General features: G+C 33.9%; 2 protein-coding genes across 4 annotated transcripts in view; both read right to left on the bottom strand.

The window, feature by feature from the left end:
* The window catches only part of LOC126883773 (uncharacterized), a 47,321-nt gene extending 44,821 nt beyond the window's left edge, over positions 1–2,500 (bottom strand). The window contains exon 1 of the mRNA XM_050649437.1: positions 1,784–2,500. Within this exon, the coding sequence (XP_050505394.1) occupies positions 1,784–2,031 (248 nt within the window). The 5' untranslated portion in view covers positions 2,032–2,500. The remainder of the gene's footprint in view (positions 1–1,783) is intronic.
* Positions 2,501–29,507: 27,007 nt separating this feature from the next.
* LOC126884048 (anillin-like) lies at positions 29,508–125,388 on the bottom strand. 3 transcript variants are annotated; one of them, XM_050649837.1, is made up of 5 exons: positions 125,171–125,388; positions 66,936–67,706; positions 59,565–59,868; positions 51,848–52,182; positions 29,508–30,313 (listed from the first exon to the last, which is right to left on the bottom strand). In XM_050649837.1, exons 2-5 carry the CDS (start codon positions 67,689–67,691, stop codon positions 29,720–29,722), a joined length of 1,989 nt encoding a protein of 662 aa, XP_050505794.1. In that variant the 5' UTR covers positions 67,692–67,706; positions 125,171–125,388; the 3' UTR covers positions 29,508–29,719. The 3 variants fall into 3 exon arrangements, with proteins under 3 accessions (XP_050505794.1, XP_050505793.1, XP_050505795.1); XM_050649836.1 differs by lacking the exon at positions 125,171–125,388 and adding an exon at positions 90,447–90,614; XM_050649838.1 differs by lacking the exon at positions 125,171–125,388 and adding an exon at positions 90,452–90,612.
* Between the last annotated feature and the right edge of the window lie 18,791 nt (positions 125,389–144,179).

Below are 144,179 nucleotides of genomic sequence, written 5' to 3'. Positions count from 1 at the left end.
ATTTTAGCAACAAATTAACCGATTAATGACCGATAGGTATTTATGGTTAACATTTGAACTTTATTAAACTGTTAATTGAAAATTTTATGTATAATCAAAAAACAAAGATAAGAGAAAAGAAAAATTGCTGAAAATTATCCAGGGTTTTTTGAATCATAGCAATAAACAACTAAATTATAACACAAAACGTGTAGCATTTAATTGGTTATTTAATTTTAACAAATAAAATGAACTGAAAAAAAAATTAATTAATTCATTTGAAATAATCAAATATTATCGGAATTTCGAAATTCAAAATTAGTTAGATTTGTTTTTAACAGCAGAAGAAGAATATTTAAACAAAAAATTGCAATTTCCAATAAATCCGAATTATAATTGTTTATTATAAAGTGACATTAATTCAAACATTGTTTTAAAAACAATACCTTTACTTCCGCTTGATTCGTGCTACACGTGCTGAACCTTTATTTTATCTGACGAAAGGTCACAGATGGTGTCTTCAGGATTTTATAGAAGACAAGAAGCGAGTGTATTTTTTTTGTTCAAACTAGACATAGGATTCCTCATTATATTCTATCTATAATAAAAAGTCCATGTGTAGTTTCCACGTCGCCACACTGTAAATTATATAATACATTATACGCATAGGGGTTGTGTGATAGCTCAGTCGAAAGGTTTTTCAATTCTCTATTCACTAATATAAACTTATTTATACAGGATGCCCAAAAAATGTTGTGAATTAAATTAATTGAGACAAAAAGAAGAATGTACGTAATTTATTTAATGCAAAATACGTTTTACTGCTGTCACAAAACCGAAAAAAATGTTAATTTGAAAAAAAACATTGATTTTCTCTTATAGTCAATGTTAAAGCTACCACCCACCTGCCACTTGGGAGTTTGAACATCTAGTTTAAGCGAGAAACAATGTTTTTTTGTGATATAAATGTTTTTGCGTTTTTTCTAACAATAGTAAAATGTATTTTGAATGAAATAAATTACATATTATTATTTTTATTGTGTGATTTAATTTAATTAAAAAAACATTGTGCACTCTGTATAAATAATTATGTTAATGTTTATCTTAGTGAATAGAGCAATGAATAACCTTTCGAATGAGCTATCACACCACCCCTATTCTCATTAAAAAAATCATCGATTACGTCATCACGCCCAGATAGATGACGTCACTAATATGAGATATATGCCAAAAAATTATAATTTACAAATAAAAATCGACCTATTTCAGGATTTTTCTCCAGTCTCCAGTTCTCGAGAAAATGAATTTATTCCAACTCAAACGTCCTCACTGTGTAATACTTTTTCGTCAGACGTTTTCTACGTTCAGTCCGTGCCGCCCCAACCAAGCGTGTCTTCAAAATTAATATCATTTGCTTATTATTATCACTTTTAATATTTTATATAAATCCCAAACAAAATTAATCACTTTGAATATTTTGCATAAACCCCATCTAAACAAATACGCGTTCTTGAATTTTCTTTAAAACATTTAAAATATTATTTAATAAACATACAAATTTGCTATATTTTTTAACAAATTTTATAAATTAATATACTTTCATAGTTGAACCAGAGGTACACATCTCTGATTGAACACACATGTATATTAACATTCTATAAAGTTATACCTTAATATAAAATAAATTATACCAGAATAAGCATTTAGGTATACACGAAATGTGAAAAAGAAAAATAGAAAAAAATTTAATTACAAAATAATATTGCAATTAACAATTTAAAGAAAATATGATAAAAATTCTTACCTTTCAGGAAGAAGAAATTGTTTTTTAACAATAAATTTTTTATAACATTGTGAATGATATCCTATTTCATTATTATCCCAATTTTCTGGCAATTCAACATCATTCCATTGATGCTGATGTTGTTGACGGGCTTTCAAAGATGTAGTACATGACAACCACGTTTTATTAGAGAATTCTTTTACTTTATCCTGGATACCTTTAAAATCTTTTGTTTGGGCACTTAAATGTTTACACAAAAAACACTGCATTTTTATTTATTTAAAAAATATATTAAAGCCACTATACTATACAACTACTTTTTCTATTGTCATACAATATATTATGTCAATTATGATTTCACTACCTGGATCATAATGAACTTCATTATGATACAGATTTTCATTACGATACAGATTTTTAACCAATAGAATCGCGATATGGCATTCGCGATAAAGGTGGCACACTCGCAGTGACCAATGTCGAGTCAAATGCATACGCTTTGACAGTTCTCTATATGTAAACAAACTGACAAACTAGGTACTTAATTTGTTTGCTTTACAAAATTAATAAATTTGAATACAGGGTGTTTGGTAAAGATTGGGTCATAGCTTAAACTTAGATTTCTGAGCTTAAAATAGGTCGATTTAAGCTAACTTACCTTAGTACGAAAGTTGATAATAACAACCGAAATACAGGGTGTCAAATTTAATCTTTTATTATATTTATTGTTGAATATTTCCTGACAGGCATAGGATAATGACACAAAATTTGGCAAGCGGGAGTTTTTTCGGATGAGAAAACTAAATTTGCTACCAAAAATGATGTATTACCCAGAGGGCGCTACGTACGTCTTTCAGCGCCAATTTAATACGTTCAATTTTTTTTTCCCCAACTGTACATACTTTTTGAATCAAAACTTTTATTTTCTGAATATTTTTGCTTAAAAAAGGTATACTACATTCATCTCGCTAAACTCAACTGTTTTTGAGATAGACGCATTTGAACTCTGCGATACAACATAATTTTTTCCATAATATCGTTGTAGTTACACCCGAAAAACCAACTTGAAACCATAATAATTGTGCCAGTTTTCATTTTTATGTCAGTGCATCGCAAATTCCATTTGAAGAAATTGCAATACGTTTTTAAAAAAATTTTATGGTTTTAAGTTATTTTTCGTCTTTAACTACAATATTATGCAAAAAATTATATTGCCTCGCAGACTTAAAATGCTTATCGAAAATGTTTATCTCGAAAACGGTTGAGTTTAACGAGATGAATATAGTAACCTTTTTTAAGTATAAATGTTAAGAGAATAAAAGTGTTGATTCAAAAGGTATGTAGAGTGAGAAATAAAACAATTGAATCTATTAAATGAGCGCTGAAAGGCGTATGTGGCGCCCTCTGGATAATATATCATTTTTGGTGGCAAATTTAGATTTATTGTCCCGAAAAACCCCTGCTTACCGAATTTCGTGTTATTATCCCATGCCTGTTAGGAAATATTCAAGAATAAATAAAATAAAAGTTTAACTTTATCACCTTGTATGTAGATTATTATCAACTTATGTACTAAGGTAAGTTAGCTTATATCGACCTATTTTAACCTCAGGAATCTAAGGTTAAGCTATGGCCCATTCTTTACCAAACACCCTGTATATGTACACTCTGGACCAAAATTAATCAACCACCTTAAAAATGGGTTATTTTTGATGGTTTGTATTTTATAAACCTCTTGTCCGATTTAAGTGATTTTTTCGTAACATTAGCGCCTTATTCTTTAGCAATATCCCTGTAGTAATATTGTCGGTACACACATAATTTTTATTGCAAACCTAGTGTATGAATCAAACTGTGTTTTTTCTCAAAGTTCGCATCACCCCGTGGAATATTCTAGCATCTCAACATAGCTCATAGCCTCATTCCTTCTCAACATTCAGTTTTTTCATTAATTCGTTTATGTTGGATAATAAAAAAGTTAAGGACTTTAAAAACTAGCCATGTTTTTCATAGACAAAGTGTGTTTTTAAATGGCAAACTTTAAGGAGTAATTGTGCATGACAAAATAAAGTCAGTTTGCTTTACGAGAAAAACGTATGTCCACAAATGCATCGTTTCCGAGATAGGGGGTGTTGAAGTTTTTCTGACAAACTGACGATTTATTTATTGCTTTAAAACCAGTTGAGATATGCAAATGAAATTTGGTGGGTTTTAAGAGGTAGTTATTGCACATTTTTTAACTACAGTTAAGAATTTAATATTCACCATTGGCGCGCATACGGGTAATATGAGCCGAAGAATACGTAATTTAATATGAAGTCAAAAATGTATAAAATTTAATTTTTTTTAAATTGTACCAAAACGCCCCATTATTTTTGTCCTACAAGTGATCCAATATGCATTACACATGTAAAAAAACAGTACAAAATAAAAATAACATCTGTGGTAATAAATAAAAAAATTTCAGGAGATTGACATTTTCGGCGCGTCCGACTGCGCATATGCCCCGTGAAAATTGTCCGACAGGGTTACCACATTATTGTAAAAAGGTTTTATGGTAGATACCGTTAAAATTATCCATGTGGTAATAAATTTATTATTTTCATAAATTTTAAGTTATTTTTCGGGTGTAACTTTAATGATATTATGCTAAAAATGATGGTGTATCGCATATTTAAAATGCGTTTATCTCGAAAACGGTTGAGTTTAGGAAGATGAAAGAAGTATACCTTTTTTAAGTAAAACTAATAGGAAAATAAAAATTTTAATGTCAAAATTATACAGAGTGAGGGATAAAAAAAATTGAACGTAATAAATGAGTGCTGAAAGGCATATGTGGCGCCCTCTGGGCAATGCATAATTTTTGGTAAGGAATTTAGATTTCTCGACCCAAGAAACCCCCAAATGTAAAATTACATGTTGTTATCTCATACCTATCAGGAAATATTAAATAATAAATAAAAAAAAAGTTTAACTTTGACACCCTGTATCTCGGCTATTATAAACTTTGTACTAAGGTAAGTTAGCTTAAATCGGCCTATTTTAACCTCAGGAACCTGAGGTTAAGCTATGGCCCATTCTTTACCAAACACCCTGTATGCATAAAAATTACTTTTTCTTTTAATTGTACCAAAACGCCCCATTATTTTTGTCCGACAAGTGATCCAATATGCATTACACATGTAAAAGAACAGTACAAAATAAAAATGACATCTGTGGTAATAAATAAAAAATTTTCAGGAAATTGACATCTTCGGCGCGTCCGACTGCGCATATGCCCCGTGAAAATTGTCCGACAAGGTTACCACATTATTGTAAAAAGGTTTTATGATAGATACCGTTAAAATTATCCATGTGGTAATAAATTTATTATTTTCATAAATTTTAAGTTATTTTTCGGGTGTAACTTTAATGATATTATGCTAAAAATGATGGTGTATCGCATATTTAAAATGCGTTTATCTCGAAAACGGTTGAGTTTAGGAAGATGAAAGAAGTATACCTTTTTTAAGTAAAACTAATAGGAAAATAAAAATTTTAATGTCAAAATTATACAGAGTGAGGGATAAAAAAAATTGAACGTAATAAATGAGTGCTGAAAGGCATATGTGGCGCCCTCTGGGCAATGCATAATTTTTGGTAAGGAATTTAGATTTCTCGACCCAAGAAACCCCCAAATGTAAAATTACATGTTGTTATCTCATACCTATCAGGAAATATTAAATAATAAATAAAAAAAAGTTTAACTTTGACACCCTGTATCTCGGCTATTATAAACTTTGTACTAAGGTAAGTTAGCTTAAATCGGCCTATTTTAACCTCAGGAACCTGAGGTTAAGCTATGGCCCATTCTTTACCAAACACCCTGTATGCATAAAAATTACTTTTTCTTTTAATTGTACCAAAACGCCCCATTATTTTTGTCCGACAAGTGATCCAATATGCATTACACATGTAAAAGAACAGTACAAAATAAAAATGACATCTGTGGTAATAAATAAAAAATTTTCAGGAAATTGACATCTTCGGCGCGTCCGACTGCGCATATGCCCCGTGAAAATTGTCCGACAAGGTTACCACATTATTGTAAAAAGGTTTTATGATAGATACCGTTAAAATTATCCATGTGGTAATAAATTTATTATTTTCATAAATTTTAAGTTATTTTTCGGGTGTAACTTTAATGATATTATGCTAAAAATGATGGTGTATCGCATATTTAAAATGCGTTTATCTCGAAAACGGTTGAGTTTAGGAAGATGAAAGAAGTATACCTTTTTTAAGTAAAACTAATAGGAAAATAAAAATTTTAATGTCAAAATTATACAGAGTGAGGGATAAAAAAAATTGAACGTAATAAATGAGTGCTGAAAGGCATATGTGGCGCCCTCTGGGCAATGCATAATTTTTGGTAAGGAATTTAGATTTCTCGACCCAAGAAACCCCCAAATGTAAAATTACATGTTGTTATCTCATACCTATCAGGAAATATTAAATAATAAATAAAAAAAAAGTTTAACTTTGACACCCTGTATCTCGGCTATTATAAACTTTGTACTAAGGTAAGTTAGCTTAAATCGGCCTATTTTAACCTCAGGAACCTGAGGTTAAGCTATGGCCCATTCTTTACCAAACACCCTGTATGCATAAAAATTACTTTTTCTTTTAATTGTACCAAAACGCCCCATTATTTTTGTCCGACAAGTGATCCAATATGCATTACACATGTAAAAGAACAGTACAAAATAAAAATGACATCTGTGGTAATAAATAAAAAATTTTCAGGAAATTGACATCTTCGGCGCGTCCGACTGCGCATATGCCCCGTGAAAATTGTCCGACAAGGTTACCACATTATTGTAAAAAGGTTTTATGATAGATACCGTTAAAATTACCGATGTGGTAATAAATTTATTATTTTCATAAATTTGACATATTTAGCGTGTCCGACGCGTCATATGCCCCAATATTTTTGTCCGACAAAATTGTTTTCGTTGTTTATATGATAAAATCCATTGATTAAAATAGAATGACCAATGTGGTAATAAATTTTTTTCTTGCATAAAATTGACAACTTCGTCACCGCTTGACAGACAAACGCCCCACTACCATAATGCGCCAAGCTCAAAATTTGTCCGACTCCACCCAAATAACAAGTACAAAAAGTTTCAACGGTGTGGTCATAAATAATAATTGTATATGCGGGCCCAAGGCCTATTTGGTAGAACCAGTAGAACCTAAGATGAGATTAGATGATGCTGAAAACATACTTCTAAGCAATATAGCACTTGATAGCACTTTCTTAGAATATTCTTAAAAATATAATATTCTTCCCATACAAAGATGTGCGGTAGTACGTTCTTAGTATATAAATAGAAGGTTTATAGCACTTCCTTGGAATATTCTAAAAAGTACCTTCTTGGTATAAACTAAAAAGATGTGCGGTAGTATGTTCTAAGTATACACATAGAAGGTTTATAGCACGTCCTTGGAATGTTCTAAAAAGAACATTCTTGGTATATACTGAAAAGAAGTGCGGTAGTACATTCTAAGTATATACATAGAACGTTTAAGTACTGTAATGTAGTATATACTCAGTATCTGCTCTGCACATTCGCAATGGTAATTACGCACATTCTCAGTATATACTTTTTCTGAAAAGTATGTTCTATGAATCTACTAAGAACATGAAATTGTTATGTGGGTAGTGAGAGCACAGATTTTTCGAATTTAAAAAAAACTGCAATTGTGACGTCAATTTGACGTACTTCCGGAGTTTGCTCAAACTGTTTGATCAAATTATTTGATGGTGAGACGCGGCCTTCACAGCACACTGCCCCGAAAAACCAAAAACGTTAAAAATAATTCTTCGAATCTGTTCCTATCGTCTATTAAAAGTTTTAACATCGAAAAGAAAAATGTACCGAAGGTATTCCGAAGTGGTTCGCCCTTATCGCATGTCATAAATTTAATTACCAGCCCCAGACGAAAACATATCGGATTATGCGTAGAGAATTTGGAAATCCGACGAATAACATATTAACTTCGTTGACGGCCATAAAACTGTCACGGTCCCAGGCCGGCTCTGTCCACAACAGAAGCTGTCGCGACGAACTGTCCGCGGGTGAGAGAAGCGTGTCTACCTAATTTGATTTATGATGTTCCATCCTTTTCTGGTATATTCCATTTCAACGTAACAATTGCTTTCAACTAATGTTTACCTTTTTTTTGATGTTTCTGGAACTCAGTAGAAATTGTATGTAACTATATAAACAGACATTTTTAGAATTAGGAGTCAGTTAATATATTCGACGCGATATATTGTTTTATTGTTTGATCGGGTTGCTGAAATGTATGTATTTTTAAAGTAGATAAGTCGTATTTGTAAATAAATTAAATGTTAGAAAGTGTAAAATAAATTAGATATTGTTGTTAAATAAGTGTTAATTGTAAGTGTTATAAATAAACAATTTCAAGTAAGTCTTTTATTTATTTAATAATAATTAAAAGTCAATTCGCGTAATATTTCCTAAAAACGTAACAAAATGGTGCAGAAGTGAGGATACTTGAAATACATAAATTTAACGTAAATTTTCGGTTTAAATAGAGTGTGGAACTTTTAAAAATAAATAAAATATAAATCGTAATAAATAAAGTGTGTGACAATGTCTTCACAACATAAGAAAATCACTGAATTGATCGTTAAGGAGCTCCGCAACCAGTTAGAAGAGAGAAACATGGACACTACTGGGAAAAAGGCTGATCTAGTCGAACGTCTAAAGAACGCTCTTCAAGAAGAGGGTCAAGATCCAGAAACCTATTTGTTTGAAGACAAGCATGCTGCTGTGATCTCGTCGATTTCGAAGGTTTCGACAGACATTACATTGTTAGAGAACAAAGTTTCTAGCGAAATCTCCCAAGTTTCCTCCGATGTTTCTAAAGTTTCGACAGACATTACATCGTTAGAGAGCAAAGTTTCTAGTGAAATCTCCCAAGTTTCAACAGAGATCACATCGTTAGAGAAAAAGGTTTCTAGTGAAATTTCCCAAGTTTCCTCGGATGTTTTGAAGGTTTCGACAGACATTGCATCATTAGAGAAGAAAGTTTCGGGTGATATTTCATCCCTTGACAGCAAAATGACTAACGAGATCTCTAAAGTCACTTCGGATTTTGACGACAAGATATCGTCCATAAAATCTACCTTTGAAGAAAAGATCAAGGAAATAGAAAAGAAACTGGAGGAAACGGAAAAAGTGGACAAAGTGGTGGAACCCATCTTAACAGATATTAAAGATGATGAAACCAAATACAAGTTGGAGCCACGGTCGATAGTTGAAGGGAGTGTAGGTCATGCTCGTGTTAAGGTGCCAAATTTCGACGGAAAGTCATCATGGAACAACTACATGAAACAGTTCGAATCGGCGGCCAGAGCGAACGGATGGTCCAAAAAAGAAAAAGCTGTAAACCTCACTATTGCTCTTCGAGGTGACGCTTTGGATGTCCTCCAGACCATAGCCGTAGAGGAGACAGATGACTTCGAGCAGCTTAAAAAGAGACTGAATATGCGATACGGACACGAACATTTAGAGCATGTCTATCAGTCGCAGTTTAAAAATCGAAGACAAAAGAAAGATGAAGCTCTTCAAGAATACGAGGTCGATATTGCCAGGTTGGTACGATATGCATATCCAACAGCTCCCGAAGACATGATGGAAAAGTTGGCTGTTCAAACATTCATTGATGGCCTTCGTGATCATGAAATGCAAAGAACACTGCGATTAGCTCGTCACAAGACGCTGGTTGATGTCTTGTCTGCCGCCCTCGAATACGAATCAGCTACCCAGGCCTCTGGCGGGTACAGTAAAGTTAGGACTGTGAAAGAGGAAGAGGATGAAGACAAACTGGACCAGATTGTCAATATGATAAAGGGCATTTCCTACAAGAAAACAAAGACCATAAGGTGCTGGAATTGTGGGGAAATGGGACACGTACGGAGTTCATGTAAGTACCCTAGGTACAATAACAGTCAAGAGACTCACGCAACTTTTCCAAAGACCCTCTCATACTAATAGCTTCTTTGAAATGTCGTGAAGATAGTGTATATGTGGATGGAGAAATAAATGGTAAAAAGTATACATTGTTGGTGGATACCGGAGCGACCAGAACCATTATACGACCGTCAGTTATAAACAGTCATAAGAAGCTCTTACCAACGAGGTTGCGACTGCGGACTGCCACAGGTGAAAATGCCAACATCCACGGAGAAATCCAGATACAATTGGGGATCGGAGCAGAAAAGTTCGTCCATACTGTCATAGTTGCAGACATCGAAGAAGATGTTATATTAGGAATGGACGTAATGAATTTGCATGGATTTCAATTGGATTTTAAGAATAGGGTAATTAAAGTTGGCAACGAGGAGGTATTTCTTCATCCACATGATGACAGAACTGTGCTAGCAGCCATTAAAGAAGATACAGTTGTGCCTGCGAGGAGTGAAACGATCATCGTAGCGCGGCTACAGGGAACTGTAGAAGAAGGAACACCTGTTATGATGGAGCCATGGAACCACGACGAGGAGGTTGGCCGAGGGATCATAATTGGAAAGGAATTGGTTACTTCTGCTAAAGAAATTCCCGTGAGATTGATTAATGTCAATGACTACCCGGTTACCATCAAGAAGGAGACAAAAGTAGGAACTTGTGTACCCGTGACGTCCATAATCCGTCAGACGACAACATCAGATAATTCCAACGACAAGTTCGACCAAATGGTTGCAGTTGCAGGCCAATCTCTAAATCAAATGGAAAAAAGGAAATTAAGGGAATTTCTTAGGCAATATCGTGACATATTCGTACCGAAAGGAGGCAAGACAGGAAGAACGACAGTTGTCAAACATAAAATTGACACTGGTACCGCTAGGCCAATTCGTCAATCAGCTCGACGATTACCACAGGCGAAGAGAGAGGAAGCTGAAAGGATTGTTCAAGAAATGAAGAAAGACGGGGTGATAGAAACTTCTACGAGCCCATGGGTCTCTCCGGTGGTCCTGGTCAAGAAGAAAGATGGAACTACGAGGTTCTGTGTGGACTACCGTTTGTTGAACAATGTTACCAAGAAAGTTAGTTATCCTCTGCCTCGGATCGACGACACGTTGGACACATTGGCTGGAAGTAAATTGTTTTCTACGTTGGACTTGAAGTCTGGATATTGGCAGGTAGAAATGGATCCAGTGGACAAAGAGAAGACGGCCTTTACGACAGGATCTGGATTATGGGAATTCAACGTTATGCCGTTTGGACTCTGTAACGCTCCTGCGACATTTGAGAGGCTTATGGAAAATGTGTTGAGAGGGTTATCTTGGAAGACGTGCCTGGTGTATTTAGACGACATAATCGTTTTGGGGGAGACGTTTGAAGACCACCTGAAGAATTTAGAAGACGTCTTTAATCGACTTAAAGCTGCCCAGTTAATGTTAAATCCCAAGAAATGCCAGTAATTCTAAGTAAAGTCAATTATTTAGGTCATATAGTCAGCAAAGAAGGAGTGGCCGTGGATAAAGGAAAAATCGATTCCATTAAGGAATGGCCTGAACCAACTGATAAACATCAAGTGAGAAGTTTTCTGGGACTATGTACATACTACCGGAGATTCATTAAGAAGTTTGCAGATATTGCTAAGCCATTAACGCGACTTACAGAGGAAGCAAGGGATTATTGCTGGGATGGAGACTGCCAAACGGCCTTTGAAACTTTGAAGAGGCATTTAATTACAGCGCCAATATTAGGGTATCCACTGCCAGAAGGAGAGTTCATCTTAGATACGGATGCAAGCAATGTGGGAATTGGAGGAGTGCTGTCGCAGATCCAAGGAGGACAGGAACGAGTCCTTGGATATTTTAGTAAAGTGCTTTCAAAACCTGAACGAAATTATTGCGTCACGAGAAGAGAACTTCTAGCAGTAGTAAAATCAGTGGAACACTTCTATCAATACCTCTACGGAAGGAAGTTTCTAATCCGAACCGACCATGCCGCCCTTAAATGGTTAATGCAGTTTAAGAATCCAGAGGGTCAGATAGCCAGATGGATTGAACGACTTCAAGAATATGATTTCAAGATCGAGCATCGGGCCGGAGTTAGCCACAGAAACGCTGATTCTCTATCTAGAAGACCGTGTCCAGCAGAATGTTCCCATTGCAACAAAACAGAGTCGAAGGAAGCAGCAGTACTAAGAACAACAGTGGTCAACGACGAGTGGACGCCTACCAAGATCAAGGAAGAACAAGAAAAAGATCCAGTTTTACAGAAGATTCGAAAATGGAAAGAAGAAAATCGTCGACCATCTTGGCAAGAAATATCAAGCCTAGGCTCAGTAGTTAAGACGTATTGGGCCCAGTGGGACTCATTTATCTTGGAAGACAGCTTGCTTAAACGAGTAATAGAAAATGATGATGGTTCGGTGAGGAGAACACAGTTGGTGATTCCAAAGAGCAGAGTAGCCGAAGTACTTCGTCAGTTACACGACAGTCCATCAGGAGGGCATTTTGGTGTAAAGAAGACCCTTCAGAGAATTCGGGAACGATTTTATTGGATGAATAGTTCCGACGATGTGAAGGACTGGTGTAAGAAATGTACTACCTGTGCTACAAGTAACGGGCCCTACCGGAAAAGAAAGGCTCCTATGAGACAGTACAATGTTGGAAGTCCGTTTGAAAGAATAGCTTTGGATATTGCCGGGCCATTTCCAGAAAGTGACAATGGATGCAAATACATGTTGGTGATAATGGATTACTTCACGAAGTGGGTGGAGATCTACGCAATTCCAGACCAGAAGGCCGCCACTATTGCAGATGTGTTAATCAAAGACTGCATCAGCCGATTTGGAGTACCTCTGGAGATCCATAGTGACCAAGGAAGGAACTTTGAGAGCGATCTATTTCAAGGAATCTGTGATAAACTAGGCATGAAGAAGACGAGAACCACGGCCTATCACCCGCAATCGGATGGAATGGTGGAGCGTATGAATAGGACAGTCGGCAAGTATTTGACAAAGATGGTGTCCAATCATCAACGAGACTGGGACCAGTACCTTCCGTTCTTCGCAATGGCCTATAGATCTGCTGTTAATGAATCAACTGGGCAAACACCAACAAAAGTTCTATTTGGACGTGAGATGCGTCTACCCTGTGATCTAGAGTTTGGATGTCGACCTGGAGAAGATGTTGCTGGTGAGGATTACGTGAATGAATTACGAAGAAGAATGGACGATATACATGAGTTGGTCCGTTCTAATCTTCAGATCGCTAGTGACCGAATGAAGAAACGATACGATACCCAAGCCGAGAGGGGATGTTTCAAGGAGAACGACAAAGTCTGGCTTTATAATCCAAAGAAGCGAACAGGTTGTTCTCCCAAGTTGCAGCAGTTCTGGGAAGGTCCGTACCTCATTGTCAAGAAAATCAATGACGTTATCTACCGAATAAGCAAGATTCCTAGGGGAAAGCCGATGATAGTCCACCATAATCGGTTGGCGCCGTACGAGGGAGACCACGACGTAGATGAGGAAGTGGAAGTCAACCAAGTTCGAGAAATACCTGACCTTACCTTTGAAGAGTTCATGGGTGCCTACGGAGGTACCGGTAAAGCAAGACATGGTGTTACCACTAAAGAAAAGCGAGATCTTCTCGCACTTCCCGATGACTATTCGCTGGCCCATACCATCCCGGCCAGTATCAAAGACGCACGAGGGTTGGCATCCGCCTTCCGAAGGAAGTTTGGTCGAGTTGCAGAACTTCAATGCCAACTGCCAGCTCCTGGCAAAGCATTGAAACTCCAAGATGCATCACGTTACCTATTCTATCTGGTAACAAAAGACACTGTCCGTGACCAACCTACCTACCAAGATGTATGGGATGCATTAATTCAATTGAGAGAGCACGTGTTGGAGTCCGACGTGCAAAAGTTAGCCATACCAAAGTTAGAATGCAGCCAATTAGACTGGAGAGTTATCCGAAATATGGTAGAAGAAATTTTTAAAGACACCGAGGTCCGGGTGTTAGTCTGTTGCAATCCGCATAGTTACTGGTGCGGAGCGAAGACCGTCCCCTGTCACTTTTATACAACTGGGAGTTGTAAAAGAGGGTCCAGTTGCAGATACCAGCATCCAGTTCCAGTCCCGACAAGGTTCCAGGAGGAACCATCTTTTGAGGAGGGGGCAATGTCACGGTCCCAGGCCGGCTCTGTCCACAACAGAAGCTGTCGCGACGAACTGTCTGCGGGTGAGAGAAGCGTGTCTACCTAATTTGATTTATGATGTTCCATCCTTTTCTGGTATATTCCATTTCAACGTAACAATTGCTTTCCAACTAATGTTTACCTTTTTTTTGATGTTTCTGGAACTCAGTAGAAATTGTATGTAACTATATAAACAGACATTTTTAGAATTAGGAGTCAGTTAATATATTCGACGCGATATATTGTTTTATTGTTTGATCGGGTTGCTGAAATGTATGTATTTTTAAAGTAGATAAGTCGTATTTGTAAATAAATTAAATGTTAGAAAGTGTAAAATAAATTAGATATTGTTGTTAAATAAGTGTTAATTGTAAGTGTTATAAATAAACAATTTCAAGTAAGTCTTTTATTTATTTAATAATAATTAAAAGTCAATTCGCTTAATATTTCCTAAAAACGTAACAAAACCATAGACGTTACATTACTGATAATATTAGAGAATAAGCAAACTTGTTTAATGACACGAAATTCCTTGTAAAAATTGCGTATTTAGTTAATATTCTTCAAAGACGCAGTATTTTAAATAAATCAATGCAATGGCCTCAAATGCATGCCAGAGTTGTAACCGGAAGTACTGTTTTAAAGTCGCCGACATAGTACAATCGATATATCATTTGACGCGCCTTTGCAAGACGAGAACATATACTTCCGGATAAAAAGTTGTAACCGGAAGTGATACATTATAGCTGCAGAAATAGTACATTATCATAATATGATATATCAATTAATACGTGAAAATTAGTGAAATTGTGTATCAGTCGACGCAAAGCTACACGAAGAGTTCAAAATCGAGTCCTGTTTCTACTTCTGGATTTACGAAATCCAATTGCTTATTGCTTGGAATCAGTTAAACCGTCTAATTTTATTTTTGTACTTCTATTGGTTGAATAAACATCGGAATACATGTAAAATATAATTGTCAAACAAAGCATTTAAGTACGAAAATACACCACATTTTAGGTAACAAACTTAATCTATTAGCTATAGTACCTACACACGAATGATACTCATACGAGAGTCTATGCTAAAAACTTAAAAATGTATAACATTAAACAAAGAATCTATACATCATTTTTCATAGTTTCCACAATATTTGTGACAGAACTACAAAATTAATACCATGTTACCACATTTCTAGGTCTGCTTGATCATCAGCTGACAAGAAGTACATTTTGATCCAGTTGGATGTTTTATTGGCAAGAAGAGTGTTCTAGATCGTTCACAAGTACTTATATCTGCTATTGTGACATGTTCCACTATACAATATCTAATATATCCCTTTGTCAACGCGGTTACCGTTTTCTTGCTTCTTTATATACCTGTTATATATAACAGGTAGACTCTGAAGAAGCCATACCCTGTAAGGAACTATCTAAAGAAGTAGTTAGTCTCTATATTGCCATATCCTACCCAGTCCCTCATGTCCGGTATTAGTGTTAGTTTTCCTTTTTTGTTCTAGCCACTTGTCGTTGGTCACCCTTCTCTCGTCTGCTTGGTCGTTTTCACTCTTCCTTGCACAGGTTTACGGATGAGGATAAGGTTTGTGCCATCCATACCGTGGGGAATTTGTATCTTCTAAGGAGGTAGTCCATTTTATTTTTTCACCTGTTCAGCCTTTTCGTCAATAATAGTCTTTATTATTTTCGGCGAAATTGTATCATATCTGGGCACATTCCCTATCTTTAGTGCCATTCCTGCTTCCATTATCTCTTTCATTGTAAAGACACTTGTTGGTGTCTCTGCAAGTACCTATTATTAGGAAGATTTCCTTCGCTCTTTGTGGGAACAGTGCTTCCGCTAGTTCACTCCTGCGGCTGGCATCATTCTTAAAAGGTATTTCCTTTGCGCTCTTTTGCTGCAATGTTATATTATGCACCTCCCTCCCCCCCCCCCCCGAAGTTATTTTCCGGAAAATCTATACCTACCTGTACATATTGGTTAACGGTAGTTACCATATTATATTGTTTTATTGGTACATAGAGTAGTTCTTTTCGGCGGGTGTAATTTCCTCACCAAAATAATCTTTTACCTGCGTTTGGAAGGGTATGCCATATAATCCAACAGGTATTTTCCTCACCAAAATCGAAGTGATTATTTCAGGTAGATTTTACAAAAAGGCATTCAAGGGAATTATTTATCTACCTACTCATAAGATTACAGTAGGTACCTATAATAATTAATGAATTAATAATTATGGTATTTTATTTTTAGTCACAATTGCAATTTTGGCATATTTAATATGCAATGGCATATTTAATAGAAAGTAATCGCGATAAACCTTTACTGCTATTTGAAAGTTTTATTTTTTATTAAGTGAAAGTTTTAAAAAGTGAAGAAGTGTACTGGAGGTGTAATAAAACAATTTGTAGTGCGAAATTGTTTACTATTGGTGCAAATTTTACAATTTCTAGAAGTAGCCTACAACATAATCATGTACCAGATCGTCAGTAGATAGATCGGAAAATTGTTTCTAACTCTTGTAAACGTTAAGCCGAAGAGAATATTACCAAAGAATACTCCATCCAACAAGAAGCGAAAGCAGCTGTCGGCTCCTTTGATATTCAGGGGACAGAAATATCGGTCGGAGAATGGTAGGGGTAATACTTCACACTACACTAAGAAAAGTAATGAGGAATTCGTTCAAAACTGTAGGAAATTTGAGTTACACTGAGAAACAAAGTAATAATTAAAACTATAGTGTTTTTAAGTTGATCTATTAATATGAATTGTATTTTTTTTCTGTAAAATTTAATATAACCCATATATAAATTTTGTACTGATAAGTAAAAAGGTTTTAAGTTAAAAATATCGATTTTGACTAAGTTTTGTAAACTTCTGTAAACGTGATGGATTTTTGATGCTTAGTTTAATTTAATAGTTAATTTCAAAATAGAGATTAAAATTTCTATCGTTTTCTATTACTTTTTTTCGTACTAAAAATTTGAAAAATAGATATTTTTGACCCAAGACCTTTTTACTTAGGACAGAATTATACTTTCGAATTTTCTATTAACTTTGTCTTAGATTGATCATTTTTTTTTGTTTCCTTTTGAGAAATTTCTTTGAATGTCTATTGACCTCCAACACCGCCATATTCTCGCTGCACGAGGAAACTCTGCGGCGGAGGCTAGAATGACTTTATTCACCTTCGATTTCTTTCTGTACATCTGAGGTTTCTGGAAACTCTGGTTGTACTGTACCAAATTCAACTCGCCTGGATATATAACAGTTACCTCATCACATCTAGCATCTAATACTTGGGAATTAATCTATCAGCTGGAAACAATATTGAAGAAGAGGTAAAAGAACAAATAATTAAAGCCAGTAGAACGGCCGATGCCCAAACGGCACAATTTGGAAAAACAAACACGTAAGAGTGCAAAACAAAGGCCCAAATATATAAGTCAGTTATTAGGCCAGTTATGACTTATAAGGCCGAAACAAGACCAGATACAAGCAAAACACAAAAACATCTGGAGACCAACCAAATGAAGATCTTAAGAAGGATTGCTGTAAAAGTACTACAGGACAGGGTAAGAAGTGAGGAAATCAGCCGCATGCAAGCAGGATGTTTAAATCAAGGATAGTAAGGGACAAGTCACCGTTAGGCAGAAGAAGTATAGGACGCCCAAGGAAAAGCTGTAATGACAATTTAGGGACAGAATAAAATGCACCGTTGAAGAAAAACAGGCAGTACTGCCTATATAAAAGAAAGAAGACATCAGATCTAGCATCTAGCCACCTTAACCTGTTTCTTATTTTGTTTCCAATAGGATCAATAGGATCCACACCCAATTTTTTCGTATATACTGATTCCTAACATTATCTTTTCTAGTTATTCGCTAGTTCTAGTTATTAATAACTGCGGATTCAATACGGAACTTAACCTAACCCTAATGAAGCTTTCACACAAAATTTTCCAGTTTCAGCTGCATTCGCTCTCTCTAATTGTTACCTTCTGATACATTTTTTATACCACTCTCACATATTCAGCCGGCACTCCTTTCCTACTTAGTACCATTAGGTTTCTGGTAACTTTGCTATATGCCTTCCCAAGATTAATAAACACAATGTGCAAGTCTTTCTCTTCCACTCATAAGTTTTTCCCTCAGCTGTCATAAAATAAAAATTGATGTTGTGGATCTGCCTTGTATAAATTCAAAATGACCTTTATTTCTAGAACCGTACACTAAATTTATACTATTGCAAATTAAATTAAACACTAAATAGCTATGTTTAAATTGTTTTTTTATTAAAAAGCTTAATTAAAAATCTGGGAATAAATAATTTTAATAGATATGTACGTATATGGAATCACATAAATGTTTAAAAAGAACTTTCTCTCATTGCCCTACCCCTACGATCGTTTACCTGCTACGATTTCTCGGTACTGAAAAGAGAATTATTTGTTCACGATCTAGTGGGGCGTCCCAGTACGAACCACACAAGAAAATCCACCTTTGTGTGGAGCCATCACAATGAGAGTTTATTTTAACAATAGATATGTTTAGTAGTATTATCCTTTTTTCTACAATTAGAAAAGATTAAACAACACAATAATTATACAACAAACAGCTGTTAGGGGTTAGGTTGAGAAATAAGAAATAATACATGAAACATGGCGGATCGTACATGCGCAAAGAAATTTGGATCGTGAAATAGTCGATACTTTCGCTTCTTGTTGGATGGAGTATTCTTTGATATTACTGAAAAACCAGCAAAAATTATACGCCAAGAGCTTGCAGCTAATTTGCCTGAAACAATTCTACGATTGATATAAGAAAAAATATACGTTAATAATAAATATACGTTAAATATACGTTATAAGTTACATACGAAAAAATATATAATTATCGACAAAAAATGATGCCTGGTCGACTTCCTTCCAATATTGATAAGGTTCAATAAGGGGAAAAATATTCCCTCTATAAACTGTGTCAAAGGTAAGATAATAGTGAAACAAATGTAAGACTTTTAGCCACATTGAATTTTATATATTATATAAATGGCACATTTTCTTACTGTACCAGATATTATTTGCAATCATTCACTATTCACGGGCTAATTAATGGGCATTGTATTTCTTTATTATACTGTTTACTGCCAAACAAAGAAAACATAAACTTACAAAAATCTTTTTTTGTTTGTTAAAATCAGAAATTCTTAAAGCTCTCAAAATTAAGTTTAATCCTAGTAAAATTTTTATAGATTTTGAAAAAGCTATACATAATGAAATCATTCAAATATGTCCGACCACTGAAATACATGGTTGTAGATTTCATACCTACTGCAAGCTTCTAGTATGTGGTATAGAAAAATTCTGTCTCTTGATTTAACATCAGAATCAGAATATACGAATGATTGTGAAGTAGGCAAGTGGCTCAAACATACTTTTAGCCTTACATATATAAAACCAGAAGACGTATCAGATTGTCTTGTGTTTGATTTAATGTCATTCAAACCAGAAAATAAAATTTTAGATAGATATGTTGATTATTTAGTTGAAACTTATACAGGGTGTTTGGTAAGGAAAGGACCGTAGCTTAACCTTACATTTCTGAGGTTAAAATAGGTCGATTTATAAGCTAACTTACCTTAGTATGAAAGTTGATAATAACCGAAATACAGGGTGTCAAAGTTTAAACTTTTATTTTATTTATTCTTGAATATTTTCTAAACTAACAGGCATGGGATAATAATATGAAATTTGCTAAGCGGGGGTTTTATTGTGACAAGAAATCTAAATTTGCCACGAAAAATGAGGTATTATCCAGAGGGCGCCACATATTATGCCTGTCACCGCTCATTTGATAGGTTCACTTTTTTTATTACTCACTCTATATACTTTTTGAATCAAAACTTTTATTCTCTTCAATTTTTTACTTAAAAAAGATATGCTAGATTTATCTCGCTGAACTCAACCGTTTTCGTGATAAACGCATTTTAAATCTGAGAGCCAACATAATTGTATGCATAATAATATCATTGTAGTTATAGGTACCCTAAAAATAACTTAAAACAATAAAAATTTCCAAAAATATATCGCAAATTTCTACAAATGAAATTTGCGATGCAAAATGGCAAAATCTCCGCTTCGCGTCGTTCGGCAAACTGCAATCGCGTGCGGAAAAGTATGACTTTCCTACGTTTCCTAGACTAGACCTACGTTTTCGGGTTGTAGTTTCGAAATATCGAAAGCAAAGCGCACTATTTTGGAATTTAAGAACACTGTTCTTCTGAAATTGTGAATGGCTATTGGTGAAAATTTAAAAAGATTTTTGTAAGAAGTCAGGACCTCGATTTTTGACCCTTCGCTTCGTTATCGATCATTCGCTATCTGTACACTAAACAGATACGAAGCGAATACGTTCGATAACGAAGCAAAGGGTCAAAAATCGAGGTCCTGTAAGTTTAAGTCTTATAAATTTCTGAGATTCTACTAAATATAGGTTTTCCACGTTCAGTAAAACTTTTATAGGTCTGAATCCCGCGTATGAAAAAAAATTGATTAATAGCAAGCTGAAAATTTGTTAATAGCTTAAGGTTGTCTAGTCGGGGACAAACTTTGATATATGGGAACACTGGAACAGGGGAAGTTTTAATTGTGGAACAGGTTAAAAATTTGGAACGGTCAGACCACGAAAACGGCACATGTATTTTGTCCGATAGAACAGACTTAAACTCTCCGAACAGAGATTAAACTCTCATGCAAAAATCAGACTGCGATTTATCACCAGATGGGCGTTTTAATGAGTGGAACATGTAGAATATGTCAAATGACAGGTGATAAATAGCAGTCTGATTTTTGCATGAGAGTTTAATCTCTGTTCGGAGAGTTTAAGTCTGTTCTGTCGGACAAAATAAATGTGCCGTTTTCGTGGTTTGACCGTTCCAAATTTTTAACCTGCTCCACAATTAAAACTGCCCCTGTTCCAGTGTTCCCATATATCAAGTTTATCCGACTAGACACCTTTAAGCTATTAACAAATTTTCAGCTTGCTATTAATCAACTTTTTTTCATACGCGGGATCCAGACCTATTAAAGCATTCCACATTGTTTTGATTGCAAGTAGTTAGGTATTACAAAGTGAAAGTGAAAAGAAATTTAAACTTTCTTAAACTCAAGTTGGTTTTCCCAGAAATTATAATGTAAGGAAATTAACGACTTTATATTCGGATTTCGGATTCTTTCATAATAAATATTCTTAAATTACATATATCTTTTTATTTTATTACCTGAGTGAGTTGGTGAGGAAAATACCTGCCGGATTAATATGAACCTTTAAATTTGGTGAGGAAAATACCTTACCTGTAGGATTATATGGTTTTACTGGTTGGTGAGGAATTTACCTCCGCCCGTTCTTTTAATGCACGGTAAGCCTTATCACCTAAAAAATACCGATTAATGTTCTTGGAAATGGCTATTCTTATTCCCGCGGTAAAAATAAATCGCCATTTTTTACCGTGAAGTTTTTAGTAGCTATTTTAGTCCTGTTTCGTCCATTGCTTCCGTAATGCCGTAATATGTCTCAAGTTGTTAAAATAATCGACATATTGATTTATTCGTTCCCAAGGACTCTCATTGTAGTCTAATAAAATAAAATTACACTACATGTAAATCAAAATGTAAATTCGTACAGGTTAAAACAAATTTTATATCAAAGTTTAGGTGGGTACAAAAGATATTTTCAAGAAAGTATCCAAATCATACAAGGGGATCATTGTTTAAATAATTAAAAAGGGGTCATTTTTGCAAAAAAAAATACTTTTTTAACTGCTGAGGTCATTCCATTACCAATGAAGGTCTATAGGATTGTTTTCTGCAAAGTTGAAGGGTAAATCTTTCACATAAGACTTACTAAATTAAATTTGACCCCCTATTTATTTAAATAATTATACATAAAACTTTAAAAACAAATTTGCAAAAAAATATTTTTAGCGTTTTAAATAAGCACTATAAAATATCTTATTTTACAGGAGAAGTTGCGCGATGTTATCACCATTTATCAAAAAAAATTGGTCCAAAAATATTTAATATTTTTTGAAATATTGAATTTGTTTATTAAATGTTACTCTATTTTCAATTGCAAAAACGCGGTTGTTGCCAAATAAATATGCACCTGTATTAAATCTTATTATCTTTATTTTTATGTATATTTTCGATAAATGTATTGATAAATTCAAAGGGCCTAGCCGGGTAAGATGGTGAAAAGTGACCCCAACTCGATTTAAATTCCATATAGGCCACTTTTTAGCACATATAGAGGAACTCACTTTCTGAAATTTTTAGCCCCCTAGGTGGTCACGTGACCCCCCTAGAGCCTAATTAGGCTTTTTATGTTTTTATTTTTTATCTCAGCCGCATTAAGAGGTAGCTAAAAACTTTATTTAAAAAAGTTGTAAGTTTCAAAAAGATCTATATGAAAATTTTTTTTTCATTTTTTAGCGGGAAATTCGAATTTTTAGAACAATTTTAAACTTTTAAATAACTCTGAAAAAAAAACTAAGATACTCGTTTTTACGAAAATCAATTATAGTGTGTATTTTTGCACAATCTTTCACCCCGAATTTTTTCAGATTTTTAAAGTTGGTGAAACGTACCTTTAAAAATAAAAAACCGCATTTTTTCGGTTTTTTTTTTTCGTTTTTTGATATAATTTTATACATATTTTTCAAAAAAGCTAACACCGTCACTAGAGTAGGTAAAAAACTGAAAAATAATTGGGGTTTATTTAATAAAAATTTTTTGTAACGCCATCCGTTTTCAAGATACAGGGCGTTGAAAAAACAAAATTTTACACATTTTTTACGATTTTGCTGAAACTACTGGCAACATTGTAATAAAACTTGGCGGGTTTTAAGAGGTAGTTATTGTGCATGTTTTGACATACAATTAAGGATTTGATATTCATTATTGGCGCGCATAGGGGTAAAGGGCCGGAATTTTTAAAGAATAAAGATAGTACGCCACTGACATATTTCAAATTAACAATCGGTCTTGAATTCCCCGTTCAATTTGTGACAAAAAATGTATCTTCTTATTTTTTCATGCGACGCGACATTTTTATTCAAAAAATAAAAGATCTTAACCCTTACAAAGTATTCGAACTTCTAGTAGTTTCTACATCTACATAAACTCGTACATCCATTCATTATAAAAATTAATTCTAATACTTTGGAAGCGTTAAGATATTTTATTTTTTGCAGCAAAACGGCGCATCGTATGAAAAAATGAGAAGATAGATTTTTTATTGCAAATTGAACAAGGAATTCAAAAATGATTGTTAATTTGAAATATCTCAGTGGCGTACTATCTTTTTTTCTTTGAAAAGTTCAGACCATTACCCCTATGCGCGCCAATGATGAATATCAAATCCTTAATTGTATGTCAAAACATGCACAATAACAACCTCTTAAAACCTGCCAAGTTTTATTACAATGTTGCCAGTAGTTTCGGCAAAATCGAAAAAAATGTGTAAAATTTTGTTTTCTTCAACGCCCTGTATCCGGAAAATGGATGGCGTTTCAAAAAATTTTTATTAAGCAAACCCCAATTATTTTTCAGTTTTTTACCTATCCTAGTGACGGTGTTACCGTTTTTGAAAAATATGTATAAAATTGTATCAAAAAACGAAAAAAAACCCGAAAAAATACGGTTCTTTATTTTTAAAGGTACGTTTCACCAATTTTAAAAATCTGAAAAAATTCAGGGTGAAAGATTGTGCAAAAATACACATTATAATTGATTTTCGTAAAAACGAGTGTCTTTGTTTTTTTTTTCAGAGTTATTTAAAAGTTTAAAATTGTTCTAAAAAATCGAATTTCCCGCCAAAAAATAAAAAAAAATTTCATATAGATCTTTATGAAACTTACAACTTTTTTAAATAAAGTTTTTGGCTAGCTCTTGATGCGGCTGAGATAAAAAATAAAAACCTAAAAAGCCTAATTAGGCTTTAGGGGGGTCACGTGACCACCTAGGAGGCTAAAAATTTCAGAAAGTGAGTTCCTCCATATGTGCTAAAAAGTGGCCTATATGGAATTTAAATTGAGTTGGGGGCACTTTTCACCATCTTACCCGGCTAGGCCCTTTCAATTAAACTTCCCCCTAAAATGGCATTTGAAAATTATTCAAATTTGATTATAAGTTGTTTTTTTAATAACGTCTCGGGGATTAAATATTTTAAAATGCCGTTTCGATAATTGGGTTCCTGGGAATTTTTCACTAAATTAACAAATTTTTTTGTCTTTTTTTCCTCTTCTTTTTTTTTTTCTTGGAGTTTATTACTAGAGGCCCTTTTACGGTTAAGTTTCATTATAGACGGAGAGCTAGAGGCGAGAAATCATCGTCATAAGTAATATGGAGTTTGGCATGTGAAATGTGTCTATTGTATGTTTATAATTATGACCCCTTTCAGGCTGACACCTCAGTGGATACAGGGAGTAGCAATAAGGGATGAAAGGGGAAAGTTGGTGCAGTCATTAAATGTTTTCACCTTCTATTTTGTTAAACCTCTATCGATTTGCATGAAAATTGGTGAGTAGTTAGAGCATAACTCAAGAAACAAAACTGATATTATGGTGCCAACGTGCGCTTTTACCCTGGGGGTGGATGCCACCCCTTCTCGGGGGTGAAAACTATTTTATTAAAAATAACCCCACTAATCGATAGACGGACAAATTTTAAGCAAAATTTGTTACTTCTAATTATTAAAATAAATCAATACTTTTTGAGTTATTAAATATCAAAGATTTGAATTTTTCGTGAAATAAATGCATGATGTAAAGCGGTTTTTCGTGAATAATTCAAAAACTGTAAGTTTTATCAAAATAGTTATGATTACCAAAATTGAAGATAATAAAAAATAAAAGAGATTTGTTATTAGAAAAACCTTTGAGAATTAATAAAAAGTGCGTTATAGGTGATGGAATGTATATTTTTTTCGTCTAGTACCCAAATCTAAGTATTCAAGCTCAAATAACGGGAAAACGGTGCATTTTATAAAATATATTTACTGAACACTTGTCAAAGTACTCAAGAATACCTATCAAGTGAGCTCCAGATGAAGTTTATAACATCAAAGCTAAGCAAGTGATGATGAAAATAAGAGAACCCTTTCGAGTTTTTAGGAAAAAGTGAAAATTAAAACATACGCTATTTATATATTTATTTTGAAATTTGTTAACAGAATAATTTTTAAAGGAATTTCGGGAATGAAGTTAGGATTATAATTTATTATCAAGTTCGTTTTATTACAATTTAAATATAACAAGTTAAAAATGCGAGCATTATTATAACGAAAACTTTATTTTTTATGTATTTAAATTTCTAATATGGAAAATTGCTATTATGAAAAGTTGTTTAGAATTAAAAATTATGTTTAATGTGCAATTATATCCCACTATTTAAATATTGTGAGCTATAAAGGCACTTTACTGAGCGAATTTCTTGAGCGAAATTCATATTTTTTACACATTGACTAAAATCGATACAATTTTATATAATCTTATGTTTATGATTGCATCTTGGATTTTAGACCGTGCAGATCTTTTTATGAAGAATAGTTTTTGTTCGTAAAATTAATAATAAAAGAGTTATAAATGAAAATCATCATTGGTAGGTATCTCTAATTTGAGAAAAAAATTAAATATTTTCTTTTTATTAGAAGAATGTAGATAATAGTTACATTATTATAATAATTATTAATTATTTAATTATAATAATAATAACTATTGCATATATTAGAACACAGTTTTTAATTCCAAACAATTTTTCGTAGTAACAATAATTTACAACAGGGTGAAAAAAAGGTACTTTAATCTTGAGCGAAATTCATATTTTTTGAAATACCTCCTATAATATAGATAAAATTTGCTATCTGATGATTGAATCGTAGGTTTTAGACGATGCAGAACTTTTTATGAATTATAACTTTATTTCGTAAGATTAAAAATAAAAAAGTGTCCCGTAATATATGTGTCCAACTTAAGTAGACACACTGTATATTATACAATATAATATACATAATACATAAATCATTGGGTAGACAGTACCAAACATTTGTAACCTGCCATTTAACATTACTTACATTAAAATTAATAAGTAATATTTATTTATTTGATATTTCAATTATTTTACAGTTTATATGAAGTAATATATTTTTGAAATAATATGTACGTTACTAAAATATTATTTTTATATTATTTCGATATTTAATTGAATTTTTTCTATCTATATAAACTTAGTGGCGGTTGTAGCCAGGCGCAGGGGGGCAGCTACCCCCCCTTCATTTTTTACAGTACTTTTGTACTATAATTTTCGTTAAAAAGGCACGTTATCTTGTTTATTCACCGGTTGTGTTCCCTTGCCCCCCACTTTTTTTGGTCTAGAACCGCCCCTGTATAAACTGAATATGTACAGAAATTAAGGGTGTCCAATAATGGGTACATTTGACATAATATTCAAATACATTTTTGCTATATTTTATATAAATGTCTTAAAACAATTTTAAAAACTTATATAATAATATAATAATTAAGCTCCAAATTTTTGGAGCCTAAACTTTGAAAAATGTTTGTAGCATAATGTTTAATGTTATCAACTTTTCCGGGAGCTCATTCGATACATATTTCTAAGTACTTTGACAAGTGTTTAGTAAATATATTTTATAAAATGCACCGTTTTCCCGTTATTTGAGCTTGAATACATAGATTAGCCGAAAAAAAAAACATTCCATCACCTATAAGTCACTTTTTATTAATTCTCAAAGGTTTTTAGAATACGAAATCTCTTTTATTTTTTATTATCTTCAATTTTGGTAATCATAACTATTTTGATAAAACTTACAGTTTTTATATTATTTACGAAAAACCGCTTTACATCATGCATTTATTTCACGAAAAATTCAAATTTTTGATCTTTAATAACTCAAAAAGTATTGATTTATTTTAATAATTAGAGGTAATAAATTTTGCTTAAAATTTGTCCCTCTATCGATTAGTGGGGTTATTTTTAATAAAATAGTTTTCACCTCTGAGAAGGGGTGGCATCCACCCCCAGGGTAAAAGCGCACGTTGGCACCATATCAGTTTTATTTCTTGAGGTATGCTCTAACTACTCACCAATTTTCATGTAAATCGATGGAGGTTTAACAAAATAGGAGGTGAAAACCTTTATTGACTGCGTTAACTTTCCCCTTTCATCCCTTATTGCTACTCCCTGTATCCACTGAGGTGTCAGCCTGAAAGGGGTCATAATTATCAACATACAATAGACACATTTCACATGCCAAACTCCATATTACTTATGACTATGATTTCTCGCCTCTAGCTCTTAGACTATTAAGAATGTCGAATATCTAAGTTGTAGATTCTAGACCTAAAAATATTAAGATTGGTCTAAAATCACTTAAATAAAATGTGGCTACTTACTGAGTTACAGGGTGTTTTATTTAAAAATTTAAAAATTATTTTTACCAAGTACTTTCAAACTATTTGACGTATCCTTATCATACTTGGCAGAAAGTGTGGGTACTATACAGTCTACTAAATTGTGATAAATAAAAGTTTCTAGCTACTACCAAAGGCGTACGACAGGGGATAGTTAATGGTTGACCCTTTCCAAATTCTACGCCTCTGAGGGAATTACTATTTTAGCGAAATTTTTCGATTCTATAATACTTTCTATGTAAATAATATGCTCTTTACTGGTAACGATTAAGTCATTAGTTTTCGAGATATTGGACGTTAAAAATGAAACGGAATAGCTATTTTGATTCATTCATTTTAAACTTCCAGTATCTCTCAAACTGATGACTTGAGCGATACCAATAGTTATTTACATACAAAGTATTGGAGAATCGAAAAATTTCACTGAAATAAATTCACTCAGTGGCGTAGAATTTGGGAAGGGTCAATCATTCACTATCCCCCGTCGTACGCCTCTGGCACTAGCTATAAACGTTTATTAATCATAATTTAATAGGGTGTACCTATAATAGCCACACTTTCTGCCAAGTATAATAAGGATACGTCAAATAGTTTTAAAGTACTTGGTAACAATACTTTTTAAATTTTTAAATAAAACACCCTGTAACTCAGTAAGTATTCTTTTTCTCATGATCATCTTTCAGTGCGTCACAGTTTTTCGATTTCTTTCTAACGCATTAAATTGTATGTGACAGAGAAAAAGGTACGTCCGTGATTACAGACATTTACAAGATTTATTCTAGTTATTCTAGTTGTCGATAGATGGCGCCATAATAAAAAAATATATTTTTTTAATTAGATAATATTACAAATATAATCTGTATAATTTATAAGACTATACAAATCAAAGAAAATACCATTTTATAAATGCAAGAAACACATTTGATTTGTTTTTATTCCAAATTGAAAATAAAATGTGACAACTGTCAGATTTAACTAAAATGTCATGTTAGAATAAATGTCATAAATGTGTTTTATCACGGACTTACCCTTTTTCCTATCATTTGTTACGCACTGAAAAATGCAAAGGACAATAGCCACATTTTATTTAAGAGATTTTAGTTAATTCTTAATATTTTTAGGTCTAGAATCTACAACTTAGAGATTCGACATTCTTAATAAAATTTAACCCTAAAAGGGCCCGTAGTAATATAACTCCAAGAAAAAAAAGAAGAAAAAACGACAAAAAAAATTTGTTAATTAGTAAAAAATTCCCAGGAACCCAATTATCGAAACGGGATTTCAAAACACTTAATCCCCGCGACGTTATTAAAAAAACAAATTATAAACAAATTTGAATAATTTTCAAATGCCATTTTGGGGGGGAGTTTAATTGAAATTTGAATTTATCAATACATTTATCGAAAATATACATAAAAATAAAAACAATGAGATCTTAAGCAGGTGAATATTTCTTTGGCAACAACCGCGTTTTTGCAATTGAAAATATAGTAACATTTAATAAACAAATTCAATATCTCAAAAAATGTTAAATATTTTTCGACCAATTTTTTTTGCTTAATACTGGTAACATAGCGCAACTTAGTCATCTGTAAAATAAGATATTTTATAGTGCTTATTTAAAACGCTAAAAATAATTTTTTGCTAATTTGTTTTTAAAGTTTTATATACAATTATTTAAATAAGTAGGGGGTCTAATTTAATTTAGTAAGTCTTATGTGAAAGACTTACCCTTTAACTTTGCAGAAAAAAAAATCCCGTAGAACTTCATTAATAAGTGAATTACCTCAGCAGTTAAAAAGTATTTTTTTGCAAAAATGACCCCTTTTTAATTATTTAAACAATGATCCCCTTGTATGATTTGGATACTTTCTTGAAAATATCTTTTGTACCCACCTAAACTTTGATATAACATTTGTCTTAACCAGTACGAATTTACATTATGACTTTTTTTTATTTTATTAGGCTAATTGTCTCTAGATTTCCAGAAATAAACTAAAACTGTCTAATTTTATATTTGTACTTTTTATTTGTTGAATAAACATCGTAATACATGTAAAATACAATTGTCAAACACAACATTAAGTACGAAAATCTACCATATTTTTAGGTAACAAACTTATCTATTATAGTACACACGAATGTTACTCATACGAGAGTTTATGCTAAAAACTTAAAAACCTATGTTAACATTGAACAAAAAATCTACATCAAACATTTAAAAAAGCTCATTTTTCATGGCTCCCCACAATATCAATGACCGAACTACAAAATTAATATCATGTTCCCATAATTCTAGTTCTGCTTGACTGTCAGCTGACAAGAAGTACATTTTTGATCCAGTTGTATATTTTATTGGCAAGAAAAGTGTTCTAGGTCGTGCACAAGTACTTCTATCTGCTAGTGCGACATGTTCCACTGTGCAATATCTAATATCCATAATGTCTATAGGCTCTGAGGACTCTTCGGAAGGGTAATTCCAATATTTTAAAACGAATCCTTCTAATACGCACCACCTTCTGTTCCAAGTAGGAACTCCCCGACCTATTCCAAGAGTGAGGAAACCGTTTAACTTGTTGAATAACTTGAAATTTGTATCGATTTTTACGTTAAAAGTTTGCTGTAGAGAAGAATTTGACAAAAGTCTCCATTTCATTTGTACTTTTCCATTTTTGAATTTTGCAATGTCTGTGTCTTTTATGCAGATCTTGCCTAGAGGAGTAAACGCAACGTTTTCTGTAGGAATAAACCTAGTCGGTTTGGGATTTTTGTTACATTTTAGTATACTTTTAGGTGATGGACAGTAAATATCCTAAAACAAAAAGGTCAATAGTTAAATATGCATAATACTATGCGTTGATAATTTAATTATAATAATTATTAAGTATTTTTTTAAAAAGAAAAATAAAGCTGTTTAAACACTTTAAAAAAGTTCTAATGAGTTTTCCCCTAAAATATACAGTGTGCCCCTGTAAGTTGTATCCATATGGAAAACTTTTTTATTATTAATTTTACGAAAAAAAGTTATTCTTTATAAAAAGCTCTGAATGGTCCAAAACCTAAGATTTAACCATCAAATATCAAATTTTTTGAATATTATACGAGGTATGTCAAAAAGTTTGAATTTCACTCAAGAGTAAAGAAGCTTTATTTTTCGTAATATTGGAAATTGCTATTATGAAGAGTTGTTTGGAATTAAAAACTATATTCTAATATGCAATTACATCCTAATTGACAAATTTTTTTTTTGAAAATTATGGATAACTATCATTATTTTTTCAGTCATTTCAATTCTGATAACTCTTTTATTATTAATTTTACGAAAAAAAGTGATTCTTAATAAAAAGTTCTGGATGGTCTAAAACTTAAAATACAACCATCTTATATCAAATTTTATCAATTTTATACGATGTATGTCAAAAAAGATAAATTTAGATCAAAAGTAAAGTACCTTTATAGTTCAGAATATTTCAATTAGAAGGATGTAATTACATACTGAAACATACTTTTTAATTCTAAATAACTTTTCGTAATAACAATTTTCGATATTGTGAATAATAAACGTATTTTACTCTTGAGCGAAATTCATATTTTTTGACATACCTCGTATAAAATTGATAAAATTTGACATAAGATGGTTGTATTTTAGATTTTAGACCATGCAGAACTTTTTATTAAGAATCACTTTTTTTCGTAAAATTAATAATAAAAGAGTTATCTGAATTAAAATAACTGAAAATACTGTTAGTTATCCATAATTAAAAAAAAAAATTAAATTAGAAAGATGTAATTGCATACTAGAATACAGTTTTTAATTCCAAACAACTTTTCATAATAGCAATTTTCAATATTGTGAAAAATAAAGGTACTTTACTCTTGAGTGAATTTCAAACTTTTTGACATACCTCGTATAATATTCAAAAAATTTGATATTTGATGGTTAAATCTTAGGTTTTGAACCATGCAGAGCTTTTTATAAAGAATAACTTTTTTTCGTAAAATTAATAATAAAAAAGACTTAATTTTCGATAATCTTCTAATCCTTTCTTCAAAAAATTTTTTTTCTTCTCCCAAACAAAGCAATTTCAACTATATCCGCAACATCCATTTGTCACAACTTGTACACAACTATATCTATTCAATATATATCCCATTCTCTCCACATCATCTTTTCAAACCGTTTTTCGTTTAGTGTCCAATCATAACTATTTCATTCTAAACTAAATCAACCAATAATACTGTACAATATATCTTTCAAGTTTCACACATCTAGTAGTTATTCCATTCAGCCAACCTTTCATTCATCATTTGGTTTTTTTGGTTGCCTGGTCTCTGGAGTCCCCAGTCTCTCAATAATGTTCATTAGTCTCAATAGTGATGTCAAATTTACTTTATATACCACAAACTCATCTATCTCAAATAAACACAATTTTTAATTTTCTCATATACTCAATAATCTTACTCAACACTTATCTTCATCTGACCCCACTTTAGTTGTAGCTTAGACACTTTTATCCAAGTTATTAATTTTTCTTTGCCCTAGATGTTATTTAACATAAAAGGACATAATAAAGAAATTTGGACTAAGCTTGTAATACAACCTTTTCAGTCTTGTAAATTTGTGTTGATGAACCCATCTATATTTTATTAATTTATAAATAAGATTTTGCATTTACAACTTTTTCAGCATTTGATATCACGACCCCTATTTTGTCTCTAGTTTCTCAGCCAGTCTCTCAGCCATCATTTGTGTTGGTTCACAAATATAAATTATCTAATTTCAAAACATAAACCATACATTACATTATCTGTATGTTGTTTTGCCTACCTTTCTTCATCAATTTACGTACACTTCATTGATGATTGTGGGTACTCAAATTCCCCCCTTCTATTTTACATCTAGATAATCTATTCTCACTAACTCTTTATTTTTATAATTCCAACACACTGATGTTAGCTGTTATCATTGCTTGTACTATAAACAACTATAAATTTAGTAGCTGTGTAACCAATTTTTCATGATACTTCAAGTTCCATTGACAATTGTTGTCTTGACATCAGACAGATTCGCTTTTGATATCTCACATCTTAGTTGCCTGTCAGCTCTTGTAACATAATGACCTAATTTGTTACCTTTGACCCACTTACAACGTGTGGGAGTCATATGTTATCCTAGGGCCATATCCTTAGGGATTATATCCATCCTTTGGAATTTGCTATGTTAGCATTTTGATGTGACTTTTAGTCCATTTTTGAAAGGCTTTGACCTTCGTATTTTTTGGTTGGCTCACCATGTTCTTGTAAGTATAACCAAACTTTGATTCTACCTAGGTCATCACTTTAAGTTCAACATTTTGATAATTAATATGGTTATACTTATTTTAGGCAACACTGATGATGCTCTTTTTAGAGCGAAAACGTTCTGTTCGATGTTTGTAGCCCTATAGGGCTTTTTAAAATAATATACCTTTTACCAAGACCAAAATTTTTTATTAAATTTTACTTGTAATTAATGGTATACAGCCAGCTACAGGAAATTCTTCCTAGTGAATAAAAAAGAATGTGTGTGTACTTTGTACGCACGTAAGAAGTTATACTTCTATTATAATATAATTTCAACGAAATAAATATACCTACTTAACAGTTACAATACAAAAAATTAACAATAATTACCAAAAATGAACAAAAACTTAACAATGCCAAATATTAAAAAAAAAGAAAAAAATATGAATCGTCCGGGATTTGAACCCGCAATCTCGCAATTTTTTGATCTCTGATCCAATGCTCTACCAACAAGGCCATCAAGCCATATGCAACTTACCTTTCAGATATACATAATTATATATCACGGTGACAAGTGAAATATAAAAATAGATGTTTTATTATTTTACGCCCAAGGAAGACAAATCCAAAGACACAAAATTATAATAAAAAACCTTTTAAACCACCTTTTTCAAATTGCTCAAGTTGTATTATTAATATTAATGTTAATAAATGAAATATAAATATTTTGACGTTTCACAATTTGACAATTCACTTTTAACTGCAGTGCCTTAAAAATTTTAAAGCACTAGTGCCTTAAAGTAGCATTTTTAACGCTCCTATTGAGTCCTAAAAATTGCATTTTTAACACGTTTGTAGAAAAATATATTTAAAAACACTAATATATTCTTTCCACACCTTTTCTGGACTGATACATACATAAATTAAAACATTTTGAAGTATAACTTCAAAAATATAATATGAAAACTATTTAAAAAGGCTAACTAACCTTTGTTGTTTCTCTTCCCACAAATTTTAAAACGCAACAACCATACTAGGTCTGGATCCCGCGTATGAAAAAAAAGTTGATTAATAGCAAGCTGAAAATTTGTTAATAGCTTAAGGGTGTCTAGTCGGAAAAACTTTGATATATGGGAACACTGGAACAGGGGAAGTTTTAATTGTGGAACAGGTTAAAAATTTGGAACGGTCAGAGCACGAAAAAGGCACATGTATTTTGTCCGACAGAACAGACTTAAACTCTCCGAACAGAGATTAAACTCTCAGGCAAAAATCAGACTGCTATTTATCACCAAATAGGCGTTTTAATGAGTGGAACATGTAGAATATGTCAAATGACAGGAATTATGACAGGTGAAAAATAGCAGTCTGATTTTTGCATGAGAGTTTAATCTCTGTTCGGAGAGTTTAAGTCTGTTCTGTCGGACAAAATAAATGTGCCGTTTTCGTGGTCTGACCGTTCCAAATTTTTAACCTGTTCCACAATTAAAACTGCCCCTGTTCCAGTGTTCCCATATATCAAAGTTTATCCGACTAGACACTCTTAAGCTATTAACAAATTTTCAGCTTGCTATTAATCAACTTTTTTTTCATACGCGGGATCCAGACCTATACATAACCAAACCGTCAACCGTCCAAACCACAGCTGCGCTACAGCTGCCATATTGGATAATTTTTGACATGTCATTTGAACATCCAATCAGAACAAAGTTATAATGTACATGCGCCGGTGATCGTAGGTTTTAACATATAAAAATTCACCCTCATATCGCGCGTAAAGAAGTATAACTTCAAAAAGTTTTCCATATGGATACAACTTACAGGGACATACTGTATAAAACCATCATACAACCAATAGCAACATATGTTATACAAACATAGATCAAGACTGAAAAGACAATAAATTTTATTATTACTTGGACGGGATTGTGCAGAAAGGAACCAAACCACAAATATGTATTTTTCCTATTAACAGTCTCATAGGTTGTAAATTGTAAAATACCCCGTAGATACTTGTTCAGAAAAGAACCAAGCCACATACAATATATACCGTCCTCTAAGAGCGAAAGAACCAACCAATATTATCGTTGCAGCATGACAGCGTTCTGCAGAACAGATCCGTGTCGGTTGGTACCTTTATGCAAATTCACTTAAGTTATTTTTTGCAGAAGGGAACCAAGCCACAAAAGAGGATTTTTTTTAAACAACTGTTTTCTTGAATTCCCGGGACTTCCTGAACAAATTATTAAATCCAAGTAATTTCATATTAACATTTTTTTAGATTATACGCCTGATTATGTAACTCAATAATGAAAAATAAATGTTTGTTAACTTTGAATCAGGGCCTATTTTACTACTAGGCCCGTGAGGCACCTGCCTCGGGCCCGTATTTGAATGGGGTCCGGAAAGATCACCGGACCATAAAACGTGTTTATTGCAATAACAAAACAAATTTTCAAAATTCTTTCATTTTACGAATATGCAATGATAAATGATAACCATAAGAGTTATAATTAAGTGGATAGGCGCAAACTTTCGGCGTCAATGCTCTTTAAAGACATTAATTTTTTCGAATCCTCAAAAAACTAATAAATATTTTAAAAAAATTTAGACGCAGAATGAAAGATTACATTATTACCGAGGGTCAAATGTCCCTTATAATAAATAAAAAGTTTCTTTTGAATAAGATATGTATTTAAAATTAAACATCATACTCAATTTTCTCTTTTTTTCACCCCTGTAACTTATTAAAATAAACATTATCGAATATCTAAGGAACTTTCGGTCCTCGGTAGTAACGTAATCTTTCACTCTGTGACACAATACTTATTAGTTTTCTTAGCTTCGAAAAAAACGAATGCATTTAAATAGCATTGAAGACGAAAGCTTGCGCCTATCCCTTTAAACAGTGTTTAATTGTTTAAATATAAATTTTATTTATTTTCAATAAAAATTTTATTTTCTTGTGCAACTATATTTCTATTAAATAATTAATATATTTAAAAAAGTTATTATTATTATTAAATTATTATACAGAATGTCCCGAAAAGATTGGTCATAAATTATACCACAGATTCTGGGGTCAAAAATAGATTTATTGAACCTCACTTACCTATATAAAATAGTGCACACAAAAAAAGTTACAGCCCTTTGAAGTTAGAAAATGAAAATCGATTTTTTTTCACATATCGAAAACTCTCAGGGATTTTTTATTAAAAATGGACATATGGCATTTTTATGGCAGCAACATCTTAAAAAAAATTAAAGTGAAATTTGTGCACCCCATAAAAATTTTATGGGGTTTTGTTCCCTTAAACCCTCCCAAACTTTTGTGTACGTTCTAATTGAATTATTATTGTTGCACCATTAGTTAAACACAATGTTCCTAAAAGTTTTTTGCCTCTTAGTCATTTTTCGATAAGTCAGTGTTTATCGAGATATTTTGAATATGTGTCGAATCCACCAAATATTTGTATATATGGTTAATAGTCCAAGTAATAAAGCTTAAAATAGGACAAAACCTCGCAATTTTTACAGAATGGATCGATTTGCTTGAAAATTTGAGAATAAGTAGTGGATAGTCCAAGGATCAAAATCTATATAAGGCCGAAAGGCGCTTTAACCGTGGGGGTGGTTGCCACCCCATGTCGGGGGTGGAAAGTTTTTATTTTATTTTGACCGCCCAAGTTGTTAAAAACATTAATTCTAAGCCAAAAACGTTCTATACATTTTTTTGATAAAATTAATAGTTTTCGATTTATTCGCTATCGAGTCTTAGTTTTATAGCGAAAAAATCAATGTTTTTAGTCAGTTTTCCGCTAATAGCTCAAAACGTTTTCGTTTTATCAAAAGAACTTTGCTTAACAAAAATGTACCTTTAAAAAATAAACAAAACGGTTTTTTTTTTATTTTCTTTAAGGCCAATAGTAATCGAGCTATACTTTATTATATGTTAGCTCTTCCTCATCAAATGCTAAATATTGTATTTTCAAAGTCAAAAGACGAGAAAACTATGCATTTTTCGAGGATAATTTGTTTAAACTAATTTGAAGTATTTAGAAATATCTATCTTCTGAAATAAAATGTAGTCTCTAGCTCAAAAATTAAGTGACTTATAATAAAACGAATGTCAGTCCCTATTTTTTTCAGCGAAAAAGTGATCGGAAACTGCACCCTACTCACCACCCTAATTAAAATTAGTCATTGACCTTATTTGGTCTTCTTTATTTATGTATTATTAATAGGTTCAAGAGGTTTGACCGGCTTATAATAATTAATTTTTAAAAAATGGAGTTAAAAGCGAATAACGAATTTTTGTAGTTTGGCAAAAAATGCCCTTTTCTTCATAATAGAAAGATTATCATCAGAGATACGAAAAAATATTTAAATAAAAAATTGTAGACTATTTAATTTCCAAGAAAACGGTGTGAAAAAAATTTTTTCACGGTAAAAATTGAGTGAGCTATTGACAGTTAAAACTTATAATAACATGCAAAAACCACCTTTACCAACCCTTTCAAAGTCACCTCTTTTTGCGACTGAGTATTTTAAAAGGATTTATTATTAACATGCTTATAGAGCTTATAAAAACCTACAAAATTATTTTTTAACAAACTTTCTAGGATAAAAAATAAAAAAGCTACGGTTAAAAAATCAATATATTTTTTTGAAAAAAAAAGGAGAATTCCAATTGGAAGCATAATAATGTAAGTTAGCGATGTTTTTAGTCCTTGGCCTTATCTATTATTCTTTCTTTGTGTATTATTAATAGATTTCAGAGGTTTGACTGGCTTATAATGATTAGTTTTTAAAAAACTGGAGTTAACAACGAATAACGAATTTTTGTAGTTTTGTAAAAAACGCCATTTTCTTCAGAATAGAAAGATTAGCATCAGAGATACGAAAAAATGTTTAAATATGAAATTGTAGGTTATTTAATTCTTGAGAAATTGGTTTAAAAAACTTTTTTCTACGACAAAAATTGAGTGAATCGTAAATGAGTATAATATCGAAAAACATTGATTTTTTCGATATAAAACTAACACTTTCGATAGCGAATAAATCGAAAACTATTAATTCTATCAAAAAAATGTATAGAACATTTTTTGCTTAAAATGAATGTTTTTATCAACTTTTGCGGTCAAAATGTAATAAAAATTTTTCACCCCTAGATGGGGTGGCAACCACCCCCATGGTAAAAGCGCCTTTTGCCATCACATAGATTTTGATCCTTGGACTAACCACTACTTATCTTTAAATTTTCAAACAAATCGACCCATTCTGTAAAAATTGCGAGGTGAAAAGCTTCAGTTCCTGGACTATAAGTACGGTTATAGAGACCTGTTAATAATATGAAAATTTATTTATAATTTACATTTTTAGGTATATTTTAAAAAAGAAGCTACATCTCGATAAAAGGTGACTTATAAAAATAAAGACTAGGAGGCAAAAGTCTTAAAAACACTGTGTTTAACTAATGGTACCACAATAATAGTTTAATTGGGACGTACACGAACATTTGGGGAGTTTAAAGGAACAAAACCCCCATAAAATTTTTACGTAAATATATTGAAAAAGAAGCCGCATCTCGATAAGAACTGGTTTATCAAAAAAATACTACGAGATAAAAAAGTTTTGAAAACGTTGTTTTTAACTAATGGTAACACAATAATGAATTAATTGGAACGTACACAAAAGTTTGGGGGGTTTAAGGGAACAAAATCCCCATAAATTTTTTATGGGGTGGATAAATTTCACTATAATTTTGTTTTAAGATGTTCCTGCCATAAGAATGATACATGTTTATTTTTGATAAAAAATCTCTAATAATTTTCGATATATTGAAAACAATCGATTTTCATTTTGTAACTTCAAAGGGCTGTAACTCTTTTTATGAGCACATTTGTACTAAGGTAAGTTAGGTTCAATCGAACTATTTTTGACCCCAGAATGTGTGGTATAATTTATGACCAATCTTTTCGGGACACCCTGTATTTATAGGCCCGAAAATTGTGTAGTGCCTCGGCCCTGATTTGAAGTAAAATAGCCTCTGCTTTGAATTCACTTAAGTTGTTTTGCAGAAGGGAACCACGCCACAAAAGAGGATTTTTTTAAACAACTGTTTTCTTGAATTCCCGGGACTTCCTTAACAAATTATTAAATCCCAGTAATTTCATATTAACATTTTTTTAGGTTATACGCCTGATTATGTAACTCAGTAATGGAAAATAAATGTTTGTTAACTTTGAATTCACTTAAGTTGTTTGGCAGAAGTTAACCAAGCCACAAAACAGGATTTTTTCAACAACTGTTTTCTTGAATCAAACAATATGTGTTAAATAAAATCTAATGCATATGTTGACGATTTTAATGTTAAACCAGGATTATTTTTAATAGAGAATTTTAAATTTTATCGTAAAGTTTTTGGCTAATATCTCAGTTTTAACAAAGTGTGGTTTGGATTCTTTCTGCAGAATCCCGTCCTTTTGAAATTAATATTAAGGAGAATATTGGGACTCATTTACGACAATGGTATATGGAGAATAAGGTTCAACCACGACTTATACAGGACACCTTACATTTTGAGTACATCAAAGATCAAAATACTTACATTTTGAGTTATTTGCGAAAAACTGTCTAAAAACGTGTTTTTTTTTTGTTGAAAAATGTCATGTTGAACATATTCACTCGAAAATAACTAGAAAACTATTAACTTGTGAAAAAACGCTATAGAAGAAAAGTTGCTTAGAATTAGTCAGTTTATCCACTTCCGGAGCTATTTTTAACGTATATTGTTTCACTCCCGAGAAGGAGTGAAACTCAACCCCAGGGCAACAGCACACATCGGCAAAATATCACTCTTTTTCATTGACATTTTAGCTATGTTTGTGTATGCCAAATTTCATGTCAGGCCAAGCAGCTCTTTAAAATTTAGAGGTTTTGGAATATTTTACCATGAGCACAGAATAACTAACCACACAGAAGCGAATCTGACTGTCGTTTCCATTGATTTTGTTGGGACCGAAATATTTGACCTTATGCACCAGTTACAAAATACAACTTGATGTTCTAAGGAATAGTTTCCGAGGAAGGCCCGAGTTTCGCTTCTGTATGGTTAGTTATTCTGTGCCATGAGTGAATGGTTGACAGTGCGTTTCCCTATGTCACTCCCACACAGTGGCGGCTCGTCAGAGGAGGCAAGGGAGGCTTAGCCTCCCCATAAATTTTTTACACACGCTACACTGTTTTGTTTATCATGAATCGCGAAAACAACAAGCACTCTCACTATTATACAACGTGTAAATTCCGTATTATCACGAAATATCCATAGGCACGGAGCATTAGCATTAGAACGCATGGTCGCGTCTCAGTTTTATTATTATTGTAGGCAGGACCCTGGGTTATCCCGAGATGCATGAACGGAACCGAGAAGCGGAGCAGCCTCCGAGCCTCCGTAGCTGATGCACCGCGCAGCGCATTTAAGGAGACCCGGTCACCTAAGGCGAGGCGCCCATTGAGGTGGAATGGCCGTGGCCCGTGGCGTGGTATTGGCTATTAGAGATGGTTCGGCCAGCTATTTTGATATAGCAGTTGCTTTTTTATTTTTCATTATTCAACATTTTCAAGATGATATGAGAAAAGCAAAATCATATTTGTTTGTTTTGTTTGAAAAAGCATTGTTGTTGGTATTTAATGTGAACATATAAATAATAATTGTTACTACAATAATACATCTAAGTACGAACATTTTATGAAATGACAAAAAAATCTAACAAAATACAGGGTGGTTGTAATATTTATATGGTCGTAGTATTTATTTAAATTTACTGTTGTTTTCACCCAATTTTGAAAAAATGTGAAAACTTTGAATTATCCACGTCCGTCTGTCTGTCTGTCTGTCTCTCTGTAATCACAACTCCTCCGTCAATATACCAGCTAGAATGACAAATGTGGTGTCAAATGAAAGCTTATAATCCAAGGATAGTACTAAAGGTGATAAATTTGATCTAGGCTGTTTGTCCGTCGGTCTGTCCGACCGCGAATATAACTTCTCCGTCATTATACCAGGTAGAATGACAAATGAGGTGTCAAATGAAAGCTTATGATCCAAGGATAGTACTAAAGGTGATAAATTTGATCTAGGCTGTTTGTCCGTCGGTCTGTCCGACCGCGAATATAACTTCTCTGTCATTATACCAGGTAGAATGACAAATGAGGTGTCAAATGAAAGCTTATAATCCAAGGATGGTACTAAAAGTAGGATATTTGACCTAGGCTGGCTGGTTATCGGTCCGTCCGACCGCGAATATAACTCCTCCGTCATTATACCAGGTAGAATGACAAATGAGTTGTCAAATGAAAGCTTATAATCCAAGGACAGTACTAAAGGTGATAAATTTGATCTAGGCTGCTTGTCCGTCGGTCTGTCCGACCGCGAATATAACTTCTCTGTCATTATACCAGGTAGAATGACAAATGAGGTGTCAAATGAAAGCTTATAATCCAAGGATGGTACTAAAGGTGAGATATTTGACCTAGGCTGCTGTACGTCGGTCCGTCCGACCGCGAATATAACTCTACCGTCATTATACCAGGTAGAATGACAAATAATGTGTCAAATGAAAGATTATAATCCAAGGATGGTACTTAAGGTGATAAATTTGATCTAGGCTGTCTGTCCGTCGGTCTGTCCGTCCGCGAATATAACTTATCCGTCATTATACCAGGTAGAATGACAAATAAGGTGTCAAATGAAAGCTTATAATCCAAGGATGGTACTAAAGGTGAGATATTTGACCTATTCTGCTGTACGTCGGTCCATCCGACCGAGAATATAACTCCTCCGTCATTATACCAGGTAGAATGACAAATGAGGTGTCAAATGAAAGCTTATAATCCAAGGATGGTACTAAAGGTGAAAAATCTGACCTAGAATTTCCGGTTTTAGAAATGAAACCGGAAGTGCTTTTTTAAAGTAGCCGGAGTAGTATAAGCGATATATTATTCGACGTGCTTTAGCAAGATGGGAACAAATATACACTTTTGGTTTTTAAATCATTTCCGGTTAAAAAGTTCTAACCGGAAGTGCCATATTATAGACACAGAAATAGTACATGTGATATATTTGAAATTTGACCTCAGAGTTGCGGCTTTAGAGCTGCAATAGGAAAATACCGTTGGAAAGTCACCGAAATGGTGGCAAATGGAAATAGTATAAGATATATTATTCGACGTGCATTAGCAAGATGAGAACAAATGTATAAATTTGGTTTTTATATCATTTCCGGTTAAAAAGTTCTAACCGGAAGTTAGGCCACATAATAAGACGCGAAAAGTACTCCCCGCTAAGGCTCATAATCCAAGGAAATATCTCGAGAAAGAGAAATGTGGGACGTAGGAGGATTTATACAAATACAATAGTTCACAGCTGCAGCCAACAAAGTTAAGATTGCTGTGATGGTAGCCAACCTCCGATAGGAGACGGTACTTCAAGAAGAAGAAGAACCGGATGTTTTTGGGTTCATATCATTTCCCGTTAAAAAGTTCTTAACCGAAGTACCATATCAGATTCGCAGAAATGGTACATGTGACATTAATTGAATTGTATTGAAAAGTCGAGTTTAAATCTTTGGTTCCGGTTTTGAAATTATTTCCGTTTAAACAATTATGACCGAAAGTTTAGTAAAAATGACTAAAAATTAGCGAAATATTTTATCCATCAACGCAAAGTTACACGAAGAGTTCAAATATCGACTTCCGGTTCTACTTTCGATCCCCATGGGTGAAAACCTAGGACTTAGAAAGTTCAATTATTTGTAATTAATTAATACATAATTTGTGAAATTAGAATAATAATTCTTATGATTTATGCGTTTTATTCACTTTGTAAAGATTTTTTTTGTCAGCATTGTAATATTATAATACGGTAGACTAAGTACTATATAGTAGCACCGATTAACTTTTATTTCTTTAGTTTGCCAACCTCAATGCTAAAAATCCAAAGAAGAGAAAACATCATTATTGGGTGCACCCTATCTGGCAAAAAAAAATAAAAATTTGCAATTTTTAACGTTTATAAAAAGGATTTGAACTTAAAGGGGTGGTATTTTGGAAGTGCCGCGCCGTAGCGCCAGTCCTCTTGCCACTAATCGACAGCAGGTTTAATTTTCGAGTGGTACTCGAATGGTGACCACGTTGAGTTTGTGTTGCAATATACGAGGACGTATTTAAAAATTTTAAAATCATACAAGACGATCAACAATTTAACATAAATATATTAAATATTTATTTATATAGAAACTTTTTAATTCCTGGATTTTTCAGTAAAAATCTTTTCGGCTATTTGCCTTTTTTAATAAGCACTTTAATTAATAATTATTATATATTGCTAGCTTTGTTATTTGACTATTGACACATTATGGCAGAGAGTCAAATCAAGAATTGAATCTAGCATCTCAAAAATCCAACAAGTAAAAATGTAAGTACCAGTTATAGGAATATCCCTGTTTATGGAATATAAATTAGAGGTCCCGAAACGTTTCCATTTACTTTTTAAGGGGGTAGGCGCAAAATCTTGGTCCAATGCTATTTAAATTCATTTTTTTTTTCATTTTTTCGAATCCTGAAAAAACCAATAAATATTTTTGAAAAATTTAAACGCAGAATGAAAGACTACATTATTACCGAGTTCCGAAAGTGTCTTAAAATATACAAAAAGTTTAGTTTGAATTAAATACTTGAAATTAAAAATCACAATAAATTTTCTCTTTTTTTCACGCCTGTATATTATAATTATAAACATTATAAAAGTTTTCAGGGACTTTCGGCCCTCGGTAATAATGTAATCTTTCGTTATGAGTTTAAATTTTTCAAAATACTTATTAGTTTTCTCAGAATTCGAAAAAAATGCATTTAAAAGCATTGGACCAAGATTTTGCGCCTACCCCCTTAATAAATTTATCCGTTTGTTGAAATATCTTTTAATAAAATAATACCGCTGTTTATAATACTTTTTAACTAAACGAATAAATTTTTACCTACAATATCCTAAAAGTTTAAATTATATCGGGTATTATGCTTTATTGCAAATGCCTCAAAGGCCTGTATAGCTGTTTTATATTATTAGGGTTTCTCAGGTAATAAATACTTTATAACAACTGTTATGCATACAAACTCGCCGACAAATTTACTGGTGGTAAAATTATTTTACTTTTCTACAAATTTCTACACAGTGCCCACCTACTTATACTTCGTCTAATCTACTTACCGTTGCACGTGATCCGCGTCATAGCCCGTGACGTCACATGATACCAACACGAAATATTTTGGCGGTAGGTGTGTTCTTTTTTAGAATCATTTTTCCGAGTACACGGGAATTACAGCCACTAGATATATTTTATTATATACGCGTAGAAATAATATTTGAAGATTTCTATTAATGTTAACTTAAAGAAATACACAATAATATGTTTCATTTCATTTGTATACCTAAATGGACTATAAAGCGTTTTTATGAAGCACATTTGTTCGGAACACACTATAACTGTAATCGAACGAATGTGACATTTTAGCATAAATTGGTAACATTTATTTGACAGTTGCGGTGATGATACTTCATATTTGTTTTTATTCTTTATTATAAGTATATTTGTTTTATTATATTTACTGTTTATATTATTTACTTTAACTTAAGATTATAACTTAATTCTTGTTTTCTATTTCTAAAGTTTTTATTTATTTACATTGAGTATGAATTTGTTTTGTTGTATAATCCACTTCCGCAAAAATTATGTGATATACTTGATTTAAAATGACTTTAAGAATTATTGCGCGATCCCTCTTCAGGTGACAGCCATAACTTTGATTTTTTTAAATGGGAGAGTACATTATGTGACACCTCATTTAGAAGCCTTTAAAACACTGATTACAATAATGTATAACACTTTAATCCTTTTTGAGAGCGTAGGCAGAAAATTTCGGTTGAATTCTTTTTAAATGCAATCATATTTTCGAATCCTGAGAAAACTAACAAGTACTTTTGAAAAGTTTAAACACAGAATGAAATATTACATTATTACTGAGGGACAAAAGTCCCTTAGAATAAACAAAAAGTTTCTTTAGAGTGATATATTTAAAATTAAATATCACACTAAATTTTCTCTTTTTTTTTTCGCCCCTGTAACTTTTTATTAAAATAAACATTATAGAATTCCTCAGAGACTTTTGGATCCTCGGTAATACTGTAGTCTTGTATTCTGCGTTTAAATTTTTCAAAAACACTTATTAGTTTTCTCAGGATTCTCAAATTTTGCGCCTACGCTCTCAAAAAGGATTAAAGTATTATATATTTTTGTAATCAGTATTTCAAAGGCTTTTAAATGAAATGTCACATTATGTACTTTCCTATTTAAAAAAAAATCAAAGATGTGGCTGTCACCTGAAGAGAAAACAAACTTTGGAAAACTGTATGTTCTACACTACTCACGTACTTTTCAATACTATTTTACTTGATGTTTTTAATTAGGAATGTGCAGGGCATTGCTATATATTTCATTTGGAGCAATTTCCTAAGTGGAAGTTTAATTTTACCTCCACATTCAAATCTTTCCAAATCAATTTCTAATAATATTGTGACTTATTCTCAGTTAAAACAAGTAATTGGACTTCGTAAGTCCTAGGTTTTCACCCAAACTAATCGAAAGTAGAACTGAAAGTCGACATTTGAACGCTTCGTGTAACTTTGCGTCGATCGATATACGATTTTACTAATTTTGAGTCATTTTGACTAAACTTTGCGTCATCATTATTTAAACAGAAATGACTTCAAAACATGAACTAAAGATTAAAAGACAACTTTTCAATACGCTTCGATTGTTGTGTTACATATACTATTTCTGCGACTATAGCGGCAATTCTGGTTAGAACTTTTTAAGCGGAAATGATATAAAAACCAAAACCAAAATTTTTTCCCATTTTGCTAAGGCACGTCGAATGATATATCGCTTATACTATTTCGGTGACTTTAGAACAGTTCATACGGTTGCAACTCTAAAACCGGAAGTCCGATGTCAAATGTCTCATCTTTAATACCATCCTTGGGTTATAAGCCTTCATTCGGCACTTCATTTGTCATTCTATCTGTATTAATAATGGAGGAGTTGTATTCGCGGACGGAAAGACAGATGAACAGACAGTGATGGAACCGAAAGTATATATTTATTCTCTTCATGCAAAGTAACGTCGAATAATATATCACGTGTACTATTCCGGTGACTTTAAAACAGTACTTCTGGTCGCATTTCTAAAACCGGAAGTCCTAGGTAAAATTTCGCACATTTATTACCATCCTTGGATTATAAGCTTTCATTCGACACCTCAATTGTTATTCTATCTGGTATAGTGACGGATGAGTTATATTCGCAGTCGGACGGAAAGACGGATAGACAGCCTAGGTCAAATTTCTCACCTTTAGTACCATCCTTGTATTATAAACTTTCATGTGACATCTCATTTGTCATTCTACCTGGTATAATGGCGGAGGAGTTATATTTGCGGTCGGACGGACCGACGGACAGACCGCCTCGGTCAAATATCTCACCTTTAGTACCATCCTTGGATTATAAGCTTTCATTTGAGACCTCATTTGTAATTCTACCTGGTATAATGACGGAGGAGTTATATTCGCGGTCGAACGGACCGACGGACAGACAGCCTACGTCAAATACCTCACCTTTAGTACAATCCTTGGATTATAAGCTTTCATTTGATACCTCATTTGTAATTCTACCTGGTATAATGACTGAAGAGTTATATTCGCGGTCGGACGGACCGACGGACAGACAGGATACGTCAAATATCTCACCTTTAGTACCATCCTTGGATTATAAGCTTTCATTTGACACCTCATTTGTCATTCTAGCTGGTATATTGACGGAGTAGTTGTGATTACAGACGGACAGACAGACAGACGGACGTGGGTAATTCAAAGTTTTCACATTTTTTCAAAATTGGGTGAAAACAAAAGTCAATTTAAATAAACAGTACGACCATATAAATGTTACAACCACCATGTATTTTGTTATATTGTTTTTGTCAGTTCAAAAAATATCCGTACTTAGATGTATTATTTTAACAATAATTATAATTATTTATATTATTTATATGTTCTCATTAAATGCCAACAAAACTGCTTTTTGAAACAAAACAAACAAATATTATTTTGCTTTTCTTATATCAACATGAATACGTTGAATAATGCTGAAAAAGCAACTGTTGTATCAAAATAGCGAGTCGGCCACCTCTACTCAATACCACGCCACGGGCCACGGCCATTCCACCTCAGTGGGCGCCTTGCCTAACAGTGGCATCTACGGTGCCATCCATGTGCCATCACACGCTGCCCGGAGATATACCAAGGGAGTCAAAGTAGCTTCTCGGCTCCGTTGCGTGGTTGCGTGCGTTTCGGCACAACGAATTTTAGGGTCCTGACTAAAAATAATGAAAAATCTAGAAGTGCGAATTTTGTTATGAAATTTGGTATGTGGGGTTAGAATAATATTTGGAACAACTTGTTCAAATAACTTTTTCCAACATCTGTAACCCAAAGCAAAATATCGGTAATTTATCGTGTTTTTGAATTCGCAGTAGGCCGCGTTTAGAATTAAAAAAAATCAGTTGAGTATCTTAAAAAATGTGAAGCTTCATCGTGTATGGACTGCAAAACTTCAAATCTGTATTTATTTTGATATGCATAGGTATCTATTTACAGAGATGGAATTGTTAACAAATAAACGACAGAAACATTAAACTTTTACAATTAGACTAACTATTTTTAAAATGATATGATATCATGAAATTATGATTTATGATGATATTATGAAATGTAAATAAAAAAAGGTAAAAAAATGGGGCCTTAAATTACATTTTTTGGCGCATTTTTTTGATAGTGCAAATTTGTCTAGATATTTTACAGTTAGGTATAGCCTCCCTTATTGTAAAAATCACGAGCCGCCACTGCTCCCACATTGATGTCAAATAGGGGAGTCAGTTCTCCATCTAATCTAACTTCGGCTGTTGAATCCTGCAACGTCATTTCTATGAGGCTGATATATTTTTTAAGTATAACTAGATTACGAAGGTCTTTCAGCACACTGTCTTTTTTCACACTTGTATAATATTTATACGAATACAATGTAGTTTAAACAATAGGCTAAATTTATTTTTATTAATTTTACTATTAGCCTAATAAAATAAAAAAAAGTCAAAATGTAAATTCGTACAGGTTAAAACAAATTTTATATCAAAGTTTAGGTGGATACAAAAGATATTTTCAAGAAAGTATCCAAAACATACAAGGAGATCATTGTTTAAATAATTAAAAAGGGGTCATTTTTGCAAAAAAAAATACTTTTTTAACTGCTGAGGTAATCCATGCACTTATCGATGAAGGTCTACGGGATTTTTTTCTGCAAAGTTGAAGAGAAAATCTTTCACATAAGACTTACTAAATTAAATTTGACCCCCTATTTATTTAAATAATTGTATATAAAACTTTAAAAACAAATTTCCAAAAAAATATTTTTAGCGTTTTAAATAAGCACTATAAAATATCTGTTTTTACAGACTAAGTTGCGCTATGTTACAAGTATTAAGCAAAAAAAAATTGGTCAAAAAATATTTAATATTTCATGAGATATTGAATTTGTTTATTAAATGTTACTATATTTTCAATTGCAAAAACGCGGTTGTTGCCAAATAAATATTCACCTGCTTAAGATCTCACTATTTTTATTTTTATGCATATTTTCGATAAGTGTATTGATCAATTCAAATTTCAATTTAACTCCCCCCTAAAATGGCATTTGAAAATTATTCAAATCTGTTTATAATTTGTTTTTTTAATAACGTCGCGGGGATTAAGTATTTTGAAATGCCGTTTCGATAGTTGGATTTCTGGGAATTTTTTGCTATTAACAAAATTTTTTTGTCGTTTTTCTTCTTCTTTTTATTTCTTGTAGTTATATTACTACGGGTCCTTTTATATTGGAAGTTTAAAATGAATGAATGAATGAATCAAAATAACTATGCCGTTTCATTTTTAACGTCAAATATCTCGAAAACTAATGACTTAATCGTTACCAGTAAAGAGTATATTATTTACACAGAAAGTATTAGAGAATCGAAAAATTTCGCTAAAATAGTAATTTCTTCAGTGGCGTAGAATTTGGAAAGGGTCAACCATTAACTATCCCCTGTCGTACGCCACTGGTAGTAGCTAGAAACTTTTGTTTATCACAATTTAGTAGACTGTATAGTACCCACACTTTCTACCAAGTATGATAAGGATACGTTAAATAGTTTGAAAGTACTTGGTAAAAATAATTTTTAAATTTTTAAATAAAACACCCTGTACCTCAGTAAGTAGCCACATTTTATTTAAGTGATTTTAGACCAATCTTAATATTTTTAGGTCTAGAATCTACAACTTAGAGATTCGGCATTCTTAATGAAACTTAACCCTAAAAGGGCCCGTAGTAATATAACTCCAAGAAATAAAAAGAAGAGGAAAAAAAGACAAAAAAATTTGTTAATTAGTGAAAAATTCCCAGAAATCCAATTATCGAAACGGTATTTCAAAATGTTTAATCCCCGCGACGTTATTAAAAAAACAAATTATAAACAAATTTGAATAATTTTCAAATGCCATTTTAGGGGAAAGTTTAATTGAAATTTGAATTTATCAATACATTTATCGAAAATATACAAAAAAAAAATAAAAATAATAAGATTTAATACAGGTGAATACTTCTTTGGCAACAACCGCGTTTTTGCAATTGAAAATAGAGTAACATTTAATAAACATATTCAATATCTCAAAAAATATTAAATATTTTTGGACCAATTTTTTTTGATTAATACTGATAACATAGCGCAACTTTTACTGTAAAATAGGATATTTTGTAGTGCTTATTTAAAACGCTAAAAATAATTTTTTGTAAATTTGTTTTTAAAGTTTTATGTATAATTATTTAAATAAATAGGGAGTCAAATTTAATTTTGTAAGTCTTATGTTAAAAATTTACCCTTCAACTTTGCAGAAAACAATCCTATACACCTTCATTAGTAATGGAATGACCTCAGCAGTTAAAAAAGTAAGTTTTTTGAAAAAATGACCCCTTTTAATTATTTAAACAATGATCCCCTTGTATGATTTGGATACTTTTTTGAAAATATCTTTTGTACCCACCTAAACTTTGATATAAAATTTGTTTCAACCTGTACGAATTCACATTTTGATTTACATGTAGTGTAATTTTATTTTACTAGACTTATAGATATGCAGTAAAAGCAGCAAGAGCAACTGGTTGCTTCTGAGAAACCATATAGAGAAACAAATATCTGACGACGGAAAGCAAAATAAAAGTATACAAGACAACAAAAGTAAGACCAATTTTACCATATGCAGCGAAGACAAGGACCGATACAAGAAAGACGAAACAACAAATCAACAATATCGAAATGAAAATATTAAGATAAATAGCAGGTATATCATTAAGAGACAGACAAAGCAACATAACTATTCGTAAACAATGCAAAATTCAAAACATTAACAGGTGGATAAAAATAAAAAAAAAATGGAACGAACATGTAAACCGAATGGGACCAGATAGATTAGTGAACATCTGTAAAAACAACAAACCGTATAGCAGAAGACCCGTTGGAAGGCCGCCGAAAAGGTAGAAAGAAAATGTACAGTCAATAACAACTGAAATAGGTTTTATGACTAATTCTATACAAACTATGTTTGTCAGAAAGAAAATAAAGAATTTTAATTTTGAATTTGAATTTAGAATAAGAGGCAGACAAACAGGAGTAATCCTAGTCGCACGAAGAAGAAGAAGACAATAGATAAGTAATTGTAATTTATCCAGCTCTCTGGCTATCGATCCCGTGTTGCGCGTTCAACATAGAATTATTTACACGCATGCGCGAACTACTTTCATATTAGCATAGGCATTCTCCCTATTGTTGTTTAGATGTAATTAGTTATATTCACGTAATACGCTTAAATAAACGGGTAGTAATTCCAAATTACTGTTGTATTAATTAGATATTATGTCAACAGCTGAGTAAGGAGATATCTGTGCAATACAAGTAGCATTGCACAGATATCTCTTTACTCAGCACATTACACCCCATTGTGCGACAGGGAGATGCCCATCCGAAATATTAATGGGGCGGAAGTTAGGCTCACTTTTTGATCGTCTACAGCCTGATTTTAGGAAAGAGATGCTATCCAAACAAGGGATCAAATATCCTAAGGAAGCAGGGCCCAGAGTTTTTCACGAAAACGAGACTGTATTTGCAAGTTCATTTACTCCTGGTCAAAAGTGGCTTCCTTCCAAAATAACTGAAACCACCGGACCATTAAGCTACAAAGTTCAAACACCTGATGGTAAAATTTTACGTCGGCATTCTGACAAAATAAGAACTCTTGTATGTGACCAGGAAACACAGACGAAGTTACACCGTCAACCTTAATGGAAACGGGAATACGCGAAACTCCGCAACAGCTGTTCCCGCATCCTAACGATTTGGTAGATCCAGAATCAGAACTTGGAGAGCAGGTCTCTGAAGTCAAGAAGACACCCGCTCGAATAAGAAAGCCTCCAAAGTATTTGGAGGACAATGATGAGTACATTCATCTAGGAGGGAGGAGTGTAATGTATCCAGCTCTCTGACTATCAATCCCGTGGTGCGCGCGCAACGAATAATTATTTACACGCATGCGCGAACTACTTTCATATTAGCATAGGCATTCGCGCTATTGTTGTTTAGATGTAATTAGTTATATTTACGTAATATGTACCTACGCTTAAATAAACGGGTAGCAATTCCAAATTACTGTTGCATTAATTAGATATTATGTCAACCCAGACTCGTACTTTAAAGTAATAGGTACAAAAACACGCATTGACTTTTTTATGCGTGTCTAACGTTTTATTTTCGAAAGACAGTTTATTAATCTTGTTATCTGCAAGAAATTGTTTACCAATAAACTTACCTTGTGTGTATTCCTATTTTCAACAACTAAAGAATAAACTCTAATGTCAACTTCAAAGTTAGAATGTAACTCAGAGAACTTATATTCCGTCGAAATACATATTGAGTTCTTAACTTCTCTCAATATATCACTGGCTAAGACAGTTTTTCCACATTTTATAATTAATAAAAAGTATTCTTCACAATCCTGAGATTTTTCGTCGTATCGCTTTGGTTTTATGTTAAGTGCAAACTCAGAAAATATAATTTCTCCTATGCATCTAAAGTCAGCTGCAAATGAGCTCGTGTCACTTTCCATTATACTTATTTCTTTTACGAGAGCTTCTTTTGCGATGGCTAAAATTAAAAACAAAGTTAAAATGGTGACTTTACTGTATACTTTGATGAGCGGGCTAAGAACCGACAAAATATGGAAAACATATTAAGTTGTGAGATAGTATGAGATAAAACTCGTTCCTATACGAGTCTATACTTTATTTCACGTTAAGAATAGAACGTTACGCTTATGAAGATCAGTGTTAACAAACCTCTCGGGCACGGGTGGCTACTCGACTGCCAATATACGATTCATTTTAATTAGTACGGCGTGGTGTCGGCGCGGTTCTATCGTTCATAAGAAATGTATGAGGCTATCTTCGCAATGTTCTATTCTTAACGTTAAATAAAGTATAGTTGACTTCAGTCAATTATACGTCTTCTTCAAGTGCCGTCTCCTAATCAGAGGTTGGATATCATCATCACTATCTTTACTCTATCCACCGCTGCTCTAAAGAGTTCTATAGAACTGCATCTAAACCAGTCCCTTAAATTCTTTAAACATGACACTCTCCTTCTTCCTATACTCCTTCCGCCTCTTACATATCTTTCCCTGTTTTATCAGTCTTAGCATTTCATACCGCGGTCCCCTGATTACGTGTCCCAGATATTGTAACCTTCTTATTTTTATTGTGTTTATTATTTCGCATTCTTTACTCATTTCTCGCAGTACTTCCGTGTTCGTTTTCCTCTGTGTCCATGCTATTCTAAGCATCTTTCTGTAACACCACATTTCAAATGACTGTAGCTTATTTATGTGTTCTTGCTTTAATGTCCAGCTTTCAAGTCCATATTGTAGTATCGAGAACACGTAGCATCTCAAAGCTATTACTCTCAGTTCTAAGCTAAGGTCTTTGTTGCAGGGAACTGTTTTCATTTTTACAAACCCATTTCTTGCTATTTCTATCCTGGCCCTTATTTCTGTTGTTTGATCATTTTTCTCTGAAATCCAGGTTCCTAGGTATTTGTATTTATCAACCCTTTCTATCGGTACATTTCCCAAATATATGTTTGTTTGTATGTTTGTTTTCTTAGTTATTATCATGTACTTGGTCTTTTTTATATTCATTTTTAGTCCATATTCTTCACAGAAATTTTTTGTTTTGTTTAGTAGTAGTTGGAGTTGGATCTTCCGTTAATTATGATTCCTTCACTTTGAGATAGCAATGCTTCTTCAAAAATGGCTTTACTATATGCATTAAAGAGTAATGGCGACATAATACATCCCTGCCGAACTCCTCTCCTGATTTCAATTTCTGGACTGGGTTCGTTATCTATTACAATTTGTGCTCTTTGATTCCAGTAAAGGTTTATTATTATTCGTAAGTCCCTTTTGTCTATGTTTTTTGTATTTAGAATTTGGACTAATTTTTCATGTCTTACTTTATCAACAGCTTTCTCAAAATCAACGTAACAAACATGCACATTATACGTACGAAGTCGAAAAACATTATATTTTAATGTTATAACAAATGATTAAATAAATTAAGACAGATGCTAGTAAAAAACATTAATTAGTAGCCACTTTAATGATAAATTATTAAAAATAACTCAACTAAAATAGTTTACTGAACGTCATATTAAACGTCATATGTCTGTATAATTATGATGAAGTCAACTAGTTCTTAATCTAAAGTCTGAAGGTGGGAAACTATCATGTGATGTAATGTAAATTTATAAGTTTCTACCGATAATTTCACACCTCTACCAGTTTCATCTCTTTCTATTTCACAACGTACTATGTCTTCCATTCTTTGCGTTATTTTGCCGGTTTTTAGCGCACTCATCCGTGTATAATATAGGGTGTCCCCAAAGTAGCGGAACGCTTGAATATTTCGCGAAAGGAACATCGAATCGAAAAACTGAAAAATATTTGTCCAATATTTTTTAAAAATCTATCGAATGAAACCAAATACGACCCCCACTCCACCCCTGGAAGTGGGGTGGGGTAACTTTAAAATCTTAAATAGGAACCCACATTTTTTATTGCCGATTTCAATCAAATCAAAATCGAAAAAACGATTTATCGTGACACCATAGGTAAATTATAGAAACGGTCTAATATCTTGAGAAATACACTTCCAAACAAAGAACCAAAAAACACGTGTTTAATATTTTTCAAAAACCTATCGAATTACACCAAACACGACGCCCACTCCACACCCTAGAGGTGGGGTGGCGGGTAACTTTAATATCGTATATAGGAACCCTTGTATTTTATTACAGTTTTGGATTTCTCATGAAAGAATAAATAACATTTATTCGAAACATTTCTTGTTAATAGATTGTTAATAGATGTCGACTTGTTAATAGATGGCGCTAATAAATCGCATTTTTCGATTACAGCGCCATCTACCAAAAGTTCGAAGCAAAAGTGTCGAATAAATGTTACTTATTTTTTTCATGAGGAATCCAAATCTACAATAAAAAACGGGGGTTTCTATTTAAGATTTTAAAGTTACCCCTCACCCTACAACGATGGTGTGGAGTGGGGGTCGTTTTGATGTGAGTCGATAGGTTTTTGAAAAATATTAAACACGTGTTTTTTGGTTCTTTATTTGGAAGTGTATTTCTCAAGATATTAGACCATTTCTATAATTTACCTATGGTGTCACGATAAATCGTGTTTTCGATTTTGATTTGATTGAAATCTGCAATAAAAAATGTGGGTTCCTATTTAAGATTTAAAGTTACCCCTCACCCCACAACGATGGTGTAGAGTGGGGGTCGTTTTGATGTGAGTCGATAGGTTTTTGAAAAATACTTATTAAACACATGTTTTTTGATTCTTTATTTGGAAGTGTATTTCTCAAGATATTAGACCGTTTCTATAATTTACCTATGGTATTACGATAAATCGTGTTCACCGATTATAGCGCCATATTATATCCACAATTCGAAAAAATATCTCCAATAAAAGTTGGATATTTTTACGTAAGGAATCCAAATCTGTAATAAAAAATGGGGGTTTCCATTTAAGATTTTAAAGTTACACCTCACCCTACCTCCAGGGGATGGAGTGTTTAGTGTCATTCGATAGATTTTTAAAAAATGTTGAATCCGTATTTTTCAGTTTTTCGATCCGATGGCTATTTCGCGAAATATTCGACCGTTCGTTAGTTTTGGAACACCGTGTATATTTCTAATACACTCAACGGCTTTAACCGCCTACCTTCTATTTCTTTCAATTTCCAGAAATTGTCAATCTTGGATCAAATTTTATGAAAGATGCGGTGAAAACCACCTTTCAGGAAAACAGAACAGTAAATTTTTTGAAAAAAAGTTGTTAATCAAGGGATGCTTAGCAAAAATCAAAGTTTAAAAATCTTTGGAGAAAATTCAAACATAATTTTGAAAATCATAGTTTAATTTTAGAATAGAATAGAATAGAAATATGCTTTATTGTCACTGAAAATTTTTACAATTTTTTGGACAAAGCTTACATACAGTCAAAAGAAAACATAATATCAATAACAAATAACAACTACAATTTACTAAAATTAGAGAAATCGTCAATATATGTACAGTATAATATAAGATATATATAAAAGCCAAGACAAAAACAATTTATTGCAAAATTTATATAAATTGCAAATTGAACATATTATGTACTTACAACAAATAAAATAAAATACATAAGGAACTGACAAGTTTATGCTACTGCGTATGAAACCCAATTTTCATAGTTATTCATTAAGAAATTCTTCTATTGAATAGTATGGTCTTTTAGATAGATAGGCTTTTGTCATTTTACGGAACTTTGGGAAAGATGTTGCAGATTTAAGTTGTAACGGGAGATGGTTGTACAGTTTCTTTGCAGAATATAATATAGATTTCTTTACTAACTCAGTGGATGGAATCGGTAAATAAATGTCAAATATTGAATTTCTGGTGGAGTAAAGATGATTGGGCCTTGCTGGAAAGACATGAAGGTGTTTACGAATTAAACAAACCGTTTCTAGAATATATAAAGATGGAAGTGTTAAAATTCCGTTATCTCTGAAGTAACTTCTGCAATGTGTAGATCTTCTGAGGCCAAACAGATATCTTATTGCTCTTTTTTGCAATTTAAAAATAACATCACATTGAGCAGCTGTAAGTACTAGAACCCCAAAAAGGAAGACCATATCGAAGATGAGACTCGAACAACCAAAAATATGTTATTTTAGAAGATGCTAAATTGAGTTCCCTTGAGACAGATCTTATTGCATAGCAAGCTGAGGCGAGTTTCTTACTTAACGAATCGATATGAAGGGACCATTTGAGGTTGCTGTCTAAAAAAAATACCAAGAAATTTTACAGAATCAACGGTACTGATCTGGCTGTTATTAAGAAGCAAAGGTTGAAGAGCTCCTTTATAGGATAATGCTACTGTTTTATTTACGTTAAAAGAGAGTAAATTAGAGTCAGACCAGGTCTTTATCGTCAGTAGATCCAAAGTTATAGTTTCATGAAGAGATGCAATAGTTGAGTTGCTCAAAGTAATACTGGTATCATCAGCAAAAAGAAAAATGTTCCCATCGATTTTTAAATTAGTGATGTCATTTATAAAGATTAGGAACAGAAGAGGACCCAATACTGAACCTTGTGGTACTCCACATACAATGTTTTTGAGACTAGAGTCAGTATCATTTGCTCTAACTAGTTGTTTCCTATTGTTCAAGTAGGATTGGAACCAATTTAAAGAAAAACCTCGAATTCCATAGAAATTTAGTTTTGTAATCAAGATGTCGTGATTTACACAATCAAAAGCTTTGGCATAGTCGCAGAAAACAGTGGCAGTATAAAGATTATTGTTTAGTGCTTGGTAAACCTCATGTAGTACAGAAAACATGGCATCAGTGGTACAATTATTTGTTAAAAAGCCGAACTGATTTTGTGATAAAATGTTGTTATCAACGATAAAGGACATAAGTCGAGTTTTAATGAGTCTCTCAATAATTTTGGAGAGTACCGGTAGTAAGGCAATAGGTCTTTAGTTGCAGGCATGAGATTTTTCACCACCCTTATGAAGAGAAATAATAATGGCTGTCTTTAGGCACTCTGGAAATTTACCTTTTTCGAAGGAATCATTAATTAGAGAGATGAGTATTTCCAACACATTTTCTGTGAGATTAGAGAAAAATTTTATAGATAGTCCATAAGTACTACAAGATGATTTGCTTTTGATACTGTTGATTGTTTGGATCATTTCAGGTTTTAAAGAATTATGAGGATTAATAATGTATGTTGCCGCCTCTAACCCTTAGGACTTCTTGGAGACGGTTTGGAAATCCATTCAGGATATCCTGAATATCCGTTTGGGGATATTGTGCCACTCCTCTACCGCAGCCACCTTGAGCTCTCCGAAGAATATACGGGGTGTGTTCAATTGGGTTAAGAACGGGACTGCATGCCGGCCATGGTAAAACCTAAATCCCGATCTCATTAAAATACTCACGAGTAAATCTTACGGTATGGCAACGGCATTTTTCATGCACTAATTTAAAGTTTTCACCAATAAACGGTGCGAAAGGCATGACATGTTCTTGGAGAACATCTTCCACGTATCTATGTATTACTGTGTATCATTTTGTCAATCAAAGATAGAGTAAAAATTTTATTTTTTTTAATATAACGCGGGCACATAAATTTGATACACCCTGTATATTGATTTGTAACTATTTATTAGAAGTTAGCTTTTACGTAGTGGGTTTATCCTTAATGAGTTTTTCCCTGAAGAATTAAAGACATTTGTAAATAAAGTGAAGTGAAAAGACAATTTATTTCGGATTATAATTTTAAAACGATTGTTTTGTTACGGGAAAGGCAAAATCCACAGGTAATTGTAATCATTAGTTTGTAGAAAAATAAGGTAGAGAAATTTGGAATTTTAAGTCCTTTTGTTTAAGCCCAAGAATATTTGTAGAATTCCCGAAAAGTAATTATGATGATTAGAAGTATTTGTTGAAAGAATGCATGCGTTTTTTCGAATGAAAAAAGAGGAATATGGGGAGAGAAATGTTTCTGATTGGCTTGGCAATTTGGAATGGGATGAGAGAAGTTTGAATGTTCAGACAGTTTGGAAAAGGAGATTATTATGTGACCAAGGAGTAGGAGCAGTCAAAAGTTTTCGTGAGTAGTTCAGAAGCAAGTACTAGTGGTTGTTTGATAGTGAAGAGTAGCTGAAAAGTGGAACGAGAGACAAATCAAATTGGGCAGAAATACCTCTTTGATTCTGTAAAGTCCAAGAGAGTAAGTTACAAGAACTATAGTTATTAAAATTATTTGTGACACCAAGTAAAAAAGATACTTAGGTCTCAGGAGATTATTATTGTGAGAAAGAGAGGAGAGAGTTTTGGAGTTTATTGAACGAGTACTGGTCAAAAGAGGCCTGGCTCGTGTTTTGGAGAAATAGTTGCTGGTATGCTGCTGGATTGATGCTGAGAACGGAGAGGGCTTTAATTGGTAGCCTAACATAATCAACAAGGAAGAGCTGTTTGGGTCAAGAGGAGACATCATTGTGTGTGAATCAAAAAGCTCAATCAATAATTTATGTAATAGATTTTCTTTATAATCAGAAGTTAATTTTTTTGCGTAAAAGCATATGAATTAAGATTCCATTTCAAAAATTTAATAGGAAGTATAAGTAGTTTTGCGAATACCTAAATTTGTTTGTTTAGCTTGTTTTATTAATGGTGTCAAGAACAAACCGATAAATATTTGTTTGAATTAGATTAATTTATATGGTAAAAGTTTCATTTGGACAGTTATGCCCACAGGATTTAATTGATAGATTTTCAGAGCATTTCTTTTGATAATAAAAGTATTTGTATGTGCTTATTTATGGTATTTCTATTTATTTCCTTTTCCTATTTTATCCCGATAAGGATTAACTAAGAGATACTGAAGCCACGAGAAAGGATAAGTATAACCTAAGATAATTTAGTTATTCTTTTGTGACAAAAGGCACCCTGAGATTTTTTTAAATTTTTTATGTATGATTTGCGACAATTGAATAATTAATTAAATAAATACTAATTAATATAAAAGTAAGAGAAAGCAGATCATAACAGTATATTCACACTACCTCTATCGAGCACAACAAGATACGTACGAGCTTCGTAAGAGATACTTATCCAAATCATTCGGCATCCAAGCCACTGTTTCGGTTACAGTACATGGACCAAACCTTCCATTTTGACGCCTCTAGACAAGCTCCCGTCCATCTGGACATCTATAATAGCAGAATGCATATCGTAGATTCCCCAGGTCTATTCATTTATCGCCCGTTTTCTCCGTGTAAGTTGTAGAAGAATCGAGTGTACGTGAAAATCAGAATATGTTTACGACAGAAATATTTTAGGTTTCTCGTTGCTTTTAAGATATATTCAATTTTTTATTTAATGTAAATTTATACTTACTAGCAACTAGAAGAATCTTTTCTGCTTCAATCCTCTCTTTTCCAGCAAAAAATTGTTTGGAATCTTTACAGTATTTGAGCGCTTTGGTTATTTGGAATATGATGGAGTGCTGTTGGAATAACTCTTGTTTGTACTGATCAATTATGGAATCTGTGCTTCCATTTTCGCTGCTATCTTCTGATAACACATCATGTGACTTTTTTCGTTTTAGCTTTCGTCGTCTCATAGAATCATTTGTGGAGAGTAAAGATGAAAGATGCGATGTTCCAACACTTTTGTCACAGTCTTGTGTATTTACGGTAGCCTAAAATTATAAAATAATTCTAAATAATCTTACGATAAATACTAAGGTCAATAGACGAAGACTGGCTGGTATCTCCTTAGCCGCAAAAAGATAACCCGGAAAGGTATAGCCGGTAAAACCATAATAATCTGCACATACAGCAGATAAGCGCTACTAACCCTCAACGGACCACGTGTCATATCAGGGCTAGTAATAGGGTGTCATGAGTCACTAGCCAAGCTTCGGATGGTAACAACATCATCCTGAGGTGGGTTAAAGGACACAACGGAGAAAAGGCAACCGCATTGCTGACCAGCTAGCTAGGAAGGCAGCAGGCCTAAGACTCTTGGGCCTGGTGATCTTTTTGGCTGCAAACCACTGAATGACACTCCCACACGCAAACCGTGAAAAGATGGGAAGAAGGGCCAGGATGTAGATTTGCCAAGGTAACACTAAGAACCTAGGGAAGTCAGCATCAGAAAAGTACTGAAGAATGACCAGGAAAAACCTACTCTTGACAGCTGGTTTTTTAACTGGCCATTGTCAACTAAGAAAACACCTCCGCACACTGGGGCTAGTAGACACACCTCTGTGCAGCAAGTGTAAACGAGATGACAAAACTGTCGGGCATATCCTATGTGCATGTCCGAAGTTATCGTCAATACGAGAGTATGCGTTCGGCGAGCCTTGGCCTACACCTGCCGACATAAGGGAAATGTCCCCTGATGATTTGTCCGCCTTCCTGGAAATGGCAAGATGGATAATGAACTAAGGACGACAACCCCCTGGGAGGATGCACAATGGGTAAATTGTGGCTCACCCTCCCTACTCTACAGATACAGACAGAGACGAAAACTCTTCATCCACCACCGCAACGCAACTGCAACTAGACTTCGATGCAACTAGTGCCAATGAATCGCAACCAGTGGCAACCAACCCCACAGGGGCCACATATCAAAGTTTTTCGCGGGGCCCTTTTCCACCACTGATATGGCATAGTGCTAAGAAAACGTTCCAACAAATAAAGCAAAAACGCTTTACTCTGGGCTAATTAGCAAAAATTCATGGAAAAGTTAGTTACCAGCAATTTTATTGCTGGAATCGAATTATAAGATCCTATACAGGGTGTTTCATTAATAATTGTCCATATAGTAACTGGAGAAACCTTAGCCCAAAATGCGAAGATTTAACCTAAAAGACTTTAATAAAATGTGGTTCTTTACTGAGTTACAGGGTGTTTTATCTAAAAATTTAAATAATATTTTTGCCCAGAATTTTAAAACTATTCGACGTATTCTTTTCATACTTGGCAGAAAGTGCGACTACTATACACCCTACTAAATTATGATAAACAAACGTTTCTAGCTACCACCAGAGGCGTACGGCAGGGGATAGTAAATGGTTGACCTTTCTCAAATTCTACGTCACTGGAGGAATTACTATTTTAGTGCCATTTTTAGATTTTCCAATACTTTCTACGTAAATAATATACTCCTCATTGATAACGATAAAGTCATTAGTTTTCGAGATATTTGAAGTTAAATATGAAACGGCACACTTATTTTGATTAATTCATGGTATAATTCATATGATTAATGTTTAAAAAGTATTTGTACCCAGTACTTTAAAACTATTTGGTGTATCCTTATCATACTTGGCAGAAAGTGTAGGTACTGTACACCCTAAGTTAAGATAAATAAACGTTTCTAGCTACTACCAGAGGCGTACGACAGGGGATAGTGGCAGGTTGACCCTTCCCAAATCCTACGCCACTGACGAAATGGCTATTTTAGTGTAATTTTTTATTTTTCAATACTTTTTATGTAAATAATATACTCTTCATTAGTAACGATAAAATGATTAGTTTTCGAGATATTTGAAATTAAAAATGAAGCGACACAATACATTAATCAAAATAACCGTGTCGTTTCATTTTTAACTTCAAAGATCTCGAAAACTAATGACTTTATCGTTACGAATAAAGAGTATATTATTTTCATAGAAAGTATTGGAGAATCCAAAAATTGAACTAAAATAGCAAGTTCGCCAGTGGCGTCGAATTTGGAAAGGGTCAACCTTTCACTTTTCCCCGTCGTACGCCTCTGGTAATTGGCAGAAACGTCTGTTTAACATAATTTAGTAGTTTGTACAGTACCCATAGTTCCTGTCAAGTATGAAAAGGATACGTCGAATAGCTTTAAAATGCTGAGCAAAAATATTTTTTAAATTTTTAGATAAAACACCCTGTAACTCAGTAAGGAACCACATTTTATTTAAGTGTTTTAGGTTAAATCTTCGTATTTTGTGCTAAGGTTTCTCCAGTTACTATATGGACAATTATTAATGAAACACCCTGTATATTAATAATATAGGTATGCAAAGTCCGCAGATAGTGTGCTACTTTTTTTATAAACAAAATGGCGCCGACAAATCGTATTTTTTTCAATTATTGCTCTATAACTCCGAAGATTTTAACTTTACAACAAAAACACTCAAATAAAAATTCACCGCAATTAAATTCTGTATAGAGTTATGTTTTTCACGATTTGCTCCGACGAAAATTTTCCTCGAAAAATGCGGGTTTTCCTAACAAAAACTAATTTTCAAATAAAGTTTTAGGTAAGTAATTATTAATCAATAATTAAATAACTTAGTGACATCAAAGCTTTCTTGGTATAGATTGTAATTCCAGAAGCCGGTGAAAATTAAACGAATATTTTAGCAACAATTCAATTGTTAATTAACAATTTACGATCGCAATAATAAAGAAAATAATCATGATACATTGATCAAACTTATAAAGATTATAAAGATGAGATGCTTATTTAATATTTTATCGACAAAATATAAATTTTTCTTTTTTTGCATAATCTTTAATTTTTGAAAAAAAATAGTTATAATACGCTGGTCTAATTAGTAAAGTACAAAGAAAGGTTATTTACCAGCAATTTTATTGCTGGAATCGAATTATAAGATCCTATATATTATTAATATAGGTATGCAAAGTCCGCAGATAGTGTGCTATTTTTTTTATAAACAAAATGGCGCCGATAAATCGTATTTTTTTCAATTATTGCTCTATAACTCCGAAGATTTTAACTTTACACCAAACACACTCAAATAAAAATTCACCCCAATTTAATTGCACATAGGGGCATGATTTTCACGATTTGCTCCGACGAAACTTTTCCTCGGAAAATGTGGGTTTTCCCAACAAAATCTCGAATTTTCAAATAACTTTTTTTGGCCAGTAATTATTTATCAATAATTATATAGCTTGGTGAATAAAAAGCTTTCTTGGTATAGATTATAAATTCAGAAGCCGGTGAAAATGAAACGAATAGTTTAGCAACAATTCAATTGTTAATTAACAATTTACAGTCGCAATAACAACCAAAATAATCATGAGACATTGATCAAACTTAGAAATATTATAAAGGTGTGATGCCTATTTAATATTTGGTCAATAAAATATAATTTTTTTATTTTTTTGCATAATCTTTAAATGTTTAAAAAAAATTGTTATAAACAAATTAACATTTCTCAGAAATTGTTTATTATATTCTAATTTTTAAAAATACTTAAAATGCGTATTTCATAGGTCTTGAAAATGAATGCTTTAAAAAAAATTTCCAACCATTTGCAAAAAAGTTATGAAACAGCAAAGTAAATATACGATTTCTCCGTTGTTTATAATTTGTTTTAATTGTTTCAAAGCTTAAAAGTGAGTCTATGGTACAATCTAATTACTCACAAAGAATGTCAAAAATTAGTGCAATGGTTATATTTTAATCAAAGATTAAAAATACTTTTTTTTTTAATTTTTAGCGCAAAAGTAGGCCTGATACAGAGTCGGAGCTAAAATGTTCACTAGAAGCGACTGACACACGCAGCATACATTATTTATTAAAAGTGTACGTCGCGCGGCCGATCGTCGTTCCGAGTGAAAATTTTAGCTACTGTACTGTATTAGTCTACTTTCGCGCGTGTAAATTACAAAAAAATATATTTATAATCTTTAATTAAAATATAACCAATCAACTGATAATCGATATTTTTTGTAAATAATTAGCTTGTACTTTAAACTCACTTCTACGCTTTAAAAGAATTAAAAAAATTATAAACACCGTAGTAATCGTATGTTTACTTTGCTGTTTCATAACTTTTTTGCAAATGGTTGCAAAAAAGTTTTAAAGCATTCATTTTCAAGATATTTGAAATGCGCATTTTAGCTATTTTTTAAAATTATAATATAATAAAAACTTTCTGAGAAACGTTAATTTGTTTATAACTATTTTTTTTAAACATTTAAAGATTATGCAAAAAAATCAAAAAATTATATTTTGTCGACAAAATGTTAAATAGGCATCTCATCTTTATAAGATTTCAAAGTTTGATTAGTGTATCATAATTATTTTGGTTATTATTGCGACCGTAAATTATTAATTAACAATTGAATTGTTGCTAAAATATTCGTTTAATTTTCACCAGCTTCTGGAACTATAATCTAAACCAAGAAGGGTTTAAGTCACCAAATTATTTAATTATTGGTAGATAATTACTTATCTAAAACTTTATTTGAAAATTAAAGATTTTGTTGGGAAAACCCGCATTTTCCGAGGAAAATTTTCGTCGGAGCAGATCTGGAAAAACACATCTCTATGCAGAATTTAATCACGGAGAATTTTTATTTGGGTGTTTTTGTTGTAAAGTTAAAATCTTTGGAGTTATAGAGCAATAATCGAAAAAAACACGATTTTCGGGCGCCATTTTGTTTATAAAAAAAGTAGCACACTATCTGAGGACTTTGTTTACCTATATTATTAATATATAGGATCTTATAATTCGATTCCAGCAATAAAATTGCTGGTAAATAACTTTTCCCAAAAATGACCTATTTTCCGATAATCAGCCCAGACTACTTCTATAGAATAGAATACAAATATGCTTTATTGTCACTGAAAATTTTACAATTATTTTATGGACACCTCTTACAAAGAGTAGGAGAAAAACAATAACCATTACAGTTGACTGAAATTACATAAATCGTCAATATTATTAAAAAATAAAAGATAGTGAAACAAAACTTTGACTTGGACTTTGTATATTGTAACTGTAAATTTCTGGGCTCAAAATATTAAGGTTTAACCCAAATCACCTACTCCGAAAATGCTTCATTTTCGGAGTACAAACATACATTTCGGGTACAAATACATTTTTATACACTCGACAATTCAAAGTTGCAGAGAGAAAAAGGCGGAAAGATTGTAGTAAGTACAGTTTCCAATCTTGTATCAACGCGCCTTTGTTTTTGCTATGATCAATTTGACTATTTGACACACACTTCTCACGAATTGGTTTGTTTAGTTATTGGTTACTGTTACTTTTTCGTTGGTATACAGATTGAAATTTTGTTAGTCATGAGCTTTAGAAATTATAAATGTTTGACGATTGCTGAAAAGAAGAAGTTAATCCAAAAAGTAACGTAATTGTAAGATTTGTGAAAAGTCAAAGACTGTCATGGCTGGGACATGTTCAGCGACAAGAAGACACGAAGACGATAAAGAAGATGTTACAGTGGAAGCCGGTAGGAAGGCGGAAAAAGGGAAGGCCCAGGACGAGATGGTTGGATGACGTGGAAGACGACCTGAAAACCATGAATATAAGACAATGGAGGAGAAGGGCCCAAGAGAGATCTGAATGGAAGGACATAGCCAGACAGGCAAAGACCCACCCAGGGTTATGATGCCAAAAGAAGGAGAAGAAGAAGAATCCAAAAAGTAAAGGAAGGTGAGAAGAAAAGCGATGTTGCAAAAGAATAGAAGGTTCCTCTGAGTACTCTCTCAACCATAATAAAGCACAAGGAGAAAATTAATGCTGGAGTACGGAAAAGAACTACTAAAGGTGAATTTCCTCGTCTAGAAGAAAGTCTGGTCATTTGGCTAAGACAGTGTAGAGGACATAAAGTGTCTATTATCGGAAACTTGTTGAAGGAAAAAGCAAAAGAGTTCGCGTTTACTCTAAGCATCAAAAATCCTTTTTCTTAAAATAAGATCAGGAAAATGCGCAATACTTATGGATGATGAAGAATCAGCAATAGAACCATTAGTTGACATCAGCGGTGTGAGTTTTTCTGACTTTGTTCAAGTGCATTAAGATGTTGCTGTCTCAGGTTCACTAACCGATGGCGAAATTTTATCTGCGACATATACGAATGAAAAAAGTAATGATGAAGATGAGTACGATACATTAGAACCTTTGGCAGAGGTGTCAGTTAAGAAAGCAAGATCCTCATTCAATACCTTACAAACCTTCTGTCACAAAACTAAAGTGATGAAAAAGCATTTCAGACACTTTTTCTCTTAAAAAAATTATTGAGCAGTCTGAGCAGCACCAATGTGTTTTGAAGCAAACCAGTACAATACAGTTCTTTCGAAAAATTGATTAATTCACATTATGAATACATACGTGTAGGTATGTACACGAATGTATCTCTAAACTTTTGTCATCGTCATAGAATAGGAGTTAATAAATAATAATTGATCAACACTTAATAATTCGAAGTTTTATTTATTTTCTCTCACAACTTTCGATCCATTTGATATTTCAAACACTCAATAATTCGTAATATTTTAAGAGTCCCTCGAGTTTCGAATTAACGAGAGTCGACTGTATGTCCCTCTGAGAACATTACTTGGTCCACAAGACCAATAAGCTTTCCCCGTTGTAAGTTCTATAATCCCACATGACGCATATTTTCGTTTTTGGACGCAAAAGTTAGTTTATTTATTTTCGTTCAGTTTGCAACTTAGCAAATAACCTATACCTATACCGTACCGAGCTGTACTATTTGATTGTCTTATAGATTAGTTTATTTTCAATAAAAACCTTTATTCTTCGCAACAATAACAAGTTTTTTCAAAAGAAATAAATATTACTTAGAAATATGTATATGGTAATTCCATATAAGTTTGGGTGTGTATATACCTATGTTTGAGTTTTGTTTAAAATAATTGTAATTAGTTAATCTTATGATTGTGAGCTGAGAAAGCATACTAAACTAAAATTATTAGTGTTGTTAGACTTACATTGCAGTTTTCGTTGTTCAATTCTCCCATTGCATTACCAATAAATTTCTTTGGATCAAACTCTGAACAACTTGACATTACATCTATTATTTCTGTACTACAAGTTGACATATTTAACAGTTCTCTCTCCGAGTCGTCATTGAAACTATCTGTAGAATGTCTTAACTGAAATTCTTTATTCACAAAGGAATCGTTTAGTTCACTCGTGTCAAGACCACTTAAGTCGGCTGGAGAATCCCGAAGAGCATTTACAGTATCGTCATTATTTTCATCTTCCACATTGCTCATTCTTGATTGTTTCCTGCTGTACATCCTGTTAACGTAGTAGTTTAAAGTATTTTCGTATTTGTTTAAAATAATGCTTTGAACTATAAAACCATCAGATGGTTCAACTTGTGATCTACGTAGTAGAGCAGCTTTACCCATTATGGGTTGTTTATGTCTAACTTCATACGGCTCATGATAAAACAATGAATCTGTCGACTTTTTGCTTAAGGTGGATTGGTTTGATAGATCATTCTCTATATAATTACAGTCATAATCAATACTTGATACGGTTAATGTAGAAACCTTATGATTTTTATTATTTAAGCAGTCCATACCAATCGACTTCTTTCTTAAATTTTCTCTCTTGGAATTCTTATTGTTGAGAATATTATCTTTGTTAAGTGACACGTACTGGATATTGTTAAGTAAGGTTTCCTTAAGTGGAGTTAGTTCAGAAATCATTGAGCACTTTTGAAGTTCAGTCATCATACCAATGGACTACACCTGAAATGAAAAAAGCAATTTGTAACAATATAGTGGTACAATGGTAAGGACGTTAATTTACTCGTCACAACAGAAATGATCTGCATAAAAAATTATGTATGATGCAATAAGCTACCTTAGGACTGGGTTACATACTAAAAGCATTTAGACCCATAAGTGTGGCTTTTATATCCAAACCTGGCAAAATCGAATAGAAAAAAGTTTAGTCCCTGAACACGATAAGTTTTACATCATTATATATCATAAATTATTTATAATAATATGGCGGTAAAACCAACAATTACAGACTAATAAAGGTACGCTACCGAAGCTCTTTGGGACCAAGTGGACCGGCCTCTTCTTCTTTGAGTACCGTGCCCAAATTTTTGGCGTGGGTAGCTTCCATGACAATTTGCCGATATTGTTCTCGATCTTGCGTGACATGTAATCATAATTCATCTGCTGATAAACCAGTTCATTGACGAACGTTTTGGAGCCATGAATATTTCTTCCTACCAATTCCTCTTTTTCCATCTATTTTTCCATTGAGTACTCACTGCAGTATCCTGTATCGGCTACCTCTCATTATATGCCACAGATATTCAAGTTTTCTCTTTTTTATCATCTTTATCAAATCACCTTCGCCTTGACCTACTCTGTTTAAAACTTCTGTGTTTCAAATGCGTTAAACCCATGATATTCTGTTGATGTGTGGTCATTCTCTTATATGATCACACACTTGCCACAGGACTAGCCTCCTTTACACATAATTATGAGTGGGACATGAGAATGGGATGTTATAGATAGCCAGCAACGTAACGGTTAGATCAGGATATCGTAACATCATAAATGAAATTAGGGATACCGAATAGATGGTGATTTCTGACCACATGATACCCAGATAAAGGCCTAAAGTACTTTTCCGAGTGGACATTTGTCCCCAAGAAGGATGTGGCAGGGGAAACATTGACTGCAGGGTTATACCTGTTACACAGACGGGTCTAAATAGGGAAGGGTCGAATGTAGGAATATTTAGTAGTGATGAAATATTAAACATTCCTATTCCACCAGGAGAATATACCTCTGTATTTCAGGGAGACAGTTTTGTAATCTTACAGTGGGGAATGCCGAAATGAACTCAAAATGTGGAGGAACAAAACAGTCCTACTGGTATGGGTTTCAGGTCACCGGGAATATACGGCAATACAGAATACTTCAGTCCAGGGCTGGTCGTGGGTGTGCCAAAAAGCATAGTCCGCGACCGAAAGAAGGCCCGAATCCGAAGGCAACATAATATACCTCTCACTGGAAAAACACACCTCGTCAAACACATCACAAAATGTAGGATTGGGCTGACATGTGCTAATACGATTGAAGTACTGCGGAAATCAAGCAAGAATCAGATCAAGAGTCATATAAGGCTTCCTTACTGAACATGAGCCAATCAAGAAACACCTGAATAGAAGGGGGCTGTTTCATGGAGACTTTATAACTGCAGACTCTGTAGCACCTGGACCTGAATAGTCAACCATTTTTTGTATTGGGAGTTATTAGATCGCAGACAGCAAATATTTCGCTAGACTACCGAGTGGCTACAAAAACGTAACATTACGGTACCCACCCTCTTAGATATGTATTGTATATGCTAGTACACAAGATGTACGGTAAGTCAACTGACTGAAGTACAACCTGTTTACAACAGACGGCTTCATGGAAAAAAATATACGCCTGAGACTTAACCTAAAACAAAAATGAACGAAAACATGCCAGGATAATTTGGGAGAAATACTCTTGTACGTGGAAAAAGTCTTCGCAGAAGCAGTAGCAGACTCTAATGAGGGTATTAAAGTAGACGGCATATCTATTAACAACATAAATGCTATGGAAAAGACTAAGTTTTCACTCTAATGGCACATAACATATCCCACCAGAATGAAAACAATGGGAACCTTCTCTGGTTACACCTCCGAGGCTTCTACAATTTGCAAGCCATACGGATGCTGAGACTAAGGAAGATGAGGGAATTCTACAATTTACAATTCACGTCACATCTGCTCAGCGCGGTAAAATTCCAACGAGACTGGTTCCCTTCATACTCCACACAGAGTAAATGTAAATCAAAAATGAATAACCATTTTCAATTTCGTTGTAAAACGAAAATACAGCCGAACCATATTCCAGTCCAATCAGAGAGTGCTGCAAGCACCTCTACCGGTTTCGAAACTTATTAGTCTCTCATCAGGAGGCACATATGCTGCCCTCCCTGATCCAACCAAAACAAACCCCAGCGTGCAGTCCCGAATTGCAACGAACGAAATGGCATAGATGCCCTAGCGGCAACTGCTAGCAAAAGACTAAGTTTTCACTCTAATGGCACATTACATATCCCACCAGAATGAAAACAATGGGAACCTTCTCTGGTTACACCTCCGAGGCTTCTACAATTTGCAAGCCATACGGATGCTGAGACTAAGGAAGATGAGGGAATTCTACAATTTACAATTCACGTCACATCTGCTCAGCGCGGTAAAATTCCAACGAGACTGGTTCCCTTCATACTCCACACAGAGTAAATGTAAATCAAAAATGAATAACCATTTTCAATTTCGTTGCAAAACGAAAATACAGCCGAACCATATTCCAGTCCAATCAGAGAGTGCTGCAAGCACCTCTACCGGTTTCGAAACTTATTAGTCTCTCATCAGGAGGCACATATGCTGCCCTCCCTGATCCATCCAAAACAAACCCCAGCGTGCAGTCCCGAATTGCAACGAACGAAATGGCATAGATGCCCTAGCGGCAACTGCTAGCAAAAGACTAAGTTTTCACTCTAATGGCACATAACATATCCCACCAGAATGAAAACAATGGGAACCTTCTCTGGTTACACCTCCGAGGCTTCTACAATTTGCAAGCCATACGGATGCTGAGACTAAGGAAGATGAGGGAATTCTACAATTTACAATTCACGTCACATCTGCTCAGCGCGGTAAAATTCCAACGAGACTGGTTCCCTTCATACTCCACACAGAGTAAATGTAAATCAAAAATGAATAACCATTTTCAATTTCGTTGCAAAACGAAAATACAGCCGAACCATATTCCAGTCCAATCAGAGAGTGCTGCAAGCACCTCTACCGGTTTCGAAACTTATTAGTCTCTCATCAGGAGGCACATATGCTGCCCTCCCTGATCCAAGTTTGGGTGTTTGTCTCGTTGGAATTTTACCGCGCTGATCCAAGTTTGGTTGTTTGTCAAACCAGTCTCGTTGGAATTTTACCGCGCTGAGCAGATGTGACGTGAATTGTAAATTGTAGAATTCCCTCATCTTCCTTAGTCTCAGCATCCGTATGGCTTGCAAATTGTAGAAGCCTCGGAGGTGTAACCAGAGAAGGTTCCCATTGTTTTCATTCTGGTGGGATGTTATGTGCCATTAGAGTGAAAACTTAGTCTTTTGCTAGCAGTTGCCGCTAGAACATCTATGCCATTTCGTTCGTTGCAATTCGGGACTGCACGCTGGGGTTTGTTTTGGTTGGATCAGGGAGGGCAGCATATGTGCCTCCTGATGAGAGACTAATAAGTTTCGAAACCGGTAGAGGTGCTTTCAGCACTCTCTGATTGGACTGGAATATGGTTCGGCTGTATTTTCGTTTTGCAACGAAATTGAAAATGGTTATTCATTTTTGATAAATGCTATGATTTAATTTTTGCAAATGAAGCTCTGGATTTGAAAATAAATATCAAGAAGACAAAAATAATGATTATAGGTAGCCAACCAGTCAGCCAGGTAGTTACCTAAACGCCAAGATATATCTAGCTAAAGAAGAAATCGAACAAGTCAAGCAGTTTAAATACTTGGGTTGTCTGCTAAACGAGAGTTGAGCAAATCTTCGTAAATGTCTCACTGATCGCCAGTTAAATTTGTATGGTATGGAAGCATAGACGTTAAATGCCAGAGTCATTAACAAACTAGAAGTTTTTTTAAATGTGGAGCCTGCGCAGAATGCTTAGAATATCATGAAAGGACAGAGTCAGAAATGAAGAAGTGTTATAAGAATAGCGGGTTTCCAGGATAGGGAACTTTTTGATTATGTAAAAAGTAAGAAGACTGCATACTTAGCGCACATATTACGAGAATAACTATACACTTTTTCAGCAACTGATACTCGAAGAAAAGATAGAGAGTAAGAGAGGTCTAGGACGTAAAAAGATGTCATGACTGCATAATATTCGCCAATGGTCAGGAATCCATAGTTACGAAATGCTTCGCAATGATTCTAAAAACAGAGTTATTTAATCCTGACTATCTAACATCTCACCTGACAAGACAATGTATGGTGGACGCCTACGCAGAAATGCACGGCACCTTATGCGGGCGGATGAATCAAAAGGATTCAACCAGAAATGGCATAGAAAAGCGATGGATAGGTAGATTTAAGAAAAATTCAAGGGGAATCTATTAGTAGACAATGGCATTTGGCACTAAAAACGCCGGAATAAATCGATTTTTGAAGTTATACTTCTTTAGGCGCGTTGAGAGTAAATTTATATGTGCGAGAAATCATCAAAATCTTGGTACCCGGCGCAGCTTAAACGTTATACGTCCTCTGATTGGGTAATTACAATGGCCTGTCGACAATTGTTCAATATGTCGGTTATTTTATTAATACGTCAATGGTTATGGGTAAACAAATTGTATGAAGTATATTAGTATTTATTGTTGTGAGGACAGGCACAAAAAGCAAGTTTATAATTGTAGTGACTTTTTAAACAGTTTTTAAAAGCAACAGGGACGTAATTTTAAATGTTTCAGTATTGTAATAAAAGATTAGGACCTACATACCTATTTGGAAAATGTAGGTACCTATAGTAGGTAATGCTTTGATTTACATAATTTGATTACCAATACAATTTCTACCAATCTTCATATCTAATAAATGGCTTTAGTAGTCTATAATTTGTTATATTTTAATATTTTAATTCCGCAAGAATCAAACTTATTTAATTAAACTAAGAGAATAAGCAACTGTCAAAAATTAGAACGTTTAGTTGCTATATCTTTCCACATCATTCAAATATCTCGCTAGCTAAGTTCTGCGTGCTGTGAGTTTAAAATCTAACAACCTTATTGACGCAGCTGCGCGCAGGTTCAATGTCCAATGCAAATTTTTATTTTTTTAATTTTGTTTCATATATTTTATGATTATAAGTATATTTATTTTATTTTTGTTCAGAAAATACGTATTTAGTTAAAATTTTTGTCAACAATTATTGTTCAGAAATAATTTCTTTGTTTCATTTTTCAATGTGTTTGCGTGTGTTTTATTTTTTTAATTTTTGGTATTGTTTTAATAAAAATTTTTGGAAAGTAGTGAGTATTAAGATTATTTTATTATTTAAATAAAATGTAAATAATCTGTTTAAAGTATATTGATTTCGTTGAAATCATATAATAGAAGTATAACTTCTTACGTGCGTACAAAGTACACACACATTCTTTTTTAAATACAGCACCTAGCGACTTACAACTTTTTGCATCTTGTTCAGGATAGCGTCAGGAAAAAAAGTCTACAATATAAAAATGGGTAAAAATGCATAATTGCATTTTAAAGCGTATAACAATTCATAAGTGCATAAACATATGAAAACCAGTATATTAAGGGCGATATTTTGTTACTGGGGGTTTTTTGGGGTCACTTAATACGAATACGTAACCAGAACTGACCCGTGATGCACCTGGTGTCCAGGGTTACTGCTGAGACACGTCATCTGGAGTTTCGAGAATGTTTGGCGCTAAATTAATGCAAACAGATTACTAGGGGATTTTTGGAATCACCTAACACGAATACGTCATCAGAACCGACCTCAGGAGCACCTGATACCTAGGGTCACTGCTGAGGCACGTGATCTTTTGAAGTTTCCAGGGTTTTTAGAACTACATGGAAACAAACAGATTACTCGGGGGGTTTTAGGGTGGCTCATGGGATGACGAATATGACATGAAAACCGACCCTCTGAGCATCTAGTGCCCAGGGTGACTGATACGCACACCATCTAGAACTTGGAGGGTTATCGGTTTTCGGAGGTCGGATCTGATGGCGTATTCTTATTCACTAACCCCAAAACCCCCGATTAATCTATTTGCATCAATTTAGTGCCAAAAAGCCTCGAAAAATCCAGAAGATAACTTGCATATTAGTCACCCTGGGTACTAGGTGCTCCGAGGATTCGTTGTGATGTCATATACGAGTTCAGCAACCCCAAAAACTACCGAGTAATCTGTTTGTATAAATTTAGTGCCGAAAACCTTCGAAGCTCCAGAAGATGACGTGCCTCAGCAGTGACCCCGGCCCCGGGGCATATTTACAGATGCTAGCGTGTGTTGGCACCGGGGTGTTGAAATCAGTTAGGTTTTGGAAAAGCAGTACATTTGCAAATACTAATAAATTTGGGGACACCAGTGTAGAAACCAGCGAGCTTTTGTAGTAGCTATACATGCACAAATGCTAACGGCTATTGACACTGATTATAAATACCTACTTACTTTTGTGAAAAAATATTTAAGTGATTTAGGTATTAATAAACAATTAAACGTTGTTGGGATATTATAATTATATGTATTAAGACAAAAGAACAACATAAAAAAATAATATTAGGGTAATGAGCAGATCTATGCCATTTAGCGTTATGTTGGTTCGGTGTTATGTTTACCATCAGATTTCTAGTTCTTTTTTTCCTTTTGCTGCCTCGGTTTTGGACGGACGTATAGATTGAATCCTACGATATCCGCAAGACAATTCTTCACGATGTTTTCTTCTGTTGACAGCAGTTGGTTGAACCTTAATTTTCGATTTTCTTTAGTTTATTGTTAAATAGCCTTAGCATTTTCTTCATGTGACTGCCTTGATTGGAAGTAATTATGTTTCTCATGTTTTCTATGCTTTTCTCGAAATTATTCATTTCTTCTTTACAATGTTCGTTATTAGAAGGATCTTTTAGAAAATTTTTAACAGAAAAATGCATGTTTGTGTCGAAGAAACTTTTATTGGATGTGATTAATTTCGTTTATTAACTAATTTTTTATACTCATTTATGTAAACTGTATAACCTACAGTGTGGCAAAGCTAAATGGAATACATTTATTATTTTTTATACTCATTTATGTAAACTGTATAACCTACAGTGTGGCAAAGCTAAATGGAATACATTTATTATTTCGTGAATGAGCGATTTTAGAAATAAATTCCGAAACAGGTCGATTTTAATTTTTAAATTAAGATTTTATGGCATGTATATCATACTAGTGACGTCATCTGTCGGGCCGTGATGACGTAATCGATGACCCGTGTTGAGCTGCCCCCCCCCCCCCCACTTGCAAAAATTAAAAAACAAATAGCCCTGATTTATGAGCTATTTATGAGCTCTCATATTCCGCAAACTAAAAATTTTGAGCTCGTTCCACTGAGCAGGAATTTAATACCCTAGTGGGGGGGGCTGAGTCAGTCCCCCCCACTACTTTTTTTTTTTATTAACTCCCAGTATATTTACAATCTGTCACATATATAATATTGAAGGACAATAAGTAAATGGTCGGATATTTACATTGGACATGTAGGAAATATTTCCAGTGAATTATTTCCTTTACATAATTAACCTATTTATTTAAAACCGTTATTTGTTTGTTATTCTGAGTACACTTAGTTAAACCTGCTTATCAGGTCCGTTGGTTTAAATTTTTTTAAGCGGCGCACCTCACCTACTGTGTTAAATAGATCACTCGCGAGGGGGTTCACATGCGTATTTGCTCTATCCCGATATTTTTCACTATGTCGTTTTATTTCACTTTTGATGGTGGGGATTTCCAAGTCTCTTTCTATTGCTGTATTTGGCACGTACCAAGGGGCATTGACTATTATTCTTAAAACCTTATTTTGGAACCTTTGAAGTATTTCTAAGTTTGAATTTGACGCTGTGCCCCATAGCTGGATTCCATATGTCCAGATTGGTTTTAGAATTGATTTATATACAAGTATTTTGTTTTGAATGGTCAGTTTTGATTTCCTGCCGATAATCCAGTATAGTTGCTGCAGTCTAAGTCCTAGTTGTTTTCGCTTGTTGAATATATGTGTTCGCCATGTGAGGCGTTTGTCTAGGTGCATGCCTAAGTATTTCACACTATCAGCTTGTGCTAATTGGCTGTTATTTAGTTTCACTGGTGGACACTGATCTCTTTTCATCGTGAAAGTAACGTGAATTGATTTGGATCCATTCGCTTTTATTTTCCACTTTTTTAGCCATACTCCTATTTTGTTCAAGTTTGTTTGTAGGTTTCTTGTAGCTCCTGCAGGATTGTGATGGGAGGCTAGTATTGCTGTATCATCAGCAAATGTTGATACTGTTGTTTGTTCTGTAGTGGGAATGTCTGCCGTGTACAATAAATATAATATTGGGCCCAAGGTACTACCCTGTGGTACTCCAGATTCTATGTGGTAGATGTTAGTATATTCAGACTGCTGTTTTACTAAGAAAAATCTGTTAGTTAGGTATGATTTTAATAATGGATAGAAGTTGTGAGGTAAACCTTTTTTTATTTTATACAATAGTCCAGGATGCCACACCTTATCAAAAGCTTGGCTAATATCTATGAATGCGGCTGAACAATACCTTTTCTTTTCTAAGTCATTGCTAATTTGTTTAACGACTCTGTGGACTTGTTCTATTGTGCCATGTTTTGCTCTAAAGCCGAACTGATGATCTGGTATGAGCTTTTTTTCCGTTAATATTGGCTGCATTCGCTTGAGTAGAAGTTTCTCAAATATTTTTGATAAGATTGGCAAGAGACTGATGGGTCTGTACGAGCATATTTCATTAGGGTTTTTACCTGGTTTGGGAAGCATTATTATTTCTGCTACTTTCCACTGATTTGGAAAGTAGCTCAGCCTTAGCATTGCGTTAAAAATTTGTAGTAATGCTGTGATTCCTTTTCTAGTGAGTTTTTGCACTATAATGCCGGTTATTAGGTCATAGCCCGGTGATTTTTTTGGTTTAATTTGGTGTACAATTACATCTCTTATTTCCTTGTATTTAAAGTTGCTTATGGGCTGTTCCATTTGGAGAGGTGACTCCAGGTAGTTTTGTATGTCGTCCATGTCTTCTTGTGTACTCTCTACTTCATTTGGTTTAAACACATTTGATAGGTGAAGTGCAAATGCATTGGCCTTTTCTTTGTCGTTTCTGGCCCATTTCCCCTGTTGATCTTTTATAGGGGGAATATGTTGTTGTGGCCTGTTCAATTTTCTTGTTGCTCTCCAGAGTGAGTAGTCTGTTGCTTCCGTTGGCGTTAGGTTTTCAAGATATGCCTGAACCGAGTCATTTTTCATCGTTAACAGAAGTTTTTTTAGGTCCTTACTTGCTTTATTGAGGTTTTTCTTATTTGCTGCTGTCCTTGTTTGCTGCCATTTCTTGCGTAGTCTTCTCTTTTCAGCAATTTGGTATTTTATTATGATTGGGTTTTCGTCGATTTTATCACTGTCTTTTTGTATCGGGGTTGCAACCCAACCCGCAGTTTGAATGGAAGTTGTTAGTTTTTTTAATGCTACTTCTATATCCTCGGTTGTTTTAAGAGGAATTTTAAGATCTATACATGCATCCACCCGTTCCTGAAAGGTGTCCCAATTTGTTTTATGATTGCATACTATAGGTTTTTTTGGTCGCCCTACTATTCCCTCAAACATGGTTAAGAGTATTGGTGAATGATCAGATGACAGATCAAAGCTGGACTGTATTTTGAGTTGTTTAGTATTAATGCCTTTTGTTACGAAAAAATCTATGGCATCTGGTGTTTTCTGTGAATCACTGGGCCAGTATGTAGGTTCTCCTGTGGCGAAGTGCTTTAAGTTACTGTGATTTATAGTTTGAAGTAATTCTCTACCTTTCGTAGTTATTAGTCTGGAGCCCCAGGCTTTGTGTTTGGCATTATAGTCTCCTCCTGCTATGAATCTGTTTCCAAGCGTTTCGAAGAATTTAGAGTATTCTTGTTTTTTATTGTTATGTTTTGGAGGACAATAGACTGCAGAAACTTTTAGAATACCGCTTCCAGTATTTAGAGCAACTGTTGTTGCTTGCAGGTGATCTTTCGCATAGTTTGTTTCTTCGTTGTGGTTTATATTGCTGCGAATTATAATTGCAGTTCCACCATGGGCTGCTCCATCTGGGTGATTTGTTTGGTAGATATTATATTTTGCGATTTTCATATAAGACTTTTTAGTAAAATGCGTCTCTGCTATTAACATGATGTCTATTTTGTTTTCTTTGAGAAACGTCTTTATTTCTTCTGCATGTTGTGATTAGGTCCTTCATCATTCCTTTTAACTCGATTATATCGTTTTGCTGTGGAGGTATCATTTGTAATGGTATCTGAGTTTGAGTATTACTTACTTGCTGTATTTGTTGCTGCTGTTGTCCCACTGTTGCTTGAGCATATGATATTCCAGGTCTGATGTTTGATTGGTTCTCTCCATTGGTCTTTTCTCGTAGCTTCGGGTAAAGTTGTTGTTGTAACTGTTTGTGCACTACACAACCCCTGTAGTTAGCGGGATGGTTTTCTAAGCAATTCGCGCACTTCACTGTGTTGTCTCTTGTTTTCCGGAGGCACTCTGCTGTATTATGTGGACCCGCGCACTTCACACACTTATGATTTCGCTGACAGAAGTTTTTTGTGTGACCGTATTGTTGGCATCTCGTGCACTGGGGTATTATCCGTTTCTTGCGAGGTGGTTCAATTATAACACTGCAGTTCATGAGCTCTTTTATTTCATAAATGGTTTTATTGTTGTCCTTGGGTTTCAAGTCCACAAAAAATAGTGGCAAAGGTTTTTTTGTACGACTTTGGAGAACGTTGTGTATATTTACAGTTTCGTGTCCTAATGCCATTAAAATCGTTTTGATTTTTTCCATGTCAGTGGAATGATGCAGATTTTTTAACACGACTCTGTAGGTTTTATCAGTTTTCGGCTTATACGTGTAGAACTGGGTTTGTTTTTCTTCCAGGGCTTTTATAATTTTAGTGTAGGCTTCACCTACTTTAGGTTGTACTCTGACTTTCTCTTGTCCAAGCGTTTTGATGAGATACTGCTCTTTAACGATCTCTTCTAGAAGTGATATTAATGGATTTATGTCAGCTACACCGTCTATATAAATTGGTGGAGGTTTTGGTTCTTTTTGGTCGTTTTTAGCTTCGTGTTCCTCTTCTTCTTGTTCTTTTGGTAAATTTTCAAATATATTTGTTTGTTTGTTTGTTCCTAACCAGTAGTCATCCAATTTGGTTTGTTTTGAGTGCTTTTGGATATCATCGGGACTGCGTATTCTTTTCTGATAGGTTACTGTTTTCCATTCATTTGGCGCTTGTGGTTGTTGTTGTGGTAACAACGTTGTTTGCACAATGTTTTGGTTTATGTTGGGTTCGTTTCCACCGATCTGCATGTATGGTGGTGCTGTTTGTTGTATCATTTGAAGTGGTGTTGGTTGATATCCAGGTAACGGTTGACTATTGTACATTTGACTATTTTGGTACATTTGTCCGTTTTGATCTAAGAACATTGCTGGGTTTGGTTGGGATAGTGGTATCCCTGTATAATTGTAATTGAAGTTACTAGCCATCGTTATAAATTAGAATTATCATTTTGCCCATATCTCCCCTACTAATACATATATTTGTAGTACTGGTTTCGTACTGGATAATTACTTCAACATTTATCACAACACAACACTTTTTGTTTAAATACAAAACATCGCACCGGTTGTATTTCAGTTTTCTAATGTCAAATTAATTACCATACGATAATGATTATGATAAGGTAATTATACTAGTTATTTCTTTGATACTTCTTAACTGCTTGAAGGTTCGAATGAGAAAATGCTTTAAAATTGTTTTTTGATACTGGGTATAAATAATTGTGTTAACTGACTAACGAATGAGCTAGCACACAATCCCCATTTCCATTAACAAAACATCGATTAACCCGTGTTGAGCTGCCCCCCCCCCCACTTGCAAAAATTAAAAAACAAATAGCCCTGATTTATGAGCTATTTATGAGCTCTCATATTCCGCAAACAAAAAATTTTGAGCTCGTTCCACTGAGCAGGAATTTAATACCCTAGTGGGGGGGGGCTGAGTCAGCCCCCCCACTACTTAAAAATAGGAATATTGAATCGGTTTTTGCGGCAGAATTACGAGCTATTTATGAGCTCTTGAAATTATATAGTTTCGATTTTTGAGCTCATCCCCTTCACCCCCAAACAACCCTTTAATTGATTTAACTTAAGAGAAAGATGCTGAGAAAACTTAAAATATATCGTATTGCGGATATAATTCCTATAGCTTATATACTCTAAGAATAAACTATTAAATCAAGGGCATTTCGATTATTGAGCTACAACCCCTTCGCAAGAAAACCACCCTATCTTCCCGGCTTCAGAGAAAGTTGTACTTAAAATGCGTTACACTAATTATTTGGCGACTACATATCATTTAATAATTTATAAGCTTCCAAAATACGCGCATTTAGATCAGTAAATTGCAATTTATTTTGTATAGTGCAGTCACTGAAGGTAAAATCAACGATTACCTTCAATTTCGGTGAACCTTCATCGATTTTCACGAAAATTGGTCAGTGGTTAGAGGATACGTCAAGAAACAAAGGTGACATGGTGCCACCTTGCGCCTTTACCCTGAGGGTGGATACCGCCCCTTCTCGGGGGTGAAAATTATTTTATAAAAAATAACTGCACAAATCAATAAAAGAACAAATTAAAAGCAAAATTTATTATATAAAGTTAATAAAATAAGTCAATACTTTTTAAGTTATTAAAGATCAAAGATTTTAATTATTTGTGAAAAAAATGCATGTTTTGAAGAGGTTTTTTGTAAATCACTGAAAAACTGTAAGTTTTTACAAAAAAGTTAATAGTAGTCTAATTAGTATAGCTTAAAGAATAAACTCATAAATCACGCACCTTTCGATTATATAGCTACAACCCCTTCGCAAGAAAACGACCCCATTTTCCCGGCTTAAGAGAGAGTTGTTCTTAAAATAATTTAAATTGATTATTTGGCGACTACATATCGTTTAATAATTTATTAGCTTGCAAAATATACGCATCTCAATTATTGAATTGCCATTTTCTTTCTATAGTGCAGTCACTGAAGGTAAAAATCAACTATTACCTACGATTTCGGTAAATCTCCATTTATTTTCACGAATTGACAATAACAACTTGGGGTTTTAGCATGGGGTATATGTCACCCCTTCTCGGGAGTGAAAATGACTTTATTAAAAATAACCCCACAAATCGAGAGAGGGACAAATTGTAAGCAAAATTTGTTATATAGTGTGATTAAAATAAATCAATACTTTTTGAGTTATTAAAGATCAAATATTTTAATTTTTGGAAAGAAAATGCATGCTTTAGAGCGATTTTTCATAAATGACTCAAAAACTGTAAGTTTTTACAAAAAAGTTTTCATCACTAAAATTGAAGCTAATAAAAAATATAATAAATTGTTTACTTGAAAAACCTTTAATGTTAATTTAAAGTAAGTTATTGGTAATTAAATGTATATTTTTTTCCGCGACTGTTCAAATCTAAGGGTTCAAGCTTAAATAACAGGAAAAAGATGCATTTTATAACACTTAGGTACTAAATACTTGTCAAAGTACTTAGAAATACCCATCAAAAATAAGATCCAGAAAAAGTTGATAGTATCAAAATCCGCTCACCAATTTTCGTGAAAATGAATGGAGATTTACCGAAATCGAAGGTCATAGTTGATTTTTACCTTCAGTGACTGCACTATAGAAAGAAAATGGCAATTCAATAATTGAGATGCGTATATTTTGCGAGCTCATAAATTATTAAACAATATATAGTCGACAAATAATTAATTTAAATAATTTTAAGTACAACCCTCTCTTAAGCCGGGAATATGGGATGGTTTTCTTGCGAAGGGGTTGTAGTTCAATAATCGAAAGGCGCATGATTTTAGAGTTTATTCTTAGAATATAAGCTATACGAATTAAACTACTATTAACTTTTTTGTTAAAACTTACAGTTTTTCAGTGATTTACAAAAAGCCTCTTCAAAACATGCATTTTTTTCACAAATAATTAAAATCTTTGATCTTTAATAACTTAAAAAGTATTGACTTATTTTATTAACTTTATATAATAAATTTTGCTTTTAATTTGTTCTTTTATTGATTTGTGCAGTTATTTTTTATAAAATAATTTTCGTGAAAATCGATGAAGGTTCACCGAAATTGAAGGTAATCGTTGATTTTACCTTCAGTGACTGCACTATACAAAATAAATTGCAATTTACTGATCTAAATGCGCGTATTTTGGAAGCTTATAAATTATTAAATGATATGTAGTCGCCAAATAATTAGTGTAACGCATTTTAAGTACAACTTTCTCTGAAGCCGGGAAGATAGGGTGGTTTTCTTGCGAAGGGGTTGTAGCTCAATAATCGAAATGCCCTTGATTTAATAGTTTATTCTTAGAGTATATAAGCTATAGGAATTATATCCGCAATACGATATATTTTAAGTTTTCTCAGCATCTTTCTCTTAAGTTAAATCAATTCAAGGGTTGTTTGGGGGTGAAGGGGATGAGCTCAAAAATCGAAACTATATAATTTCAAGAGCTCATAAATAGCTCGTAATTCTGCCGCAAAAACCGATTCAATATTCCTATTTTTAAGTAGTGGGGGGGCTGACTCAGCCCCCCCCCCACTAGGGTATTAAATTCCTGCTCAGTGGAACGAGCTCAAAATTTTTAGTTTGCGGAATATGAGAGCTCATAAATAGCTCATAAATCAGGGCTATTTGTTTTTTAATTTTTGCAAGTGGGGGGGGGGCAGCTCAACACGGGTTAATCGATGTTTTGTTAATGGAAATGGGGATTGTGTGCTAGCTCATTCGTTAGTCAGTTAACACAATTATTTATACCCAGTATCAAAAAACAATTTTAAAGCATTTTCAATGTTCAAGCTGCCACCCACCTTTTAAGCTGCCAATGTTCCTGACAGTTTGAACATTTAAGTTAAGTGAAAACACTGTTTATTTGTAAAATAAACATTTTATTTGTTTTCTGACAGCAGTAAATGTATTTTGAATTAAATAAATTACGCACATTATTCTTTTTCTATAAATTAATTTAATTAAAAAAAAATTTGACACCCTGTATAAATAATTATATTATTGTTTATATTACTGAATAGAGAATTGAATTACTTTCAAATGAGCTAGCACACGACCCCTATTCTCATTTAAAAAGATCATCCATTACGTCATCACGCCCAGACTGGTGATGTCACTAGTAAGATATGTATGCCAAAAAATCATAATTGAAAAATAAAAATTGACCTGTTTCTGGATTTATTTCCAAAATCGTTCATTCACGTAATAATGAATTTATTCTTTTTGGCTTTGCCACACTGTATATCCTCCCAATATATTTCCGCAAACCAGCAACGCGACAGCCGCATTTAAAGCAGTGTCAATAGCCGTTATAGTCGGTTCGCTAAACCCAGACACAACTGGCTAGTGATAAAAGTAAGTAATTTTGCCAATTTCGTAAAATTGGCAAAAAAATTATAACTAAATAGTTAATAATCACTAAATAGTTAGTAATTTTATAAATTTTGACAAAATTGGCCAAAACCAAAAAAATTACCGACTAAAATCACTTGCCAGTTGTGTCTGAGTTTAGCGAACCGACTATAGCATCTGTACAGGTATTCATAACACTTACAAAAGCTCGCTGGTTTCAACACTCTGGTGTCCAAATCGGTTAGATAGTATTTGCAAATGTACTATTTTTCCAAAACCTAACTGATTTCAACACCCTGGTGTCAACACACGCTAGCATCTGTAAATATGCCTCCGGGGGTCGGTTGTGATGACGTATTCGTGTTCAGTGATTCCAAAATACTTCGAGTGATTTTTTTGCAGCAATTGAGTGCCGAAAACCCTTGACACTCCAGATGACGTGCCCTAGCGGTAAAACTGGGCACCAGTTGCTTCGGGTTTTGATTGAGTATTCGTGTTAAAATCACTCAAAACCCCCTAAATGACAAAATCTGGCCCTTAATATACTGATTTTAATATGTTTATGCACTTTTATATGCATGTTTTGCGCTTTAAAATGTAATTATGCATTTCCACCCATTTTACTAATGAATACCTAGACTTTTTTCTGAACCTAAATACTAGATACCTACATCATTTTGAACGCAATGCAAAAAATAGGATATGGAACCATTTTGAGCCCACGTAAACAGCTGAGGAGGACTGTCACGTGGTGTGTCATAGCTGTTCACGTGCGCTCAAAAGGGTTTGACTCAGCCATGTTGTCTTTTTAAAATAAAAAAAAGAAATTAGATGTGAATTTATTTATTTTAAGGGGTTGTTATACCCGATATCTGTGGCTTTTGTCCAGAATCTATGTTTTTTATTGTATCGTTTCGCAATTGCTCTTCTAATATGAAGGTTTTATAAGAGGACGAAGCTCTGATGATGGCACGTTATGTGTTGAAATGAAAGTACTTAGCTGATAATAAAACATTTTTTACACACTATCAATTTTTTTGAGAACATACACTTGTTTGCCGTTTTGACATACTTAGAAGTGTGTACAAGTCTTACAGACTTTTTCAATTTTAAATAAAAGGCAGACATGGAGCACTGAATTTATTAAATCTTGATCAAGTATACTTTCGCTCTTACAGCTTCATCTGGGGCATTTCATCGTATAGGAAGGTATCCTGGAATGCCGTAGACATTTGTTTAAATTAATGGCAAACAATTTTAACATATAACACACACTGGACAAAGGACAAACAGATTAAAATTAAATGTTGCTACTACATTACATATTCATTACATAGTTAATAGACTGTGCATGCAGTGTGCAGCGTCCCACAACCTACTAATAAAATCGACAATGTTCGAACACAAGAAAATACACAAACAAGCATGGGTCTCCAACGACGGCGTCACAAGAAATCAGATCTATCATGTTGAGCATGTTCTAGTATTCTAGTAGACGCCAGGAGAGGTAGTAACTGCGTAGACGTAAGAAGCCTAAGAGGAGTTGATGGAGACACGGATCATTTTCAAGAATAACGTCCCAAAAAACACACAAGAATATACCAACACAGTTATGAAATACCGAAGTTCTACGTGATAATGAGACAGAACAGAAATTTCAAAAGGCTATAAAAATAGCTCTAACACAGACAGAGGATTATAACAACATAGACTCAGCTTGAAAAAATATAAAATTTGCTCTGACAAGCGTATCAGATAAAATACTAGGACACAAAAAGAGAACAACAAAAAAATGTTTCGATGATGATTGCCTGAAATCCATAACAGGAAGAAATATGGCTAGAAGGAACATGCTACAAAACCCCTCGCACAACAACAATGAAATGTATAAACAAAGAAGAGCAGAGACAAGAGAACTAATAAAAAGGAAGAAGAGGGAGTATCAGGAACAAATAATCAGAGATATAGAAGAAAAAATAAGGAACAAACAAGCGAGACAGTTCTTCAAAGGAGTTTCAGATATCAAGACCGGGTACCAAGAAAGAAAAGGAAACTTCCTTCAAAACGACAGCGGGCAGCTTATCACTGACGACAAGGAAATCCTAAAAACCTGGAAGGAATACTTCTATCAACTATTAAACGACCAATCTGGCAGAAATACTTCAAACATAGAAGTACATACAGCTGAAATAGAAGACCAATACCCGACATACGAAGAAGTAATACAGGCAATTAAAAAACTTAAAAATAATAAGACACCAGGTAGCGATGGTATACCCGCAGAGTGCTTAAAACATGGAGGAGAAGCGTTGTACAGTTCTATATACAAGCAAATTCAAGACATTTGGAGAGAAGAAACAATGCCAGATGAATGTAAAGAAGGAGTTATTGTACCAATACACAAAAAAGGAAACAAAAAGCAATGTATTAACTACCGGGGAATAACACTCCTAAAAACCACCTATAAAATCCTTGCAAACATCTTGCTAGAACGAACCAAAAAATACACAGAAGAAATCGTTGAAGGTTATATCAATGCAGATTTAGACCGGGCCGCTCTACTATTGACCAGATATTCACAATAAAACAGATAAGGGAAAAATGCTGGGAATTTGATCGTGAGCTTCATTTGATGTTCATAGATTTTAAACAAGCATTTGATAGAGTATGCAGGGCTAGACGGTGGACAGCGATGCAGGAACTTGGCTTTCCAAAAAAAAACTAGTCAGGTTGATACGGATGTGTATTGAACAGTTACGATCTAAGGTGAGAGTTGGACAACAATACTCGGAGACATTTGAAATAAACAATGGACTAAAACAGGGAGATGCACTTTCACCACAACTCTTCAATTTAGCTCTGGAGCACATAATCAGAAGTGCAAGAATCGAAAAACCCAATACAGTATTTCATCGAGAATGACCAAACTTACTACTGGCATTTGCAGACAATATCGATCTAATAGGTAACACACGATTAAGGATGAAGGAGACTTTCGCGAGGTTCGAGAAGGAAGCAGAGAAGATGGGGCTCCAAATCAACGAAAACAAGACGAAATACATGTATATGAGCCGCAATAACCAAAGCAGAGACAGAATTGGTCAGAACATCACCATCGATGACTTTAACTTTGAGCGCATTAGAGAATTGGAACAACAATAACTGAAGACAATAACGGATCACAAGAAATAAACAACAGGATACAGGCCGGCAACAGATGTCTTTTTGCCCTCCAAAACCTTATAAAATCAAAACAACTAACAAGACGTACGGAGATATAAGTCTCTAAAACAATCATACGACCCATTGTGATGTATGGAAGCGAAACGTGGACGATAACAAAGGCAAACGAAGAGAGACTACTCGTTTGGGAAAGAAGAATTATAAGGAAGATCTTTGATCCTGTGCTGGATGAAGCATCAGGACAATATAGGATAAGAACTAACAAAGAGCTCGAAGAACTTTACCCAGACGCCAACATCATAAAAGAAAAAAGTCCAGAAGACTCCAATGGGCGGGACACCTCAGAAGCCATTTTGACCAAAGAACAGTAAGACGTGTGGGAGGAAGTCCCAACTGGAAGACGACTACGCGGACGCCCTCGACTCCGGTGGCGAGATAATATAGCAGGAGACCTAAGCGCGATGTGCGTGGAGATTTGGATGGAGGTTGCTCAAGACAGAAAACAGTGGAGGCATGTTGTCGAGTCAGCTAAAACCCACGAAGGGTTGTAACGCCACGGAGTAAGTAAGTAAGTAAGTTAGTAAGTACATTACATATTAGAAGGGTACAATGTACTTCCATCTTCGAATAATGTAGTAGCAGCATTTAATTTTAATATGTTTCTCCTTTGTCCAGTGTGTGTTATATGTTAAATACTTTTTGCCATTAATTTAAACAAATATCTACGACATAATTGTATATCTTCCTATATAACGAAACGCCCCTGATGATTCTCTAAAAGAGAAAGTATAGGCACTTGAGCAAGATTTAATAAATTCGGTGCTCGATATCTGCTTTTATTTTCCTAAAATTCGATGCAAAAAGTTGCAAGTCTCTAGGTGCTGTATTTAAAATTTAATTTATTTTTTATAAATGCCCTACTCTATAGGATCCACATAGGCTTACCGCAATGCAAACCCAGATTGATGATAAATAAATACACTAATAAAACCAAAAAGAATAAATTAATAGTTAACATATTTTATGCATAACACAATCAAGGATGCAATTAATACACCCAAAAGGAATAATAAATAACAAAACGAAATGGGAAAAAATATTCAAAAAAGAAATGAATTGCTACTATATTAAAAAAATAAAAAAAAGACAAGTCCAAAACCCGGCATTAAAATAGTTATACCAGAAGAAAAAGAGTTTTTTATTTAAAGATGAATTAAAAAATATTTATAATTGTTACATGTTTGACAGCTTATAAAAACGTAATAGTTTTAAAGATATAAACATAATAACAATTTATAAAGGTTATTGAGTTTACTGTTTTCAATAGGTAGGTATGTGCAGAGAATGTCATGAATCAACAAATTGTTATTTTCATAACAATAATCTTTGTAAAAGAAAAAGTGATTTATAAAAACAAATAATATTCACACACTAGCAAATTTAAATGAGGAGTTAAAATTAGCATTTTATGTGTTTTACGTTAAAAAAAATTATGATCATCATTATTTAAACATAGGTAGATATTAAAAAATGTCAATTTCAATTTTACAGATTTTTTCATAAACTGCGCCGTTAAAGAAAATTAATATTGAATAATTCTCTGGTAACTGTGCAGTGTGCTAGTGTGCACACTAGTACCCTAGTACCTATAACTACGTATATCCCAGAGCACCAATGACCGAAATCCATCAGTATTTTCATGTTTCTAATCACTATCGATACATATTATATCAATACAACTGATTGTATAAATGTTTATACATTAATTTGATCAGGGTGTTTATTTGATATTAAGTAACTTTATCTAAATAATAAATTAAACAATAATGACTAAGAACTACACAACAATGTAAGAAATGTAAATAATGTAATAAGAATAGTTATTTGTATAACAAGGGACGAAAGTGCTACTTTTCCTCCCGAGAATGAAGTTTCATTAAGGGAGGAAGTAATCATTCAAGGGAGGAAAAAGCACTTCACTCCCGTGTTATACATATAGTTTTTCCACCTTCCTCAAATATCAAGTAATTTTTTCATTTTTAAATAATTTGTTAATATTAGCAAACTTAATAATGCAGATTTAGATTTAATAAATAAATATTGGATCCACAAGAACTCCCTTCCACTTTGTGAGGCTTTTAGGAATCTCTCATATTGCGATTACACCAACTCACATACATATAGCAGCTCAAACTTTGAAGATTTTGATGCTTTTTTGGAAACTATTACGGTAATTAAACCAAGGTACCATGTAAATACTGCAATCAGCTTCAATATTTTAAGAAATTTATTAGAAAACTGGCCAGAATCAACAGTTATTTACACAGATGAGTCAAAGTCTTCTTTTGGCACTGGATGCGCTTTTTATATCCCCTCAAAAAGTATAGAAAACATGTTTACACTGGATCATAATTTTTCAATTTTTACTGCTAAAGCCATAGCAATTTATGAAGCATTAAAGCATTTTAAGAGTTCCAATGACAGCTCCGCAACAATTGCGTCTGATTCTTTGTCGGTTCTTTTAGCCATTGAGACTATGTGTTTACCCAGTAAAAACACAAATATTTACATTCCTCTAATTAAAAAAATTATTTTTGAATTACACCATGAGCAAAGAACAGTTAGATTTTTGTGGATTAAAGCTCACATACTCGTAGGGCTCGAGTATAATGAGCATGTAGATATATTAGCTAAGAAAGCCATCGCTTCTGGTGTGAAAACAGATTATAAGCTCTGTATCCCAGATGTATTTATAAAAATCAAGAATGATCTAAACAAACAGTGGAAACAAGAATATTATGAATATAGTCAACACTCCAAGTCACAATATGCACTGATACAACCCACAATCCCGAGTGAATTTTGTTTTAAAAATTACTCTCTCCCACGTAGATACATTACATCTATTATCAGAATGAGATCTGGACACGCGTGTTATCCAGCCCATCTAGTAAAACTTAGAATTTTAAGTTCCAATTTATGTGAAGATTGTCAAAAAGAAGCAGATTTAAACCATATTTTCTTTGAATGTACAAAATATATACAACAAACTGATGACTTAATAAAAAATTTAATCAATCATAAAATCCTTCCTCCCTATAACATTTGCTACCTTTTGTCATTAAATAATAAAACCGTATATGACTATTTAACAGAATTTATTTCAAAAAGCAACCTTAACTTGTGAGCACAGTTAAACTAGTAACCTTTGTTTTACCCCATTTGTTTAAAACCTTCTTTCCGTGACCCAGTCTAGTTTGTGTATTAATTTAATGTCTTGATGGGTCCCTAGACGAGAAGCGAGTAACCATGTTATTCCTTACTGATAATCAAATAGGTATTGTGATAATTTCTTTCTTTTCTTTTCTTTAGGAAGAACTTAAAAAAGTTGTGACTGGCTGAATGGCAAAAGCCTATGCCAAAAAAAAATAAATAATTTATTTATGTAACTAACTGACAAAATTTATTAGAGCACTAAAACTAACAAGTAGGTACAGTATAACTGTTAAATATAAGTCAAATTATTAATGTAAACATTGTTAAATCAAAATAACAATTTACTGTTTTTACCTTTCTGCAAAATACAGGGTGCTCTATAAATTAAAATTAAAATGTATAGATACTTACGTAATAGATAATAGAATATTGTATAGGGCGTCAATAAGTTATTTCATCAATGACATACCTACCATGACGTCACTTTTACTTTTCCTCCCTAGGGACGAAAAGTACTTTCCCTCCCTAGGGAGGAAAAGTACGACTTTTCTCCGTACAATCAGGTCAGGAAAAGTATAGGTACTTTTGGTAGAGGTAGGTGGAAAAAATGATTATCTCGATCTAAACAAGGCAAAAGACAAATAGAAAATAAAACAGTTATTTTCAGAAAACACCCTTTCTATAAATTTGCCGGTATCTATGTAGATGAAAAATAAATGCAAATAATAATAGTTTATAGTAATGTATTATACCTTACGTGTTTGGCATCGACTTCATCGAACATAAAAATTGTTAACATCAAATGAGTATAAAATGAGTATACAAAATATTTTTTTAGATATTGCACAGTCAAAACACGTTTTTACACCCTCTTTCTTCATATGTTTTTCTGTTTAAACAAACAGTTTACTGATCAGATCGGTCCATGCCTACTCCAGAAAAAAGGAACCGGTCCGAACGATAGATAAATCGATTAATTTTAGTAGAAAAACTCATAATATACAGGGTCTTGTAGGAGTTTATCAATAAATTTTATTAAATAAACTGCTGGTCAGAAGTTAAGGATATTGGTATTATTCAAATAAAACTTTTGCTACCTATCGAAAAAATTTGGTCATTTTCATATGAAATGGAATTAAACAGCCCATTAAAAAGGGGTGGGCAAAGGGCCGGATGCGGCCCTTCTGCTTACTTTATCCGGCCCAATTTTTGTAATCTCTTTTATGCGATTTTGTTGAAATCAACAGTGTGCGTAGTGTTCACTTCACATAAATAATAGAGAGTATTACGCTCGAAACACACACTAAGAATTTTGAACTTACGATGGTTGAAATTGAAATGTACATAGTGGCTCGAGCAATCATATGGAATCTCTCTCCCTTCACCGAACGTTTCAAGCGGTGAAGGGAGAAAGATTCCATATGATTGCTCGAGCAACTATGTAGATTTTAACCATCGCACGGTCAAAATTCTTAGTTTGTGAAACAAGCGTTATAATTTCGAACAGCCGTAACGATATCTTCTGTTTTTTGTAAAAGGGTTTGTGTGTTTTTAACCCGGTCCAGTCGCGAATGTTTTTCAGCCAGGATATTTTTGTAGTCTACCAAGACCCCTTTTCCCTTCGATTTTACCCTTTATAATCAGCTGCAACAACTCGTACTTATTATTTCTAATGATGTGCCTCGTACATATGTGCCCCAATATGTGCAACACCATTTCGTTCGTAATATGATCTGTCCATGGTATGTATTTTCAAAATTCTCCTAAAAAGCCACATCTCAAAAGCTTTCTCATTAAGTCAACATTAACAGTCCAAGCTTCGGTAGCATAAAGAAGAGTAGATGGATATAACATTTTACTATCCGATATCGGATTTACAGGTTGAGTCTTTGGTTACTCAGAAATTACTCATCTTCAAAACGGCTGCTCTCGATTCTTCTTCTTCAAGTGCCATCTTCGTTCCGAAGGTTGGCGATCATCAGGGCTATACGTATTTTCGAAACTGCTGACCGAAACAATTCGTTGTTGCTACAGCTATACCATTCCCGTAGATTCTTTAGCCAGGAGTTTCGTCTTCTTCCTATGGACCTTTTTCCTGCTATCTTTCCCTGCATAATTATTCGAAGCAGTCCATATCTTTCGCCTCTTGTAATGTGTCCCAAATACTGCAGTTTTCGTTTTTTGATCGTAAATATGACTTCCTTTTCTTTATTCATTCTTCTCAAGACCTCGACGTTTGTGACTCTCTCCGTCCATGATATTCTCAAGATTCTGCGATACATCCACAGTTCAAATGCCACCAATTTTTTGATATCAATCTTTTTCAGCGTCCATGACTCAATTCCGTAGAACAGCACAGAAAGTACGTAAAATCTCATCAGGCGAAGTTTTATTTCAAGGCTCAAATCTCGTCCACAGAACACTCTCTTCATTTTAGTGAATATGGATCTGGCTTTTTCTATTCTTATTTTGATTTCTGCTGAGCTATCGTTGTCTTCATTTACAAAAGTGCCTAAATATTTGTATTTGCTAACTCGATCGATAATTTCATTGTGTAAATATAGATTTTGGACATTTCGTGTTGATTTCGATATTACCATAAATTTAGTTTTCTTTATGTTCAAAGATAGTCCATATTCTTCGCTGCAGTCTGCTATCTTGTTCACCAATGTCTGTAGCTCTTCAAGTGTTTCTGCGATCAGAACGGTGTCGTCGGCAAATCTCAGATTGTTTAATCTAACACCATTTATTTTAATACCTATGGATTGCTCGGAGAGTGTTCTATTCATTACGTCTTCGGAATAGAGATTAAACAGGGTTGGTGACAGTATACACCCTTGTCTCACACCTCGCTTTATTTCAATTTCTTCAGTGGTATTATTCTCTACTCTCACTACTGCTTTCTGATTGTAGTACATGTTTGCTATTAGTCGGATGTCTCGTTTATCTAAATTCTTTTCTGTTAGTAGTCTGATTAGATGATCATGCCGCACTTTATCAAAGGCCTTGTTATAATCTATCGAACACATGAATGCATCTTGATTTATGTCAAGACATCTTTGAGACATAACGTTCAGTGCAAACAACGCCTCTCTTGTTCCGAGTCCATTTCGGAATCCAAACTGGGTATCATTGATGTCCATTTCCAGTTTTCTGTGTACTCTAGGAATATATAATCTATAATTTTCAGGAATATTTTCAGTACATGGCTCATCAAACTGGTTGTACGGTAATCACTACATTGTTTGGCATTAATCTTTTTTGGTATAATAACAAAGGTGGATAAAAGCCATTCTTGTGGTATTTTTCCTGATGTATAAATGCTATTGAAAAGTTCAACTAAAATGTGGATCGAGTCTTCTTCTATCTGTTTAAGGATTTCCGTTGATATTTCATCTGGACCTGGGGCTTTACCGTTTTTCATTCTTTTTAGTGCGTACATTACTTCCTCTTCCGTTATTTCTAAACCTTCGTCTCCTTGTATGTTACTTAGTTTAGATTGTTGTCTATTATCTGCAAAGAGTTCTTTAACTAGTTTTTCCATGTCTTCAACTGTTCTTCTAGTTCTGATATAATGTTTCCGTTGGCATTATACAGGGTATTTGGCTGCTTACGTTTTTGTATACCTGCAAGTTCTTTCACTTTTTTATGTACATTAAAAATATCATGTTTTGCCTGCAATTGCTCTATTTCTTCACATTTTCTTTTATAAAAATCTTCCTTTGCTATCTCTCGATTGCTCTATTCTTAATCGAATTTCTGATATTGGATTTAGATCTTCCGTAATCCAGAATCCCAAGTATTTTATCCACTTATCTTAATTTTTTTACTGGATTCGTGTTATGACTTAATATAATTGACCATATTTCTTTAAAAATTACTGGGCGTGACATATTTTACTGGGCGCAAATTGTTCCCGTGTACACCCAAGTAAGACAATTTATAATTAATCAGATTTAGCCATACGGCTCACACTCCCTCTAAGGGGAAAATTGACTCATCCCAGATACCTACGGTATCAAAAGGATTGAGCTCTGGTGGGACTCTTTCCGTGTTTTCGAGCCCTAGGTGACTTGGTATGCTGGAGTTTCTTCCAGAAATTTTCGTACGCATCTGGCCGTCGCAAGTAGTACATCTTTCTGCATGGTCTTATAAAGGTGTTCATTTAGACCCAGCTTTTTTATGCTTTCGAGGAGGGTCTTCGGAATGACTCCAGTAGTAGCCATAATAATCGGTATCGTCTGGGTACTTTGCATTCTCCATTGCCTTCGTATTTGAATTTCCAGATCTCTGTACTTGGCGATCTTTTCAGTAAATTTACTACGTAGATTATTGTTGTTAGGTATCGCCACATCAATTAGTGTTGTCTGTCTTGTTAATTTATTAACTAGTACGAGCTCTGGTCTATTATGTGCCACTGTTTGGTCTGTGAGCACAGTGCGGTGCCAGTATAGCTTGTAGTTGCCATCCTCAAGCATACTCTCAGGGACGTATTGATAATACGGGAGATGGTCCGTTTGGAGAAGTCCCAGCTTGATAGCTATCTCTTGATGAAGGATTTTTCCCACTGCGTCATGCCGTTCCTTGTATTCAGTTGCAGCAAATGTCTGACAGCCCCCTGTAAGATGTTGGATGGTTTCTTGGGCTTGACATCCATATCGACATCTGTCGTTTTGAACCTGAGGGTCTTTGATGATATATTTCAGGTAGTTTCTGGTTGGTATAACCTAATCCTGAATGGCCAGTAATGAACCCTCCGTTTCAGGGAACATCTTTCCTGATGTCAACCAATAGTTCGACGCTGTATTGTCGACATAGTCTTGGCTGACCTCATTGGGATGTCGCCCGTGCAGAGGTTTACCCATCCAGGTGCGCATTTTTTCGTCTTTAGTGAGGTGGTTTATGCGCATTTCTGGTTCCCTCAGTTTGATCGGTGTTGTGTCATCTACTGCGCAAATAGCTCGATGTAGAGTAAATGTCTCAGCTTGTATCTGAAAATAAGTTCTTAAATTAGCAATTTGTTTATCTAATTGCTCACCTATATCCATAAGTCCTCTTCCTCCTAGATTCCGTGGTATTGTCGTTCTTTCTACTGCACTTTTAGGATGGTATTTTTGTGCCTTTGTGAGGTGTGTTCGTACTTTTCGCTGAAGATTTTCTATATCTGTTTTTGTCCACTTAACAATACCAAATGAATAGCTAAGTGCGGAACAAGCGTAGGTGTTTAGTGCCTTAAACAAATTTTTACTGTTAAGCTGTGAACGAAGCAGCTGTTTTATCCTTCGTATAAACTCAGTAGTTATTTCAGTTTTCATTTGCTTATGGTCAATTTTCCGCGCCTGCTTTACTCCAAGATATTTGTATATATCGTTTTCACCCATGGCCTCGATGTTCTGGCCATTTTGCATATCGAATCCACCGGGCTGTACCTTTCCTCTGACTATATTCAAAACACGGCACTTGTCTAGGCCGAACTGCATATTAATATCATTAGATAATGTTTCTACTGTTTTAGCATCTGTTCTAGATTGTCTCGAGTAGAAGCTATTAATTTCCAGTCATCCATATACAACAGATGATTAAGCTTCGCTACTACAGTATTGTTGTTTTTAATGCTAAAACCTGAGTCAGTGGAGTTTAATAAGTGTGATAGAGGGTTCATAACCAAACAGAACCACAATGGACTCAGCGAGTCTCATTGAAACAGGCCCCGGTTGATTGCGATATTTTCCGTTTCGATATTGTTTTCACCAGGTATTTGGAGGTGAATTTTAGTCTTCCAACTTGTCATTATATGCCTTAAAAAAGTCACTATATTATCATCGACTTTGTATATTCTTAATATATCTATAAGCCATTCATGCGGCACTGAATCAAAGGCCTTTTTGTAGTCAATAAAGGCAGTAAAGAGGTTCCTTTTTTTGGTGAACGCCTGGTTAGAAATGACTGAGTCGATGATAAGTTGTTCTTTACAACCCATAGAACCCTTAGCGCATCCTTTCTGTTGAGGCTCTATGATATTGTTTAGAGCACAGTGTTGGTAGATACGCCGGGTTATACAGGATGTGACCAATTTATACAAAGTTGGAAGACAAGTAATTGGGCGATACTTGGCTGGATCTTGGGTGTTATTTTGATCCTTCAGTATTATAATATTATAATATATTATAGATAAGTGGTTCCCTGAGTTAGAAATGATGGTATTTCATGCGGGTTAGAAATAACATGATTAATTAATGTTGATAAGCACTCATGAATGCTCCAAAACTTCTTAAGCCAGAAGTTCTGAACTCCGTCTGGTCCAGGAGATTTCCAGTTATGAAGCTCTTTGATGATATTTGAGACCTCTTTAGTAGTGAATGGTTCGTAGTTAGCTGTGACGTAGTGGTGACAGTTGTGCGTCGTATCTTCTATCCAGTCAGCATTGTTGTTAAGAGCAGCTGGTGTGGAAAGTTGATTTCCCCAAAACTCATGAATCTCTTCTTGGCTTGGATAAGACTTGTCGACACTTTCTACGGTTGAATTGAGTTTTCGGTAGAACGCCTTCTCACAGTTCTCAAAAAGTGCATTGTCACATTTTCGGTTGTTACTAACTCTATACCTTCTTAATCGTCCTGAATAGACGGAGAGTTTTTGTTTTAATGTATCCAGACACTGTTGGGCTGTGTTATTTTCTGGATCGTATCTCGAGTGTCTTGCAGTGCTCCGCATTATTTCTTCAGCTCTCTTAATGACTTTTCTACTTGTTACACCTCTTATATATTTTGTAACTTGACCAATATCCCTACGCAGTAATTCAATTTTTCCGAGAAGTCTTTTTTCCCAGGGTGCAATTCTGTTACCAGTCCTTCCGTTATTAGTACCCCGTCGTGTTCTGATCTTAACGCCCATTACATTGGCAATAGACAATTTATTATTACTATTATCTATTATTAACAGTCAAATTTCTTTGTCCAAATGTTTTAATTTTAAAATGATACTTATAGTATTTTTGCCAAAAAAATTTCTTGGGTAGGGAAAAAACTACACCAAAAACATTCGCGTGTGCACAGAGTAAGTACGCGGTATAGTAATCCAGCCCGGGAGACATCTTGAAATTTTCATTTTGGCCCGCGCTTAAAAGTATTTGCTCACCCCTGCTACCTGGAACCTCTATATACTGTGCCCCTGCATTAAATGCTTTTTTTATTCACAAAAAATTATCAGTACATTTTTATCACATTGGAGACCATGGAACCACAAACGAAAAAGGGGAAGGCCACAGATGCGATGGTCAGATGACCTGAAGAAACACACTGGGTCAAAATGGATGCAAATTGCCCAAGATAGGGAGGCATGGAAGAAGGAAGAGGAGGCCTATATCCAAGAATGGATGTTTAGGGCTGATTAGATAGATAGATAGAGACATTTTTATCACAATAATTTAGAAGGCATTGGTACGATCCAGGCTGGGGCTCTAGTCTAGGAACACGGTGCGGAACGGCTCAGAACTGGAAGGCCGAGACTTCGGGAGTTGCAACGCCCGCCCAGGACCGTTGCAATATTCAGTGGGTGATCGACGTACCGCGGTTTTAACAACGACAGTTTTACTCGCGGCTCGTTGGACCTGATCGACAGGCGAGTAAAACCGCGGTTTTGTGGCTCGTCGGTAAAGCTCGCCAGTGTGTCATTGCAATACGGCGGTTTTATTTACCGACAAACCTGGCTCGCGGCTCGTCAGTTTGTTAGGCCCTAATTCTCTTCCGAATTCGTCCTCCCGAAACATATTATATCGTTAATTTTAGTAGAAAAACTCACAGTATACAGGGTCTTGTGGGAGTTTGTAAATAAATTTTATAAAATAATTCAGTTTTCCAAATAATAATCAATTTGTGGATTCAAACGTTGGGGTGTTTTAAATAATTATATTTGAGTATGCAAGCATGCATAAGACAAGATTAGTCATATTTAGGAAAGAGCAGATTTTAGAACTAGATGATTTAGAACTGACAATATTTTCCCAATAAAACAACTACTAAAAGGCCTGATCGACAGGCGAGTAAAACCGCGGTTTTGCGGCTCGTCGGTAAAGCTCGCCAGTGTATCATTGAAATACCGCGGTTTTATTTACTGACAAGCCTGGCTTGCGGCTCGTCAGTTTGTTTTAAGTGGGTGATCGACCTGCGAGCTATAATACCGTAGTTTTAAAGAACGACGGTTTTACTCGCGGCTCGTTGGTGCTGATCGACTAGCGAGCAAAACAGTCGTGTTAACCGTTCACAGCCGACATGTCGTAACCTTATTACTTTTTTACCTGTAGGAAGGTGGCAATGATTGAATTTTTTCTTGACATCGGCTCTAGTTGAGTTTTGGGTTAATGTTTTTTATAATATTTAAGGGTTTAACATATCGATGGTGAAAGTTCCCAACCTCCCATGTCCATTTTTGGCTATTTTGTTTTGTTACCCTAAATTAAAGAGACATATTATACAGTGAGCACGTAAAGGTTGGAATAAATTCATTTTCTCGAGAATAGACGATTTTAGAAAAAAATTCCGAAACAGGTCAATTTTTATTTTTAAATTGCGACTTTTTGACATATGTGTCATACTAGTGACGTCACCCATCTGGGCGTGATGACGTCATCTATAATTTTTTTAAATGAGAATAGGGGTCGTGTGATAGCTTATTTGAAAGGTAATTTAATTCTCTATTCAGTAATATAAACATTAATATAATTATTTATACAGCGTGTCCAAAAAAAAATATTTAAATTAAATTTATTGACATAAAAAGAAGAATGTGTGTAATTTATTTAACTCAAAATACATTTTACTGCTATCAGAAAACAGGAAATAAAGTTTATTTAACAAATAAATATCGTTTTAGCATTTTAGCCATCCACTCACCTTCCTCTTTTTGAACATTTAATTTTTTTACATTTGAACATTTGATTTAAGGGAAAAGCAATGATTATTTTTCAAATAAACATTTTTTTCTGTGTTCTAAGAACCTTAAAATGTATTTTGGACTAAATAAAAATTACATGCATTCTTCTTTTTATGTGAATAAAATTAATTGAAAAAAAATTTTTTAGACACCCTGTGTAAATAGTTATGTAAATGTTTATATTACTGAATAGAGAATTAAATTACCTTTCAAATGAACTATCACACGACCCCTATTCCTATTTAAAAAAATCATCGATAACGGCATCACGCCCAGATGGGTGACGTCACTAGTATGACATATACGCCAAAAAGTCGTAATTTAAAAATAAAAATTGACCTGTTTCGGGATTTTTCTCCCAAATCGTCCATTCTCGAGAAAATGAATTTATTCCAACCTTTACGTGCTCACTGTATGTATTTTTACTGTTTACAAGCTCTAATGTCGTTATTTCATATGGCCATCTACAAATCAATTAATGAAATAACGACAAAGGAAACTCCGCCTGGGGTGGTGATGCTGGGTGAATCGAGTAGCTCAGAAGTCACCATCACTGCCGGTCCCCAGCCCGGGTAAAGGAGGAGGGTTGAAGAGCAAGGCTAGCAACCTACCCTTCGTAAAAAAAACAATGCTCAAAGAACTGGAACAGTAGCCTCGGATACTGGATGGAATAACGATGACGACCTAGCGAGAAAACGGAAAAAACGAATGTGGAAAAAAAACCTGAAGAGAAATATTCTACGATTCGCATGCTGGAACACTACATAGTGGAACGCTAAAAAGACCAAGAAATTATATTAGAAGTAGAAAAGCACAAAATAGACATATGTACAGTCTCAGAGACAAAGAAAAAGGGTAAAGGTAACACAGTATATAGAATATAGAAATATAGAAATCATATATTCTTCTACTGCGGAGTAGACAAGAACATCAGAGCACAAGCAGGTGTTGGCATATTAGTAAACAGAAAATTTGAAAATAACATCGAAGAGGTTAATTACACCAACCAGCATATAATGGATATTTCAATGAAATTAGCTAATGAAAAAATCCATATTGTTAGCATTTATGCACCAGATGTAAACAAACCAAAGAACGAGAGAGACGAATTTTTCGAAAAACTTCAAGAGACCCTAGATAGATTGCCACAAACAGAAAAAATATTCTTGTTGGGAGATTTCAACTCAAGAATGGGAAATACACCCATCCAAGGAATAATGCACAAGTTCAACGAAGCACCAACAAATGATAACGGAGATTCACTAATAGAGATATGTGCACACAACGAGTTGCGTATCAACAATACATACTTTGACCACAAAGAACAACATAAATATACATTCACTAACACAAGGGGCCACAGATCGATGATTGACTATGTGATAACCAACAGAAAAGTTCACCCACGGGAAGTACTTGACGTACGCACAATGACGTCTGCGAATGTCGGAACGCAACACGGAATGGTTATATGTAAGTACCGGCACGCGTACATAATAGAGAGAAAGAAACCACCTAACTACATCACCAAGTTCAACATAGAATCCCTACAAGACGAAAGTACTAAGGATCTCTACCAAAAAAGACTTGAGGAAAAGATCAATCTTAGCCCTATTGAAATCACAAACAATATAAACGAAGCATGGGAAAAAATAAAAAATCATATAACTAGTAGTGCAAAAGAAGCCATTGGAGAAAGAACAATTGACTTAAACAGCGGCAGAAACCAAAAACCATGGTTCACACAGGAAGTCAAAGATTTAGCAAAAGAGAAGAAAGATGCATACGTAAAGGCTGTATGACACTATGCATTTTCTTGTATCATTTCTAATATCGTTTCTGATATCGCTTCTTGTATACATTTTTTTGTATCATTTCTTGTACGTACATTTGTGCCCTGTATGACACTATGCAAGTTCTTGTATCGAAAACTGTATGAAATTCGGCACGTGATTGGTCGAAATTTTGTTTGTCACCCTGTCACGTTACATTGGTATGGTAGTACTGCGTCTACAGCTGATTTTAAGGATTTTATAAAATTTATAAACTTTTAAAAACAAATATTTTAATGTTATAATAACTAGAATTTTTACGTTGACTGTTGATTATTTGTGTTTTTTATTGTGTTTTGATATTTGTGCTAAAATATTTGCATTATAATTATCTTCAGTTTGATGCAAATTGGAACTATTGTATTTTCCTCTATTAAAAAATTATGCAATATGAAACCTTTTAAATTAAATAAATGGTTATTAGTAGAACAGTAGTCCATACCAAACGGTATATTAAGTATCAAATAAAATATTTATAAATAATACCTACAAAACACAAATAAATTCATCAAGACATAAATCATATGATCTCATTTTCAGCCGCCATTATGTCATTTAGAAGTTTTACCAGCAGGTTTTACGTTTTTGCTCTCTGCGCAGAAATTGGCGCAGTTATTGTACAAGAATCTGTGCCTGACACAAATTCTTGTATCGTTTCTGATATCGTTTCTTGTATCTGTGTATGACACTATACATTTTTTTGACATATCAGAAACGATATTAGAAATGATACAAGAAAATGCATAGTGTCATACAGCCTTAAGATATATTAACAATAGGACCCCAGAAGAGTATCAAAGATATAAATCAGAAAGAAATAGAACAACTAACAGAATCAAAGATCTAAACAAATATATTGGGAAAAATTCTCAAATGGCATGGAACATGATTTACGAGGAGGTCAAAGGAAGGTATGGAACATGTTGAGGAACAGGAAGAAGCCGGTTACCGAAGAATTACAAATTAACGCAATAAAACCAGAAGAATGGGTAACTCATTTCAAGAATCTATACAAAGACGATAACGACGATAATAATGAAGTACAAAGAAATGACCTACAAAATATTTACCAAGAAGAAACAGAGAATGACAACATCACCCAAGAAGAAGTAAACGAAGCAATTAAAAGATCAAAAAATAGAAAATCACCAGATCCGGATAATATACCAAATGAATTAATTAAATACGGAGGTACAAAAATAATAGAAGAGATAACAACATTATTCCAAAAAATTGTAAACAACATGACAGTACCAGAGGAATGGAGAGAGAGTATAACAATACCCATCTACAAGAAAGGCGTAAAGAAAGATCCTACGAACTACCGAGGAATTACACTACTCAATTCTACATCAAAACTATTGACAAAAATTCTATCCCAAAAAATATATAAGAAAGCCGGTGTATCGGAAGAACAACAGTGTTTTCGCCCAAACAGATCATCAATAGACGCTATTTTCAAAATGCGACAATTAGTTGAGAAATCAATAGAATTCGACAAGCCCATGTTCACATACTTTGTAGATCTGAAACAAGCATTCGACAGAGTACGATTAAAGGACGTGCTCACTATCCTTGAAAAGAAAAACATAGGTCAGAAGTAGAGAAACATAATCAAAGAGCTCAATAGATCCAACAAAACACGAATTAAAACCACACACGGGTTCACGGAAGAAATCAAAATCAATGCAGGCATTAGACAAGGGGACAGCCTCAGTCCATGCCTATTTAATTTAATAATGGATGAAGTTATAGGTAGTGTTAACATAATGAATCAGGGATACAAAATGGGTAACCGAACCATGAGAATACTTTGCTACGCAGATGATGCAATCTTAATAGCCGAAAACGAAGATGACTTACAACGCCTACTACAAAAATTCAAAATAACCGCCGAAAAGTATAACCTGACACTATCCAAAGAGAAAACCCAATCGATGGTAATATCCAGGAACCCAATTAGATGTAAATTAGTAGTGGACGACCATATAATCGAACAGGTAATGGATTGCAGATACTTAGGTGTGTAAATATCTAGCGACAGGCATCTGTGGCAAGAATCAAAACAGCAGGCAATGAAAGCAGCGAGAATATCTGGTTTTCTGAGGGATATAATCTGGCGGAATTAATATATGAGCACCGAAAGCAAAGTCCGCATTTATAAGACATGTGTTAGACCCGTACTGACATACGCAGCTGAGACAAGGGCCGAGACAACAAAGACCAAACAAATAATGAGAACAACAGAGATGAAAACCCTAAGATCCATAAGAGGTATCACACTCAGAGATAGAATACGAAATGAAGACACATTGAGAGAGCTAGGCGTTCAAGACGTAGTGAGATGGACAAGAGCGCGACGACGCATGTGGAGAGACCACGTAGATCGGATGGACCCGGAACGTATGGCGCATTGGGCGAAAACACAGAAACCCAACACCAAGCGACCCATAGGAAGACCAAAAAAACGATGGTACGAGAGTTGGAGCTCCGGATCGCAGCAAAGACTGTAACAGAATAAACAGGACATATTCCTATTACAAGAAGAAGACGAGAAGAAGACGACAAAGGAGCTTGTAAACGGTAAAAATACATATTTCCTTAATTTAGGGTAACAAAACAAAATATCCAAAAATTGACATAGGAGGTTGAGAACTTTCACCATCTACATATATGCGGTAAGTCGAATTGCTCTGTTTTTGTACTCTGAACGATTTACATTTCCATAAACAAGAACAGTCTCGTAAACAATCTATAAATTCCAATAAAAAGTCGTGGCTGAGAGTTCGCATATCCATGATTAAACTGGTCTTTTCACTTCAACGGTCGCTGAAAACTGCCAGTTTGGCTCGCCAGCCATGATACACGTGCGGTTTTGAACGACGAGCCGAGTAAAAAATAAAACAAACTGACGAGCCACAAGCCAGGCTCGTCGGTATATAAAAACGCGGTATTGTAATGATACACTGACGAGCTTTACCGACGAGCCACAAAACTGCGGTTTTACTCGCCTGTCGATCAGGGCTTTTAATTTTTTATTTGGGCCGTCGCTCAAAACTGTGCGTGTATCACGGCTGGCGAGCCAAGCCGGCAGTTTTCGGCAACCGTTGAAGTGAAAAGACCAGTTTTTAATCATGGATATGCGAACTCTCAGCCACGACTTTTTATTAGAATTTATATATTGCTTATGAGACTGTTCTTGTTTATGGAAATGTATATCGCCAGAGTACAAAAACAAAGCAGTTCGACTCACCGCATATGTTAAACTCTTAAATATCGTAAAAAAACATAAACCCAACTCAACTAGAGCCAATGTCAAGAAAAAAATTCAATCAGCTTCCTACAGAAAAGAAAGTAACAAGGTTACCACATGTTGGCTGTGGACGGTTGAAAGGTTGACACGACTGTTTTGCTCGCTAGTCGATCAGCACCAACGAGCCGCGAGTAAAACCGTCGTTCTTAAAACTGCGGTATTATGGATCGCACGTCGATCACCCACTTTACATGTAGGTTTACAACGTTCTCCATCGTTTTCCGACATCCAATCGCCACTTCGTCAGGTTGTTCCAAAGGTCCTCTTATTTCTTTCTTCTTTCTCTCAGGTCTTTGTGTATTTCTTCACTCCAACTTGTTCTCGGTCTACATCGTTTTCTCTTTCGTTACAGACATATTGTAGACAGCCTTTGTTTAATATTGAGTTGGTTTAGAATGGAAACGTTTGTCCTATGAGCTGTCCAAGGTATGCGCAGCATTCTTCTCCAGCACCACATCTCAAAGGCATCAATTTTTTGGCGCTCGCATCCGCGAAGAGTCCAAGTCTCTGCTCCGTATAGAAATATTGAGAATACAAGGGCATTCACCAGTCTCATCTTGATATTTTGAGAGATAGATCTGTCTTTCCAAACTTTTGTTAGGCGACTCATCGCATCTTTTGCCATTCCAATACGTCTCCGAACTTCTGCTTCGCAGTTACCATCGTTAGTTATACTAGACCCGAGATAGACAACTGTGTTTACTATCTGGTATTCCTGTAATATTTTAGTCAGTTGAATAGTGTCAAATCTGTCGACCACCATTATTTTTGTCTTAGCTTTATTGATTTTCAGACCAACTTTATTGCTTTCGTACTCAACTCTTCGCAGAAGATCAAACATTTCTTTCTCATTTGCTGCTATAAGTGTAGTGTCATCAGCAAATCTTAAATTGGAGATTTTCCTACCAGCTACTGTTACTCCATCATCCCATCCTTCTAAAACCATCCTCATGACATGTTCACCATAAATGTTAAATAAGTCAGGTGACAACACGCATCCTTGTCTAACACCTCTCTCGGTCTTGAATTGGTTTGAGAACTTCTGATCTAGTCGTACTGGCGCTATATTAGACTGGTACAGATTTTTAATAAGTGTCACCAGGTGCATTGGTGCGCCTATTTCTATTAAAATTGACCACAGATTTATCCAGCTTACACAATCAAATGCCTTTTGGTAGTCAACGAAGCATATAATCATAGGTACTTGAAATTCTCTAGACTTTTCAATGAGTTGTCTCAGGTTCAGGATTTGTTCCCTTGTACCTTTACCCTTTCTTAGAAATATTGAGAATACAAGGGCATTCAGCAGTCTCATCTTGATATTTTGAGAGATAGATCTGTCTTTCCAAACTTTAGTTAGGCGACTCATTGCATTTTTTGCCATACCAATACGTCTCCGAACTTCTGCTTCACAGTTACCATCGTTAGTTATACTAGACCCGAGATAGACAAATGTGTTTACTATCTGGTATTCCTGTAATATGTTAGTCAGTTGAATAGTGTCAAATCTGTCGACCACCATTATTTTTGTCTTAGCTTTATTGATTTTCAGACCAACTTTATTGCTTTCGTACTCAACTCTCCGCAGATTTCATTTCTTTCTCATTTGCTGCTATAAGTGTAGTGTCATCAGCAAATCTTAAATTGGAGATTTTCCTACCAGCTACTGTTACTCCACCGGTTCATCCTTCTAAAACAATCCTCATGACATGTTCACCATAAATGTTAAATAAGTCAGGTGACAACACGCATCCTTGTCTAACACCTCTCTCGGTCTTGAATTGGTTTGAGAACTTCTGATCTAGTCGTACTGTCGCTATATTAGGCTGGTACAGATTTTTAATATAAGTGTCACCAGGTGCATTGGTGCGCCCATTTCTATTAAAATTGACCACAGATTTATCCAGATTACACAATCAAATGCCTTTTGGTAGTCAACGAAGCATATAATCATAGGTACTTGAAATTCTCTAGACTTTTCAATGAGTTGTCTCAGGTTCAGGATTTGTTCCCTTGTACCTTTACCCTTTAAAAACCCAGCTTGTTTTCGAGGTATTTGGTAATTTAGATAGGTTTTTAATCTGTTTTTGATGATATGCAACAAGATTACTAGCATGTGTTATTAGTGACAGTGTGTGGTAGTTTTCACATCTGGTAGTAGTTCCTTTTTTGTAAAGTGGGATATAAATTGAGGTACACCAATCAGATGGCCATTTTCCTAGGTCCATGTCACCAGCCCCCCCTTTTTCAATTTGAGGGTCAAAAAAAAGCTCATTCGTTTGTATTGCGTTAGTACTGGATTGTATCACCCTTCATTCGTTTGTACTGCCCCCACCCTTTTAAATCTGCCTGGAGGGGCTGGTGACATGCCATCCCCCCCTTTTTCGATTTGAGGGTCAAAAAAAAGCTCATTCGTTTGTATTGCGTTAGTACTGGATTGTATCACCCTTCATTCGTTTGTACTGCCCCCACCCTTTTAAATCTGCCTGGAGGGGCTGGTGACATGCCATCCTCCCCTTTTTCTATCTGAGGGTCCGGGATGGGTATGTTCGTTTGTACTGCGTTAGTATCGGATTGTATCGTCCTTATTTTGTTTGTACTGCCCCCACCCGTCTAGATTGGCCTGGGGGGGGCAGTGACATGCTACCCTCTACTCTGCACTTTTTGCCTTCTGAATGTCGAAAATAGGCTATTTCGTTTGTACTGCGTTAGTACTGGATTGTATCACCCTTCATTCGTTTGTACTGCCTCCACCCTTTTAAATCTGCCTGGAGGGGCTGGTGACATGCCATCCCCCCTTTTTCGATATGGTGGTCCGGGATGGGTATGTTCGTTTGTACTGCGTTAGTATCGGATTGTATCGCCCTTATTTTGTTTGTACTGCCCCCACCCGTCTAGATTGGCCTGGGGGGCCAGTGACATGCTACCCCTCTAATCTGCACTTTTTGCCATCTGACGTCGAAAGTAGGCTATTTCGTTTGTACTGCGTTAGTACTGGATTGCAGTGGCGGCCCTACCTTGCTAACCTCTATGGCACTACCTTGCTAACTATCCATAAACATATTTTTTATCTTCAAAACTTTTTAATTCCTATTAATTTTTTTGTGTGTATTTCTTTTGATCTTCATAAATTATATAAAATATGGCAACTATGGGCGCAATACAATCCCTGCCGACAGCGGAGAGTATTCGACAGGAGAATCTCCTTCGCGCCGAAGTCAGTACTGGCACGAGTAAAGAGAGAAAGATTTTACGAGCATTATATGTAAGTGACAGAGAAAGAGCTATATTGGACTATTAGTATAAGTACCTTAACATTAGAATCTCTGTGCCAGGCACGAGGGTATGAAGCCAGGTCTATTTATTTTGAGTTTCTTTACGTGCTGGTTTGTCGCTTTTATTATGTATACTTTCTGTTAAAAAGTTTTTGTATTTATAATTAAACTTTTGGTGCATCATGATCGTGGGTATTTTAAATTTTGATTATTTCTTAAGTTTAATTTATTAATTGACAATAAAGATTAGTATTTTAAAATTTTTTTTGGTGGTTTTTCGCTAGAAAAAAACTACAAATGTTATAAGGTGTTGTGGAGCTTTCGAGTTAGCTTTACGAGGTCACGACGAAAAAGAAAATTCAGAAAATAGAGGCATATTTAAGGAGCTGGTCAATTTTAGCGCCGAATTAGACAACGACTTAAAGGTTCATATTATTCAAAGTACCAGATCTTTCAAAGGTCTACCTTCTCCGGACATTTAGTTGCTTCTAATTTATTTATGTCGGAGAAGTTTTCTGCTTATAAGCATCAGTTCTCCGAATCATTTCTTAATGAACCATGGAGACTGGAGACAATTTTAATTTTTAAGCAAAACTCGGTTTAAAACTGAATTAAAAGTAGGTACTGTATTAGCGAGACGAATTAAGTACTACCTCTGGGGCTGTTTCGCTATCGGTTTTATTGTAGAGGGAAGGTTCAAAAAGCACATTTGAAGAAACTATTAAACTTTTAAGTATTTTAGTTACCATTCCTATATCAACATCTGAAGCAGAACGCTGTTTTTCGATGTTTACATCGAAACCTAGTGCTTTAGGTATGCTATCTGCAGAAAAGCATTTTGTAAATTGTATTGATAATTTTAATTATAAAGTCATTGAAAACTTTGCAACCAAAAAATAGAAGAATGAACTTCATATATCGTAAACTTTAAAAGTGACATTACAAAAATTTGTGCATGTGTGTGAATAATGAAATAGTATTATTTTTATAAATTGGTAAATAGAGACTAAATCGTAATAACAATTTTCAAGCACTATCAGCAGTAAATGCTGGTGGTAGGTTAAGAGGTTTTTATTATTAATTAATTTACGAAACTGTTTTGATCAATGTTGGACAATTGCTTGGCACCTCAGATCAATAAACTTAAGATATGTACATAAGATAAAAGTATCCGCGCATATTTTTTTTAGTTTTTGTTGTCAGTATACCTTTTTTTGACAATATCGTGAATCCGTCACTAAAAATTTTGGCGGCTGCCCGAGTTGTGGCACTACCTTCTTAAAGTGGTACGAGCCGCCACTGCTGGATTGTATCACCCTTCATCCGTTTGTACTGCCCCACCCTTTTAAATCTGACTGGAGGGGGATCGCTTTTTTCGATCACGGGGTCCGGGATGGGTATGTTCGTTTGTACTGCGTTAGTATCGGATTGTATCGCCCTTATTTTCTTTGTACCGCCCTCACCCTTCTAGATTGGCCTGGGGGGGCCAGCGACATGCTACCCTCTACTCTGCACTCTTTGCCTTCTGAACGTCGAAAATAGGCTATTTCGTTTGTACTGCGTTAGTACTGGATTGTATCACTCCTCATTCGTTTGTACTGCCTCCACCCTTTTAAATCTGTCTGGAGGGGCTGGTGACATGCCATCCCCCCTTTTTCGATATGGTGGTCCGGGATGGGTATGTTCGTTTGTACTGCGTTAGTATCGGATTGTATCGCCCTTATTTTGTTTGTACTGCCCCCACCCGTCTAGATTGGCCTGGGGGGCCAGTGACATGCTACCCTTCTACATTTAAAACAGGGGAGGATGAATGCTAGGAGTAAGGACACAAAATTAGCCAAAACTATTATAGTAACACTGCGGGTGTAAAATTTGGTAAATTCGTCAAAAATGTAACGAATTATATTTTGAAACTGAAAAACAGGCGTGCAAGCCACTCTCCATGGAGAATGGAAAGTTACACCCTCAGATGGATCTCGGAGTAGTTCTACGCTACCGATTTGAAAAATGGCACATGTATTTGTTGGAGATATTTTGAACAGCATTTTCGATCAGAAATCAGAGGAGCGACCTTGCCTTTTCCTACTAGGAAGAAATTTATCCATCCCCTCAATAAATTTTACAGCTTTACACGCTATCGATATGAAAATCAAAGATCTCATGCGGCGCATTCCGAAATGCACTCTTCGTTGTACAATTTCAACCTCTCTGGATAACTGATTAACTGAAACATACATACGGCAGAATTCATTGGAATCGAAAATTATTAAAAGTATTTGGAACATTAAATGAAAAATTCCTACAATCAATGTCTTTCCTACCATCTAATGCGAGAGACCAGATAACAATAATTGCCGTTGCTATGTTATGATAATTTGTTTTCTAGAAAGGTTTGTATTGTTCATTTATGACTGCAATGAGATTCAGAATTTCCGTATTCCATTTGCAAAATAAATATAGTGTCAAAAGCTTGCTTATACCTTTGACGCACTGTCCGTCAACGTGTTAATTGACTCTACAGATTCAGTGCCAAAACGAGACATTTTTATAGAAAAATATTTGCAAATATATGAAATGCCAAACTGACCTATTAAAGAAACAATGACGGTGCAATTTTCGATTTTTTTACTATGGAATTATCGCTTTATAGACCAGGGCGGATCTGTTTTGAAGTGGATGTGAGAGGTGGCATTTCGATTTTTGCAGATAAAATTAGGTGACAACTTCAGTAATTATAAGTGGCTTATGCTCCTTCTCAAATATGTCCGGAACATTAATAAAAACATTCAAATATTTAAGAATTTCGAAAAACATCGTTTTTTTTTTAACTTTTCAATCGTTTTTAAAACGATTCATTTTGGAACAAAATCGTAGGGAAATAAAATAAAGATAATTGAATTTTTTATGATATAAGACTATAAAATACACTTAATACATTTTGCATAATAATTTTGTAATCTAAATTTTTTTAAAAAAGTTAAAATTTTTTATAAACTTTCTGAACAAAAAGTAGACCATTATTTAGAAGTTTGCTAATATTTTTACATATAAAGGCACGCCCTATAGTCCTGTCGCCATGGGGGGTACAACGGCCTCCTTTATTCAGATGGACTTACCCAAGTTTTTTTCATGTATTTTGACCCGTAGAATACGAATTTTTTGGGTAACAGTTGATCCGGATGTCGATAAGATTGTTATTGACCAAGAACTTGAGGAATTACTTAACAGAGATTTCTCGCAAAACAAAACATTATTTTGTATTTTTTGGGTCATTCTAAGTAAAAAATGTTCTAACAAGTTTTCCCGTACGATGCTCAGTTTTCGAGATAAACGCGGTTGAACTTTCAAAAAATCGAAAAACTGCAATTTTTAAACCCGAATAACTTTTTATTAAAAAATAAAATAGCAATTCTGCTTAGCGCCTTTGAAAATTCAAGTCAAATTATATCGGTTTTGATTATTTTCATTGCTAAAAATTTATTGGGTTATTGTTAAACAAAGCTACAAACACCTAGTGCGTGAGTGATGTTTTCTATGATTTCTCATTTAAAATCGAACGAGTAGGTAGAATAGGTACTAGTGCAATCGAGGCTACTTCTACGTAGCATGCGTTAAAACGAATGTAAAGTCACGGGAAACACTATGTGTTTATAGCTTTGTTAAACAATAAAAAAATAAATTTTTAGCAATGCAAATAATTAAAACCGATATAATTTGACATAAACTTTCAAATGCGGTAAGCAGACTGGCTATTTTATTTTTTAATCAAAAGTTATTCGGGTTCAAAAATTGCAATTTTTCGATTTTTTGAAAGTTCAACCACGGTTATCTCGAAAACTAGCCATCCTACGAAAACAATTGTAGAAACATGTTTTGCTTAGAATGACCCAAAAAATACCAAAAAATGTTTTGTTTTGCGAGAGATCGTGGTTATGTAATTCCTCAAATTCTTGGTCAATAACAATCTTATCGACATCCGGATCAACTGTTACCCACAAAATTCGTATTCTACGGGTCAAAATACATGAAAAAACTTGGGTAAGTCCATCTGAATAAAGGAGGCCGTTGTACCCCCCCCCCCCTGGCGACAGGACTACTACCTATCTAATACAGTTTACAGAACTTAAGTTGGTTTATTTAATCGGCCTCAGCAATGTTTTAAAGTTATACACAATTTTTTGGCTTATAAACAAATACAATGAGGACGTTTGAGGTAATAAATACGAATAAATTCATTTTTCTGTTATTTATCAAATAAACATTTTTTTCTGTTTTAGGACAACAGTTAAATGTATCTCGAATTAACTAAAGTAAATTCTTTCTTCTGTTTGTCTCAATTAATTAAAAAAAAATTTGGGCACCCTGTATAATTAATTATGTAATAAATAGAGAATTGAATAATCTTTCAAATAAGCTAGCACACGACCCACATTTTCATTTAAAAAAATCATCGATTACGTCATCACACCCAGATGGATGACGTTAGTAGTATGATAGATATCCCAAAAATTATAATTTAAATATAAAAATCGACCTGTTTAGGAATTTATCTCCAGAGTTGCCCATTCTCGAGAAAATGAATTTATTCCAACTCAAACGTCCTCACTATATTTGTTCATAAGCAAAAAAATTGTTTATATCCTTAAAACAGTGCTGAAACCGCTTAAATAATCCGATTTTAATTTTGTAAAGTGTATTGGATTGGTAAAGTACCTCTCAATACGTAAAAAAATTAGCAAACTTCTAACAGGTCTACTTTTTGTTCAGAAATTTTTAAAAAATTTGAACTTTTTCTAAAAAAATTTAGATTGCAAAATTATTATGAAAAATCTATTAAGTCGATTTTAATGAAATTTGGTAAACGGATTGAGTATGTTGTAAGAATTTTCTAAGTAAAATACGAAGGTTCTAAGTGCAACCAAAGTGGTTGAAAAACATTGAATAAAAAGAGGCTTATTTTGCTCTCTTATTTTGTATTTATTGCTATTTGTCAGAAAGGATATTCATTTAAGATATTTTATACCAGTCGTGTCGTATATCATACAAAATTCAATTATCTTTGTTTTATTTCTCTATGACTTTGTTCCAAAATGAATCGTTTTTAAGTTACAAGCAATGAAATTTGAAAAAAATCGATGTTTTTCGAAATTTTTAAAAATTTAAATTTTTTTAATAATGTTCCAAACATATTTGAGAAGGAGCATAAGTCCATTATAATTACTGAAGTTGTCACCTAATTTTATCTGCAAAAATCGGAATGCCACCTCTCACATCCACCTCAAAACAGACCCGCCCTGGTCTATACAGCGATAATTCCATAGTAGAAATCGAAAATTGCAATGTCATTGTTTATTTAATAGGTCAGTTTGGCATTTAATATACTTGCAAATATTTTTCTATAAAAATGTCTCGTTTTGGCACTGAATCTGTAGAGTCAATTAACACGTTGACGGACAGTGCGTCAAATGTATAAGCAAGTCTTTGACACTATATTTATTTTACAAATGAAATACGGAAATTCTGAATCTTATTGCAGTCATAAACGAACAATAAAAACCTTTGTAGAAACCAAATTGCCATAACATAGCAGCGGCAATTATTGTTATCTGGTCTCTGACATTAGATGGTAAGAAAGATATTGATTGTGGGAATTTTTCATTTAATGTTCCAAATACTTTTAATAATTTTCGATTCCAATGAATTCTGCCGTATGTATGTTTCAGTTAATCAGTTATCCAGAGAGGTTGAAATTGTACAACGAAGAGTGCATTTCGGAATGCGCCGCATAAGATCTTTGATTTTCATATCGATAGCGTCTGAAACTGTAAAATTTATTGAGGGGATGGACAAATTTTTTCCTAGTAGGAAAAGACAAGGTCGCTGCTCTGATTTCTGATTGAAAATGGTGTTCAAAATATCTCCAACAAATACATGTACCATTTTTCAAATCGCTACTACTCCGAGATCCATCTGAGGGGGTAAATTTCCATTCCCCATGGAGAGTGGAGAGTGGCTTGCAAGCCTGTTTTTCAGTTTCAAAATTTAATTCGTTTCATTTTTGACGAATTTACCAAATTTTACACCCGCGGTGTTACTATGCGCAAGGTTTGGCTGATTTTATGTCCTTACTCCTAGCACTAATCCTTCTCTGTTTTAAATGTAGAACGGTAGGGGTAGGACAAACAAAATAAGGGCGGTACAATCCAGTGCTAACGCAGTACAAACGAAATAGCCTATTTTTGACATTCAGATGGCAAAGAATGCATAGTAGAGGGGTAGCATGTCACTGGCCCCCCAGGCCAATCTAGACGGGTGGGGGCGGTACAAACAAAATAAGGGCGATACAATCCGATACTAACGTAGTACAAACGAACATACCCATTTTGGACCCCTATATCGAAAAAGGGGGGTGGCATGTCACCAGCCCCTCCAAGCAGATTTAAAAGTGTGGAGGCAGTACAAACGAATAAAGGGTGATACAATCCAGTACTAACGCAGTACAAACGAAATAGCCTATTTTCGACATTCAGAAGGCAAACAGTGCAGAGTAGAGGGTAGCATGTCACTGGCCCCCCCAGGCCAATCTAGACGGGTGGGGGCAGTACAAACAAAATAAGGGCGATACAATCCGATACTAACGCAGTACAAACGAACATACCCATCCCGCACCCCCAGATCGAAAAAGGGGGGGATGGCATGTCACCAGCCCCTCCAGGCAGATTTAAAAGGGTGGGGGCAGTACAAACGAATGAAGGGTGATACAATCCAGTAATAACGCAATACAAACGAATGAGCTTTTTTTTGATCCTCAAATCGAAAAAGGGGGGGATGGCATGTCACCAGCCCCTCCAGGCAGATTTAAAAGGGTGGGGGCAGTACAAACGAATGAAGGGTGATACAATCCAGTACTAACGCAATACAAACGAATGAGCTTTTTTTTGGCCCTCAAATCGAAAAAGGGGGGGCTGGTGACATGGACCTCATTTTCCTGAATTCCAAACAGCGATACAGATAGAATGGATGATATGTAATCGTTTGTCACCTAGTAACTGTAGTATTTCACATGGTATTGAATCAATGCCTGGGGATTTATTTCTCTTTAGTGATTTAATTGCATCTTTGACTTCAGCGAGTAAGACAGTAGGCTCTCTAGGGTAGTCAGAAGGCCACTGATTTTCTGCTGATACCTCGTTATTTTTATATAGCTCGCTACAGTAGTTTCACCATGTTTCCAATATTTCATCAGTATCAGTCTTTAAATTACCTTCCTTATCTATTACAGACCACGTTTGAGGTTTAAATTCTCTGGTAAGGAGTTTGATCTTCTGGAATAAGTCGCTCGGTTCATTTCAACAGCCATGTTCCTATATCTCTCTGCATATTTGAGAGATGTAACAATTTCTCTCGATAACGCTCTGTATTCATAGTTTGTTCCGTATCTAGTTTTATGTTCTTTTCTGCGTTGAATCACAGTCCACGTATTATCGGATATCCATGGCTTACGGCCAGTGGAAACCGCTGCCTCACAGTCTTTTGCAGCCTCGATTACCTTATATTTGAGATAGATCCAAGTGCTCTCAGGGTCACTATCTACTTGGTCTAAAGAAAGAGCATCTTCTAGGTTTTGTTGGAAGTCATTGATTTTTGATGGACTTAGAGACATGACTTTTCTCTGGGGTCTTCTTTTGGGGACTTTAAAGCGAAGTCGAACGTTCAATACCAGGAGTTGATGATCGCTTACACAGTCTGCGCCAGGATATGTTTTACAGTTGATGGACGACCATCTTGATCTTATTAGGATGTAGTCTATTTGATTCCTTGTTCGTCCATCTGGGCTGCGCCATGTGTATAATCTCCGTGGATGATGTTGATATAACGTGTTGGTAATTGTAAGATGTTGTTCTACACAGAACTCCACTAGACGGTCGCCATTCTTATTTCTCTGTCCCAGTACATTCTTGCCCAGCACTCCTTCAATATTTTCATTAGATGACCCCACTTTGGCGTTAAAATCTCCTAAAATTATGACGAGTTCACGATTCGGAATAGCGCGAACAGTTTCTTCTAGACGACCATAGAACCTGTTGATGTCTTCTTCTTGTGCAGCTGTTGTAGGAGCGTATACCTGGACAAGGTGTAGGGTATTGGTGGATATTCTCATTTTAAGGGATATTATCCTGTCATCAATAGTATTATATCCAATTACGCAGTCGTTAAGTTTACAGGGTACAATTATTGCGACTCCTTTGTACTTTTATTATCTGGGCCTGAAAAATAGACGACGTTGCCAGCAGTTGTTTTAAAATGCCATTTTCCTCTCCAGTGAGTTTCTGAGAGTCCCAGTACCGAAAGATTGTGGTCTGCCATTTCTTTTTCAATTATGTGTAACTTTCCAGGGTTTTGGATCAGTCCCTGGACGTTCTATGTACCAATTCGCTGACATTTTCTTAAATTAAATGAAAATTTGGATTCAGTCGCACAATTTCTGCCAGATGCCTGGTCCCTCACACCTTGGCAGCCGGTAGCAAATTTCACACCATCCGGCCCGGAACCGAGATGGCGCCGAGCGTGAGTCGGGTCGCTACACATTCCATCTTCACTTACCGAAATTGTCATCGTTATGGGAAGAAATTCTCTTGGGAAAATAGTGCAGTGGTTTCCCTTTGCCTTCTGCACAGCTGTATATGTGCCGTTTCTGTGGCTATCATTCTCGCCGCATGGTCAGTTTTGTAACAGCCAGCTGCCACTGTCCAACCTATCCCCATTCACCATGTCTGGCTACCCTCACTTAGTTTAGCCTGCAGACCAATGCAGTTGCCCGGGATGTGGCACGTGGAGCCATAAGTGAGAGTTGAGTGCCTTATGAGGACCAGTTATCAAAAACGATCTCCCGTCTATGACGTTTATATAGATATATACTATATATACTATTAGCAGATATATACTATTAGCACAGCAAAATTAAGTAGGATGACAAGAGAGCCAGCTAAAAGAAATTAACGATTATCGAATGCAAATGAAGCACTGAACCAGAAGTTCAAATATCCACCAAATTCACAATTCAAATATCACAATTTTTTCACCAACCGAGATCTTGATATAACAATATCTACGACAGCATGATAAAATACTATGTACAAAAATACAAGGCATGGAAGTCTGAACACAGAGAATTAGATCTAGCAAAATTAGAACAAAAATATATCATTCAGGAGCTCAGAAATGAGAGTAACTCTTCTAAGTTTACAACATAAATACAACGGGTACGATCAGAGAGCAGGCTACAATTGCGGATTCTGTCGCTGCCCAAATACTGAGTCAGAAGGTGATCCAAGACGAACAGACTCTGTCACCACAGGCTGTCTCTGAGTCAGTCCCCAAAAAGACCTCTCTGGAGCTGGATGGAAGTGGATGAAGAAGGAGATCAAAAATGGTTAATATGACATGGACCAGTCAGAAAATGCACATAAAACTAATTATACCGGTAATCCCCGAGGGTAAAAAGAAAAGAGAACTCGGGAGAATAAAATTACCCACCCCCACCATGATAACGGCATTTAAAAAAGAAGTAAACTAAGCCAGATGCCAGGAGATATGATTAATTTTAATGAAAAATGAATAACCATTTTCAATTTCGTTGCAACACGAAACTACAGCCGCATCATTATTCCAGTTCAATCAGAGAGTGCAGCAAGCACCTCTACCGGTTTCGAAACTTATTAGTCTCTCATCAGGAGGCACATATGCTGCTCTCTCTGATCCAACTAGGACAAACCACGACGTGCAGTCACGGACTGCAACGAACGAAATGGCAGGGATACCCTAGCGGCAACTGCTAGCAAAAAACTAAGTTTTCAATCTAATAGCACATAAAACAACACCAGAAAAATGTTACTCTATATCCTACCAGACTGAAAATAATGGGAACCTTCCCTGGTAACACCTCCGAGGCTTCTACAATTTGCAAGCCATAACTGATACTGAGACTAAGGAAGATGAGGGTATTTTACAATTTATGATTCACGTCCCATCTGCTCAGAGCGGAAAAGTTCCAACGAGAATGGTTGCCTTCGTACTCTAATCAGAGTAAATATGTAAATCAAAAATGAATAGCCATTTCGTTGCAACACGATACTAATACAGCCGCATCATTATTCCAGTTCAATCAGAGAGTGCAGAAAGCACCTGTACCGGCTTACCGATTTCGTTCGTTGCAATCCGTGACTGCACGCCTGGGTTTGTCCTAGTTGGGTCAGCATATCAGTGCCGGTTTAACCTAACTTCGGGCCCTGGGCTCTGGAGGTTTAAGGGCCCCCTTTATTGCTATTCGTTGTCAGTTTTTTAACAAGAAAACACATGCATTAACTGTAAAGGTTTATTGTAAAATCCATAAAATATTTTTTTAAACAAGCAAGAAGAATAGCAAACGTAAAAAATAATCCAAAAAATACATTTAAAATCATAAATAAAAGTTCCACAAAACAACATATGACAAGCAAAAAAACATTATAAAAAAAACATAAAGACAAAAATTAGATCACATTTTTCTTGACTTGGCATTCGTAAACTGCCATATAATAATATCACAATTCAGTTTCTCCAGTTCTTCATTCTCTATATACAATAGTGCTAATGCATCTAAGTTTTCTTGACCCAAATTTGACCTTAAATAGGTTTTTATTCTTTTTAAAGCAGAAAAAGACCGCTCGACTGACGCATTAGAAATTGGTATCGTCAAATAAATTTGCAGTAAAGTTAAAATATTGGGAAAAGTTGCTTTTACATCCTGGAAGAATCAAATAAATTGTATGATGTTTATTCAAATTTTAGCATAACGTTACAAAATGGGTAATTTCATTATGCAAGTTCTCTTTGGTTTCATCAACATCGTTTTTATGTTTCTCGCATAAAGTATTAATTGACGTCTTGACTTCTCCTTTATCTCTAGATTAAAAAAAACATCTAAAAGCTGATGTTAAATCCTTGTAACATTCAATTCGAGATTCTGAAAACAGCGACTAATTTTCTAGACTCTAGATTTTCTGCGACAGCGATTTTTTTGTCGCTGCGACTACAAATCGCAAGTGGAGTGCTAGCTTTAGAGGCCACTGTATAATTCCAAATTGCAATTTTTGTAATCGCTTTACTTTTGAATGTTTGAAAAAGTGTGTACTTATTGTTTGGGTATTGGCATTTTCGAGAACAATCTAGTCTTTATCTATAGGTAAATTGGATTTATGTAGGTATATCTATTTTTTTGTCTTTCGTTTAACTATTTTAAAAGGACTTATTTTATTCCTATTTTAAAGCCGAAAGGTGAGATAAATTATTATTTAAGCCCCACAATTCAAAATGAAATTATTAGAAACTAAAAAAAAACTCGGTTTGTGCGATTATTTTGGATACAATTCGAGACGTGGCCATTGATTAATAACTTACACACTTTTTACCCACTACCTGGGTAGTTTTTAATCAATGACATGGCGAAATCTGACAATAACTTTCTGTAGTTTTTGGAAAAGAGCTCCGCCACTAACACTGACTGCCCCTCTGGGGCTAGGCTAGGCTAGGGCACTGTGTATCTATAGGCGTGAAGAGATGTAACAATAGAACAAAGGCGTTTGCAGTGTATTGGCGTACCTGCGTATGAGATTTTTTTCGGAGAATATGTAAATTATTTAGCGACTTTATTTTTTTATAATTAAAAGGAACGGGCCCCTTTCGGCCCCCTGGGGCCCGGGCCCCTGGGCGCCGGCCCCAAGCGCCCAGTGGATAAACCGGCACTGAGCATATGTGCCTCCTTATGAGAGACTAATCAGTTTCGAAACCGGTAGAGGTGCTTGGTGCACTCTCTGATTGAACTGGAATAATGATGCGGCTGTAGTTTCGTGTTGCAACGAAATTGAAAATGGTTATTCATTTTTGATTTATATGTTTACTCTGATTGGAGTACGAAGGGAACCATTCTCGTTGGAACTTTACCGCGCTGAGCAGATGAGACGTGAACTTCCTTAGTCTCAGCATCCGTTATGGCTTGCAAATTGTAGAAGCCTCGGAGGTGGTACCAGAGAAGGTTCCCATTATTTTCAGTCTGGTAGGATGTAGAGTAACATTTTTTGGTGTTGTTTTATGTGCTATTAGATTGAAAACTTAGTTTTTTTTTTAATTTTAATGAGTAGGATCGAAGGAAGAGGAGAGCAACATTCGGGGCTAAGGGATACAAAATTTTGATGTTATATTTTAAATGAAGGAGAAATGTTTGCTAAATAGAGATAATTACGAATAAGTTGCGAATAAATGTCTACATGCTGGAAGCGTATGGCACCTGAAAAAGAAATGTGTCGAAAAAACAACAGAAAAAAAGATTAAAAATATTATCCAAGATTTCAGTTATATATCCGAGGAAATTTGTAAAGGGACGATTACAATAATTTCTAGAACTAAGAGCTTTCAAAAATTTTACGATTAAAGATTAAAATGTGAATGTAAGACAAATAATCTGCTAGTTGGTTCTCACCAAAACCAAAAATTGTAAAAAAAAAGAAATATTTTACTGCGTCCACACATATCTTTCATGATCGTTAAATGAATCTCTACTGCAGAAGCAAGAGCCTTAACAATCATAGATAAATTATAACTGAAAACAAAATAGTATATTATGCAACGAGCATTTAGTGATGGTCATTATGAATCGAGTATGAGGGATAAGAAACGAGCCGCCTAGCGGCGAGTTTCGTATAGAGTACGAGCTTCATAATGATAATTAAATGAAAGTTGTCTACACGATTTTTTCTATGATCATTCATAACAAAAAATATATTCAAGTTTATTAATTTTGTAACGCAAACAAATTAAGTAGTTTGTCAGTTTGAGAGTTTGACAGTTTGTTTACATATTGAGAACTGTCAAAGCGTATGTATTTGACTCGCCATTAGTCACTTCGCGTGTGTCACCTTCATCGCGAATGCCATATCGCGATTCTATTGGTTAAAAATCTGTATCGTAATGAAAATCTGTATCATAATGAAGTTCATTATGATACAGGTAGTGAAATAATAATTAATATACTATAGTATGAGAATAGAAAAATAAATCAAAAATACCTAGTTTCTTGTCAACCAAAAAATGTTTTTGAATTGAATATATGTAATGTATTTACCTAATATTTGGAAAAATCCGACAATTAGATGGAAGATTGTATAACAAACCAAAAAATATTACTTGTGTCTTGTGTTGTGTATACCTACAGAATAATACCTAATAAAATAAGATTTACTTTACTGACCTTACACACAGAAGAATTTGTAAACATCTACACTAACTAACCACAAATTACGAAATACATCAATCACTTTTATAATTTCTTTTCCCAAAACCCTTGCCATAATTACGAAAACAAATATTTCTATTTAACAATCAATTAACGAATTAACAATTGTTTGGATGTTTAGAGATTAAAGTATAATCAATGGGCTCAAAAATAACAAAAGACCAGGAGAAAACAAAACAGCTGCAAAAATTATAAAGAATGGAGGGGAATAACTACAAAAAAATGAGTAATTCGCGGTGTGCAAGTACTTGGAGGGGATACGAGAAACGATCGTGCGCGAATAGCGGAAAAATGTTGCAACTTTCTTAAATAATTAATATTGTCAAATGAAATTGTCAAATTGACGTATATTTCATACCTACTGTTATTGAAGAAGAAAAATTATATATTACTCCACAATATTGATATGATATGCAATTGTTAAATAAAAGTAAATTTATTAATTGTATTTAGCTTGCAGTACTGCATTTTAATAATTAATTTTATTTGCTACATACAATTGTTTACCTTTTAATAACATAACCTCAGTCTTACTTTTTCTTCTCATTATTTTTTTTGGGCTATGGCCAGTATGGCCTTGACAATTATCCAGCAACCAGGACCAATATAATTGGCCAATATAATTAAAAATGCGAAAAAAGTTGCCGAGCTATGAAAACAGGTGTCGCTTTTCCGAACTTGCACGGTCCCAATAGGCTTATCAAGAGGATATGGGAGGAGAAAAATATGTCCAACGATTGGACTAAAGTTCTATTATGCCCCGTATATGAAAAGGGAGATTTATTGACATGCGAAAATTACAGAGGTGTTGGTCTGTTGGATATTTCTTCCAAGGTATTAGCCAGGATGCTAAGAGAGAGACTTAACAGATCTTCTGACGATAAACTAGGTGAATATCAGGCCGGTTTTAGAGTTAATAGATAAGTGATAAATTATATTAGTTTGTTTTTTATTAAATGCATATTTTTCGAGGTATTCTCAAAAAACCCTCTAAAAAAGTCGATTTTTTCGTCGAAAAACTGTTATTTTCAAGCGCGAATAACTCGAAAAATATTAGTTTTACGAAGAAAATGTAAAAAACATTTTTTTCTTAGAAACACTTTTTCCATCGAATTACATGGTTAAAATGTAATAAAAATTCCCACCCCCGAGATGGGGTGGCAACCACCCCCAAGGTTTTAGCGTATGATAGCGGCATGATATAGAAAATGATCCTTGGACTATTTCCTACTTTCTGTGAAAATTTTTAAGTAAATCCATGCTAGACGAAAAAATTGCGAGCCAAAATGCTTCATTTCCTCAATCGACTATTTCCTCAACCGGCTCTGTCCCGTCATACAGCTGACCGACTATAATAACTTTTATTTATATTTAATTTAGAATGTGTGTACTGATTTTCAGCCTTAGTAAATGGAAATAATTACCTTCGTAGGAAAGCAACTTTGATACCCTCTCAGTAAACTCTGTTCTACGTTTCGCTTGACCGACCGCAGTATGTTTCTCTACACACTCACAGTAATCAACTGTGAAAAATCTAGCTTTAGTAAATTCAAAGAGATTTTTCAGCGCTGCCTCTCCGTCTACAATGATGAAAGGAGGAGAATACTAAGTCAATTTAGTAGGCAAGGACGCAAGAGCATGATTGGACAAGAAGGCACCTTGCTTGATACAAGTTTTGTAATGTATTGTAAGTACCTAATATAAATATTATTGTACCGGGTGTCCCAATAAGAATGGCTCTCGGCCATATCTCAGGAACCGTTTATAGTACAGCTTTAAGAAAAAAATATTTATAATAAAAGTTGCCTCGGGAAAAGCCTGAAAATTATTTTCATAATTGCAGGTTCACCGCTAGAGGACTTAATTGAATATCAAAAATTAAAAAATCAAAATTTTACAAAATTTGCCTAATGAAAGGGCACTGAAAATTCGATCATCGTATTCTTCATAAAATTCTGCGCATATTTGATTTACAAATTATCTAAGTCTACCTTTGCAAATAAGAGGTGGGGGTAAGTGGGAACCTTGTTATGAAAAAATGGCTGTAAGTCCGGTTCTGCTAAATCAAATTTTGCAAACTTGGCCTTGTTGAAAACAGCTCTTTTTCGTCAATGTAAGAGTTATAATTTCGAAACAGCCTATTGTAATATGCCAGCTAGGAGGCGTTATTTAATTATTTTCAGAAATCTAGTTTTCTTTGGAAAGTATTAAATACAAGTATGCATTTTTAATACTGTATTGCAAAATTAGATCAAATTAGCAACAGAATAGCGAAAACCGCATGTCGATACCTTTTTTCTATCTCGAGATATCTTAACAAACGTGCAAATTTTAAACATAACTGTTACTGTCACTGGTCAACGAAGTTAAGGAAAGTTAGTGTGCTGTGGAAAAAACAAAGAAACATTTTTTAGATGTCAATGTGTATTAATTAAAACAACAATAGGACAAACAACACAATAAAATATAACAAAGAAATAAAAAAACTACTTAGTGACAACTTAAATGTTCAAATTATACTCCATAATTTTCGATGCAAGTATTAACTCTTTAAGAGTATATTGAACAGCAGTCTCAATTTCTGCTCTCGCAATGCTTTGTATGTCGTTTCCTACTCTCTGGATCATGTTTTCTCGAGTAGTGGGCCCATCGGCAAAAACAAGGTCTTTAATCCGCTCCCATAAATAAAAGTCTAAAATAGTTAAATCGGGTGATCTGGCTAGCCAAAAAATAGGCTTCCACGTCATATCCATCTATCAGCGAATTACTCATCTAAAAATCTCTTACTACTCTAGAAAAATGCGCTGGACAACCATCGTGCTGAAACAACATGGACCTACAAACTGCTAGCGGTACATCTTCCAGAAGAAGAGGCAATTCATTCCTTAAAAAATTAGATAGCGTTCATCAATAATAGCATTATCGAAAAGAAAGGGTCCAATTATCTGACTATCACCAGATTTAACTGTTTGGTGTGGGGACGGTTAGGTATTTCACTTTTGTTTAGGTATGGGGACAGACTAAAAACCTTGTTTTTGCAGCTAGACCTACTCAAGGAAAAATTATCCAGAGAATATGAAACCCCATTCAAAGCATTTCGAGAGCAGAAATTAAGACTGCTGTTCAATCTACTCTTGAAAGAGTAAATGCTTGAATCAAAAATGATGGGCAATAATTTGAACATTTATGTCGTCACTAAGTAGTTGTTTTATTTCTTTGTTATATTTTATATTGCTGGTTGTCTTATTGTTGTTTTAAGTAATTATATACGTTGAGATAAGAAAATATTTCTTTGTCTATTCCACAGCACACTACCTTTCCTTAACTTCGTTTACGGGTGACAGTAACGGTTAGGTTTAAAATTTACACGTTTCTTAAGATATTTCGAGACATAAAAAAGGCATCGACATGCGGTTTTCGCTATTATGTTGCTAATTTGATCTAATTTTGTAATACAGGATTAAAAAAGCATACTTGTATTTAATATTTTCCAAAGAAAACTAGATTTCTGAAAATAATTAAAAAACGCCTCCTAGCTGGCATATTACTTAATAGGCTGTTTCGAAATTATAACTCTTACATTGACGAAAAAGAGCTGTTTTTAACAAGTCCAAGTTTGCAAAATTCGATTTAGCAGAACCGGACTTACAGTCATTTTTTCGTAAGTTTCCCACTCGCCCCCACCTCTTATTTGCAAAGGTAGACTTAAACTTGTGAAATCAAATATGCGCAGAATTTTATGAAGAATACGATGACCAGATTTCTAGTGCCCTTTCATTAGGCAAATTTTGTAAAATTTTGATTCTTTAATTTTTGATATTCAATTACGCCCTCTAGCGGTGAACCTACAATTATGAAAATAATTTCCAGGCTTTTCCCGAGGCAACTTTTGTTATAGATATTTTTTTCTCAAAGCTGTACTATAAACGGTTCCTGAGATATGGCCGAGAGCCATTCTTATTGGGACACCCAGTACATATTATAGCAATTGTATTTTTAGCCCTAGGCCTTCAAGGCCTGTTGTTGAGATTTGTAAATAAATAAAAATAAATATAGAAAGAAGGTAGAAGAGGCCCAGTGAGAAAACAAGATTCGGGGCTGCGATATAATATGAGATAAAAGTTCAGCGTGGAATTTTAAATGCAGGAGAAATATTTGCTAGAAAGGAATAATTATTACTAATAAGTTGCAGATAAAAGTCTACATGCTGGAAGCGTTTGGCATCTGAAGAAGAAATATGTCAAAAACATTTTAGAAGAAAAAATTTAATTAAGAATTCATTTAACCTCCGAGGCAATTTGAAAAGAAAGGATTATAATGATTTTTTTGAAATAAAGAGCTTGAAAAAAATCTTATAATTGAAATATGAAAATAAGACAAACAGTCTGGTTAGTTGGTTCTTACCTTACCAACGCAAAAAAATGTAAAAAAAAGATAGTTATATTTTACTGCTCTTACACATATATCATCCGTCATCGTTTGATGAATCGTTACTGCAAAAGCAAAAGTCTTAAAAATGATACATGAATGAAATGAAAACTAAAATAAAAGAAAACAATTCTTATTGAACAAGAAATGTCTTTGAGTTGACCATATTTACCAAATATTTGGGGAAACTAAAATAAAAGAAAACAATTCTTATTGAACAAGAAATGTCTTTGAGTTGAACATATTTACCAAATATTTGGGAAAATACGTAAATTTGATGGAAGATTATTAACAAACAAAATAGATCAATTATGTATCTTATGTATACTTACTGAATGCCTACCTAATAAAAAATATTTGCTTTACTGACCTTACATACAGAAGAATTTGTAAACATCTTCACTAACTAACCACCACATTACGAAATATATCAACCACTTTTATAATTTCTTTTCCTAAAACCCTTGCCATCATTACTAAAACAAATATATATTTCTATTTAACAATCAATTAACGAATTATCAATTGTTTGAATGTTTAATGAGCAACTAAGCACCAGAAATAAACATTTTCGTAGACTAATCTCGTTAGAAGGTTACTACAAAACCTGATATTTTATAATATTTTAACTAAATTAATAAACATGGCTGAATCATATTGCAAATGAGATTATATTTTCTGTTGTTGGATTCCTTTGAATGTGTAATGCGATATCCTCAAAACTACACATTACTCGAATGTTAGTTTAAAATTAAAACTGTTGATATACTACATACTCTACTACAGAGTGGTTTTAATAATCTAATGGAAAAATAGTTGCACAATATAGGCTATTGATTATGTACTATAGAAAGGAACTACAACGTTAACGGGGTTTTATTATTTCATATGGTCAATGAATCTCTATATATGAAAAAACCGCGAAGTGCTACCATTTAAAGGGGTGCGTTTTTGAGAAATGGGTGAATTAGTCCCTGGGCACAGGTTACATTAGGGTGAGTTCTATGCACTTTTGGTACAAACACGTCTACATAAAAATTGTTCCTGGTTAAATTTACTATCTAAATATAACTTTTTAAAGTCAAAGATACTTTTCTTTACAAAAATATATTCAAAAGAAAAAGCACATAGAAACCCAAAAGAATGAAATTGTGTTTTTTGTCCCATAACTTTTGTCCACGAGGATATAGGTATAGACATTGCTTCACAGAAAAAAAACTTACATTTTTTCTCTTTAAAATGATGTTTGGTAGAGGTCATTACGATTTACAGTTTTCGAAATATGATTTTTCAAAATCGCCACTCACAGCAATTTTGGGCAATTTTCCTTGTTATTTCGCAAATATTGTTCTGTAACTTTTTTCTACGTAACTTTAGGTATATGCAATGGTAGATGTAAGAGGAATAGAAATCAATTACCTTTAAAATGGTCTACTGTATAATGCTGTACCGCTTCTTTTAAAGAGGTTATCTTTTTCAAGACTTTATACTTTTAACGAGTTTTTATATTTTTTACGATTATTTTTTAAATTTCCCATTATAACTTTTTTTTCTATATGGTATACATTATATAATAAGAAAGAAAGCTTATTCTGTTTACTTTAAAATGGTGTGTTATAAAAGATTCTAGGGTTATTTTTGAATAACATATGCTTTTTCAAGTTGTAATAAGTACTTGCAACGATTTTTGATTTTAGGATTATTTTTTAAATTCCTCATTATAACTTTTTTATATGATTGTGTGTTATGATTGAATCTTATTTTTTATAGGTAATACTTTGGATCCACTTGACTCGGCCGGGCAAACTTCAAAATATGGATTAATTCCAATATTTACTGTCAAAGCTCCTGCACCACAAACTTTGCTTGAAAAAATAGCATGTAAATGTACCAAAGGATGTACAAAAAACTGCGGTTGTAGAAGATAGGAATTAGTTGTTCAATATTCTGCAAAGGGTGCATGTGCATGGGTACTAAGTGTGGGAACTCTAAGATAACTGAGGTGTCAGAGGAAGATATTGAAGCTAATGCTAACGATGGACTTTGATTTTGAAAATTTTTTAAATGTCAACATTTAAATAATTTTAACTAAAGTGATGTTTTTTAAGACTAATGTTTATGTAATTTTTGTAAAAGAAATAATTTTAAATAATACAGGTAAAAAAATATCAAAGAATTACTCGGTTTCCATTATGTATTTAAATATAGATGATACACCATTTTAAAGAACAGAAAATAAGCCCTCTTTGTTGCGCAATATATAGATAGTATATTGTATATTCATGTACAAGGAAAAAAAGTTATAATGAGAAATTTCAAAAATAATCGTAAAACATGTAAAAAATAATATTTTTTTATATTAAGTATTATATAATATATAATATAATATATAATAATTTTATTTTATTTTTATATTATATTATAAAAAAAATCGTTAAAATATAAAACCTTGAAAAACCATAATCTCATTAAAAAAAGTCGTACAACGTTATACAGTAGACCATTTTAAAGGTAATTGATTTCTATTCCTATTACGTTTACCATTGAATATACCTAAAGTTACGTAGAAAAAAGTTACAGAACAATATTTGCGAAATAACAAGGAAAATTGCCAAAAATTGCTTTGAGTGGCGAACTTTGAAAAATCATATTTCGAAAACTGTAAATCCTAATGACCTCTACCAAACATCATTTTAAAGAGAAAATATGTAAGTTTTTTTTCTGTAAAGCAATGTCTATACCTATATTCTCGTGGACAAAAGTTATGGGACAAAAAACAAAATTTCTTTCTTTTGGGTTTCTTTGTGCTTGTTCTTTTGAATATATTTTTGTAAAAAAAAGTATCTTTGACTTTAAAAGTTATATTTAGATAGGAAATTTAACCAGGAACAATTTTTATGTAGACGTGTTTGTACTAAAAGTTCATAGAACTCACTCTAATGTAACGTGTGCCCAGGGACTAATTCACCCATTTCTCAAAAACGCACCCCTTTAAATGGTAGCACTCCGCGGTTTTTTCATATATAGATGTCCATTGACCATATGAAATAATAAAACCCCGTTAACGTTGTAGTTCCTTTTAGCTATCTTATTTTGAATATAATCAATAGCCTAATAATACGCATTGTAGTGTCATAATGACTTTTAATTAATATTATACAGTATGTCGCAAATGAATAAATTAATTTTTTCAAGACAGGGTAGTTTTGAAATAGGCACGGGAACGGCGGATAATATTTGCTTTCAAACACGTGTGCATTACAATACGTTTAATTTTGAAATGCACACTGGTTTGTAAAAGAACTCAGAGCGTAGATTTGTCACAAATACGTGTTAAATTGTGACGGTTTTTTTATTCTATTTGAACTGTTTGTCACAAATAGTTCTTATATGCAGAATAACAAATTATCATTCGTTGGATCTGTGAAAACAAAACATTTTTGTTACCAAGTTTCCTTAATTTTTTCTTTATAAATTTTCAAAAAACTCAAAGAAGTACCTAAATATCCTGTCTTAACCCATTAACGCCGAGAAAACAATTTTTTTGTATCGACAAAATTTATTAAAAATCGTTAAATCTAACAGTATTCTGTACAAAACGTAAGAATAAATTTTTTTGTAAATAGAATAATTATTGAGAAAAAAACTGTTCCCATATGGGACCACTAGGCGCGAACCCGATAGATATTAGTTAAGAGTTGCTTGGTATGAAAATTGCGAAAACAGTCAATACAAAGGATCAAATCATATTTGCATCACATTGTTTTCCCTCGGCTTAAAAATCCAATCCATGCGCAGCTTCTTCATTTGTTTTCTGGTACAGAAACCACAAGATGATTTAATCCCTCGTACCAAATATCTCTAATTCGAGAGTCACTTCTTGCTGCTACGGACACCCTTCCTGGTGCTTTCGGTGGGATTTTATATTTTATTAGATACATTTGGATAATAACCTGTGTAAATTCTACTTGGCTAATGTTACGACCAGATTTCCTATACAACTTTAATGCATTTTTATCGCGTCCGCTATGTATGTAAAAATAGGCCAATACCATTTTTTTTGGAACGGATTCTAATTCGTTAGCAATATAAATCGCTATCCATCAAATCAGTGCCTCCCATATTATTATTGTATTTTGAAATAATATTTTTGGCCTCGGAATAACAATGTTTTTTCCTCCTGTCTTGAAAACCTTATAACAGGTCTAATCTAAAAAGTTCTGAAAGGCTTGAACCAGCATACTTTGAGTATCAGACTCTGGAAAATCATATTCTGTAGGAACCAAATCCCTTTCTTAGCAAAAATCTGCATTTTGCTGCCGCGTGAATATAATTAGACCTCCATCACTTGGCATAGATGGAATTGCTCTGCTAGCACGGGGTGGATCTAAGTGGTTTCTTCTACGATCGTGTCTTCAGCAGTGCTTTCGATTCTAGTATCATTCGAAAATACAATTTCCGCGCCTGAAGACAACTGGTTACGATTTCGACTATCAGTAAAACCTGCATTATCTTCATCTGCCGGATCTTCGTCTGTCAAAATGTTAGTATCTGGAGATTCTATGTAAACGGCAGAAACATCGTTATTACTTTCGTTTTCCTTGAAAGCTATATCGAGATCTTTAAAAGAAATTCCCCTAAAAATAAAAAAGAAAAAAAATATACTGAAAACAACATATCCAGCAAACCGCCTGGCGGTTCCATTTGGGAACACCCATATTTTTGGCCTAATTACCAAAAAACCAAAAGATGAAATATTATGAAAACCTGTATAATTTGTTTATTGAAGCTTGTAGAAAATCTTTTGAAAACAAGAACGAGGATCAGAATGCAAAAAGTAATGAATAAAACATTTATACGACGCGAAAGTCCATATTTTGGTAGGTACAAACAAAACCAACCGCAAATTCAAAAATTTATTACACTGGAAAATAGGTATAAAACTAAATTTCAGTTGTTCATTCAAGAAGAGGTAACCTTGAACTACAAATAGGCCGAATCTCTTTGCGAAATTTTACCTAGCAATATAGTAAATAGACTCCGATGCGTACGTAATTTTTAGTTACTAAAATATAGAAAGGGAAATTTTAGGTTTCTATATGGTAGGGGAGCAAAGTATGCTAAATGTGCAGTCACTCGAGCGCTTTGGGGACCTATTGGGTTGTAAAGATAGAGTCCTAAAAACAAAAAAAGTTAAGTAAAGTTTTCCATTTTAGTGGGGACCATAATAGCGCCATCTATCCATAATTTGAAAAAATGTTTCGAATAAAAGTTGCTTATTTTTACGTCAAGAATCCAAATCTGCAATAAAAATTTGGGGCTTCTATTTAAAATTTTAAAATAACCTTAAAATATGTCATCCATGTTATCTTAATTTCGTCCATATCGCTAATAATTTCACCCTTCTTATTTTTGCAGAGGCTAGTCTTCGGTTTGTATCCCTGTCTTAAATGTTTGATAAATTGGTATGCACTATGTGTTTCGTTTTCCTTAGACTCCCTCTCTATGTTTAGTATCCGTTGGTTTTCGTACTTTCTCTTTTTCTGCCTGCACAGTTTATCTGCTCTTCGTCTTTAGTTCTCAAATTCTGTTTTTCTCTCTCTAGTTTTAGGAGTTTAGGAGTCTTAGGAGTTTAACATACGAATATTTCGTTGCTCTGTTAAATCACAATTGAATCGGTCATTGCGAAAAAAATCTAAATCCATATTTTGGGTAAAATGACGACTCTTTTCAACGTCATGAAATTTACATTTAAACATATACACATTTAAACTTTTTTTCGCCTTTCAGAAAGATTCATTTATACCTAACGCATAATACTTATATAAAATATAGTATTATCTTGGAATATCCAACTATTAAAGAAAATATTTTTACGTTTCCTGAAAATTTACACATTGTAACATTGTATTGTTTTCGCAATGACCGATTCAATTACAGACAAAAATCACAACGAATAAAATATCACTGCATCGTAATTTAGCCCACCTCTAGACTCGTTCGGCTGATTTAAAACAGACTGAAATGGTAAATGTACGCGGGCTTTTGCATTTGCGTAGCTTAGTTCAGAATCCAGCAGTCGACTGAAGTATTGGACTTGTATAATATATTAATTATTTGAAAATCTTTTGTTGGCCAACCGCCTAGAGCCTAAATACATGTATTGGCTATGATCCCTTTAAATCTCGCTGGGCCTACGATACGCGTTTCGTACGTTCTATGCTACTTTGTTTTGGCAAAGTGATGACGGTCGCAAACTTAATACTTTTTCCCCATCTAAAAAGTGCACAACGTCCCTAAAGAAGTTTTCACTTCAAAAATTTATTTCACCGAAGCGATGACGGTCGCTAATTCAATAATGTTTCTCCATCTAAAAAGGGAACAACGTCCCTAAAGAAGCTTTCACTTCAAAAATTTATTTCGTTGAAGCAATGACGGTCGCTAATTTAATACTTTTTCCCCATCGAAAAAATGCAAAACGTCTCTAAAGAAGTTTTCACTTCAAATATTTATTTTCCAGAAGCGATGACGGTCACTAATTCAATACTTTTTCCCCATCTAAAAAGGGCACAACGTCCCTAAAGAAGTTTTCACTTCAAAAATTTACTTTCGTTGAAGCAAGGACGGTCGCTAATTCAATACTTTTTCTCGACATAAAAAGGGCAAAACGTCCCTAAAGAAGTTTTCACTTCAAAAATTGATTTTTGTCGAAGCAATGACGGTCGCGATAACGGTCGCTAATTCAATACTTTTTCTTCATCTAAAAAGAGCAAAACGTCCCTAAAAAAGTTTTCACTTCAAAACATTATTTCGTGAAAGCAATGACGGTCGCGATGACGTTTGCTAATTCAATACTTTTTCCCCATATAAAAAGGGCACAATGTACCTAAAGAAGTGTTCACTTCAAAAATTTATTTTTGTCGAAGCAATAACGGTCGCCATGACGCTCGCTAACTCAATATTTTTCCCCATCTAAAAAGGGCAAAACGTCCCTAAAGAAGTCTTCACTTCAAAACATTATTTCGTCGAAGCAATGGCCGTCGCCAATTCAATACTTTTTCGCCATTTAAAAAGGGCATAACGTTTCTACAGAAGTTTTCACTTCAAAAATTTATTTCGCCGAAGCGATGACGGTCGCTAATTCAACACTTTTTTCCCATCTAAAAAGTGCACAATGTCCATAAAAAACTGTACACTTCAAAAATTTATTTCGTCGAAGCAATGAAAGTCGCGATGACAGTCACTAATTCAATACTTTTTCTCCATCTAAAAAGTGCACAACGTCCCTAAAGAAGTTTTCACTTCAATAATATTACTATTAATATACGTACATTATCATAATATACGTACAAAATTTATTTCGTCGAAGCAATGACGGTCGCGAAATCAATTCTTTTTCTCCATTCCAAAATAGATTTTACATTTATTTTAAATTTAAATAGTCCTACACAATTTATATATACATACACATAATAAATATACGTACAAAATTTATTTCGCCGAAGAGATGACGGTCGCGAAATAAATCCTTTTTCCCCATCCAAAAATAGGTTTTATATTTATTTTAAATTTAAATACTTCTATACAATTTATGTATACATACACATAATATAGATACGTACAAAATTAAGTTCGCCGAAGAGATGACGGTCGCGATGAGGGTCGCGAAATAAATACTTTTTCTCCATCCTAAAATAGGTTTTACATTTATTTTAAATTTAAATACTTTCATACAATTTATATATACATACACATAATATACCTATAATATGTACAAAATTTATTTCGCCGAAGAGATGACGGTCGCGATGATGGTCACGAAATCAATCCTTTTTCCCATCCTAAAATAGGTGTTACATTTAATTTAAATTTAAATACCTCTAGACAATTTATACAGTGCTAGTCAAAAGTCCGTACCCCCCCTCGTATCTTTTGAACGGTTATACCTATAATAGTGAAATTTGGAGGGAAGAAATAAACGGACGTAAGCTTCTTAACTAGTCATGACAGTGTAATAAATAGTGTGTTGTTACTGCCTTCTAGGTCGTAATTAATTAAAACTCTCTTAGTTCAAATACATTATATTATTTACTTTTAACTCCGTCTACAATTTACCATAACAATGGGTTTACATATCACAGTAACGACCTACCGTCACATTGCTCAATTACTAATTACTATAAATAATTATAACGATAACGATGACCCGTATCATCGGGTGTTCACTTATATACATGATGAACTCTCGCAACCTCACGCTCGGCCTTGGTCAAGGGCGAACGATGAATGATATATGTTTTTCTTTGAATAACACATCTTTTGTACAGGGTGATATTATAATACCACACCTCCCCGTTTTGTTAAAATTACATATTTTTAAAATGTGATGCTCCTCTTTCCCTTTTACAAAAATGTTTATGGTTACCTAATACTATTTTGAAAAATTAAATTTCCTAACTATGCTAACTAACTGTAACATGGTACATTTCAGATCAATCAATTTTTCCCTAAACATGTATATTCTTTTTCCTATTTTACACAAAAGTTCATATTTTCCCTATACTAAACTGGTATTTTATAACCTATTACTAGTTCACGTACTTTCACGTCGTGTCTTTTCGTCCTTTTTTTTTCGTTCACTAATTCACTTCATCAAAACAGTGTCCACAGTGAATGAAATTGATCCTAACTTTTAAATAGTCTTTTAGTGCCTATAAGCATCTCATATAAGCAGGGGAATACTCTAATCTACCTAAATAATTATAAAAATCACGTATCTAACTAAAAGTCCTAAGCTAAGCTAATATTACTCGAATCAGTTAATAAAAATGTAACCTTTACTTTATTAATAATTCATATTTCAGTCTTATTTTGCTTTATTTATATACTCCTTACTAACTTTAAAATAATGTTACCTATAATAAAAATGTAATCTCTCTAAAAAACTTCTAATGTGTCTCTAAAAACTTCTAATAACTCTCTTGTACCTATAATAAAGATTTAATCTCTGTTGCTGAATGTCTAAAAATTTCACTTTTTGTGTCCCTTTGCTTACTATCTACTAACACTTATTGTAAGATATTGTCTATCCTTAATTCAAACACTTCCATTTTCCGCGAAAATTTAACCTGAATTCATTATATAGATTTAAAAATAAGTTATTTATAATTAACATTACTTTAGAGAAAAAAAAAATTTACAGCTTTAATTCTTAGACATAATTCAATGATTAGCTACTTATTTGATATTATTCTTAATTTTGCTTCTTTTCTTGCAATTTTTATGTGTCTTCTTTCATTTTTCCCACATATTTTAATAAAAAAATTATCTTTTTTTCTCTTCTTCTTCTTGTCTGGTACTACAACTATATTTCTTCATTTTCTCCACATAATAACACTTCTACAGTGTACATAATTCATCTTCATATACATCTTTCATATAACAATTATATATCATTTATCTCATATATCATTTCATATAACATCATAATCATCACTTCATATACTAGCTCCGATACCTTCGTTTTACCTTAATTAAAGAGGTTTCACTCGGATGTCTTAGTTCTCCGCCAATATTAACCCGAATTTTCGCCGTGATCTGTACGCACCAGTAAGGTGGTATAGTTAACTCAAAACACGAAATAGGTATTTTTATGCGGTTCAAATTCTTCTAAAAATATCACAACCTCAATCCCTTGCTTTGAGGCCGTTGTTTATTCACGAATAATCATGAATAAAATAGGTACCCTTCAAAACACAGAGTGGGTCTCTAATAAGCTTTCAAGCTTCTATAAATCACGTAGTACCTTCCTAATTTGACAAGAGCAGTGGGTTTCTTATTGTCTCTAGCTGCCTCATAATATTTAGCTTATAATATTGTTAGTTCTTCTTCTAATCTATATAGTTCTTCTCCAAATTCCTTATCTCGACGCATCAGGTCGGTTCGTTAAAAATAAATCTCTTGCTTATAGCAATGTTTGTCTTAAGCTCTTATATTAACGTATGTCATCACTAATCATTATTAAAAAATCATTTATATCATTTATATATCATTTATCGCACAAAAATTATTAATTCAGGTTCATCTTATACAAAATTTAACACAAAATCGATGAAAATGTATCTATATAATCAATAAATATCAATAATAAAAACAACTGGCTAATAAAAATTCAATAATAGTATACATATTCGACAAGAATTCGATAAAAATTCAAAAATAGCATATGCAAAAGTTAGATAAAAATATTCAAAATAAGTTTATATCTCAAAATTCGATAGAAATTTTTGAAAAAAAAATTCGATATTCCATAAAATATTCAAAAATAACCGTACTAAAAATCGAAATCGGATAGATTTTTCAAATAAATTCAATAAAAATTCAGTAATAGCATATATAATAAAAAATATTCTCAAAAATCACTTCATGTTTAAAAATTCATAGATATTCTTAAAAAAAAATCGATACTTCATAAATTATTCAAAAATCAGCAAAGATAAATATTCAATGTTCAATAATAATATAAAAACGAGGGAAGCATTTTTAATAAAGATAGACATTCTTACTTACATTTTATCACTTTGTCTTTTTACTGGGTTTCCTGTCCATCTTCGTCCTGGTCCATTTTCCGCCGTCGGTGTTTCCAATTTTTGTCGCCCATTTTCAGAAGATTCTCCCAATTAATTTACAGGAGCGCCATGTAATAAATAGTGTGTTGTTACTGCCTTCTAGGTCGTAATTAATTAAAACTCTCTTAGTTCAAATACATTATATTATTTACTTTTAACTCCGTCTACAATTTACCATAACAATGGGTTTACATATCACAGTAACGACCTACCGTCACATTGCTCAATTACTAATTACTATAAATAATTATAACGATAACGATGACCCGTATCATCGGGTGTTCACTTATATACATGATGAACTCTCGCAACCTCACGCTCGGCCTTGGTCAAGGGCGAACGATGAATGATATATGTTTTTCTTTGAATAACACATCTTTTGTACAGGGTGATATTATAATACCACAACAGGTGACGTAATAGTGACAGATGACATTACAGCGCCACTCTGACAGATAATTTTAAATGAGACCTTATGACAAGTGATACATCGTTTGAAAGGTATTGAAAATGCCTATTCAGACATACTAATTTTGTTTGAGTTTAAGCTAATTTTGATGAATAAATGAAATAAATATAAAATTGTACTTTCGCATTTAATTAATAAAAATTCTAAATTCCGCCTATGATTACTTGTCAAAAAGGTTGATGTTGTCGTAAAACTACTAGAGAATTGAAAAACGTCAACTTTTTTGACAAAAAAAACCATAGGCGGACATTTGAATTTTTATTAATTAAATGCGAATCTACAATATTATATTTATTTAATTTATTCACCAAAATCAAAATCCACTTAAACCAAAAAAAATTAGTATGACTGAATAGGTATTTTGAGTACCTTTCAAACGAGGTATCACTTGCCATAAGGTTCCATTTAAAATTATCGGTCACAGTGGCTCTGTAACGCCATCTGTCACTATTACGTCACCTGTCATGAATAGTTAAGAAGCTTATGTCCGTTTATTTCCTCCCTCCAAATTTCACTATTATAGGTATAACCGTTCAAAAGATAAGAGGGGGGGGTACGGACTTTTGACTAGCACTGTATATACATACACATAATACATAGCATAAGCAATGACGGTCACAATGACGGTCGCGGTGACGGTCGCGAATTCAATGCGTTTTCTCATATCAAAAAATCGCACAACGTGCCTAAAGAAGTTTTCACTTAAAGATAATAATAATGAAGTAAACAGAAACAATCAATTGCAAAATTTAAAAATTTAAATAAATTGCAAATTGCATAGTCAATAGTCTACCTTAATCACCAATAAGTTTAAAAGTTAGGCTGTTGCATATGACACCCAAATATAGATAAAAAACTACTTGTACAAAGGGTACCTACTGTAATTTATTAGTTGAAGAAATTCTTCTACTGAAAAATATGGTCTTTCAGATAGGTAGGCTTTTGTCATGTTACGGAATTTGAAGAAAGATGTTGCAGATTTAAGTTGTAGAGGGAGATGGTTGTACAGTTTTTTTGCGGAATATAATATAGATTTCTTTACCAAATCAGAGGACGGGGTCGGTAAAGAATAGACGTCAAATGTAGAATTTCTTGTGAAATAGTCATGATTCGGTCTTGCTGGAAAGACATGTAGATGTTTACGAATTAATGTTCTCATTATGTGTCCCAGGTAACTTTTCTAACTTTGATAATCTTTGAACGCGTTAAAAAAGGTAAAATATGAGTGAAGTGCCGTAAAATGACATTTCATGTTTGCGAAATGCATTGTTCAAAATGCAAAATAATGTTGGCGATAATTTATCATCATAATCCGAGAAGTATTTAAATGTTGTACCAACAATATTCTTCATGCACGTATGCACTATGTGGGCGCTTCGCGCTCCCTGGAAGTGCTCCAATCGGAACGCCAACATATCCACTATGTAAAGCAGTTGCAGGAGCGCGGAGCGCCAACATAGTGGATACGTGCCTTTAGAAAACAAAATGTAGTTGTAATTTAAACCTATATAAAAGCATCTAAAACTGGGTTAAAATTGAGTATTATTCATTCAAATCCAAGACGAATCGAACGAAGAACAAAAAGTGAAAAGTCCATTACAGAAAATGTTCTACCGATAAAGTTCTAAAGGCATATCAATTAATTAAGAAAAGATCATAGATGAGAGATGAGATCCTTAAACTAATGGACGACAGAAGAAAAGCCAAAAATTACTCAGATAGAGATAAAATGATAAATGTAAAAATAAGAACAAAAAAAGAAAAGCGAAAGAAAAAGAAGCAATAAAAAATGAGCAAAAATTGTGACTCTACGGTTAAAACACGACAAAGGAACTCACAGGAGACTAAGAGGGAGACAAAAATTAAACCTAACTGATTCTGACGAAAACATCATCTTTGATAAACAGATTAAACTAAGAACGTGGAAAAAATACCTAGAGAAACTATTTGAAGGCCGAACACCTTTGAGCTAGAAGAGAAGGTAAATGATGAACTAAGAGCAAAAAAGTCATTCTGAAATAACACAGCTAATGGGTGGAAGTAGCACTCTCCGATAATATACAGTCAGAACTTCTTAAACTGATCAATAGGAATAATTACAACGATACTCAACAACATACAAAATTCTGGAGAAATAATAACAGAGTGACTGAAGTTTGAGTTTATTGCATTTCCAAAAAAATTAAGAGCCAATAAATGTGAGGAATACCGTAAGATAATCCTCACAATTCATCTTCTAAAATCACTCCTAAAGATACTGCATAAGAGACTTTACAAGCCACATGTCGGGTTCATAAATACTGTTGGTACAAGAGGGGCTTTGTTCCCAGGGACTTATTTCAGAGATGCAGATGAAAGTGCGATGTATACGTATGTCTGGTTGATTCCGAGAAAGCTTATGATCGAGTACAGCATACTAAGATGATGGAAATCTTAAAAAAGCAGGAATTAATAACCAAGATCTGAAAATATCTAGAAACCTTCATTGAAATCAAACAGCCAATCTCAGAATTGAAAGTGAATATGTAGCATGTGCGGTGAAAATATTCGGAAGAATATTTCGTGTGCTCTTTCATCTATCATTCTCAGGAATGTCCAAATAAAATTTCTCTCTATAGTATGGGTTTGCTATGCCCTCTAAGTCAACTATACGTCAACCAAATCACAGTAGAAAGAGTGACGTACTACAACTACCTCGACACCATAAAAAATGAAGAATAGACCAACAACCAGGATATAGAGCGCGCATCAGAAAAGATAGATCCACCTTAAACCGCTTCTTAGGTTGAATTATGGAGCTTAAACGAATATATGTGTAAAATATTGAAAGCAGTTGAGTTGTGACTATATCGGAGAATACTTAAGATTCCATGAACTGACCGAGTCACAAATGAGAATGAGAAGAATGAAGAAAAACCGAGAGGTGCTAACCACCTTCAAATTTCGAAAGTTACAATCCTTCAGACACATTATGAGAAATTAATCCAGATATGCCCTCCTATAAGCAGTCCCGGATTAAGAATCTTGAGGCCCCTAAGCAGCTTAAGCTATGAGGCCTTTTAAGAAACCTAGGATTTCTCCGTTTTTAAATAGGTAATTTTCATTTTTGAAAATGTCCGTTCGCCTTTTGCGAAATAACCCAAAATTACTGTGAAGCAGGAATAAATTGTTTGCCCTGCAGGTCTTGAAGCCTGGTTATTATATATTTGAACTCCTCTAGTTCATCTTCAAGTTCAGATTCAATATCATCAGGATAGTTTTAATGTAGTTTTGAAGCCCACTCCTTTATTTGAGTATCACTCAATTTTGGAAAAATACACATATGACCAAATACTGAGTTCACTGACCCGTACACTGTCAACCGACGACTCAGCTCAGTAATTAGTTTATCGAACATAGGTAGATACGTTTCAACCTTTAGCTTTTGTCCACCCTGTAGAAAAACTTCATTGGAATTAGCTTCATCGAAATGTACTTTTCTCGCTCGCTTTCTTTTACTCGCGTCGGAATATTCAGAGTATTGTAGATGGCAGTTCTTCTGCTCGTAGTAAGAAAAATTATCTGTTTGGAATTTTGAGAACTACAAAAATGAATTTAGAAGCTGAATTGCAGTTTTAAGTTCAATCTCTTCTCTCTGTAATGATTTACTGACAGCGTTGATGCGTTCTAAAATTGTTACCCAAAACTCAATCATGGTGAATGTTTCTTATTTTGACATTTATTTCAACAAACACTCAGCCTCATGAACTGTTTCAGCTTTCTGATTAGTGTCTTCAGCAAGAGTATGAAGAGAAGATTTGAAAGCGTTGCAATCTTTAGACAAAGGTCTTGCTGCATGTGCCCTTGCAGTCCATCTTGTGCTGCTTGTTCTTTTAAGGACTAGATCGTGGCGAATGAAATCGCTTAGTGGAGTTGCATTTAAGCATTTGATTATAACTTCCACCGGTGGGTAGAGGCTGAAAAAAAGTTTTACACGGACTGAACAAACACAAAAGACGATATTCCGTGTGAGGTAGAATACGTCAGCCAATCTCTTTTAATTTTTGTTCCACTGATATGTTTTCGAAAAACCATAAACTGTGTAAAAATCTTGTAATGCCTTCAAAACTTTTTTTTGATGCTGAAACACTTCCATCAAGGTTTTTACATTCTGAAGACCTTTCTCAATACAAAATTTCCTTACTTCTTCAGTTATTGTATTCCGTAATCCTATGTCGTTTTCCGAATTTAGGACCCAATGTATCTTTACCTTCAATTTCTAACTTAGTTTCGGCTTCTGGTTCTTTAACTTCTTGAACTTTTATTTTATTCCAATTATTACTTTTTCGTTTTGGGCTCTGCGAGGCCCCCTTTGGGGTCGAGGCCCCTAGGCAACTGCCTACTTTGCATAATGGTTAATTCGGCACTGCCTATAAGCCATCCTACAAGAAAAAATATTTTGAAAGCGTGATCTAAATATTTTTTCCAAATTTGAAAGCGTGAAGAATCCAAATATTTGCACTTTTATTATCACTATAATGAAATAAAATATTTATTTTTGAAGTGAAAACTATTTAGGGACGTTGTGCGATTTTTGGGTAGGGAAAGAGCATTGAATTCGCGACCGTCATGGCGACCGTCATGGCGACCGTCATCGCGACCGTCATTGCGACCATCATTGCGACCGTCATCGCTTATGCTATAATATATTATTTGTATGTACAAAATGTATGTACAAAATGTATGTACAAAAAATGTATTTCTTGGTCCGATGAAGGTCGCGATGACGGTCGCCAATTTAATACGTTTTCCCATCCAAAAAGTGCACAACGTCCCTAAAGACGTTTTTACTTCAATAAATATAGGGACGTACAAAATTTATTTCGTCGAACAGACGACGGTCGCGAAAGAAATCCTTTCTCCCCATCCAAAAATAGGTTTTACATTTTTATTTTAAATGTAAATACTTCTATACAATTTATGTGTACATATGCATAATATAGATACGTACACAATTTATTTCGCTGAAGAGATGACGGTCGCGAAATAAATCATTTTTCCCCATCGTAAAATAGGTTTTATATTTATTTTAAATTTAAATATTTCTATACAATTTCTATCTGTATATATAAATTGTATAGAAATATTTAAATTTAAAATAAATATAAAACCTATTTTACGATGGGGAAAAATGATTTATTTCTCGACCGTCATCTCTTCAGCGAAATAAATTGTGTACGTGTCTATATTATGCATATGTATACATAAATTGTATAGAAGTATTTAAATTTAAAATAAAAATGTAAAACTTATTTTTGGATGGGGAGAAAGGATTTCTTTCGCGACCGTCGTCTGTTCGACGAAATAAATTTTGTACGTATATTTATTGAAGTAAAAACTTCTTTAGGGACGTTGTGCACTTTTTGGATGGTAAAATGTATTAAATTGGCGACCGTCATCGCGACCTTCATCGGACCAAGAAATACATTTTTGAAGTGAAAACTTCTTGCGGGACGTTGTGCACTTTTTAGATAGGAAAAAGTATTGAATTAGCGACCGTGATCGCTTTGAAGAACTACATTTTTTAAGTGAAAACTTCTCGAGGGACGTTGTGCACTGTTTTGATGGGGTAAAAGTATAAAATTAGCTACCGTCATCGCGACCGTCATCGCTTCGACGAAATAAATTTTTGAAGTGAAAATTTCTTTAGGGACGTTTAGATGGGGAAAAAGTAGAATAGAATAGAATAGAATAGAAATATGCTTTATAGTCTGGGCAGATTATCGGAGAATAGGCCATTTTTGGGAAAAGTTATTTACCAGCAATTTTATTGCTGGAATCGAATTATAAGATCCTATTTATTAATAATATAGGTATGCAAAGTCCTCAGATAGTGTGCTACGTTTTTATAAACAAAATGGCGCCCGAAAATCGTGTTTTTTTCAATTATTGCTCTATAACTCCGAAGATTTTAACTTTACAACAAAAACATCCAAATAAAAATTCACCGTGATTAAATTCTGCATAGAGACGTGTTTTTCCCGATCTGCTCTGACGAAAATTTTCCTCGGAAAATGCGGGTTTTCCCAACAAAATGTTTAACTTTCAAATAAAGTTTTAGATAAGTAATTATTTACCAATAATTAAATAATTTGGTGACTTAAAAGCCTTCTTGGTTTAGATTATAGTTCCAGAAGCTGGTGAAAATTAAACGAATATTTTAGCAACAATTCAATTGTTAATTAATAATTTACAGTCGCAATAATAACCAAAATAATTATGATACACTGATCAAACTTTGAAATCTTATAAAGATGAGATGCCTATTTAACATTTTGTCGACAAAATATAAATTTTTTATTTTTTTGCATAATTTTTAAATGTTAAAAAAAATAGTTATAAACAAATTAACGTTTCTCAGAAAGTTTTTATTATATTATAATTTTAAGAAATAGCTAAAATGTGCATTTCAAATATCTTGAAAATGAATGGCTTAAAATTTTTTTGCAACCATTTGCAAAAAAGTTATGAAACAGCAAAGTAAACATACGATTACTACGGTATTTATAATTTTTTTTAATTCTTTCAAAGCGTAGAAGTGAGTTTAAAGTACAAGCTAATTATTTATAAAAAAATATAGATTATCAGTTTAATGGTTATATTTTAATTAAAGATTATAAATATATTTTTTTGTAATTTACACGCGCGCAAGTAGAATAATACAGTACCGTAGCTACCCGCCCACATACACAACTCGCGCGAGTTTAAGCGTGTCAGTAGTCGCTTCGAGTGAACATTATTTTATCTCCGGCTCTGTATCAAGCCTACTTTCGCGCTAAAAATTACAAAAAAAAAAGTATTTTTAATCTTTGATTAAAATATAACCCTTGCACTAATTTTTGACATTCTTTGTGAGTAATTAGATTGTACCATAGACTCACTTTTAAGCTTTAAAACAATTAAAACAAATTATAAACAACGGAGAATTCTTATATTTACTTTGCTGTTTCATAACTTTTTTGCAAATGGTTGGAAATTTTTTTTAAAGCATTCATGTTCAAGACCTATGAAATACGCATTTTAAGTATTTTTTAAAATTAGAATATAATAAACAATTTCTGAGAAATGTTAATTTGTTTATAACAATTTTTTTTAAACATTTAAAGATTATGCAAAAAAATGAAAAATTTATATTTTGTCGACAAAATATTAAATAGGCATCACACCTTTATATTCTTTCTAAGCTTGATCAATGTCTCATGATTATTTTGGTTGTTATTGGGACTGTAAATTGTTAATTTACAATTGAATTGTTGCTAAAATATTCGTTTCATTTTCACCGGCTTCTGAATTTATAATCTATAACAAGAAAGCTTTTATTTCACCAAGCTATATAATTATTAATAAATAATTACTGGCCCAAAAAATTTATTTGAAAATTCGATATTTTGTTGGGAAAACCCACATTTTCCGAGGAAAATTTTCGTCGGAGCAAATCGGGAAAAACATGTCTCTGTGCTGAATTAAATTGGGGTGAATTTTTATTTGAGTGTTTTTTGTGTAAAGTTAAAATCTTCGGAGTTATAGAGCAATAATTGAAAAAAATACGATTTGTCGGCGCCATTTTGTTTATAAAAAAAGTAGCACACTATATGCGGACTTTGCATACCTATATTAATAATATATAGGATCTTATAATTCGATTTCAGCAATAAAATTGCTGGTAAATAACCTTTCTTTTACTTTACTAATTAGACCAGCGTATTATAACTATTTTTTTTTTCAAAATTTAAAGATTATGCAAAAAAAAGAAAAATTTATATTTTGTCGATAAAATATTAAATAAGCATCTCATCTTTATAATCTTTATAAGTTTGATCAATGTATCATGATTATTTTGGTTATTATTGCGATCGTAATTTGTTTATTAACAATTGAATTGTTGCTAAAATATTCGTTTAATTTTCACCGGCTTCTGGAATTACCATCTATACCAAGAAAGCTTTGATGTCACTAAGTTATTTAATTATTGATTAATAATTACTTACCTAAAACTTTATTTGAAAATTAGAGTTTTTGTTAGGAAAACCCGCATTTTTCGAGGAAAATTTTCGTCGGAGCAAATCGTGAAAAACATATCTCTATGCAGAATTTAATTGCGGTGAATTTTTATTAAGGTGTTTTTGTTGTAAAGTTAAAATCTTCGGAGTTATAGAGTAATAATTGAAAAAAATACGATCTGTCGGCGCCATTTTGTTTATAAAAAAGTAGCACACTATCTGCGGACTTTGCATACCTCCATT

This window comes from Diabrotica virgifera, chromosome 4 (assembly GCF_917563875.1).
Source record: "Diabrotica virgifera virgifera chromosome 4, PGI_DIABVI_V3a".
Classification (NCBI taxonomy): domain Eukaryota; kingdom Metazoa; phylum Arthropoda; class Insecta; order Coleoptera; family Chrysomelidae; genus Diabrotica; species Diabrotica virgifera.
Note: the sequence above shows the minus strand (reverse complement) of the source record. Positions and strands in the feature narration are given on the sequence as shown.

What these genes read in the sequence shown, in the direction of transcription:
- LOC126884048 (XM_050649837.1), bottom strand. Translation starts at nt 67,691, where the DNA reads ATGATGACTGAACTTCAAAAGTGCTCAATGATTTCTGAACTAACTCCA. An exon ending in TGAACAACGAAAACTGCAAT is followed by an intron (nt 59,869 to 66,935) that starts GTAAGTCTAACA and finishes TTATAATTTTAG; the next exon opens with GCTACCGTAAATACACAAGA. An exon ending in AAAATAGGAATACACACAAG is followed by an intron (nt 30,314 to 51,847) that starts GTAAGTTTATTG and finishes TTTTTGTTTTAG; the next exon opens with GATATTTACTGTCCATCACC.